Consider the following 144179-nt stretch of genomic DNA (forward strand, 5'->3'; position numbering starts at 1 on the left):
GCACAGCATCCCCTTTGTTCCCCACCATGTGGCACTGGAATCCGGCACTTGACTTTGCGTGCCAGCATCCCAATTGAAACCTCTTAAAATTAAGTAAAATCTAACAAATGTTTCAAAAAAATCAGAAGGAGCAGGGAGCCTAACAGGTACCAAGAGGGGACAGTAGTTGTAGAGTATCAGCAAAAGTTCTGTAAAAATCGTAATCCACTTCCATCCCTGATAAATGATGCAATCTAAGACAGTACTAAAATTTAATACATTGTGATGTGGCGTAAAAGCCTAATAGTGTGCAGTTCTTCATGCAGAATCCTTCTTGGAGAAAAACAAGGCAAGTCATGCCAAGGATTGGCAGTCTCAGGAGGTGTTTACTTACTTCTATATTTGATAAAGATTTGCCAGCTGATGTTGCCTGCTTGTTATAAAATTTAAATGCACACTCGGTTTTTTGATATCTTGCCAATACAGCCTTTTTGCAGGCAAAACATTGCAATTCCTTTTCCGTCATGAAGTTTGACATTTGCAAATTCAACTTCAGAAGACAGACATTCCTACATTCTCTGTAACTAATCTAACTAATCCAATGGGTGGGTCCACCAATATCTATTCCAACTAGTGCCTATTTCTAAAGTCTGGCTCCTATGCCTTGGATCGCATTCATAATTATTTATTTCTTGCATAAATAATGATAATACACACCCTGAGATACATAATCTTTGCAGGATCTTCTGATTAAGGGAAATGCAAAGCACTGCCAACTGCCTAAAATGTTTTAGTGAAGTTGATTTCTTGATTTCCAAAAAGAAAGTTTATAACAAGAGGTTGAACTGATTTAGCATTGCCTTCTAACTAATTTAAATAAGTTTGCTTATTTTGAAAGTATAGGTGCCTTTTTGATATATTTAAGGAAAAGTAAGGTAGTTTGGGCAGTTCTATCCACTTATCTGGAAGTAAGCCCCAGTAAAATCAATGGGACTTACTTTTGGTTAGGATATGTATAGGATTGTGATGTTACTCCGCTTCTGAAATCTCTTCATTGGCTTCCAATTCACTTCAGAATCCAATATAAACTTCTCCTGTTAACCTTCAAAGCTTTTCACGGTCTAGCTCCTTCCTATCTCTCCTCTCTCATCTCACACTATTGCCCCGCTCGTGCTCTTCGCTCCTCTGATGCCATGTTTCTCGCCTGCCCAAGGGCCTCTACTTCCCTTGCTCGGCTTCGTCCATTTTCGTCTGCTGCCCCTTACGCCTGGAACGCTCTTCCAGAACATTTGAGAACTACAAGTTCAACCGCAGCTTTTAAAGCTCAGCTAAAAACTTTTCTTTTTCCTAAAGCTTTTATAACTTGATGTTGTGCAGACTTCTACTGTTACTTTCTACTGTTAGTTTTACCCTACCCTGTGCCTGCTTACCCTACCCTGTACCTGTTTGCATTCTCTTCCCCTCCTTATTGTTTTACTATGATTTTATTAGATTGTAAGCCTATGCGGCAGGGTCTTGCTATTTACTGTTTTACTCTGTACAGCACCATGTACACTGATGGTGCTATATAAATAAATAAAATAATAATAATAATAATAATAATAATAATAATAATAATAATAATAATCCCAGGATCATCCAGGGGTCATCCCTGTTCATCTAAATGACACACAGGGGATCCTGGGAGCAGGCAGGGATGACCCTGGGATGATCCCGGGATACACCTTAGGTCTAGCTAAGGCGTATCTTTAACTAAACTGACAGGTCTGGTATCTTTCCAGAAGTACTACCCTCCAGTGAAGGTATGCAAGTTGCCCTGCAGAATAAACTTGGCTTAATGTAACCTAAAGACTCTCCATAGATCAAGGAAAGCCTGCCTAAAGACCATTTTTATTGGGCAAATAATAACTAATAATTCCCTTTTGAAAATGAAAATATGGATGGATGCAGTGAGTTGAGTTGTCAGAAATTACATCAAAACCGATACCCAAATTCAAGACAAATAACAATACTTGTGGAAATTTTGACATTCATTATACATTGTAATCAAAACAGCAAGGATATACTATCTGTGGGAAGGGTGGCACAGTGGTTGGACTAGAACGGAGGAACCCCAAGTTCAAATACCCTGCTTAGGGAGCAATCCTATGTACCCCCAGACAGTGTTTGGGGGGGACATTGTGTTGTTCAGTTTCTGGGCTCTGAGGTCAGAAGTAGGGCTCCTACCTCGGAGCTCAGAAATTGTGCTCCCTTCCCCCTCCCAGCCAGCACAGTTCTGGCAAAATCACTATGCTCAGAAACAGAGCATGACAACAAGAATGCGGGTGTTTCTGGGAATGGGGAGGAAACTGGAACTGTGGCCATATGACTTTTCCTATGGCTGCCCCACCCTCCTTTTCTCCCTCTCCAAAGTGCCACAGCTAGAGAGGAGAAATCACCCATCTAGCAAAAATTCAGGGCTGCTGGAGAGTGGAGGGGAAGGTTGCTCTGCCTTCCAATTACCCTGCATTGGATATGCAGCAGCCTCCAAGTTCAGACTATCCTTATGGGATTACGCCCTCGATCATTAAGATCACTGATTGACTTTGAACCAGTCACCAAATGTCAGCATAGCCTACCACACAGGGCTGTTGTGAGGAGGGGGGGAATCACATACACTGCCTTGAACTCCAAAGAGAAAAGGTGGGCCATAAATGTAATAAACTGGTAAGTAATAAAATAAGTAATGCTGTTTTTCTCGGTATTGATAATATGTGATAGCCCCAGAACAAACAAACAAAAAATAATAGCTGTGCTTGTCCATGAGTTAAAAAAAAAATCCAAAATCCAACGGGAGGGTGGAAATCCAAAATCCACAGTTAGGCAATACCATTATTAGGACCAACTAAAACTCCACAAAAGATTGTGCAAGCTTTTGAGTCTTCCAGAAGTCTTCATCAGGCTAGGCAGCTTAAGAGGCAGGGGTCAGGATGAGAAACAGAAAAGTTCAAAATACCAGATATGGTATTTTCCAAGGCACATTAAAATAAAATATGAAAGCCACACTGGTCCATGAATTAAAACCAAACAAACACTACATCCAGGAAATGCTAGGTATTACTTGATACCTGCAACACCGATCAGTGAATAATTCAGTCTAAATTATTCATCATTTTGAAACTAAGCCTATACTGCAGACCTCATGGCCACATGATCACAGATGTTTTCTGTTAAGAAAAAAAGATGAAAGATCCCGTGGGAAAACACGGTAGGGCTACAAAGTGAAGGCAACAACATCTGGAAAAAAAAAACCCCTCCTATAAAATTGCATGTATGAGGCAGTGCGATTGCACAATAAAAGCCTTGTGTGGAAGCACCTATAGAATATAGGCCAATGTCATGCACCAAAAGACCTGGGATTAAATTTCCCCTCTGCCAAGAATGCTTACTGGAAGGCCTGAGTCAGTTCTCCTCTGTCAGCATCAACAGCCCTTGACGGGCTAAATGAGATAGAGCTGTAAAGTATTTTGAACACCAACATTTAAACAGCCATTTAAACCTATCACCATTACTTATGTCTCAAGCAGTTGCTTCTGCATGGCAGACTTCCTTTGCTATCCTTTTCCATTTGCTTGATCTAGAACAATTTTTCTGACATTTATTTTCTCATGCACTTGATCTAGGAAACATCTGTACAGCAAATGTGTCTTAGACATACAGCTCGGCTGAAAGACATTTCCTTTCTGGGCTGGACAGCCTGAAACAACAACTGATGACCTATGCAAATTGTACGAATGATTGATAATTGTGGAATTGCTCACTATCTGTTTCTCCCCACTGTTTTTTTTTTTTTAAACAGGTTATTTTTAGCCATTTAAATCAACCATTTCAGGCTTTTTCATTAACTCAACTAACAGGATAAACTGTGGGGCCCCATGTGACAGGTGCGGAGAGTGAACAATAAAGGCACTGTTCAAACAGAAGGGGTGAGAAAGAGGCAGGGAGTGGAAAGGGAGGATAAAAAAAGAAGGAATCATTTATGAGGTCAAGAGTGGCATTTTAAATCAGCAGACATAATGAGAGGTGCCAGCTATGGAAAACCACTTTTAAAAAAGCACAGCCCCAAGAGTGTGGAATATAAGCATCCTAGCTTTAGATGAACTCTTTTTTGCCACATACACTCAGACTGCAGCAGCTGAAAAAAAAAACCCCTCTCCTTGTAATTTGTTCTGCAGGAGGCAAGAAGAACTGGTGACATTTCCAAACAAAAAGGGATTGTTGACATAATCATAAGATCACTCTTTCTCCTCACTGAGAAGAGTTAGTTTCCCACTGAAATTATACTTAAACATTTTCTCATGTGCTGTAACTATTCTGGGTTGACTCTTTAAACACACAGACACACAGATGGAAATAGTCTGACAAGGTGTGGCAGGCATGGTAATGTTTTAGCATGGAAAAGGGATTTTACTGTATGGTTTTGTAGTGCAGAGTTTTGAACGTCAACTGACTGTTAGATCTTCCTGTTAGAGCAGTTTAACAATGCCTAGGGAGGTCATGGGCTTTCCCACACTAGAGGAATTCAAGAGGCAGCTGGTCAACCATCTGTCAGGTATGCTTTAAGGTGGATTCCTGCATTGAATAGGGGGTTGGACTCAATGGCCTTCTAGGCCCCTTCCATCTCTACTAGTCTATGATTCAGTTAGTGGCAATCCTCAGAAGCACAAAGGTAGGTAGAACATTTTTTCTATGGGAGATCAGTCTTTCTGTACTTCTTATAACAGTATATACCGTATTTCTTTGATTGTAAGACGCCAACTATTGTTTTTGTGAACCGCCCAGAGAGCTCCGGCTATTGGGCGATATAGAAATGTAATAAATAAATAAATAAATAATAAGACGGACACTAATTTCAGTACCAACAGAAAAAAAAAAAAAACCTAAGACACACCCGATTCTAAGACACACCCCATTTCTAGAGATGTTTATATGGGGGAAAAAGTGCGTCTTAGAATCAAAGAAATAGGGTAAGCAACTTTCATCCATCCTACCAATCTTCAGTGTGGGTAGAAACAATCACAGTCTTCTGACAACACTTGTGGCTGCTTTCATGAAGGCCATGGGGGAGTCAATGTAGTGTGTTAAGGATAGGGACATTTGATGCAATCCACAGCCCAACTCTGGCCATGGCTAGACCAGGTCTATATCCCAGGATTGTCCTGGGATCATCCCTGTGCATCCAAATGACACACAGGGGATCCTGGGAGCAGGCAGGGACAACTCCTCCATTTGCCAGGGATAATCCTTAGGTCAAACTAAGGCCTATGTCAGAATACTCACGATTAACTATCCCATTACATTCCCTGAATAAGTAGTGTAAGGTTGATATCCTATGATGAAATGCATTTGTACATAATGCTCATAATTGGAAGCTCTAATACAGCCAGGTAATACACTCCCAAATAAGCACAAGTATGTAAGGCATGTTTAGGCTCAATCTGCTGAAAGATAAAGCACAATAGCCTGCCAATAGCCTATTTTTAAATGACTTCAGTTGCAAAGAGATCAGTTGCAGAATAATCCAAATAGAAATATTTTCATGATTTTTATCTGCTGGTTTGAGGATTCACTGTAATGTCAAGGACAGCTTTCCCAACCTGGTGCCCTCCAAGTCCCATCAGGCATAGCCACTATGGCCAATAGTTAGGAGTGCTGGGAGTTGTCATCCAAAACATCTGGAGAGCACAAGGTTGGATAGGCTGGTCTAGGGTTCGTTTTATAATTTTGTGTCATCATTTGCAACCCTCTATGATAATAAAAGAGGATGTGGTTCAGCACCATAACTCCAAGACCATGAAACCTGAAATGTGGAATACATACTAAAGTGACCCTAGGGGTGTGCACCTTGGAATTATTTGGTTTTGAAAACACATCTATTAATTTTGAATAATTTACATGTGTTGATATTTGAAGCCTGAAGTGCAGTACCACCATCAGTCACTAGGTGGCAGACTTCCCTAACTGGCACATAGCTTTGCAATCATTAGATTGAAGCTGAGAGACTAGTTACCCCTCCTATTGTGGGGCACACACACACCCCGACCCATTCAGGGCAATGGAGTTGACAGACCACTTTCTCAAGGGGCAATAGGAGTTCACTATGTGAGGGAACGTTCCTAGAGGTGCCAGTGGCTCTGGGTTCACTTAGGCAGGGCAGTCGGCATCCAACTCTGACAGCTGTGTAATTTTGCTTGACGACATCACTGTTTCAAAGTAAAGGTTATTCCAATCTGTGCAAAGTCCGGTCACTAGTATAATCTAAATGTAATAGAATATAACCATTTGTGAACATTCAAATCCGCTTAAATATCTTGAACTCCAATAAAATGTTTGGCTGAAATACTATCATGTGGTGGTGAGTTTCATGGTGTGATTTGTACATTATGTAGAATAACGTTTTGTAAGCTCCAAGGGTATTTCCAGATGAATGGCTCCTAGCACTAACCTTCAAAAGGCACTGTACAGCTATTCTGCCTTTTATTCCTTAAAGGATTTTTGCACAGGAGTGTAAGAAATTCTGTGGATGAAATAATGCCATTGTACAATAAAAAAACCTCATCTGGAAAGCACCCCAATTGCCATAGACTTCTAGATTAAATTGACTGCAGCTTCTTATGCAAAGCTTGTAAACAAAAAACAATACAAGGAAATAGGCTATCCTTAATGACAAATACAGCTATTGCAGGTGATAGGCATCTTTATGAGATGCAATGTACACAAAAATCAAACAGTACAAATTGCTTGGATAAATATGTCCAAGGCATTTGTCTCCACTTCATATGTTTTTTACTTTTAGTTCCATTATTCTTCCATTCTCTTTTTTCATCTACACAATTTCCTCTTTTCCATCTCTCCTTTTTAAACAAGGGGAATAAAAATGGATAATTTTTTGAAAATCAGGTTTAAAAAAAGGTTTTTATTTAAAATGTTTTTTTCTCTTAAAATGAGTGTCTCTTTACAAAATAACCTATTTTTAAAATGAATTCTTAATTTAATACAAGTATGATAAAGTCTATACTTATAAGCCCTGGAAACTGAATTATGACCATCTATGAAACAGATCGAGTTACAGCACAATCCTATACATGTCTACCCAGAAGGAAATCCCACTGAGTTCAATGAGGAAAGTGGGTATAGCTTTTCTATGTTAAAAATGGTGAAAATATCTGACTTTGGAGGTTAAGCATTATGAATTACATATTAAATCATGCATTGTATGGATTATTGTACACTTCCTTTCTACTGGACCTAAGGACTAGCAGTAACTACAGGTGGTAGGATCTTCAAGATCCCTTTCTGTATTGCAGGGTTCATCCACAGAGCACATATGGTGACCTTGAACTCCTATTTTACGCCATTCCGCTACCTAAGTGCAATGTACTGGTGGACTGTTTCCTGGCAGTTCAAGATGCCTGACTAATAATCATAAAATATAAAAACACAACCATAAAAAAGTAAATAAACCCAATGACTTTTAATTACTATTAAGCAAACAACATGGACATTTACTTTCTGTATCACTGAGAAACATTCATTTTGCCTAGTAACTGCCAGCACTTGCTTAAGACACTTGCTTTAGACACTTGATCTTGCTTTAGTATGAGACCATCTTGCATGTGAACAGTTAGCCAAACTGAAATCTCTCTGTCTGCCTGTCTCTCTGTCTGTAAGCAAATATTATTCTGCAGTGTATGCAGGCTCAGTGAGCCTGTTTTGTTTATGCTGTTAGGTTGTTTAGATGGAAACCACTATGCATAACTATTATAGCAACCAGGTAGCAGTGGAGGCTGGTGGCTCTGATGTCAGTGGAGCACTGAAGCCACTCTGGGTTTTAGTCAGAATCAATCAGAACTCTAAAGGAGCTATCCAGCACCTTGGATAGCTCCTTTAGGGTTCTGATTGATTCTGGCTGAAACCCAGAGCGGATCCACTGACATCAGAGCCACAGCCTCCTTTGCCAGGTAGTAGGCATGTCTTTCAGGAAATATATGAATTTTACAATGGGAAGATTTAAATCAGTGATTAGACTTCTTTGACTTAAAATCAATCTACTCTATTACATAATGCCCTAGCCTTGCGCTCATTCTCAGTTCCTTTTCTTCAAACAGGTACAGTATTTTTGCTATACTTATGGGTAAAGATGTGTGATTATTATCCATGTAAGAAAAAATGAAATTGAAGTCTTTTCAAATGTTTCACATTGCCATGAAGGTCAATATGGTAGTCAAATTCTAAGCTCCAAGCCATTATCTAAGTTGTTGGGGGTTAGAATCATGCTATTTAGAAATTAAGATATTAGTTGAAGTTAAGAAATTCCACAGACGTCTGTAATACTCCTGATGCAGAAAATACCCTAGCAATAGATTAAACTAAAGAGGTTGGACCAGATTAACTTTGAAGTCACTTCCAACTCTAAGAATATAGCGAAACATAACACTGATCACAGAAACAGCTTCCCTTCAAAGTGTCTTTTTTTAATCGTAATTCCACCAAGTATGCATGAAATCAGCTTTAAGTTAGGGGCATTTTCACCACTTAACATTTACGTTCTTATTTATTTTTACTAGGCAATAGCCTACTTCATTGGCTGCTGCTAGTAGATTGAGGGAAACGTTAATCATGTGTTTTGTTTTACTACCGCTCAACAAAAGGAAGAGAAAAAGGGTTGCTGTTTGTGGCAGCAACCAGTTTTTTCCTTTAATGTGCAGTGTACAATCTTTGTCCTTCATGTCACTTTTAAAACAGGGGTGGGAAACTTGTGGACCTCCAGATGTTGCTGGGACTGCAGCCTCCATCATCCCTCACCATTGGCTATGCTGGGTGTGGCTGATAGGAAGTCAAAACATCTCAAAGGGTTACAAATTGCTCATCCCTGATTTCCAGTATCACAGGCATTAAGCCTTTATACACCAGTTGCTGGGGAACATGGGTGGGAGGGTGCTGTCGCACCCATGTCCCGCTTGTGGGTCCCTGGTCGACAGCTGGTTGGCCACTGTATGAACAGAGTGCTGGACTAGATGGACCCTTGGTCAGATCTAGCATGGCTCTTCTTATGTTCTTAAAGAGACACAATTATTTAAGGATAAATGGAAGAATAAAAACCTCATGCCTTGCAGTGCAGCATTATGATGGCTGCATGCATAACTAATTTTACGGCTGTGGAAGATGCACCTCATTACCTAAAGATAATTGTTAGATAATTGTTAGAGATGAGCAGAAGAGTGGTAAATCATAAGGCATGTATAATAATTCTTCAATGTTTTCTATACTCAGCAGTGATTCGCAAAGATTCACCCTTATTAAATTATGTAATTATCTAGATCTTATTTCTAGATTTGTCAGATTGTATATTGACCTAGTATTACGGCACTTATCAAGATTACAGAGATTTAATTCAGGACTGAAATGAAAATGCACATTCAGCAGATCTACATAGAATTCTTAGTTTCTTCTTCTAAAAAGCAAAACAAGAACTGGATGTTCCTCCTATGCACATACAAATTCTGAGCATGCTTAACAGAAACAAGCATGTACAATTCCAAATTTGAGATCAGAAGAATTTCATGAAAAGAAATGAAATTTGAGATCAGAAGAATTTTATGAAAAGAAATCTAGAGCCAGATGAGACAAAGAATATTTCTACATGAGGCTTTTATTGTGTGCCTGTGATTGGTCACTCACAGTTTTTTGCAGGTCCTTTACACAGTATTGGCAATCTCCAGGGGCCCCTCCGTCCTTTCTGGCCATTATAGCGGCTTTATTTGCAATGCAGAAAATGTGATTTTATCGTGCTTTGAAGCACGATAGATTTCCAGTGAATTTGTACAGTGGAACTATATGGTACAGTGGAACTATATCATACCACCATCTAGTGGCTGTATAATGAAACATATAGAACTTGCCCAGAAAGACCCCCCACCCACCCCCCAGAATGAAACTGGGGCAGATCTTAATCATGCAAGGAATCCAGAACCAGAAGCCCTGGTAAGGATGTGGGATTTTAACTTCAGGTAGAAATGCCCTAAGTCATCATCAGAGTGAAATCTCTTTGAACTCTTACTAAATGCTCAATCCCATAAATCAGCCTTTCCCAACCTGATGCCCTCCAGCTGTTTTGGACTATAGCTCCCTCCCATAAAACATATCTAACTGAAAGGAACAGGAAGAGGGGATGGTAGTGGATGGCCTTCAGTTATACTGAACTCTAAATTAGTCAAAATCTATGAAGTCAAACACATTTATGGTGCAATTCTGCGCATTGTTAGACAGAAAAATCATAAGAAGCAGTGATGGTGTCAGGACATCAGAAGAATGAACAGGCCCTAAATGCAGCAGGGCTGGCTTAGCAGATTTTGATGAAATACACATTGGCTGGGGCATGCTGAGAGTTGTAGGATTTTTTTCCGTCTAAACATGCATAGGATTGCACTCTTATTCTGCTTCCTCAGAAATATGTGCATCCTTTTGAGGAAGTATGGACATATTTATTTAGAAAAGACTTAACAGCAACCAAGCAAAAACAAAACATTAAATTGTTGCCCAGAGGGCATGTGCTTACCTCTGTTGTTCCCCTAGTTCTATATGACTTCCTCCTTCTACAGGACTCAATGCGTTTACGAACTTGTAATTCTTTATCTTATCAGCTACAGCTTCTAAGGAAGAAGCATCACCATGCAACTTTCCCAAACCTCCTAAATATAAAATTGTGATTTAGCAGCCAGCCTGCCCTTTAACAGGCGCTTCTTCCTGTTAAATACTAGGGATAGTTTGACTATTCTCCAGGGATGATTCTTGTAGAGACAAAATGCAAGGAGTTGCAGTGACAGATGCTGGTCTAATTGGGAGGAAGGATTATAGAGGAATAAAAGAGGCTTGGACACACAAGGATCCAAACACTCAAAGAAGGTCAACACATCTTGCCACTGATCTGATTACTGGACCCTGTCATCCTATTTAATTTAAATGATCAGAATTGATCAGAAATCAGAAATGATCAGAATGATTTAAATGATCAGAATTCTCTTGGCAAAGGTATATCAAAGTGGCTCCCTTTGGTAGTTTGAACTCACTGTCCTGATGTTTGCCAGGAAATGTTAAATATTATTGTGATAGTCTACACACACAAGCTGTCAGAAGCAACTGGACAGGTTACAAGAACTTTACAAAGGCTAAAGCAGTCTGTTGATAAGCTAAGGGTCCCCAAACTTTTTTTTTGTCAGTGGGCATATATAGAATTATGACAGTGCCATAGGTGCTCTCACAAAATGGCTGCCATGGGGACTTCATAAAATGGCTAACTTGGCCATTCACAAAACACCCCCAGAGGGCGAACCAGTGGAGCCTGGCAGCTCCAATTTTGGTGGGTCTGTGAATCTCTATAATCTCCGATTTTGGTAGGGCTGTGCCTGTTACTCTATGCACATTGATGGCAGTCAAACAAACAAACAAACAGTTAAGGATCCATGCATGGAAGTCTGCTTTAATGCATATATGTCCCTTTGGCTGCATCACACTATTTGTCTTATGGGCAGTGGATCAGCCATCTAACTTGAATCCACTTATTTCTTTTTAACAGTTAACAGCAAACGTAAGCCCAACGCACTACAAATCTAGAAAAAACTATTTTCTTGTGGTTGTTGCGTTATTTTAGTTATAAATACTGAATTCGTCATCCAACTTATTTCCTTGTCACTTCATTTTTGTGAGATCCTTCTGTAAGTATTTACTGTCTGCTTTGTACTTTAGCTTTTATACAAACTGTGGATAAGGGCTGGTTTTTAAATGTGTCACAGAAAACCACTGGCAAGACTTTCTCACACTTGCACACTATCAAGTGTACACGATGTTCTAAATGCAATGCCAATATTTATGTGACAGTCCCTTACAATGCGTACAGACAACATACAGACAAAAAGAGTAGATGAAAGGGAAGAAATCCATCATTTCCCCATGCCAGTTATTATTTTCTAACTAAGGCTGCATTCCTATGCACACTTACATGGAAATCCACCCTGTGAAGGGAGAATGAGCGTTAGCCCAGACTCCCTGCAAGGTAGGTAGGCATCACCAAAAGTCAGTACACTGCTGCCACCCCCACCCCCACCCTGATTCCTCCAGTCTGGCTCAAGTCAGGGGATTTTTGTATCTTCAGATGCACTTGGGGGCAACTAAAATAAGGGCTCAAACTGACACCTACTATTTTATCCCCAAGTCCAAACATTACATGGTAGCCAGCCAGTCCCCTGTCCAAGAAACACTGAAATTAGCACTCAGATTTACCTGGAAGGAAGCACACACAGCTCTAGAGCTAGATAAGTAATTTATTAATTCGGGGAAAGGGAAGGAAGTAAAAGTTACAAGAAAGTTACAGAGAACTTTTGATGCAATACCTCAAACAAAACAATAAAAAAACTATCCTATCTTATACACTACAGGACAAGGTTTCAGCCAGGGTTCAAAAACACAACAGCCCACAGCAAGTTACATACAAACACAGCCCACATACAAAATGGAGATGACTCAGCCATTCTTGGCCTTTTACCTCCCTGGCAACTCAAGGCAGATCTCAGGCAGCCAATTCAATGCCAGTGCTGACTTGGCCCCTCAATCCTGAAAGACGCAGAGGTGGGATGTTTACTTTCTCAAAGGAGTCCAGCTGTAATCCTTCATCCCACTTAATAGAACCTAGCCATGGCCTTTAATGCTGGAGCTGCCTCGAAATAGCACATTCACAGGTGGTTGCATTATTATAGGCTGGTCAGGCTTGAGACAACAAGAGAGGGGAATGGGTAGCTGCTGTTCCTGGCATGCCTTGTTAGGAAGAACTTGGGGAGCTGCCTTATACAAAGCCAGACAATTGTCCTTTTAGCTCAAGACTGGCAGTGGCTCTCCGGGGTTTAAGGCAGAAGACTTCCCCAGCCCTACCTGGACATTTTTCATACAAAATATGTGCTCTGCCACTGAGCTACAGCTTACTTTTGAGTAAGCATGTATAGGGTTGTTCTGTAACACAGTAATAGAAAGCAAAACCACCTTGTTAAAACTCATATAGTAAAGTATCTCCACATTGTTTTTCTTTCATGAAATTTTATTTTATTTCGAAATAAAGTTGACAAAATAAAGGCAACAAAAAGAACAACATACATAATAATAAATCAAAATCACCAAAGAAATGAAGGAATTCACTAAATCTTAGTCTATAACTGATTTGCTTATGGAACATCTACAGTAAAACAGCCTAAGTAGGAACTTAATACTGAATGAAAGTAAAAATACAAGTTATACAACATATAAAAGTACTGTGTGCAAGTGCATATCATTTTGTGTCTATGTGTGTATTAAATCTCCATGGTTGTATTACATAATTTTCTGTAATGAAAACAAAAAAAACTAGACAAACTTTTCCCAGCCTTGGGGTTGTCTTCTAATCTATGAACTCCAGAGTTACCTCAGAAACACGAACTGGTGAATGGGGAACAGACAGCTAAGGTAAACCAAACAGGGGAACTGATCAAGAATCAGCGGGGATTAAAATGATCAATCTTAGCTTCTCTATATCTTTCCTCTAGTAAATTATGCTTAAATATGTGAGACTTCACATAGCGGGGTATGAGGGAAAATATTATTTTATTCTCTCTATAAGGGTCACTTAATAATATATTTACAAAGTTGGTGGAAGGTTGGGAGGAATACCAACAGGACTGAGCCCATAGTGGAAAATTATGAGATATAAAGAAAACTTTAAGGAAGCAACCCTATGTTCAACCGGAGACTACCAACTATCCTCATAAGATTGCACCCTAATTGTAATTAGTGAGGTTTTTAAGGTAAGCGTGTTCTGTGCTTCAAGAGAATATACTTACTGTCGGCAGCATTACTGACAAATCTCATTGAAGAAATATTACTCCAGATAAGGAATAAGTTATTATTTCTGGTGGAGGCTGAATGCAGTTTGTGTGAGAGATTTTACGTCAAGAAACAAAATGTGTGGGATTACACATACTGTAATCCTTATAGAGATTTATCAGGTACACATTTACAAATAAGGTTTGTGAATTCCTAAAGGAGAGCAGGATGTTTCTAGCAGGTCTGGCCCCACGGCTGGAAAATGTAAGGGCTCGTCTAGACAACATGTATCCAAACTTTCCATGTGACTGTTTTAATGTTGTTGTAGCATTAAGCCAGAAATAGCAGAAAACGTACTGTAGGAAAGAGGCATCAAGTAATGAGCAGGGGAGTTGTTCTTTTTGTTTTGTTTGCAATAGTCACTCTCTCTTGCTGTGGTGCTCACACTGATCCTTGCCCCTAATCTCCATTTCAGGGATAAGTATTGCAATTTGCTGCCCCAAGTGGCTGCACTGCATCTAAAACTTGTTCACTCTCAGCTCTCTCTTGCAATTCCCTTGATGTTCCTGAAAATATTGGGAACCCGTGCTTGCTTGTGCAGTTAAGGCAGTGCTGAGGGAGCATACGGCTGCAGTTCTTGGCACACTTACCTGGGAATAAGTCCGATGAATTTAGTGGGGGTTTTGTGTTCTGCTCTTCTGGATTTGCTCGTTTTATTCCTGCAACTTGTCCAGAGCCACCCACTGCACTTCATGGATATGCAGGGATCTGAACCCAGTTCTTCCCATTATAAGTCTAATACTTCTGTGTAAATATAAATGAGAATAGCTGTAAGTGAACTTTCAGCACACTGCAGTAAGACTTGCTTCTATGTTACTTCTAATATTAATAGGCCCTTAAACTACTTTTACAAAGTAAAAGGCAGCAAGTTTGTTATGCATCACTACCAGGGTCAGGGTCAGCAGTCCACCCCATCAAACAGCTGCTGAAGCCCACCAGAAAAAATTGGGGTCCCCATTGATAGAGCAATACCTCCTCCCCATATTCTCCTCCCTCCCCCCAGACTCAGAAGGCAGCTGCTGTTTAATCACCCATGAAAGTGGCCAAGTGGTGGTTGCAAGGTGTGGTCTAGAATTGTTCCCCTGCCCTGCAGCAGTGAAGACTGTGCCAGCTGTACTGCCCTGAAAGAGAGTCCTGGTGAATGAGTGATGGGGAGAGGTTGCTTCTGCCTCTGCCCATTTGCTCTCTCTCTTTTAGAGAGAGAGCAAATGGGCATCTCTTTTAGAGAGATGGGACAGGAAAAATTCAGCTCAGGGTGGCTGTTCAAAGAGCGTGCAAGCAAGAAAAAACAGCGGTTGCCAAGGGGCATCCACTACCTCTTCTTTCTGGTCAGCATGGAGGATTGGACTCATGGACTACCCCTGCCCATTTCTCAGCCTCTCTCTCAATCTAGGCAGGGCAGCAAAAAGGGATCGGTCTCCCTGGGCCCAATCCCACCACTGCACTGGCGAAGGAGAATGCAAGTGTCTAAGTAGGCAGAGTGGCTGCTCATGTAAGGGTAGCTACATCCCACCTACTCTCTCGTGTTCTCCTCCCTTTCGATTATGCAGCAGCAGGGATGGGGCCCAGTAAGTCCAATCTTCCCCTCCAAGCCATCCAAAGAGAAAGCTCAAAGCAAACAGACCAAACTGGCTGAGTTCGGATGACACACTAATCAACTGGGGCGGGGGTGGGTGGGTAGTAGGAACAGAATAGGAAACAACTGTTGATTAATGTGTCATCCGAACTCAGCTACTTTCCCATGGGGCAGGGCAGGCAAGCAATCCAGAAGCAGCAGGTGCACTTACTTCTTGCTATCACTCACCCCATCCTCTCTGCTGTGGTATTGAGAAAAAAGTGTGTGTGAATAATTGCGCGGAGGGAGCACTGCCTCCTCTTGGTCTTACGTTGTCTCACCATGTGGGGCAATAATAAAAGACTGGGCTTGCTAGGCCCAATTTCCACTGCTGCAATGCCCAGAGGGACAGCAAGGAAGGTGGCTGCTCCTCACACAAGCAGCGGTGGTGTGGTTGTGAGACTGAACAGTGGTGGTGGTGCTCTGGGGGGGAGGGGCAGGGCTCAGTGCGTCCCCTCCAGGCTGCTTAGAGCACCCTAGCCTAACTTGGTGCCCTCCAGATGTTTTGGACTTTGATTCCCATCAGCCCCAGCCTGCCAGGAATGCCCTCTGAACCATCTGGAGGGCTCAAGATGGGGGAAGGATGGCTTTGAGAGAGCACATCTCGCTTGGTAGTGTGGCTAGGATTGGGCCCACCGGAGTAAAGGAGGAGGCCAGCCCCCACAAAGGCTTGTTACCAAGGGCCACCCATAACCTGGAGCCAGGCCTGCCCACTCTCCCTATCAGCGTGGCTGGTCGTGGGCTTCAGCTCCAGAGAGATCACTTTACCTGAGAGAGCCAAAATGGCTACTCGGCGTGAGTTTTTAAACAGTTTCAGCGGCGTTAAGCCTTCCCTCAACCCCAGGTGGGCGGGAGAATGTGAGCGAGCGTTGTCACACACACAGGACGCATTACGCAGGTTTCCACCCAGGTCAAGGTAAGAGCAAGTGCCTCAGAACTGGGCTGCTCACAGCTCACCCCGCCCTGGCAGTGGCAGCAGCGAGTCCTGACCGTCCCACGGCTGGCATAGCGGGGCGGGCGTTCCGCTCCTTCATAGGCTTGCGCGTTCCAGGGCCACCGCAGAGTAGAAAGAAGCCCTGAGAGCGGGGCTGTAGGCGGGAGAGCGCGGCCTGAGCAAGGGCGAAAGAGAAAGCGCGGGCTCCTGAATGCGCTGCCGGCTTCTGCCGAGCAGGGACCAGAGCGCGCTAAGCGGGACGCAAGGCAGCCGGCACCTCGCCACATGGAGCGGTGGGGCTACAACAGGCTCCCCAGTTTCCTCAGTCTCTGAGGCGGGAGAAGGGAGCTATTGCTGCTGCTGTTGTTGCTGCCGCCACCGGCCAACCGGAAAACGCTCCGCATGCGCCGCTCAGCGAGGAGAGCGGGGGTGCAGAAGGGCACCAAATTCAAACCGTGGAAGACGAGAGGAAAGAAGGCAGCCGCCCGAAGGGGAGAGTTCGAGAAACAGAGGGGAAAGCAAGGAGGCGGCGGCGGTGGGAGGAGAGCAAAAGTGAGAGGAAAATAAAAAATAGGGGTTGGGGGGGAGGAGGAAGGGGTGGGAAGCAGAGGCAGGGTAAGGAAAGAGAGCCGAGTGAGCGTCCCTGGCATTCTCTCCAGAGGGAGCTCAGGGCTTCGCTTCCTTCGCCGACGCGCAGCCCAACAGCTGCCTCTCCCTTTCGCTGTTGCTGAGCGTCCCCCACTGGGCAGCGCCATGGTAGACAGGGGGCCCCTGCTGACGTCCGCAATCATCTTCTACCTGTCCATCGGAGCGGCGATCTTCGAAGTTCTGGAGGAGCCTTATTGGCGAGCCGCCTCGGAAGGTTACAAGGAGAAGAAAACGGAACTCCTGAAAGAGTTTCCCTGCCTGGGCCAGAAAGGGCTGGATAGAATCCTGGAGGTGAGTTGGAAAGAAGCAGCTGGCCGCGGCTGCGCTTGTCCCGTAAGGAAGGCCACGGAGGAGCTGCGGCGCTGGGGAGACTTGGCGGACGGGTCCACCTGGAATGATGCGTTGCTTTCGCTTGCAGAACCCGCGGTCGTGTTTGATTCTTCCAAGCGGAGGATTTTAAAGGGCATTAGTTACAGTATAAGCCTAAACAAATGCCACCTGAGGTTATTATGAAGCACGCACACACATCTACCTCTCTCTCTCTCTCTCTCTCATCTTGCAATATTAAATAGAGAGGGAAAGAGCTCGCCCGCCCACCCCCTTTCCACCTAAACGGGCGCGATTGTGTTTCTCCTGGGGGTGGGAGCCAACCCTTTGAATGAAAACAGGGTTATTGTTCAGATCTGACCGCGCGTTTCAAGTCCTGTGCCTCCTCCCTCCCTAAATTGCACAAACCTAACAATGCATGAACAAAATTCAAAGTTAGATGAACACCCGGAGAGTTCTTAAGCCCGGGGTATGCGTTTGCAGAACAAATCGTTCTCTGAAGGGGGGGGGGGGAACATGCTATAAACGAAACATTTAGCGCAATGCTGACTTGTAATAACGATCCTAATTCATTTTTCCTATTTTCCCTCTCAGTGAATTTGAAATTGTATCGTGTTTAAGAATTGGACTTTCCCCCCCAGGAGTGTTCAGGCTCAATTGGTTTGTCACTCTTTCCACACTGAAAACTCCCAAGTTGGTCGTAATTTGCTAGTGGTTTTTCTAGGGGGCAGGCCCAGCGCATTGTTGGACTGTTTTGTATCAGCAGCAGGTGTTTCATTTCCTATTTTGTCTTTTCAAATGCTGTGCAGATGTACCAGTGAAACTTTAAAAATGTGAGCAGGTGAACAGAGTAGCTGGGATTATAAAAAGAAATCAAGTGCAGCTAGAGAGAGAAACCAACTTGCAATGTGTCCATGTAACAAAATGTAGTTTGCTTCTTTTCAATATTTGAATGGCATCAAAGACTCTTCATCATGAGAGAAAGGCTTATAAGTAGCCTGTTTTTATGCTGGGTAGTCTCTTGTGCTCATTGTGTGTGTTTCTCTCAAAAGTTCACAGTTGAAGGTCTGTTTTAAAGTAACTCACTGTTCATGCTGCTCAAGAGTAATGCAATTTCTAGTTTCCTTAGCTAGACTTCCTTTTGTTTTTGAAATTCTCAATATGGATGCCATGGTGCATCTAAATGTGAATAGAAAGATTCCAGTCCTCAAAGAGCTCAGCTTGCAAGGAGCCCCATTGATTGAGCTGCATGGGAATCCGGAAACAAAGGATGATGCTGAGTAGTTGCTGCTCTTGATCCTTTTCTTTGTTTGCCTGTCTCTTCTTATGTGCTTGGTAAGCCCTATTATGTGGAAACTTTGCATGACACTTTTGTTAAGCGTCAGAAAATAAAATAAAGAACTGCAGAATTCTTGCTATGACTCAGTGAGATACAATTTCGGTTGAGTCCTCACTGCACTTTTAGAGTGTTGCATTTAGCACTGGAGATGTTACTAGTTCTGGAGTAGAGCCTTGTGGCATCTTTAAAAACTAAAATTTATTGTGACGTAAGCTTTTGTAGACTAAAGCCCACTTTGCCAGGTACATGAGCTAATCTCAGTCTTTAGACTGTAAACTCCCCGAGGCAAGGGCCTGTCCTTTTGTACTCTGTAAAGCATCATTTACATTGAGTTGCTATATAAATGTATGTGTATGTGCGCCATGTATTTCTATACATGGGAATGGGGGTGGGTGGGAGAATTGTAAACAGTGACCTGGTTCATACTCTCAAAATAGCCCACCATGGTTTGTTGAGCCATGGTGGGCTGTGGTGCATGCCAGGCGGGATTTGCATAGGCCATGAAAAATACAAGTTATGTGACATTTTAATGAAAATCTCATCATTCTGGAATGCTTACACCATGGTTAAAAAATGCATGTCTATAAAATGTTGTTATATGTCTTATTCTATCTGAGGTTCAGCATTTTGAAGCTATTATGACTGTAGTGTATCCCCCCCAATAAGGACCCAATTACCTCATATAACCAAGGTTTGCATGGCTGAAGTGTTCCATTTTTTAATTATTATTTCTCTTCCTCCTCTGGTGTTTAGAATAGATTCCCAGATTGAACAGTTACTTTTGGTGGGAAGGAGGGCAGGGCTAGAGATGAGAATTTTGTTCCTCTTTCCAACCCTGATGTGAGCAGGAACGCAATTCTGAGATTTGTTTTGCAATTTCCCAAGCTTGCATTCACATTTGAAAGTGTGTACTTGTACACATGTGCAAATGCACATTCCTCCGTCTGATAAAAAATGCACATTTTTCCTGGTCAGAAAAATAAGACGCTCAATGTTCTGAAACAGAAATGAGATGAACTGAGATTTGAGATGGACTTTGGAGAATTTCAGGGGGTTTGATCATCATGTGTTTGCCCATTTCTAGGCAGGACCTACAAATAGTTATGTCATAGTGCAATTATCCTGTCAGGTTTTACATTATTGTTTTGCGTGGCATCTTCTAGTTTGCACCATTCTTTATAATCTAAGATGGGGAAATTGACACTTGAGAGAGAAGTTCATCCCAAGCCCACCCAATAAACCTCTGGCAGAGGTTGGATTTGAATCAAGTGATTCAGGTCAAAGTGCAAATACTTTGACCACTGGCATAACATTCCATAACCTTGGTGAACCAAGATAATCATAACTGAGTTTGGATGTGGAAAATTTCTCTTTTAGTGCAGGTGGTGAGTAAGAGCCAGTGCAGTGTAGTGCCTAAAATGTTGGACTGGGAGTCGGGAGATCTAGGTTCTAGTCCCCACTCGGCCATGGAAACCCACTGGGTGACTTTGGGCCAGTCACATACTCTCAGTTCAACCTGTCTCACAGGGTTGTTGTTGTGAGGATAAAATGGAGAGGAGGAGGAGAATTATTATGTATGCTGCTTTGGGTTTCTTGGAGGAAAAAAGGCAAGATTTAAATGCAATAATTAAATAAATAAATAAGATGATATTATAGTATCTGGTTCCGTCACTATTGTGTGTTCTGAAGTTCTGTGACTTCTTTTTATCCCCCTTTTTTATTTTTGTGAATGATAAGGATGGTCACCTTGGCCAGTGGTTCTTAAATTTTGGAGCACTATGCTGTTTGTTTCTTCTTCCTAGACTTGTATCTTCTTGTCCTACACCCACTACATGGGAGGATGCTTGACAGGCTTCCAAATTAAAACTTGACTACTGCAGTGAAGTTGTTTTTACATACAGAGAAAAACCAAGCATGCACATAGGTGGTGGTTTCTTTGAAGTTGTTTTTAAAAAGGAAAAAGGAGGGGAAAAGCTGTTTGCTCTGCTGAAGAGAGAAATTGACCATGTTTAAAGATTTATCTGAAATGTGAGCTAACTTTAGAATGGGATTGAAAATTCAAAAAACTTTTGCTTGTTAGTAATTTTTTGAATTTTCATATTCGCTTCAGAGACAACCTGAAGTGCACCAAGGACCACTGATAGAGTGCAGTTTCAGAATCCCTGATCTTAGGTTTGGTTACTCTGTTGCTGTTCCTTGCACAACATTACAAAAGGTATTTGAGTTAAATAATCTCTTGTCTTTTTTCATGAAGAGTCACCATCTTCCTTGTCACCAAGTCTTGCAACACCATTATGTTGTGCTCATTAAACTGACGTGCACATGGTGTTGCAAGTATACATTGCACATTCATACAAAGCATGGTTTGTATGCTTATCTTGCTGCGCTTCTCTATATAAGACTTCCTAAATTCACCCATTACTGAAAGTTTTGAGCATTTCCTGTTCCACTGGCTAGGACCTTATCCCTTTTAAAAGTTATTTTTCAGAATTGCTGCTGGTATAACTATCACTTTTTCCTTCTGCTTAACTTGTGACACACCCATACTTGAATCTTTTCATTAATTTTCATGGGCAGCTTGAACACAACTTGCATTTTGTTTTCTCCACAACTCTCCTCTGTCCTCCATGTGCTCTTATCTATTTTTCTTCCCTCCGTCTATTTCAGTGAACCCTTGTGTCAGGCTTTTACTTTTTTCTTCTTGTTGATCTTCATTTTTAGACCTGCTTCTCATTCTCCTGTTTATATTTTGAAATTGCTGAAAGTTACTAAATATACTTTGGTTGCAATCTTATGCACACTTAACATGGGAATAAGTCTCATTGGATATAGTAAGCATGCATAGAGACCGGATGTGCACAACACTAATTGTTAAAATCCATTGGGTCCTGTCTGCAGAACAATGCAACCAAAAAGAATATGATCCTTTCCTCCACTTTGCTGAGGAAATCATACAAGGGGACTAGTGTAAAAGACTTGTTCAAGGGGAACTTGTCACTTCGTTATCATCTTGAGACCTGACTCTACCTCTTCTGCTGGTATGCTGCTGTGCTATGCAAGGAGCTTTGAGGGACTAGGATGGGAGTTGAAAAATGTGTGGCTTACTGCTGACTCCTTGCATAGCATTCAAAATCCTGTCTCTCCTCTACCCCAATTGATATTATGGCTACACTGCCATTTCATACAGCTGAGGGACATTTAGAAAGCTTGGGATAGAACTAAATGGTTCTCTGCTTTAGCATGCAATTCTTTTTAACTCCAGTAGCAAAACTTCCAGTAGTATTCAAGTTGCAATCCTATGAATCCTCTTCTAGAATCGAGATGGTGTCTCTGTTGCCATGGTGATGGCTATGTGGATTTCACAGAGATGGCCTCAACGTTAGTTAGATTAAGGCAGCCACCTCAGGTGGTAAATGGAAGTCTTAGGGTGCCTATGTGTGCCTTGTGGCCCTGTTATGCACTCTTCTGCACTTGGGTGCAGTGGAGGACACAGTCCCATCTCCTTTGATGAACTGCTAATCCAGTTAGCTTGGGATGTGGGAGGGTACCATCTTTTCCTTTGCCTTGGCCTAGTCCTGGGGTGATGATTATGATTGGGCCAATGGGGACATAAGGGGAAACCATGGTTTCTGTCATGTGAATAAACCACAGCAAGCCTTGGCTCAGATGCGCAGACTCCCTCTTTTATACCCAGAAAGAGAAGATTTTAAACTAACCATAGTTCCCTGTGATGACTGGATTTGGGTAACAATGGTTTCATAAATTTGGAACTTAGTTGGAGAAAACAAATCAGGCTCTGAAACCAGTTTGATCTTGGATTGTTCTCTTTAGTTAAACAAACTACAGTTCCCCAAGTTCAGATATCATGAGGAAGTGAGGTTTCTTTAAAATTTTAAACAAAACGTTTTGTTCTCTTTGCAGACCCAAAAGAAAAGAGGGGAGGGTGAATGTGCAGACTGTGAGCAACAATAAGTTTTGCATTACATTTGAACCTTATCAGGCTGCTGGCATTCATGATGAGTGTGGGAAAGAGCCATGCAGCTTTGTCCCAGGTCCTTTAACAGAATGAATAGCTGTTTAGCACCTATAGTGCAAGAGAAATTATTTCGTAGAATCAAATTTGCTGATTAAAATTCTAATTCTTGTTCATTTACTGGGTATTATAGTTGTAAGAATGACAGGTGTAAATCTGTTATAAGGCAATGTTTATAAATCAGTTGCATGGTTCATTTTGGCTCAGTTTAGACAGGACGTTTCTCAATGGTATTTTTAAAACTCCAGTGGCAGGAAAACTCCATGCAATGGTGGAGGGTTTTGTTTTGTTTTGTTGGAAAATGCTCCACACAGAATATCAATGCTGTGCAAAGGAGAGTTCCTGCCCAACTGGTGTGCTGTGTGTTCTGTGGTGGGCTCTGTGAAGTTTTCTGTTGAGTTGACTTTTCCCACTGGCTACAGAGTTCCCTGGCAAGAGAAGTGAAAAGAGGGAATGCTGCTCTAGGAGAGCCACTGGGATTGTTTTTTTCACAGCAGTGGTGGATGGGATACCATCGGGAGGACTAGAGGAGGAGAGAGGGCGAAGGAACTGTCAATCAAACATCGTGTTGACTTTTACTCAACTCCACAGTAGCCCACAGTCACACAATGGTGGAGTTAGAACATGTTGCGTGGGGAGTACCCCCTAAAACCTAAACCGTAGAGTGGAGTTTTGACACTGCATTGACTAACGTGTTACCTGAACTGAGCCATTGAGTTTAATGAGGTAAATTAAACTTACTCTATAATAAGTTGGCATAGAATTGCGGCTTATGCCTGAGAAAGTTTGAAAAGGTGACTTGTGGCAACAGTGGAAGACAAATTGGTACCAACTAGTAATGCTTTCTACTTGCTTAAGGCATATTTGTTCAAAGAATTTTCAAGATTGTACAGCAAAGGGCAAAGACTTACGTAGACAAATGGAATAGTTTGGATAATTGTTTGATAACTGATTTATTCATACTAATGGTGTGTATAATTTCCCCTTTTTCTCTTTTAACACTTTGGAAATGCTTTTATAGACAAAATAAAATGGAAATATGTAAACGCCAAGAGTTACTGGAAGATGCTAGATTGAATACTGGAAGGGATTTCCTTTAATTCTAAGCTTCTGCAAAAGTCTATTCTAGTTATGTCTTGGTTCACATCTCATGAATCTTTACACATCATTTAAATGAAGCAAAATACTTTGGCCCTAAATGCTGTATTTCCATGGGTTTCTACTTCGGATCAAACATCATAAGAGTTTAGTTTGTGTACATCATTTGTTGTTGAACTTGACAGGTTCTATGAACTGCTTTTTAAAAGGTCAGTATTAATGCTAAATATTCCCTTCACTTGCTCAAGACCAAAGGAGCAAGAGTTTTACAAGTGATTTGTTACATTTCACATTAGTACTGCAATCAAAAATCAGACATAGCTTTCTACTAATAAAATGTTGCATACATAAGAATCATTGGATTGTGCATAAAATGTTCCAGTTGGTAGCTAGTCACATTTCTTGCAACATCAGTCTTAACTACTCTTTCTCACTTTACTTTTCTAGAGGCACAGGTGCACTTTTTAGACAGTTTGCGCATTACAGTAGCAAATCCTGGGTTGTTTAGCCCAAGAATTGCCAGGACAAGTGGTGTGTGTGTGTGAGAGAGCTGCACACTTTTTCTGCTTTTAATTAGTAATCAAGGAATGCCCCATTTCTTGATGTGTGAACCTGGGATGTCTGAGTTGTTTATGAGTTAAAGAACCCAAAGTTAACCCGATTATTGTTCCTGGGTTGTTAATTAAAAGCAGAAATGTCAATCGTGCAGGTCAAACACCTTGCTCATCCCTGCAATTCATGGTTTAACAACCTAGGAATTGCCACTCTGATGTGTGAATTGGGTCTTAGTCTTTGTCACACAGCACATTTAGCTTTTACTGTATCAGAGTAACACAGCTGCTCTCTGCAATAGCGATTTCTCAGACATTTTTTTAAATGTGTCTTCAGGTGTGAGTTTGGATTAAAAGCACAACTCTAATGCGTAATTGTTTTGAAGCATGTCCTACTGATTTCAGTAGGAGTTAGGACAGTAAGCTTATTGTGACAAAAGCTTTTGAAGACTAGCCCATGCTTTCTCAAATGCATGAAGCATTATCAGTTTAAAGTTACATGCCCATAAAATGCAAGGGGTAGTAGTAAGTCTGTGACATTTTTTTTTCAAATATAAGAAAGATAAGAACAAAGCAACTGCAAACAGTGTGATAGTGCTATCTTGCTAGCTAGGTTAATTTTAATACCTTTAGTGTTTTAAGATAGCATTATCACAGTGATAGCTATTGTGTTTTACCTTGTATACATTTGGGCTTTGCATAAAAATGTGAAGTCAGCATAATGTGATGTCTACTCCTACCCCTTGCACTTAATGGCCTTTTGCTTACACTTTTCCTCTCTCTTTGTACCCATGCATCTTCCAGCTGAGGATAATACTTCATGCATCTTGAGGAATTGGACTTTGTCTACAAAGGTTTTGGCCACAATAAATGTGTTAATATTTAAAGTACTCTAAGGCCACAGCTAGACCTAAGGTTTATCCTGGGATCATCCAGGGTTCACCCCTGCCTGAGCACTGGATCCCCTGTGTGTCACCTAGATGAACAGGTTTGACCACTGGACGATCCAGGGATAAACCTTAGGTCTAGCTATGGCCTAAGACTTTGGGCTCATCTACACCAAGCAGGTTATTCCACTATGAAAGCGGTATATAAAAGGCAGGAGCCACACTACTGCTTTATAGTGATATTGAAGTGCTCTGCAGGATCTACACTACTGCTTTATAGTGGTAATGAAGTGCACTGACAACTGTTGGGGCCCATGACACATCTACATCAAGCAGGATATAACACTATGAAAGTGGTATGAAAGCAGTATATGGTATGTGTCAATGGGTTCCAACAGTTGTCAATGCACTTCAATACCACTATAAAGCAGTAGTGTGGCTCCTGCCTTTTATACCACTTTCATAGTGGAATATCTGCTTGGTGTAGATAAGCCCTTTGTCCATTTTGAAGAAGACTGTGTATTAACACAGTACTAGAAGCTGAAGCAGCTCTGAAGCTTTGTAGGTGTTCCTTCTAAGGTAGCTGCATTCTCACCCTCTGACCTCCTCATGTATTGAGAGACAAGGCTGTGACTTGTGAAATTAAAGTGAGGGACAGTCCTAGAAGTCTGATTATAAAAACTATGTTTTAAATGCAAAATAGGTTAACCATATATCTAATCAAGGGAATTTTAAAATTCTGGTACTAGATCTTGCATTTAATTTTGGTTGCACTCCATATTTTCACTTGGATGTTCTCCAGGGTTTTAGGCAGAAGTTTTCCCAGCCCTACCTGGAGATGCTAAGGACTGAACCTGGGAACTTCTGCATCCAAAATATGTGCTCTACCACAGTACAATTGCCCAAACACTTTCGTGTATCGCCTTCCCTCGTTGTCGGAAACTCTGGGTTCAAGATTTTCAGACACATAGTTGCTATGTGACACTAAAGCACTTTTGCCTTTTTATGTTAGGAACAAGCTTTGTGTCACAGCAGCATTGGTTTGTTGCATTATTTCCGTTTAACTGTGTCTTGCACAAATTAGGTATTGCATACCTCTTGTCTTTCTCCCTCTTCCTCCTTCTCTATATTTTTTTTAAACGACAGGATGTGTTAGTCATGTAACAGTTGATTTTTCAGTTAGAATTTGATCATTTTTATGATGCTTTGTCAGTTAAACAGATGTTTAAAAAATATACTTAGGTGATACCTTGTAGTCAAAAACATTGCATTGTTGCTTGTGATGGAAGAAGAAAACCGGTTTGTTGTTGTTTATTCGTTCAGTCGTTTCTGACTCTTCGTGACTTCATGGACCAGCCCACGCCAGAGCTTTCTGTTGGCTGTCGCCACCCCTAGCTCCCCCAAGGTCAAGTCTGTCACCTCCAGAATATCATCCATCCATCTTGCCCTTGGTCGGCCCCTCTTCCTTTTGCCTTCCACTTTCGCTAGCATCAGCCTCTTCTCCAGGGTATCCTGTCTTCTCATTATGTGGCCAAAGTACTTCAGTTTTGCCTTTAATACCATTCCCTCAAGTGAGCAGTCTGGCTTTATTTCCTGGAGTAATCCGTTGCCTGAAGGCTTGCTGTGAGGAGTTTCTCCACCTTCAGTTCTAGGAAGAAGCTATCGACTGGCTTTCTATTCTCCTCAATAGTTTATCTACAGAGCTGGGAAAGATAATTTGAAATTTAGCAGGGCTGAATAAGGATGATCTGGGGGAGGATTAGCAGAGATGGTGGAAGATAGCTCTGAGCTTGTGTGTAAATCTGCTGAAGAAGGCTGAGGACCATTCCATGAAATGAAGGGAGAGGACATGGCCCAGTTTGCATGTCGTGATAATTCCTAGGTTTTTAAGCCCAGGAATTGTTGGGCCTGAATAACAGTGAGGTGAACATGCTGCCTTCAACACGCTCATCGCTTCTGTTTCAATTAATCAAGAACTCTGGGTTGTTTAGAGGTTAAACAGCCTAGAATTAACCCAACAACAAACTATGGGTGATTGTTGGATTAACTCTGGGGCCATGGCTAGACCAGGCCTATATCCTGGGATTGTCCCGGGATCATCCTTGTGCATCCAAATGACACACGGGATCCCCGGAGCAGGCAAGGATGACCCTTCCATTTGCCTGGGATAATCCTTAGGTCTAGCTAAGGCCTGGGTTGTTTCTACCCTAAACAAACCAGAATTTCGGGTTTTAACATCCCAATAACAACCCAGGAATGGGGCATTTCTCGGTTGCTGATTGAAAGTGGAAGTGACGAGCGTGAGCTATGCACATGCTTGCTACCGCTTGGCCCCAACAATTCTTGGGTTAAATAACCCAGGAAAGTCTACACATAACTTTTTTCCCCAATCACATCCCAAAAGCTGCATTTACTGTTCCTTTGTAACTGCTTTGGAAGACATACTGGTTTTAAATCCACTGAAGATCAGATGGGTGGCAGAATGAGAATCTCATGTTTGCTAAAGGGGATACATAAAAGTGTCAGGATTGATTTGGTGTTGCTCTTGCATTAAGAGAATTGAAGAGCAACTTTATGGCTATTGGGCGGTATAAAAATGTAATAAATAAATAAATGGGTGTCCAGTCCAAACAATGGAGGGTTCTGATCTCAGCCCTGCCAGGCTGTTGACAACAGGGTGAGAGGAGCGACAGAGGCTATTTTTGCCTCCATCTAACCATGCTCACCTCTGGGTAGGGGGACTGAGAGAACATTGGATCCAGTGAATCCATGGCCTTTCCCCTCCATGAACATAGGCATGGCCCCATCGTTCCCTCTATTTCCCCTTCCTAAGGCCAGACTTCTGCCCTCAGGAGGAGCCACCTCAGCTTTGCCCAGCAACTGGGCAGGGCTTGGGGAGGTGGGGGAATCCATGGGGTGATCTTTCCCCCTGAGGTTGTAGTTCTGCCTAAAGCTGAGGTCCCAAATATGGGGAGCCCTGCTGGTACCTGAAAATATTTATTTTTTATTTTGTTTTCATTTTTTTTAATATATATATATATATATATATATACATGGATTTGTATGAAATGCCTACAACTTTCTAGCAATTAAACATGGCTTGTAACAAAAGTGGACCAAGTATCCATTCGAAGGTGATGTCTTTCAAATATTGAAAGTGTTGTAAGGTTCTTAATCTATTACATTATAAGAGGTGAGTGTTTATCCTTCCAGTGTTGTAATGTTAGACTTTTAGCTGTCAAAACGGTGCAGAGAATCCATTTATACTGACCATGTGTTAATTTCCATGAATCAGGTAAATAATTTAAAAGAGTTTGTGCCTCAGTGAATATTAAAGACTGTTCCAATACATTTTTCCCTGTGTAATAACCTCCCTGCAAAAAGCACCAACTATTGGACATTGCCAAAACATATGTTTAAAAGCATTATCTGTATTGCACTGCCAGCAATTAGCAGAATTAGAAAATCCCTTATTGAAGAGACGTTGCATGGCCCAATAGACATGAAGCAAAAGTTTTTGTTTAATAAGATGCAGCCAAAGATCTATAGATGTGCAAGGTATATGGCAAGGCAGCAATCCACTGATTAGGCATTTTGCGGTAGTGCATACAGCAGTATCTCAAATTCCCAAATGTACCTACAGGTCCAAAAGGGTTAGGGCTCCCTGATTTACAACTTCCTCAACTGGGTTCATACAATCATGTTGGGGGAAGAAGCCATCGTAGTTTTCCTCCCCACCCTTGAACCTGCCTCGCACATAACTGCCATTTCCATAATCACCTGCAATTATGCAACCTGGGGCAGGGCACAGAGGAGATGGCTTTGTACCCACTGTACCCCGTACCAGGTTCACACAGCCCACCAACCTGCACTGCATCATATATGATTATGCAAATGGCGGTCACATGCACAGCACACACAGGGCAGAGGAAGAAGCCACAATAGCCTCTTTCCCCAGAGAGATCATCCAAACTCAGTGCAAAAGTGAGATCCGCAGCATCATATGGCCACTTCAGATGCTGTCTAGGAGCCGTGGGATTGCTCTCTTATGTGACATATATGCATCTTACAATATTATGAGAACATTATTATTAAAAATATTCCTGTTTTCAGAAATATATGATTTCCAGCTTATATCAATAAGAGTACATCCTTGATATGATGCTAGGCTAATTAATTCAAGGCTGTAGCTAGACCTAAGGTTTATCCCAGGATCATCCCAGGTTCGTCCCTGCCTGAGCACTGGATGCCCTGTGTGGCACTTAGATGAACAGGTTTGACCCCAGGACAATCCTGGGATAAACCGTAGATCTAGCTACGGCCTAGGTGACACACAGGGGATCCAGTGCTCAGGCAGGGGCAAACCCTGGATGTTCCCAGGATAAACCTTAGGTCTAGCTGTGGCCCAAGTGTCTCTTTACACATTCTTTGAAGTAATAAAACATACTGGTCTTCAGTGCTATTGTGAGCAATACTAATCCCAGTTAGAGCCCATTTGTTTCTCCAGATGACCAGTTTATAGTACAAGTAATGCACGTTTTTGCTTGCTTGGGATACGGTTGTCCTCCATTAAGGAGGTGCTTCTGTCCTAAAGGACGCAAGAGCATTTCCCTGGCTCTCGAGCAACATTATATTGTTGCCGAAGAAATTAGATTATTTTCTCAGCAATAGGGGCATTGTGATGTTGAGTATTGTCGAAATATAGTTGAATAAGTGCCATGGACATCCCGTTCTCCATCCCAACATCCCTTTCCTCACATATCATTCATGACCTGAACATCAAGATCTTGCCTCTAAGGAATGTCTCAAGGGCTGAAACAGCTTGAGACAAAACTGAAAAATGGCTTATACAAAATTTGCTACGAGGGTAGTTGGTTTCAGCTTTTGTGCCCTTATTGTTGTAGGTTGACTGCTTGCTCTCTCATGTAATGGCACACACATTAACCAGAATTTTAACATGGCAGGATAACACCAGCATGGCTCCTGCTCGCTTTTCTGTGTATGAATTGGATAACTAACATTTGTCCTTGAATTAAAAGTTACAGGACTACCCCACAAATGATGAGATATAGTGGCATGACTTGATGTTTAAGATACATACTGACTTAGCCCTGTGGCTAATGTAAGCCACCTCCATGCATTTCATGTAGAAAAGGGACTTTAGGGTCATACAGTTCTGTAGGCCTGCTCCCAATGTCCATGTGTTAACAATAGACCTGTGTGCATTGGAGAGCTGTTTACAATCCCTAATGAACTCTGTTGAAGCAATGTAGATTTACTTATGAATTCCCAGTTGATAGTTGTGAGTGTTGTGAATGGGGTGTTTTTTTTATGATTTTTTAAAAAATTAAAATTATAGGGTTGGTTTTTTTAAAAGAGTGTGGATAGGCTTTCTACATGTTCTGGAACCCTAAATCTTTGGGGTTCCGCGAATGCATAGAACATCAGTGTGTATAGAGGTCTACATTTCCCTGCAGCTAACTATGTCTGGAGCAGAGCCAAGAAGCTGCAGCACATTTCTATGAATTATGCCCCTTCGCACAATTCATATGTGAAGGGGGGTATAGTTACATGGGAGCATTCCTTCAACTCCTGACTCAGTGACCTGGTTTGAACGTTACAGCCTACTTTGGGTAGTTTCTCCCTCAATAACCCAAAGTTCTGGATTTACACGTCATGATCATCAAAAGTGGAAACGAATTAGAAGCAGTAAGTGGGCAGGAGGCAGCGTGCTCACTCATTCTCAACAACCCATGGGTTGTCATTATGTGAGAACGGGATCATTCTGTTAGTACATCACAAGAATTCTTGTGTGCCAAATCAGTCAAGCCACTGAAGACTTGCAGTGTGATGCCCTTTGGAGTGGTCTTGTAAATTTGCATTGGTGAAGCTTTTTTGAATTGCTTTCTAAAACAACAACAAACAATTCAGCAATTTGTCAGGGTGTATTTTCCACCTCCATGAATGGGAGAAAGTACACACTCCAATTTTGTAGACTTTCTGACCAGGAGCTTGTCTTGCATCTAGGGATAACAGTGCTGTCAAAGTGTTACTTGTATTGTTGTAGTACCCTGGCCCCTGCTCTCTTCTGATCATGTGCTATGGTAGTTTGATCAAGAGCTGAGCAGGTTCTGTTTCAGACAGTAAGTTAAGGACAATGGCTATCATGACCTTTCAAGATAGACATACCATTGATTGTCCCAGTTGGATAAGGAGGGGTGGGGGTGGGGGGAAACAGCTGCAGCAGATCTGCACTTACATCTAAATGTGAACAGGATGCGATCTTCGCCAGAGCAATCTCTTGCCCCACCCTTGATTTGCTTCTGGGTATTTTTAAAAAAGAAGTTAGAGGCCAAGTATGTTTCCAAGTAAATGTGTGTTAATTGTGATGTAAAAATCTGGTAGTCTCTTGTTGTAATTGAAATAATATAACTCTCCCGAGTTTAAGAAAGAGTAATGCAGATTTAATTTAGAAAGACTTGTAAAGATCTTCTGGCTGAGGACAACACCCTGAGTGACCTCCTATTTCACTATATTTCTATATAGTGTACTTACGGTGACTTGGTTGTACAGCATCAGTTTAAAATTTGAGGGATATTATATCACAAGGGCTGTTTTGCCACAACTTCCAGAGAGATTTCTAGGCTAAATTCCAATTGTAATTATATTACACTGGGAAAGCAGTGCTGAGCAGCTATGTGTTGTTTCTTGAATTGATATGTAAAGTTGGGGTCAAAAGCATGTAACAGTAGTAATACATGAAATGTTTAGGGAGTATCCAAGCTTTCATTTTACAGACATCTTGAGAATGCATATCTAGACCTCCTTCAGTATGGACAGCTGCTCCCTTGGACAGAAGTCCCAACAGCTGCTTTCCCTTTTCTGATCAGTGAACACTGAGATGATCAAATTTCATACTTTATGATGCAATAGCACTTGCAGCTGCACTTGTTTCAAAAGGAGGGTGTTTCATTTTCAGTGGTTTCTGAAAATGCAAAGTTGGCTAAAAGAGGGAACTTTGTGATAACCGTTTCTGTGGTATTGGGGATAGAGTAATAACTTCTCCACCCACCCACCCTTTTTTTTTTTGATAAGTAGATACAAAACACCTTCTAGAAAATGGTATGCTGTTTATCATTTCCCTCCCAAGGGTAGGATTGCCTTCTCTACCATCTTTGGGTTTTTTTTACTGGCTTCTAAATATGAGTGCTCTCTGTTTTATCAGCAAACCTGCTTACAAGGGCTGATTGTAGTAGTTCTTCACATGGTCTATCAGCCCACCATGCAACTATGTTGATCCTATGAAGCCCTAACACAAAATAGCAACAATTTGTTTGAAGCCTTAAGTTCTGGGTGCAGAAGTCTATCTTGTGCAGTCACAACCCAATGCTCAAAGCAGGGCTGTTCATTATCGTACACAACCATGGACCAGTAGTATGCTACTAAGGGATGTAATTGAATTAATATCTAGTATAACAATAATGTGGTCCTTTTGCCTATATACGTGTTGAGAACGGGCTATGCTCACGGTGGGAACTGGTTTTAACAGTATGATGGAACCCTCTCTACAACATTCTGCAACTCCACAAGCAAATTAGACAAATTCATAGAGGATATGGCTATCAATGGCTTCTAGTCATTGGGGATCGGAAGCACCATGCCTCTGAATGCCAGTTGCTGGGAAAGAACAGTGGATGCAAATCCTCCTTGTAGGCTTCCCATTGGCATCTGGCTGGCCACTACGGGAACCAGGATGTTGGACTTGAACATCCTTTGGCCTGATCCAGGAAGACTTTTCTCATATTCACTCTTGAAGACTAGATTTGCCCTTGAAACTGAGAGTCCTGGACAAATCTTTGGTCTGCAATAACTGAGACTCATTCAAGCAATTCCAATAGATAGAAGCAAACGATGGCTATAGAGACTACATTCAAAGAGGTGTCCCAAGTTCTGTTAGGTGCAATAAATGTCTTGCATTAGTAGTTTTCACTTTTAGTGGGTGGGGGTGGGAGTCAGGTTTAATAAATCCTAAAACTACTTGGATTACACTACAAAATGTAGGTAGGTTCCAGCCAGTAATACTATATTATTTCAGTAAAATTACAGACCAAATGCAAAAGTATCTTTCCTTAACCATTTCTGTTGAACAACATGTTGTTTTCTTCATTAAAGGATACTGCCACAGTTAAATGTAATAATTTCTTTCCTGTTCAAGGACTAAACATGATACAAAACTGAGGAGATGATTAAAAACTTGTTCTTCTCTGTACATATAATTTCTGTGCCCACTTAATTTTATTTTTCCAATAGAGGTGGAATAATACTTCCTTTCCTTTCTTTCATATGCCCTAACAGTGGCTGCAAGTAGGTTATGATTATGGTTTTTTTAACCTAACAGATTGGAAAGTTAGGGTCACAGTGGCCTTAGCTAGACCAGGCTATATCCCGGGGTGATACCGGGATCATCCCCATGCGTCCACATGACACACAGGGGATCCCGGGATCAGGGCTCTCCCTTGCCCCGAGATACAGCCCTACCCTTTGGCCCCACTTTTTCTGCATTCTCGGGCTGAGACCGCGGAGCTTGTAGCCTGTTTCCGTGGGCTTACCCTGCTTCGCATGGTTACTCTCATGGAGCCGGGAGCCGCGCACAGGCTGCGCCCATCAGGGTTAGGGTGGGGGGAGCGGGGAAAGTTTTTTTTTTAAAAAAAAAAAAAAACCTACCTGGCGGCGCTCGAGCACTCTTGTGCTCCTGTCTCTTTAAAAAAAAAAAGGCGGGCGTGATGCCTCTCCTTCTGAGGTCGCCGTGCCTTACGTGTAAACAGGGGTGAGATCTCGAGTTATTCACAATGCGAGGTCTCCCCTCCTCTCCCCCAGACTTTCAGGTAGGTCCAGCTAAGGCCTGTGTTGAACTTGAGGTATGTGGATACCCAGAAAGCAAAGAAAACAAATATAATACTCTTCCTGTGCCTTAATTAGCATTCTTTTGCTGGTTTTGGAAGATGTATCCCCCTTTTTCATGCTTGATTAAGAATCTGCCAATAACTGGTGGGGCATGTATACCAAACTTTCTTTGCTTCCTACAAAAGCTTCCCTTTATTATAATTTTACAGGTAATAGCTATTGTATCAAGTGGAATACTTGACTAGTGTGTTGGCACACGTCTCTTGACCAGCATTTGCTTAATTACCCACGCCGTTTCGCAGGTTGCCATGCATAGATCCCAAGTTGCTCCTCTGTTCACAAAAGGCGGATGATTTCTATCAACTCTCCTTCCATCTTCAGGTCCCCAACCCCCAGGAGTTGATTTTTGGGGAGCAAAGGGGAGGAAGAGGGAGAATGCTCCATTCCATGGAAGATAACTTGGTTCTGCTTCCATAAAGAAAAACAAGATCAAAGCCAATGGAAGCCAATCTGAGTTTATTTTTCTTGCTATTGTTCAAACTAGTACACTGATACCCTAAAACTGAGTTCTCTACAGGGAAATTTTGCAGACATGTGCATATACACATGTGAGTGAGTGCACACATGCACATGCACAGTATGTCCAATAATGTCTCCTCCCAGGTAAGAATCTATAAGATTGCAGGAATAATGTGGCATTTGACTTGGCTCTAGGTGTCTAGAAGAATGAACAAAATTTCAAAACTGAAATGGCACTGCCTTTCTGTTCAGCTGAAATTGTGAAGGTCAGCAGGTCACATGTTAACTTTTCTGAAAACCACAGAAGGAAGTTCCCTTCCATTTTTCTCCCCTTCAGCGGTTCTTGGTTTCTAGAACTGAAGACAGAACAGGAAATAGTCTTATGCTTAGTTTAGGCAAAAGCATACCTTAAAAACTGTATAATACTTCAAAACATTAAAACTTGAGCAAAATAAGAACAGTTAGAATTCAAGCTTCATCTTTTTTTCTTTTTGTATTTCTTGGTAAAAGATTTTATTCTCTATATTCACTCTGACAAATAACATGTTTTGTAATAGTCAAGATGGATTAGTAGGCCAATCTGGGGGCAGTATATAAAGTTAATCTGCATGTCTTAAGATAAATTAAATAAATTCAGTTTTCAGGTATAAGATTACTGCATTTGAGGACACTGTATCTTAAGTACGCAAAATGCAGCGGTCTCAAACTTTTCACTTTTAGTGCAAAGTTTAGTATTCAATCTGTGAAATAGACACTACTGACATCCCTCTCCCCCTGCAGCCCCAATGTCCCCTAGATCTGCTCTGAACGTTTGGGGGAAACGTTTGGAGCAGACTTGGGGGGCAGGAGTAAGCATGAGCAGATGTAGCCCTAAATGCATATTATATAGCCCTAAATGCGTATTATTTGTTAAGCTTTAACATTATATGTATTTAACACGGTGTAATTTTAAAGGTAGAGTTTATTTAACCATGTTAAATAGAGAGCAACGCATGACTAATTTGTAAAGCACCGTAAGAATGTACAATCTGCTTTTCATTTCTTCTCATTAAGTTTCATTTATCTGAACTCCCAATGGGGAATGATGATGAGGACATCCAGGGCCGTGTTCTTCACTGCAAGGCCTGAGGATGACTGGTGGCTCCTGATCTCCTCAATTACATCTCTCTGTGCCTGTCTGTTTGCAGGAGCTGCTCATTTTCAGCAGGGGCCCTCTAGCTTTGCCTTGTTGTTTGTTTAGTCATGGGCTGTCTGCTGTGATCTGGGCTACCAAAGGAAGCTTTGGGGTTGGGGAGTCAGGAGACCTGCCACTTGTCAGTTATATGGTGTCTAGCTGGGGAATGGAGAAGAGAATGCAGGAACAATTCTCCAATTAGCTGCGCCCAAGAGGCAAAGAGAAATGTGATTGGCTAACTGAAGTGGTAAACTGTGCAGGCCCCGTGTGGCCCCAGTGGCAGCGTCTGGAACCCAAATGGCTCCTGCTTGAAAAGCAGTGAAGATCACTAATGTAATGCTTTAAGTGGCCAAAATTTTGATAAATGAGAGTGCTGTTTAGTGGGTCTGACACAGATTTGGGCTGTTTGGAGGACACGTAAGGATAACACCCAATGTAAGCCCTACTTAGAGTAGACCCATTGAAATGAATGGGACTTGAGTTACTCAATAACTTCAGGCTCATTAATTTCAATGGGTCTACTCTAAGTAGGATTTATGTTGGATGTTAACCTAAAGCCTTATGGGACAGTTCAGTCCCTTGCCATGTGCACTACTACCACCAACCCCACCCCCCGCCACCCTGTTAGCTGCTGTCTTGTACATCTAGGTGAGGAGCTGGAGTGGAGCTTTTAGTGGATTCAGAAAACCAAGATTTACGTTAAAAAGGTTCTGCCCTGTGTATCAGATAAGCTTATGAAAAAATGTCAGTGTCTGTATAGGGATAGAACATATGCTGACATGTTAATTTTTCAGAGTCATTAATGTGGAGGGATAGAATCACTTTTCTTTAGCTTTCCCAAACTTGGTGTTCCCCAGAATTTTTGGACTTCATTTCCCATTGTGGAAAGTTCCTCTACCTTGTTCAATGGAAATATTTGTGCTGATTCTCACTTGCTTTTTTGTATTTGGGAACACAGATCCATATATTATTTATTTATTTATTTTATATACCACCCCATAGCCGAAGCTCTTTGGGCAGTTTACAAAAGTTAAAAACAATGGACATTAAAAAAAAGCATACAAAAGTTAAAACCATCAAAAAAATAAATAAAATCAGCAGTATAAAACCGTATCCATTTTAAACAACAACAGTTCTGGGGTCCATTAAAAAACAAACAAACTTCGCATATGTTGTTGAATGCTGTTAAATGCCTGGGAGAAGAGAAAGGTCTTGACCTGGTGCCGAAAAGATAACAATAAAAAAAATAATAATATTGCGTTTATATCCTGCCTTTCTTCCTCCAAGGAACCCAAGGTGGTATACATAATCCTCCTCCTCCTCCTCCGTTTCTATCCTTACAACAACAACAACCCTGTGAGGTAAGCTGGGCAGGGCTAAGAGTCTGTGACTGGGCCAAAGTCACCCAGTGGGTTTCCATGGCGAGTGGGAACTAGACCTCCCGACTCCCAGGCCAACACTTTAACCTCTACAGCATGCTGGCTATTGGATCAAATGGAATACTAACTTGACTATCCTGTGTGTAGGCACATTGAATCATGATAGTATTGGGGAAATTTCAACAAGAACTCTGTGTCTGGGTTCGCACTATTACAAAGGAAACCATGTAGTATGAGTAGTTTCCCCTACGTGTGCTGCTAGTGCAACTGACATTTGCTTAATTGCCTGTGCCATGTCACAGGTTGCTATGTTGTCTGAACCCAGCATGAAGTTGCTCCTCTGTTCACAAAAGGTGGGGTGGTGATTTCTGTCAACTCTCGCTCCATCCTCAGGTCCCAAACCTCCAGGAGTTGATTTTGGGGGGGAACCGGAACTGCAGGGGCGGGGGGGGAATGCCCTATTCCTTGAAAGGTATCCTCTTTGAAGGCTCACAGTTAAGGAATAATAATAAGTAACTCATCAGATTGTGATACAATGCAATTTGAAAGCAATGGGAGACTGAAAATGTGCACTGGTTTATGTGCGTGGGTACATGTGAACTAAAACTGTAGTACCAGTGGAACACAACAAGTGTTGAAATCCCAAGTTTCTCTGCACTGCTTGTAAAATCACGTACTTCACATAATCCAATTGTCCATGCTGTTGTTTATTCTGACTGGAAAGATCTCTAAATTCAACTATTTAATGACACGTCTAAAATAGAGATATCTAAATTGCTGTTGTACAAAACAGTAAGCAATTACTGGTTTGGCAATACTCGGCTTTTGATAGTTTGTTTGAACACTTCTTTTTCAATTATATGGGATGTTTGTTCCGTTGAATTCTGTTTGATTTACATATAGGATAACCAGATGGAGGTTCACTATGAAAAGATGAATTTTCTGCCATTGGAAATAAAGATTTTGTATATCAAGTGTCTACAGTGGAGCATAGGAGCAATTGCTTAGATCAGTATGTCATTCCCTTCTTTTTTTTTTTTCTTTTTTGGTAAAGTTTGGTATGCGGTCTCGTTTTAGGGTTTTGTAGACCAATTCTATTCCACGTTTACTTGGAAGCAAATTACACTGTTGTTAATGAGGTTTACTCCCACATGGGATTATGGCCTCAGATAAATTCTGAGCTATGATAGAAATTATGTGGTCTATTGTTATTTTTTAAAAAATATTTATTTATTTATTTATTTATTTATTACATTTTTATACTGCCCAATAGCCGAAGCTCTCTGGGCGGTTCACAAAAATTAAAACCATCATAAAACAACCAACAAGTTAAAAACACAAATACAAAATACAATATAAAAAGCACAATATAAAAAGCACAAAAATAACAAAGTGGGCCTGTTCAGATGACACTTCAGGCTCTGTGGTTAGCGAAACTGTGGTTCTCTGAAAAGCTGTGCTGTCGCACACAACACTTTAAGCCATGGTTAGAGCCGCTAATGCTGCTGCAGACTGTCTGACTGTGGTTAGTGAGTGAGCAGGGTTTAGCAAAACGCATTGCACAAGACACCTTAAACCCTGCAGCTTAACCAAAAGCCTTAACCAGCAGGATTTAAGGTGTCTTCTGAACAGGCCGATTGAATCTCTCAAGGACTTCACTAATACAAGGGCAGATCCGAAGGCTTCTGCAAGAGCCCCATTGCTTCCTTTTGTTAGGGCATCTGTCTTTTATGTAAGAATTTCTAGCTCTCCATTAAGCTTTGAAAAGTGCTTGTGTGGAAGCCATGTTTGCATGAATGTTGGGCATATGCTTTTATTTATCTTATGCATTTATTATCCCTGCCCTTCTACAAATATTTATGTATTTGTTTATTTACTGCATTATATCCCACTTTCCAGGCAATTATTGTTTCCCAAAGTGGTTCACATCAATAGAATCATAGAATAGTAGAGTTGAGTCCAACCCCCTGCTCAATGCAGGAATCCACCTTAAAGCATACCTGACAGATGGTTGTCCAGCTGCCTCTTGAATGCCTCCAGTGTGGGAGAGCCCACCACCTCACTAGGTAACTGATTCCATTGTCGTACTGCTCTAACAGTCAGGAAATTTTTCCTGATGTCCAGCCGGAATCTGCCTTCCTGTAACTTGAGCCCATTATTCCGTGTCCTGCACTCTGGGAGGATCGAGAAGAGATTCTGGCCCTCCTCTGGGTGACAACCTTTCAAGTATTTGAAGAGTGCTATCATGTCTCCCCTCAACCTTCTCTTCTCCAGGCTAAACATGCCCAGTTGTTTCAGTCTCTCCTCATAGGGCTTTGTTCCCAAAGACAGGCCCTGCCATCTGGCTTACAAACAAGACAGACAAGGGAAAGAGAGTGGAGGGGAAAGAAAGAACGTGGTGAGCTGTAAGCAGGCTTTTAAGTGCATTTCGGTCTAGGCCGGTGTTTTTGCTTGAATGCTGGTGTTTGCTTGAACACGAGCCTTTCCCAACCCAGTGCCCTCCAGATGCTTCCTATTCCCGTCATCCCCAGCTTGCATGGCCAATGGTTAGGAATGTAGTCCAAAACATCTGGAGAGCACCAGATTGGGCAAGGCTGCTCACAGGTGTAGATTGAATCGCCTTTTGAAGACCTTGAGTCATGTGAATTTTATTAAATGGAACATTTCGCTTATCCACTTTTCTGTCTAAAGAATACCGACGATTGTGGCAGAGTACAATATATGTCTTTTCATGACATTTCCAGAGTAGAGAGGGTTGAATAAATTCTTTTTATCCATCATGACTTGGACTCCACAATTAGTATATGTTAATCCTTGGTTGTGTCCAGTGCTCTGTCTGGTCCTTTATTGTTGGATGACTTCAGTTTGGGGGGGGGGGGGCTAAGGATATGGACAAGATGCTTGATAGGATTTGGCTGATTGTGTGTTCACTTGATCCTTTGCCTTTTAAGACAGATTTTATCTGGCAAGGAAGGAACAGCTAGCTGGGTCTAGGAGGTAATCACCTTTTAAGAGAGGGAGTGGTTCCAGTTTACATAAAGGAGGCAATAGTGTGACTATGAGTGACATAGTTCAAAGGCTTGGAGTGCATTGACATTGCAACTGATGATACACAATTTTTACTTCTCTTTGGAGCCAGGTGAGGCTGTGGTCATAGCCCATTGTCTGGTGATGCTAATGGAGTAGAGGAGGGCTAACAGACTGAGGCTCAATCCAGTCAAGACAGAGGCACTCTTGGTAGGTGATTCCTGGGTCTAGATGAGTGAGTTTCAGTAAATTTTGCAGGGGGCTGCACTCCCCTTGAAAGAACCAGGTTTGTAGCTCGGTGTTGTTGTTGAGCCCTCCACGGTCATCTGATACATAGTGTTTTTTATCAGCTGAACCAGATAGATAGGGATTTTGGAAATGCTTCTCTGATATTCAAATTTCATGCTAAGCATTTAACTTTTAATAGTAAAAGCTAAGCCAATTGCTTATTGGAACTAATACCATATATCTAGGAAGGAAAGTGTTGGGCTGTCAAATGCCAACAAAATCTCTCCAACTGTATGTGCAAACAGATAATGTACATATCCCGTGGGTAAATTATTTGTGCAAGTGTTTAAATTGCTGTTAATAAATAACAATTTATATTCTCCCTATATTCTGGATAATTTAAATAGTTGCAAATACTAATTTATCCACTGGATATGCACATACAGTTGGAGAGGTCTTGCTGGCATTTGACAGTCCAACACTTTCCTTCTTATGCGTTTATTAGAATAAGTTTTTGCAACTTAGGCTTCTTAAGTTTGAGTTCATTGCAGTGTTTTGAAGTTTAATGGAAAAAGGCAGATATAATATTGTCCCACAAGAGAGAAGGTTGTCTTGTCACATCAGTGGTTCTTATTTCCCAGAATATTTTTCCATTTCCTCTCAAAAGTTGAGTCCTTGTTCTCCATGCCAAGGGAAAAGAACATTGAAACAAGAAAAGTGTACACATGTCTCAGGAAGAATCCTGTCCTCGGGCAGACTTGCTATGTTTAGCCAATTACTCTTCTGTATTTTTCCATGTGTTGGTTATAAACATCACAGAATTCTGCAAAAGTTTGCAACAGCATAACATCCAAATTATTATCTCTCAGAACAGCAGAGATATTGATGATTCAGTTAGAAAAAGTTTGAATGCTTTGCACTGGAAGCAAGATACTTTGTTATTTTGTACTCAGATATAATGAGTACATGATTTATTTCAACAAATAATGTGAAGACTGACCAATATTGGTGTCCATTCTAAAAATTTAGTTATATCTCCACAAAAATTTTTAAGGCTGCACGTAGAACATGAATACTTCTTTAGACTACTGAATTCAAAGCCTCTTGTCCTGAAGCTGTGTCTATTTTATTCTCTTCTTTTATTTGAGATTTTTGGGTCGCAACTTTAAACCAAAATTCTGTATGTCCATACAATGAGGATTTCAAGTAGACTTTGACAATAATGAAGCTTGGATAACCACCCTTGTCATTTTAATAGGAAGTCATTTTTAATGCAAACTTTCTAGAACAATCTGTTTTAACATGTTAATTTGAATCTTCTTCTGCAGAAAACTGCCCATCCCAAATTTTTGGGCTCTCTGACAGTTCACACACACACACACACGCACACACACACACACACACACACTGTCTGTCTCTTTAACTACTATTGACCCTGGCTTCTGTTTTTCTGGAATCTTTTCTGAATTTCTATCCAGGCTCCTCATATCAGGGAGATTATTTTTGGCTGTTACAAATATATAAAACATTGAAATCTGGGAAACCCATTACCTCCCAGGTTACATCAGCAGTAAAACCATGTCCATTGGGTAGCTCTGTTTCGTAACTTGGGTGGGTTGGAATGCTGTGCATTGCGAGCTGCAGTTGAGGTGTTGCTGTTGCTGTAGTTCTACCCATATAATAATATAATATGCTGCAATACTGACAGAAGTACAACCAAACCTTCCCTGGTGTAGACTCCCCACCCTCTGCGGGTGGAGACAGATTCTTTTCTTTTCTCAAAGCCGAGCACCTCAGTTGTTTGACTTCCTGATGATTCTGAGGAAAAGAATTCATTGAAGGTCAACAGGCCAGTTGTGCCAAGCAATGTGTGGGCTGCAGTTAGTAGGTACATGGTTAGCATTTCCCTCCCTGGCTGCAAAAGCACTGGGATTATTGTGTAGTTCTGCCAGCGTTTTCTATGTCCTCAGAATTAGATCCTGAGGTTTCTCAGTGGTGACTGGCTTTGTAGTTCAGAAAAGTCAAGGCATCATTTTGGTGTTAATGCCATCTCAGCTGGGGTTCTGCAGGTTCCCTCTTGCCTCCCAAATAATACATTTATTAGGACTAAATAGTAAAGGCACTACTCTTCAAGGTAACTTATTAACCAGAAGTGGCTTCTGTATTTAGAGAATGGGAGAGAGAGAGAGTGAGAGAGAGAGCAAGTTAAGTCTTATACGGAGGTGCAAGTGTGTTTTCCTCCAGCTTCTGCTTATTTGCTCTGACATCAGAAAAGAAGGTCAAATGTTCAGGGATGACAGTGATTTGCTCTAAGTGTTATTCGTTTGTCTGTGACTTCTTGTAACTTTTTGCTGGCATTAATGTACTCTAAGCTGCAGGATTGACTAGAAAAAGTACCCAGTTTACAACTGCCATGGTGGAGACTTCCATGCAAATACGAAGTTTAAGCTGAGCTTTTTCATTACTGATGTGAGGATGGCTTCATGAATTTGTATGTGTTAACAAGTATCAATAACTTGTCACCAGAAAACAACCTAATTTATTTTAAATGGTAAAATTTTAATAACAGGCAACAACCCATGCATATGTATAGATTGGGGCATCATATTGAATTTTATATTGTATTTTATGCTGTAGTCTGTAGTTTTAATTTGTGTGAATTACCCAGAGAGCTTCGGCTATTGGGTGATATAGAAATGTAATACATAAAATAAATTCTTACTCATATGAGAGATTGCAGGAGGCCATTTTTCTAAAGTCAAATTTTATATTGGCACTAAAGCACCATGGAGTTAGTTTGTTTCTAAATAACTATTTATGTTGAGTGCCAGCTTTAATTGCTCTGATTTTTTTCCCTTAATAGTGAAAATTATCCTGTAAAGGTTGGGACTTGCCCAAGGTAAACTGCTTGTTGAGGTTAAATAATGGCTTGGGCAGAGCCAGGTGCAACATGGTGGCTCATGGGCAAACCAATTACCAACTTCACCCCCATGAGCCATACACTGGGATAACCTGAATGTATAAGTACCAATCTACAGCTGCGTTCTGACAGATCAGAGTGTCTAAGAGCATACTTTTTCATGGATGGAGAAGAGGCTGTGTTGTTCTTGCTGATCTACAATGAACTTACTCATAGATTGAATCTGATCTACTTGTGTATCGAATCTACCTTTTGCCCACCCCTGGTCTAAATATTATGTAAGCTTATGTCTTGAGTTGCATATGCATAGTCTATGGCCATTTGCCATGTTCTTCTTAGTTTCATCTGCAACATTGACCTTTAATTACGCTTGAGATCCCAGCATGTTTGATTTCCACCCACTCCCAACACCCAGTTCCTTTTAAAATACCAGAGGATTCCTAAGCCACTAGCAAATAGCTTGCAGATGATAAAACATCAAAATCTAGGAGGCCATTTTTGCTAAAGTTGTATCAGAAGTCAACCATGTCACTGCGTTGTTATGTTACATAACAAATAAGCAAGAAACTAGGCGGTATTTTCTTGCATGCTTTAGATTTCAGACTTTGCCAGAAGCTCTGGGCACTATGTTAGGTAAGAAACAGACTTTTGTTCACATGCAAGTCCAGGTTGTTGGCACAATAAAGTTACAAATAACAGAGGAATAGCAATAAATGAGGCATCATGCCTTAAAGCCTCAAAATACCTGAACATTCAGCAGTACTGTTACATAAACGTTAAAGGAACAGTCAAGAAAAGGCTAAACCTGTTCTGACAAAGTATGTCTTGATTCTCCTGGGCATTTTTGTATTAAAAATAAAAGCTCTATGGAACCTTCAGATTCAGAGGTAGAAGAGAGGAGGAAGAGCAGGGGAGGTATTTTTGTCTTTCTGGAAGAATTGGACAGGTCACTGTTGAAAATCGGACGCTGGACTACGTATTAGCCCTATTCAGACATGCTAAATAGGCTAAATGCGTGAGGAGAGAGAGTGCTCCAGCCCTGCTCTTCCTCATCACGTTTTGCTTTCCTCTGCTCATGGAAGATGACAGTCTGAAACTCTATTGGTGGGGGTTTTCCACGCAGTCCAGAACAGTGGATAATCAGTGTTCTGGATTGCACGAAGAACCCCCATGGATAGAGGAGGTTCTACACTTCAGACTGTCCCCTCCGTGATTAGAGGGTGACAAAATGTGACAAGGGGGCAGGGCTGGAGCACTCCTTCCCTTTGTATATTTAGTCTATTTCAGTTTGTTTTATTATTTTATTTATTTATTACATGTATATCCAGCCTTTTTTCCTCCAAGGAACCCAAGGTGGCGTACATAATCCTCACCATGTTATCCTCACAACAACCCTGTGGGGTAGGTTGGGCTGAGAGTATGTGACTGGCCCAAAGTCACCCAGTGGGTTTCCATGGCCGAGTGGGGACTAGAACCCGGATCTCCCGACTCCCAGTCCAACACCGTAGCCACTGCACCACACTGGTTTAGCATGTCCAAATAGGGCTAGACACTTGATCTGATCTCTTCTGTATGTTCCTATTGCTGAGTTGTAAATTGTATGCATCCACTTCTTAATCTTTGGGGTACCACCCAATGCTAACTGCACTTACTCAGAAGTACTTACTCTTGATTTCAACCAGACGTACTCCCAAATAAGTGTGATTAAGATTTCAGCCTTCATTTTTGTGTTGAACAATTAAGATCCACTTACTCCAGAGATGTCACGCACATTGACATTTTAAAAACATACAGATGTGCTGTTAGAAGGATCTACACCAAAAAATTAATTAGATTATAGCCTAACTCACCAAATAATCCACTGTGGTGCATAAAGCTATCTCACTGCACCCGTACAACTGGGAAGAGTTCATGCTTCAGTGAAGAGATTGCAAAACCACTGTGAACTTTGCTGCAGTTCTTTGGAAAGATAACTGCAACTCAAAACAATTGCTGAAATGATTAAGCAGTATCTGCTAGCAACAATCAGTTCTTTACAATAGACAATGTAGGAGAGAATTTGAGTAAGGCCTTAGAAAATTTAAACAGTAATCAAAGAGTGCAAATAGTATCAACATCTGTTCTTCGAGCAACCCCTTTTTGCTTTGAAAATGGGTGGAGTAGCAAACAATTGCAGCATTTCACATACACATAGATAGCTTGGTCTTTGCAAACTGCTCCAATCTGTAAGATGGGAGGTGTTGTTTTATTTTATTATTATTTGAATACATTGTATTCAAAAAATAAAATAAAATTACACACATCAATACTTATTCTATATCCCTCCCTGTTCCCTCCCCACACTAGGTCGATTACAGAGTTTCCCTTCTTACATCTTTCATTTGCATTTTCTAATACAGAGTGGTATTTTAAATTTCTATTTCATTTATTGATTATCTGCTTTTTATGAATCCCACAGATTTCTATAAGCTTCTGCCAAAGTCATTCTGTTTGATTCCTTTTTCATGTAGTCTGTAAATTTTTGCTAGTCCTTCCTGAAAGTATCTCTCTTCTTTATCCCTCTATGTATCCTTAACTTTGGCCTTAGCTAGACCTAAGGTTTATCCCGGGATCATCCCAGGGTCATCCCTGTTCATGTAAATGACACACAGGGGATCCTGGGAGCAGGCAGGGTCGACCCCGGGATGATCCCGGGATAAACCTTAGGTCTAGCTAAGGCCTTTGTGTCAACTTTTCAGGCATTTTGACAGCATATGCAATGAACATGTGTGTGTGGGAAGAGTGGGAACTTTTCCAATGCCCTCCACATGTCGAGGCTAAACGTTTCAAGGCTTTTGTATCCCATATAAGCTCCCAGCATCATGTGGGACACTGATTTTTTAGGGTTCTACATGGCACAGAGAGCCTACCCAGATACAAAAAACTGCAGAGATTTGCCTTCAACCTGAGAGGGCTGAAGCTGGTATGATCATCCTTGTTCTTATTTTCATATGTTCATTGTACGCTTACTCATAATTCCTCAATAGGACTATTGTGTCATGCATCTCAGGAGCTAAATACCAAAGGAGGAAGAGAGGAGACTGCACAGTTACTACTTGAGGCAGCCAAGCTGCATTTGCAGTCATATCTAGTTACATCCTGAGTGGTAAATCTAGAGTAAACAGATATCCCCATCTAATCCAGGTTACTAATCGTCCCTGGTGTGTGGTAAGTAGAGAGGTTTAAACTGTACGTAAGTCCACAGGGATATGATGGAGATTTTCATGATTTGTGGGACTAAATTAAGTAAACTGTCATTTCGAGTGAAATCGTGTGAGTGTTTAAACAGAAGGAAGTTCTAATACTCCCACCATGCTGGCAGGGGCACATTGGGAGCTGTAGGACTTTTTTTCTGTCTAAACGCGCATAGGATTGCACCCTTAGAAGATTTTGTCTGAAATAAGCAAAGAATGTGATTGCTTCTCAAAGCATCAATCTTAAGAGTACATTGAAATATTCCCTGCTAATATGGGATTAGGTGTGTGCTACTAGTTCTCATCTCAGAATGTGTGTGGGGTTTTACATGCTTTGATTAATGATCCACTCTTTCCTTAATGCAAGTGCAGATGAATACTGATGCTGACTCATATCCTGGACCTTTTGCCCCTAACCCTTTCCAATTTTGCTTTTCTATAAAGGTCAGTTAAATGAAAGTAGAAGATCCCTGCAGGTTGCGAAAACCTCTTGGGTGTTGCCTGCAAGCTTGAGACAATGTAGTTCACCTGTTTGTTTTTCTCTCCATCCCAAAGGTCACTGATCATTCCCAGAGAAGCCAAGTGTAAACTTCAAATAATGTTATGAAGTGGGGTTTAAGAGGGAAGAAGGGAATAATTTATTGGCCATCGTAAGTAAAATTGTCTAGATATCCAGAGAGACTGGCGTGTCAAGTGCCTGAGGCTGCTTATAAGGGATGCTTGCTTGGCAGCTTGCTCTTGACCCTGGTCAAGTGCCAGTATGTTTGAAACAGCTGGGGAAGGAGAGGCCAAATGAACATTCATAACACCGCCATTTATGTCTGAGATGGGAAACTGGGATGGGCAGAAGCCAAAGGTCTTGGATATACTCTGAGGCAAACCTAATTCCTGGGAATGTATTTGTTACCACACATCTGGCCTCCTATGAATGTCTGAAAGGGAGTTGACACAAGCAGCACTTTAGAGTGGTGCAGCTATCTTCACAGTTGCATGTGTTCTGTTTTCACAGATTCCTATTGTTCTGCCCCTAAATATTTTGCTCCAGTCTCTTTCCCCCACTTTGTATCTTGACAAAATTTAGTGTTTCTAAAAAGTTCTGGTTAGTTACTTATCTGGGGGGCACGGGTAGAAAAGCAGACGCCCCTCTCTTGTGGGTGAAGAAGTATCTCAGTAGTGGGCTATTATTCCTCATGTTTTTATGTAGTACCATTTGTACATGTTTTTTCCAACCCCCCAGGTCTCCTTTCTTGTTTGTTGACTTGATCTATTATCCCCTCTCCAAAGGGCTTGTGATGAAATCAAAGGCAAGACTGCAGTGAGGATGGCTAGAAGGCTTATTGTCTCCTGCTATCTTGTTCTGTTGCTGCTGGCTTCTGTGAAAATAAAATAAAAACCTCCTGAAAGAGGAACTGTGATATAAAGTTTAATCCGATTGTAAATTCAGACCCCATGTATCTGGGCTATTTTGTTGTGATTGGCTAAATCATTGGTATTTGTGCGTTCCCGTGATTAGATAACAGATCCACAGACTTTCCCCTATCTTAAACAAATTACATAAGAGGTATGGAAGCAGGCAAAGTCCTGTTCCTAAGATCGGAGAAGTTTGAGCAAATATACACTAGGAACATCTAGATCTTTTAGGTAAAACGGACAAAAATGTATAACATGAGGGGCTTGGAAAGAGGTTAGATTTCATTTTAAACCTGAGAAAAGGTGAATATTGAATACGGACATACTACATTCTTCCCATGTTACATTTTTCAGACATGGCATGATTCCTTCAGATCTCTGTAAGGTCTGCATGGCTAAAAATGTGGTTGGCCTATCCTGTACCTATATAAGACTACTTTAAGAGGGTCAGCACATGTGTACCTATGTGCTATCTGCAGAATATTAACTTGAGAAGCATCCCCATTTGTGTCAATGAAGAGTCCTGGGACTAACTATCGTCTATGTCATGACTGCCTTGTAAACTTTCTGCCTTGAAGACGCACAAATACATGTTTTTTAGGGTGTTTTTAACGATGTAAATTATGTTTTAATTGAGTATTATGTATTTAGTGTTTATTATTGTTCCCCGCCTTGATCAAAATGGAGAGGCGGGTAAGAAATAAATTTATTATTATTATTTATTATGACTCCAATCCCACACAATGCCCTTGTTTGCATGTAATGATAACCTATTGGTTTAAAAATTGAAGGGTTGTTTTCTACTTTTGCTGCACAACACATGACCAGCTCCTTCTTAAGTTGTGGAGAGTGATGTGCAAACCCAGACCTCTGGGTTGTTTAGGGGCTAAACAAACCAGCAGTTAATCCCTGGTTTGTTGTTGGTTTAATCATTGAGACATTTAGCCCCTAAACAATCCAGTGGTCTGGGTTTGCACATCACACTGCACAGTCTATGAAGAAGCTGATTGTGGGTTGTGGAGTAAAAAGAGAAAGAGTGCCTGCTCTTGCACAACAACCCACCATTCTTTAAACCAGTGGCTTGTTGTTTATCTTTTAAGATGTTCTGAGGGCCATGGCTGAAGACTGGCTAATAGTTTTTAAAAAGATAATAAATACAAATCACCAAATCAAATGGGACCCTGAATATGTGCTTGATATATATTTATCCACAGATACAGCACAGTTCCATAAAGACTTTCTCTTTAACCAAACACTGGTAGCTAAGTTGTAATGTTGCCCAACAATTGCAATCCCCACTTTGCAAAATATGAGAAATACATAATTATGCAAAAAACAATTCCCTAAGATAAGTAAACTTTTCCACACATGGTACTCCTTTGTGTGTGTCAAATAAAAAATTAACACTTCACAATGTAAACACCTACAGATATACTGTACCTAAAATATTATATAAATACAACAATTTTAAAAATATACAATTTACACAGGGAGGAAAACTCCTTATGTATATGTAACGACACAGTGATCTACTATATGAAAACTCCATGGTTTTGTAATATACCAGCAGAATGAAGGTGAAAAAGAAGAAGCAAGAAAATGAGATGTGTGACTGAGTCACATTTAAGAGAACCAGCTATGACCTGAGTTGGGTGGTGAGATCACACTAAGGAAAATCTGTGGCCCCCAGGGTCAGTCCAGCTTCTGTGTGACTGTTGCTGGGTTTACTTGCACTTTGCACTGTAACAGGATCTTGAGCTAATGAGTGATGCCATGACAGTATAGAATCTATACTATACCATACCTGGTGCCCTTAAAAATGTTTTACTTAAATTTCCATTAACCCCAGCCAGTATAGCCAAAGGTCAAGAATGCTGAGAGTTGTAGTCCAAAACATCTGGTTTGGGGAATGTTGCTATAGCTCATAAATGTGTGCTCTAACCCTGTACTCAACTGGCAGTGAGCCCGATTGAATTCACTAAAACTTACTTCTGAATAGACATGCACTTCTTAACAAAGTACAGTAATTTCATTGTTAGTCTAAGTACAGGAATTGCTTAAAACCGAATTAATAGGATTACATTCTTTTCCAGAGACTATAGGTGTGTTTTGCCATGCAACCTGACCTAATTTAAGGCCAAGTTTTATAATGGTCTATGCCACCACAGTTATAAAACTTATTATGAACCCTAAAGAAAGATGGAGACTTAAAAGTTATCTCTTTCTCAAAATTGTTGAAAACAACTTAGTTTTCTTTACCAGCAGAAAGTATGTGCACCATGTATTAAAAATGGGAAAAGTCAGTAAAGACCAGATAACATTACTTTGTAGTTCAGATATGGACTATCAATTAGCTTGTTTCTACAGAGATTTTCCTGTATCATCACTTAACTTAGATATTTTGGGGGGGCATCCGCATTGGGAGAATATTTGTGATAGGTGGCAATGGCCACTATGTTGTAATGATGCATCTTTTATTAATTCGGTTTCTAGGGATTAAAAAAAGAACCGCCCAGAGAGCTTCAGCTATTGGGCGGTATAGAAATGAAATAAATAAAACCAGAAATCCAGACCAGGGCAGCATCATTTGCAAATCTAGCCTCCGTCATTTTAGCAATTTGGTAAGGAGGTATGGAAAGGGGTAAAAATATTTAAACTCTCTTCCCCATTTCCCCCACCACGCTTGGCAATTTGTACAGTGAGAAGAGAGGAAGAATGGTTCATGTTGTGACTCCCCTTCTCTGAAGTGCCAGAGTGCTTGCAAACTGCCAGTTCAAAGGAGGTGATGCATAGCAAAACGTGCAGAGTGATTCCTCCCCATTTCTGCTCAGTTTGTCTCTCTCAGCAGCCAAAGTGCATACAGTTTAAGTCCACCCAAGGGACCATTCTGTCAAGCATTGCTCTCTTCCTACTACATTTGCTCTCCATTACATCATCATACTTGCTACATAATCCAAAATGGTGCTGGGACCATTTCTACACCTAAAGATTATCCCAGGAAAATGGAGGGATTGTCTCTGCCTGCTACCGGGATCCCATTTGTGTCATTTAGACGTACAGTGATGATCCCAGGACAATCCCTGGAAAAAAGACAGGTGTGGAAATGGCCCAGGAAAATGATGCAGAATAACTACAGGCTGAGAAAACAATGGCTGTGACCAATGGCAGGGGAAACAGTCAAAACAGGTGGCTTTGGGCAGTATTTTGAACCCCTCAAAGGCATGTTTGCTCTGAAAACATTCACAGCCAAGCATTCAACAAAGCCCTATCTGAAAACTGTAGCTTTTACCTCTGTGATTTGAAGCACTTCCATTTAGTTCTTTCCTAGCACTTAAATTTGTGTTATCACTACTTGTGCTGTTCGTTCTACTTGTGTTGGCATGTAAACAGCCTTGTGCCGAGTGATACAACAAGTATTAGCATCATGTGATGAAACCTGTTGCAGCTGTAACATAACAGGTTTTATATGCCCATCATAATCTTCTGCCTTATCTGAGCAGATTAGAATTGTGACTGCACCAGCATACATACCTTCAGATAACATTGTGCTTGTTAAAGACCAAAAAAAAAGTGTTCCCATGGACAATTGTTGCTTGTGTGCGAATGTTAAATTGTTTGATGACCCCAAGTTTATTTACTTTAACATGTTGCAGATCAAAACTGCTACATACCTTTCATCATGCAATAGTATTAACTTTTCTGGCTCTGTGATTTAAAAAAAATATCTCATGCTTGATGAGATTTAACATGCAGTGTCTATTTCAAGGTTATACATGTATCCTAAGGCATTCTGGGCAACTATTAGCATAGCTGAGGTGAGCTTTTATCTTTGGAAAAGATTCCTGATGAACTGTAGTTCAAACTTGAATTGATTTGTTTAAACCTAACCCCTATTTTCTTAAAAGGCTTGGGGTGGATAATGGCAATTATGAAGTGTGGAACTCAAATTATAAGAGTCTTGTGATTGAGCTACGTGAATAAGTTACCATGTGCCTTTAAATGTGTATTGGGTATATATGCCGGCACACATAGGAGCTGTTCACACAAAATGCTAACCCATACTCAATGGTTGAGTGTGGGTTGTTTTGAACCATGGGTTAATGAGTTGTCTGAATGCAGCCAGGGTGGCTTGTTAACTATGCAGTGTGGCTTATTTTTCTCAAGAAGCCAACTTGAGAACCCATGGTTTGTTGTTAGGTTGTTCATGGTGGTTAACAAGCCATACTTCATGGTTAACAAATGTCCTTGGGTACATTCAAACAACCTAAGGTTCAAAACAACCAACGAGTGTGGGTTAGTATGTTGTGTGACCAGGCCCATAATGATGTTGCTTCTTGCTTCCATAATACCCAGGTGCTTCACAAATCTTTAGACTGGAGCCTTCAGTTGTCTTCTGATCTTGCTACAATTGGAAAAATATGGCATACGAACAGAATTATGGGTTCCAAAGAAGCTGAAGTATTTAAGATGTCCTATAAATAAAAGCCAATTTCTAGCCAGTGGAGAAACAATCCGTACATATATGTTGGGTCTAGCTGCAAGAAAATACTCTAATAAAAACCACACTTGCAACCAGAGGAAAAATTTAAATAGCAAGTAAATATATACAAGAAGCTCAGATCTGTCTGTTGCAATCACAGGATTTTTTGGGGTGGGGGGCGGTTTCCAGGTCATAAAAAATTAAAAGAACTTCAGGGTGGGAAAACCACAAAATATCTCATGATAGTAAGGCTTCTCTTCAAATAACAACGACGGGACAATGTCTGTTCTGTTTCATGTTACTTCGATGTCCAGAAGTGTCCTGAACTTCTTATGGCTAGATTGTGTGTTTTGAAATGAACCCTGCTGCTTCAGTTCCATGTTGAGATTTATTACAGCCAAAAGACATGAGGAAAAGAATGAAAGCAGTGTCAGGCAAGGCCACGGCTCATCCTAGGTAAAAGCATGCCAATAGGGACAAGAGGGAGGTGCAGCTTTGGCAGAGAAACAACTATGAGTGTAAACTTGTGAAATGTTGACACAGCAGTGAGAAGAGTTGGCCCTGTAGCTTTCTCAGGATATGAACTGCAATGATAGGCTCTTCCTCTCCATCTGCTGATTTATGCTTCCCACCTCTACCCTGAAACACAAGCACTTGAAGATTGCAAGAGTTTTTTTTTCAGATACAAGAAATTGGAGCATATCCATTTGGCCGATGGTTGTATCCCATATTCGTCCTACTTAGAGTAGACCCAATAAAATGAATAGGACCTAAGTTAGACTAATTTGGATACAACCCACTATGACTCCATTAATGATAATGCTGTAAATCTAATTAATTTCAGTGCCATGTGCTTTTCCTAAACAGCAGCTATCAAAAATACTGTTTACCCAGGAGGTTTCTGGTGACCTGTTGTAGAATGGAAACTTCAGTATGGGTATGACCCATGTGCACATCTAGCTTCACTGAGGCCACAGCTAGACCTAAGGTTTATCCTGGGATCATCCAGGGTTCGCCCCTGCCTGAGCACTGGATCCCCTGTGTGTCACCTAGATGAACAGGTTTGACCCCTGGACGATTCAGGGATAACCCTTAGGTCTAGCTGTGGCCTGACTCTCTGAATTGTAGCCATTGTGTTGTAAGATTGAAATGTGTAATTTACCAACAGTTTACCAGCAGTGGTGTCCAAATCACTTACTTGCATAAGATTTGACAAAGTAAGCTGGTTGAGATGACATAACTAGCCATCGTTTATTGTGACAGGAATGAGCTGAAGTGAGCGTAAGGCTTACACATGTTCCCTTTCTTGTCCTTCTCTAGTATGGCCACGAGGAGGAGATTTGGAGCTTTCTTTTCCATTCTTCACTACTAATGCTTAACAGCAGTTAACCAAAATGGAAATGAATGCTTCCAATTTCCTTTCAACTTCACCAGAGGAGGATAGGATAGGGAGGAGTGTGTGAACTGAAGGCACAATGTCTGAACAGGTCTGTTTACATGCCACATGTGATGGAATGGCTAAGTTGGCTTCTTGCAGTGATCTGACTAAAATTGTCCAGCTATACAGAGTCCCTCCAGTAGGTGTAGGTGAGAGAGTGGAAGCGGGGAATTAAGGTGTTTGGGATTACTTGCTTTTGTTGTAGGGGTTTGAGATCATTAACCTCATTTGAACTCAAAAACAGACTGACAGATTGAAAATGGAATTGCTACAGATTTTCCTAGAAATGCTCTGGCCAGTTCACTCATGAAAACAACTGTGTGAGAGACCAATAAATGCAGTTGCATGGATGCTATTCTGTACAGCAAGCTGTTCATGTGAAGTAGGTTTGCGTGTGGTTCTGGTAAGTTAGACTAGGGTTTGGCAGAAAGTAAATCTCCAGATGTTTGGGACTTCAACTCCCAATGATCAGGAATGCTGGGAGTTGAACTCCAAAACATCTGAAGATCTACTTTCTGCCCAGTCCATGTTAGTGCAAAGAATTGCCCAGTGAAAAAATATCATGTCTGAATTGGACCTTAGATCAGTGGTGGGGATGTAGCCTTTCAGATGATGTTGGACTACAGATCTCATCTCTGACCATTGGTCATGTTGGCTAGCATGGATGGGAGTTAGAGTTCAACAACATCTGGATAACCATAGGTTCCCTAACCCTCCTTTAGGCAATAGTAGAAATATTCGCTTGGCTAGGTTGGACGTTTTGTCCTGATCTTAACTTTATTTTTTATCTCATCCTCATCTTCTGTGTTCTGTCATAAAGATAACCTTCGTGCTCAGTGTGCTATCTGATCCTTACCTGCAAGGCAAATGTCACATTTTAGTTGGCAGGTGCTTCTGGGTGAAAATCTTGCCATATTTTTCATTTATATAAAGTTTGGTAAAATTTATAAAACTGAAAGCTGTGACAATTTTTGAAGCATAGTTAGATAAATATAATTAGTTTTGCCTTTTCATCACGATGTTGAGAGTGATGTTTCTTGTCTGTTTATCTGGAATTCCAAGATGAGGAAATATACATAGGGAAATGTGAGAGTTGCTGTGTTGTCATAGGCAATGCCTGAAGTTTCTGTACTTGTTGTGGTGTGAGGCAGCAGATTTCAAATGTATGTGTAAGTGATGTGTCTGGTTTTACATTCCACACCTTAATATTTCATATGAATCAGCCTTTTAAACTCCAGCCTCCTGTTGTCTCTGTACCTAAAGCATTTAACCATTTTGCTTTTATGTTTAGGACAGCAAAATTGCACAATAGTACCTTGGCTGTAATTAATTGTATATCTGCTTTGATCCTAATAATAATAATAATAATAATAATGATGATGATGATGATGATGTTTCTTACCCACCTCTCCATTTTGATTGAGGCAGGGAACAACAATAAACGATAAAATACATAAAACTGAATTAAAACAACATAGGCCACAGCTAGACCTAAGGTTTATCCTGGGATTATCCAGGGTTCACCTCTGCCTGAGCACTGGATCCCCTGTCTGTCACCTAGATGAACAGGTTTGATCCCTGGACGATCCAGGTATAAACCTTAGGTCTAGCTATGGCCATAGCCATGCTAACAAACCATATATTATTAGCCACAAGCAATCCAGAAACAGAACCCATGGTTTGTTGTTGGGTTGCAAACTGTGAATTGTGTAAACCATGGGTTGTCATTATGTGTGAACCCAGAGCCATGAATTGTTCATAGGTAGTTTTACCAGACTACCAAGAACAGTAAAAAAAAAAAAAAGCCCAGCCACTCTACGTGCCAGTACTACAATGCCACAAAAGCATTTGAGATATAGTTAGGGAGCAGGTGTAGAAGGGAAACAAACAACCTTAAATTTGATAAAACAAACCAATTTGTTCAATTGTCTGCCAGATAAACTCTAGGTAGAGCAATAAACCATGGGTTAAATAAACCATGGGTTACTATTATGTGTAAACCAGGCCACTGTCTACAGAAAGTAGAGATTTTATTTCTTAAATACTTATATACTTGAAGAAACATTTAAAGCACTGAAATGTCTTAGCAAAGTCACAGAAATGGACTACATTGCTACAAAATGCTATAAAAATAGTTATTCAAATTTGTGCAGAAAAGTCTGTCGCTACACTCAGTCCTCTCTCTCAAAATCAAGGGCCATTTAAAGCCATGCAGTTAAATCTGCAGTTAACCTGACATTCATTTAGGTAATGAAGCAAAGAAAAATAAACTAAAAAGCCCAGTTTCATGCAGGCTTGCCCAAGCACAGCAAGTGTACAAGCACTCCACTGTGTCTGTAATGTTTTCATTTGGACAACTTTGCCAAAAGACTCCATTTGCCATGATTACGCTCTGGCCTTCCTAGGACCCAGGGCAGTGTTGTGAGTTATGTTTAAGCAACAACAACAAACCATTCTCAAATTCAGCTTGTCACTTATCACTTTTGAGAACTGTGCTGTAGGTTGTTCAAGTGTTTTCATGATTGAGCAATCTAATATGGAAGACTGCTCTTGAGTTCTGAATAGTCTCTCTTCTATCCAATTGCTTCCAAAATCCACAGCTATTAAACACTGGAGTTTTTTGGGGGGGAAACACTATATGCTGAGATCCTACTACATTTTCTTGCCAATTTAAACTTACGTTACCGCTGCCATGTTCGTCATGAAAAGTTGAACATGTGAGGATTGGGTAAAATACATTTTCTTGACTCTTTTTTAATGACTCTTTAAGTGTGACCGTCATACTTTTTTGCTTGCATTTTGAGTGACTTCTATCATTTTGCTGTAGGTGGTATCTGAGGCTGCTGGGCAAGGGGTCTCTATCAATGCCAATGACACCTTCAACTACTGGAACTGGCCTAATGCTGTCATCTTTGCTGCCACTGTGATTACAACCATTGGTGAGTATTCAGTTTGCTAAAATTCTTGTATGTTCTTCTCTACGGCCCTTTCTACACCTAAGGGTTATGCCAGGCAAATGGAGGGATCGTCCCTGCCTGCTCCTGGGATCCCCTGTGTGGCATTGGGATGCACAGGAACGATCCTGGGACAATCCTGGGATATAGGGCTTGTGTAGACATGCCCTAAGTGTCTGGTGAACAAGAAGCTTTGGGACATTTGTTCAGTTTTTCACTGAAGCGAGCAGTAGCCACACTGTTTAGAGGACGGCCTTGTAAATGTATTGTGATCCCAGATGCCAAAGTTAATCTATAGCTATTCTGTTCTAATACTAAGTATGTGCAATAAAAAAAAGCACCTTGAAAAAATTGTCTTCAGTTATCCACATAAACTTCAGTTATTGCAATATAGATTAACAGAAGAATACACCATACAGAAGTGGTCAATGCAATCTCAAAAAATTATACCTAAAAGAGGCCTATTGTATATGTATTAAAGAAAGCACATGGAAAATCATTTATCCGTCTTTCTAAAATGATTGCTGTAGAGGCAGGTGCTTATCTATTTTGATTCACAAAAGTACTAAAAAGATTCCAAGTAGGATTTTAAAAAAACAAGCCTGCTACATAGAAGGAAATTACATGCATTATCAAAGGATGTAATGGCTGTTGGACATGATGCACCAGCTCAGGGTTGCCAGATGAGCCATGGATCTGTGAGATGGTTCCTTTATGTGGAACTTAATTTTAATGGAGGAATTCCTGGAATGCTATGTTATGTTAAACAAGCATACTATCACCAGCCTGGGATAATGAACGTAGCTATAGCTAATGTTTAGAATCCTAAGGCAGCTCATTAAAGTCATGAGATACATTTGAAACTTGACAGTGGAATCAAATGGGTTATTATTTTGTTGCTTTTCAGGGCTGGGGGTTTGTGTTTTTTCAAATAAGATGAATTAGAAATCTTAATAAATACTCCTAAACTTACTTTAAAATACTTGTCTTTCACTAAAACGGCAGTGAGGGGCTAATATTTTGTGAAATAGAAGATGCTCTTAGAATTCCACACAAGGGTATTTGGGCTACACAAGGAGATCACGCAGAACATTAGCTTCTCTCTGCACTCAAATGTATAGAAGGCTAAAATGGCCCTGTTCAGACAACACGCTAAACCATGCTACTTAACCATAAAATGGTTAATGGGGTTAAGCAGCATGGTTTAGCATGGTTTCTGAACGGGGCCTATATCTGTAAAACCCTCCATCTAGATCGTTATTGTTGACACTGACTGGCAGTAGCTGTCCAAGTTTTCAGGCAGGTTTTTTTGCAGCCTTTCCTGGAGGTGCTGGGGCATGGCCAGAAAAGGGTGTTTACTAAACCAGGATTATCTTCCAGTGAGGCACCTAATAAATGGTTTGGTTTGACCAATGTATGGGAAAAGTCCATTCCATGAGCTTCTGCTCCTAAAAATCTAGCAATTCATAGTTGTGAGCAAAGTTTTTCAGAAGCAGTGTCTTTCAAGATGGTGCTTTTAAAAGTATCATAGCAAGCAAACATTCTCTCCCTGCAGGGTGACACACAGAACCCTAAAATTGCTGGCTGTTCTGATTTTAGCTTAGAGGGGAAAACAGCAGAATGAATGTGATGACGGCACTGGGATGGGGCAGGGGTCCTTTTGCTCCTCTGCTTTCAAAACCCACGCTCCACTCCTACCTTTTCGTAAGTTTTTCTGTTAATAATATATGCTTGTTCTCTTCTACCTTTTCCCCTCCCCCTTTTCCCTAGACACACATGCTAGCAGAATAGTGCTAAAAGGTTTTCTAGAAGCTTTCTTGGTGTTGCAGTTTGTTTTGCAGAAGTTTTCATGTTGTCCAAAAAATCCATGTGAGATGCATGAAAACATCAGTCACAGTTTGTTTGTTCTGAAATAGAGCACCATAGTGTTAGAAAACCGATTGACCAGAGGAAGAGGCAAAGGAGAGGTGGACGCCTTGCTGCTAAACCAAATAAAGCACCGTGTTCCACTTGTTACTATTATTAAAAACACTTTAGAGGAAATCTGACCACCCCACCCCACAGTTCTTGTAAACAGCCCAAGAAAGCAAAAGCTGGTTTAAACTTGAATGTTCTGGCTTACTTATAACACATGGGCTGAATTTTTGTAGTATCTTGCTTAGGATATCTCCAGCAACATCCCTGCCTAAGGACTGAGAGTTAGGCCCTTTCTACACCTAAGGATTATCCCAGGCAAATGGAGGGATCGTCCCTGCCTGCTCCAGGGATCGTCCTGGGACGATCTACGGCAAAAAGGCAGATGTAGAAACAGCCTTAGAGAGCCAATTTCACTTGTTTTCTTCAATGGCAAGTGGCTGAGATTCAGAGTATGTCTGAAGAGACAATGGGTGAGATCCAACAGGACCCTTGCGCTGGAACCCCTGCTGGTGGTGGCCACAATGTAGCCCTTCCATGGCCAAGCGCTGAAACAAGCAGAAACTCTCATTTCTGGAAGGGGCCATTTGCATCCCTTCAAGAAAGGGTGTTTCTGCTTGTTTTGGCACTTGGCCATGGAAGCGCTACATTGTGGTTGCCAGTAGCAGTAGCTGTATGCACTGCAACTGGCAGGAGCAGTTGTGAGCGTGCCACCATGACCGGGTCTGGGGTGCCAGCACAAGGGTCCTATTGGATCCAAGCCAGTGTGCAAACATTTGAGTGCAGTGGTGGTGAAGCAGCTATCATGTCTGAATCTAAACATGTGATGTCCTCTGATTCCAGCTTGATACAATGCAGAGTAGTAAGAAGTTTGTATGGAGCAGCAGTTAGTGAGATGGTTCTCGTGCCAGGGTGGCAGCTCAATCAAGGAGGAGAGGAAAGAATGGCAGGGAATGTCTCAGACGGCACTGTGCAAGTGCAGGGTGACTGGATGGCTTATGAAATTTCACTAAGCATTTGCCCACTCATTGCCAAATGAATCTTCACACCTTTAAGCTCTAGATACTAAATTTCTTTTAAATTCAGAAGCAGAAATGATTATGATGCTAATCAGCTTCTGTGATTACACATTGTAATTGTTGAATCCTTAACCCTGGTCATCCCCTGGTTATATATGTCTATATGTTCCTGGTTCTATATTTATTCATTTATTTATTTATTTATTTGTTACATTTTTATACCGCCCAATAGCCGGAGCTCTCTGGGCGGTTCACAAATATAGATTTAGGCCGTAGCTAGATGGGGCTTTATCCCGGGGTGATCCCCGGGATCGACCCTGTGCACCCACATGATGCACAGGGGTTCCTGGGATCAGGGAGGATGATCCTTCCCTTGCCCTGGGATCTCACCCTCCCATTTGGCCCCTGTTTTTCCATGGTCTCCGGCTGAGCCCGAGACCGTGGAACGTGTGGCCGGGCGCCACAGGTTGACCCTGCTCCGTGTGATTCCTCGTGAGGAGCTGGGAGCCATGTACGGGGTGCAGCGCTCCTCAGGAGCACTGCGCCCATCGGAGGTAGGGTGGGGGGAGTGGAGAAAGTACTTTAAATTTTATAAAACCTTACCTTTAGCACACGAGTGTTCGTGCGCTGCTGCCCCTTTAATTTTAAAAAAATGGCAGGCGTGACACCTCTCCCTCTGAGGTCATCACGCGTTGCAAGTAAACAGGAGGCATCTCGTGATAAACACATCGCAGGATCTTCCCTCCCCTGTTGCAGGCTAAACGGTAGGTCTAGCTAAGGCCATAGATTGTAGTAAGAGTCATAAATACTAAATGGTCATATGTTACGCAATGGAGACAAGTCCAAACCACAGGGCATCTGATCCAAAATTATCATGCATGAACAAGATCTGAAGATTCTAACTGGATCTGATAACAGCAGAGATGTTTTATGACTTTTCCTAAATGGTACTCTCTTGAAATAGTGACCTTTAACACAATGTTCTCTTTCAGGTTATGGAAATGTTGCTCCGAAGACTTCAGCTGGGCGGCTTTTCTGTATATTTTATGGACTCTTTGGTGTTCCTCTCTGCTTAACATGGATCAGTGCTTTGGGGAAATTTTTTGGTGGACGTGCCAAGAGGCTGGGCCAGTTCCTAACAAAGAGAGGAGTGAGCCTGGTATGGACTGAATTTTTGCTTAACTTGCTGTGAGCACAGAATATATGCAACTCTTAAGATCTTTTAAAATCCAACCTAAGATAATCTAGAAAATGTTTCCTTATTTGATTTAGAAGTTTTGAAGTTTATCATATTCTATAATATCTACATATTAACCCACACCTGAACCACATACAGCATAAATTAGTATTGAACAGAATTAAAAACAATAGTTTGAAGTTCCGGTGCAAGTTCCTAAGGATGAGCTGCATAATAACAAGCTCTAAAGAATAGGTATATGAAAATTACCCATAATTCGCATACCAGAAAATAAGAGATTATTGTAGATTGGGGATATTCCCTTTTGGGCATCAGTGACTACTTCCAACCAATTAGCCCCTACTGTCCTGCCCTTTCTACCCCCTCTTCTCTACCAACTAGATCCTACAGCACCATTGCAATCCATGTATTGCAGGTAGAACCAATTGCTCAAATATGCATAATTTATGTTGAACATGGGATTCTTCATATATAATTTTGGATTACTTTGGCCAATAAAACAGATTGCAGGACCAAAACTGTCACTAATTTTCTGCAGTGTTAATTGTTGTTTATTGAGAGATTTGAATGAGTGGTGATTCTCTGGAATGTAAGAACTTGGAATAGTGTCTAAATCTGTTTACATTATGTGGTTTCCTTGCCCTTGTATCACTACTGTGTTTTACAACATTTCCATTTCTTCTGCTTTTCTTTGAATTGCCTGCTTTAAGGGACTCATGCTTAGCCAGCCAGAGAAGTACATTATGCTCTGGTAGTCTTGTGCAATCCTCTGCCTTTCTGATAAATTAGTTTTTTCCATTTCCTGTTACTTGGTGCCGGCTGAATCTTTTTTGGCTAAAGACAGATGGTGGTACACTAACAGTGTTATACAAAACTCACTAGTCATTCAAACTTTTTTGCATTGTTCACTAAACATGTATGTTGCACTAACTTAAATATGCCAACTCATGTTATATTTTATGCGGTAAAGGTCTTTACCACAGAAAATATAACATGAGTTGGCATGATAAACTTGGCATGTCATTTTTGTGTGGAGAAGTGTTTGTGGGAAAGACCCTGAAAGTTAGAAAAACATCAGAGACAGAGAGAGAATGGTAGTTCCCAAGGGATTTCTCTGACTTACTGATAGATTTGGTAGAGGGGTAGTGCTTCCAAAATAACACTTCACCAAGTCAATATGACGTGGAAGAATCCACCACATGGGGACTTCATGACCAAGAAAACAGGACCTTGTCAGCCTTTTTCCTCTGTGCACAAAATATTCAGAAATAACCAGAAAACAAGCAACTCTTCAAACCTACATTTTACCCATTTCCTTACTTATGCTGTAGTTGTTACATTCTTGCCACAAGGCAGAGAACTGTATTTTTTAATATGGAAAATGCATTAAAAGATAAACTGTATGATAACCCTCTCTCTCTCTCTCTCTCTCTCTACCCCACCCCCAATTTGTTGCAGAGAAAGGCACAGATTACATGCACAGCTATTTTCATCATCTGGGGAGTCTTGATCCACCTAGTCCTTCCTCCCTTTGTTTTTATGGTGACTGAAGGCTGGGATTATATTGAAGGTCTCTACTTCTCCTTCATCACCATTACCACCATAGGATTTGGAGACTTTGTTGCTGGTCAGTAATAACTCTGCCATTTTAGCAGCTGGTAACATCAACATATTGCAAGTTTTCAGAAATTTCCAACATATAACTACAATCAAAGTCACTTCAATAGAAGTGGGCAGTACTGCAAGAGTCTATAATTTTGACTTCCTAATAGACTGGTCTCTGTGCTATGCAGGGGTTGTGAAAGTTAAAGAAGGGAAAGCCAGATGAGAAATTACCTCAGGGAATGGCCATGGAGCTAATAAATTGCTCTAAGATGGAGCAGAAGAACATCAGATCTTATTAGCTCCATGGCCATTCCCTGAGGTAATTTCTGCACCATAAGAGTTACTAAGAGATATGTCTGAGCACTACTTAGCTTTGAAATGTTCTTAATGTAATAATCTGTTCTTAATGTGTTACCTTATTTATTATCTGTGCATTTATTCAGAATATGGGCAGTTTCCAATGGGGCACAAACACTAATGCAAACTACTCCAGAGTCAATAGTGTTAGTAGGCATGCTGATTTCCCTGGGAACTGAGTATGCCATCTAACAATATTGTGCTAGAGTAGTTTACATGAATGCAATATTTTATGTTAGGAGTTACGGCCCTTTGGATACTGCTCTATGAAAAAATAAAACTGCATATATGTGCAGCTAATTAACTTTTGACACTGCTTGACCACACTTATTAATTTTGGAGGCCTAAAGTTACCAAAACACACTTTGAATGTTGGTACCTGATCTCAGAAATACAGGTTGACCCTGACCTAATGGGCCAGTTGGTACATCACATTGAAATTCCTGATTTTGTTTTTAACCCAGAATTGCCAGGGATGAGCAAAGCAAGAATCATGCTACCTCCCATTCACTCATCATTTCTGCTTTCAATTAAAAGCCCAGGAATTCCCCATTCTTGGGTTGTTTCATGACATGCAAACTCAAAAACTGAGTTGTTTATGGGTTAAGCAACCCAGAATTAACCCAACAATTGCCCATGCTAACACATCATGAAACAGCCCATGGATGAGTATTCCTGGGTTGTTAATTGAAAGCTGAAACAACAAACACACAGGAGGCAGCTCATCATTTTGTTCACTGGCAATTCTTGGCTTAAACAACCCAGGAATTGCAGTGTGACATGCAAACTGAGGCCTTAGCTAGACCTAAGGTTTATCCCGGGATCGTCCCAGGGTCGTCCCTGCCTGCTCCCGGTATATCCTGTGTGTCATTTACATGAACAGGGATGACCCCGGGACGATCCCGGGATAAACCTTAGGTCTAGCTAAGGCCTGAGTCAGTGCTGCAAATTAGACCCTACATAAATCTCCTTATAATATGTTGCAATGCTCATGCCCATGTTTCTGCCTTTATGTGAAATACATTAAAATGTTGCTTTGATAAGCTCTCAGGGCATATCAGTACTGTTACTAAGTATCTGTATCTATTACATGCATACCTATAATGACTGCGGTTCTGTAATCTTGTTCTGTGTTTTCTCCTTTTAGGTGTGAATCCAAATACGAATTACCATTCCCTATACAGATACTTTGTAGAGCTGTGGATCTACCTGGGCCTAGCTTGGCTTTCCCTCTTTGTCAATTGGAAAGTCAGCATGTTTGTAGAGGTTCACAAAGCAATCAAGAAACGAAGGAAAAAAAGAAAGGAATCCTTTGAAAATCCTCCTCCTACCAAAAAAACCCTTCAAATGTCTAACACAAAAGATGTTAACATTTTCAGTTTCCTTTCCAAGAAGGAAGAGACCTACAATGATCTCATCAAGCAGATTGGGAAGAAGGCTCTGAAAACAAGCAAAGACAAAATCCTAAACCCAGAGCAAGCCAAGCCAGCTGTACAACATTCCAGCAAAGACCTCAAAGTGATGTACACAAGGAACAAATTGTTTGACTACGACGAGGTTTCTCTGGGACTCCAAAACTATCATGTTATGAGGCATCTAACTGACAAGCGTGGTGGGGATAGCCCACTTGAGGGCAATGTGTTTGTTAATCAGCTGGACCGGATCAGCGAGGAAGAAGGGGAAGCATGGGACTCCAGGGATTATCGACCCCTGATCTTTGAAAATGCCAACATAACATTTGTAAATGAGGATGAGGACGAAGAGGAGGATATCTCAGACGATGAAGAAACTTCAAAGTCCTCTATGGATGACAATCTTGCAGAGGAACCTGAAAGTCCACAAAAACTAGTGAAATTTCCATCCTCTAATGAATCTACTTTTACCAGTAAAGAGTTGGAGATATCTGTGCCTTATGAGCAGCTAATGAATGACTACAATACAGTGAATACTGCAAATGCTGCAACGTGAAGCTGTCAGGGGGGTGCCACTGGTTTCCTGAAGATAATTTAATGCAGAATTTGAACAAATTAGTATTTGGACAGATAAGCATAAGTGAGGAGGAAGGTGCATCACACCTGGCATTTCCCACTGCCGCTGCTGCCTTCCATTAGCAAGCTGAAAGCATTCAATGTCTGGATGTTATCTATAGATGTGCTTTACTCAGTTTTGCTTACTCACTGTGAAGTGATGGTTCTAAAAACTTGAGGGATCCATTGGGGAGTGGATAGGTTTTGAAAGGCAGGAGGAAATGCCTAGAGTTATCAGGTTTTTCAGCATTTGTGTCCCCCCCTTTTCCCCCCTTGAAAAGAGAAGTTCTAAGACTGCAGTCATGCTAGTTTTTGTTGATTGCATGACATGTCTGGTTACTGCACTAACTCTTCGCCTCTGAAAAATGTAAGGTGCAGAGTGGAAAATGTTGGTTTTTATCAGTCACACAATGAAGCGCGCTCTCTCTCTCCACCATTCTCCTTTTAAGGGATGCTTTGGACTGGAAGAGTTGAGTAGCCTGAAGGTTAGAGTTGAGACACATTAGGAGACTGAGTAGGGAACTTTAATAGGGTCTCCTCAAGTTGTGCCACACTAACTTTTAAAACATGGAACCCATTTTATGAAGGCAGTTTACCTTCTGTTATACAAAGAGCTACCTGTGATTAAACTCTGTTTAAACTCATGCAAAGGACATATGACTAGCATTTAAAGTTCAGTAACACAGAATGGTGCCAGAAGATGTGTGGAAGATGGATTTATACATGAAGAAAATATAGTGAAAGACTTGTGTTTTGCACTGGAAGTGCCCTTCCAGATTCTAGAGGAAATACTTGAATAAGCTTCATGTGCTAATGTCTCTAAAACATGTTTAGTGATGATGCCGTTTTGAACGACAATGTATTTTGAAACAGCAAAACACAGCCTGAATGACTTAAGGTAGTATCAAATGTTAGTCCTACATAGAGTAGACCTATTGCAATCAATGGGACCAAAGTTAGCCATAACCTAAGTCCTATTCATTTCAGTAGGTCTAACAATGTAGGACTAACACTGGAAACTAGCCTATATGTCCATCTAAAGGAGTTAAGAGCTACTTGTTCCTGGTTATATTCAGTGGTTCTACTTCTAAAAACTCTTATTATTCTCCACTCCACTCGTTTATAATATACAGTATTTATTATGGGCACAAATACTTTCATACATTTCTGCCATAGGTATTTCAACTGGTTTTTCTATGTAAAATTAAAATGTTAACTTGTTTTTACTGGACTCCCATGTATAAAAGAGGGAAGGAGTATGAAAACACTTATAGAAGCAGCAGAATTCTGCTATCATGGCGAGAGGCTTCAGCCAATACATGGTTTTGCATTGGCAAATAAATAATTCACTCATTGCTCAGTGTTCCTTATGAAAGGCTTAGAATTGCCTATGCCTTGTAAGTTATTGGAACAAGTATAGTAATGCTGAACCGAATCTGAAAGAGTTCTAGTAAAACTGTTTGAGAATCCGGTTGTAAGTTACTTCAGTGTAACTCTACAAATTTCTGTTGTACTTCACGTGGTTTAAGTTTGAAATAGAAGAATTCATGTGTGGTGAAAGCATAGGGGTGGGGTAGGGTATGGATTCTAAATCTTGACATCGTAAGAAAGGCCAAGTGGAATTTTGCAATACTAATCTTGAATGATTAGGTATACTCACAGCTGGTCATATTGACTACTGCTTGGCTTCTGAATTGAGGGGGTGGAGGCGTACTTTTCCCTGTATAAAGATGCTTCTAATCGACCATACACTCCAGTTTGAAACTCTTCTTGGAAGGACAGCTTGATGGTATTTGCTGCAAAAGATGGTCTCTGTTTATTTGTGTTTGGAAATTTGTACTGTGTATGTGCATAAAGTTTGTAACAACAAAAAAAACCAATTAAGAGGGAATTGAAAACAGTTCTATTTTTATTTTTATTACATTTTTGTAGATTGGAAGTTATTTCATTGGATTTGCTAGTGTTAGCCTGAGTTTGTTATAATGATTTTAGCCATGGCTTGAAATCTAGCCCAGAAGGCTGCTGTTGCTGCTCTTGAAGGCTTGGTGGCTTCTTCTTCTTCTTCTTCTTCTTCTTCTTCTTCTTATTATTATTATTATTATTATTATTATTAAGACTGGTCCTTGGCAGGCATGACTGGTTTGTTTATACCTCTATATAAAAACAATTTTTGATATCAAAAATGACATCATGACTCAAAGCCTCAAGGCGTTGTCTTGCTGCTATATCAGTGACAGCTACCACGTAAGTGTTGCTCTTATTCCATGGCAGATAATACAGTGTGAATACTAGCTTTGTCCTGTTTTTGTTACAAAAGCACACATTGTTTTCGTGAAGGATAACTCCATAAAGCAGGCATTGTGTTCTGGTGTGTCTTCCATGAATTAATGGCAAAAAGGTTTCTTTCTCCACTAAAAGGGAGGTACAAAATGCTGTACAAAATCAGCATTTAATTCTTTGATGTTTTAAGTACAGTGTAGGAACAGCCAAGATGATGACGCCAGTGTGAAGCTGAAGGTTCCTCCATATTAAGCCTCACTTCTGCACCTACAGATGAGGATAGATAATGTTACCTGTCAAAAATACAGGCTTAGTGCTACCCTTTAGACTTCATAGACAGGGTATTAATACCTTCTTAAGAAATGCCCTGCAACTCTAGGAACATAATTAACTCTCCAGGAAATAAGGTTAGATTTTTCCTTCTTTTAAATTGAAAGACATTTAATAGTTGTAAGCAGAGCCTACAAAGTTGTTAGGTTCCAATGCTCTACCCAGGCCACAGCTAGACCCAAGGTTTATCCTGGGATCATCCAGGGTTCGCCCCTGCCTGAGCACTGGATCCCCTGTGTGTCACCTAGATGAACAGGTTTGACCCCTGAACGATCATAAACCTTAGGTCTAGCTATGGCCCCAGTGTTTCTTCCAAAACCCCATTAAAATCAGTTAATACTCTTACTCCAGGCAGTCTGAACAATTCCACCACTTGCCTTGTAGTGGGTGAAATTTAGCTGTCTTTTTGGTCATAAAGTAACCAGCACAAGGGGGATATATGGTTGGCTGTATTAGCTGCACAAGCTGGTCACTTACCCACCTTGGAACTGGTCTGCCTTAGCAGTCTAATGAAAAGAAACACTGTCTTCCATATGTTAAAGAGAGCTTCAGTCTTTTCTGTCCGTGTCACCGTTTCCCCCTAGGACTTTAGCCTGATGGATTAAATATTAAAAGAAATCTTGATTGCTGGGGAGACTCAGCAGCTTTTGAAGTGCCTTTGCCTACCTTAACTTCCCAGCTGTGTTTTGGGAAGGGTTTGCATAATGTGAAACAAACTAAAGTGTAAGGCTTGGAGACCACTACTTTTTCTTTCTTTCTTGAAAAAAGAATGGAATTTAATAGAGAGTTACCATCTCTGCTTTATATTCCTATTTAAATAATTTAGGTATCTGTAGAAGGGATTTTTAAAAAAAATAAAGATGGCTGCTAACCTTCAAAAGTACAAGAGCACCAATATTTCTCATGTGTTTCAGGGGAAAAAAGGAAGGATTCTCTTTCCCTCCTAGCTCTAGCAAGCTATTTGACCATAAAACCTTGGCATTGCTGCTTTTTCCTTGTTTCCTCCCCACAACCACTATGGTCAGTTGAATCAGAACAGCCTAGCCTAGTTGCAGTGGCTGCTAAGCGTTGTATTGTTTTGTATAGTTCCAGAAATTCCCCCCCCCCCCGGCAAATGAATGGCTCTCCTTTCTACTCAGTAGTGTATAAGATTGACACATGACCAAACACAGGAGTGGGAGGGGGGCATTCCCTCAGTTGAGAATTGTGTATTTAATAACCCCATGATAGGGCGGTGCCTAGGTGGAAACTTGCTCTTAAAAATGCAGGTGAATCCTCCCCACTTACTTACCATCTTGTGGCATGATTTTTGTGTATATTCAGTACAAAACTGACCTACAGACAATCCTGTTTTGAAAAAAGGTTTATATATCGCAGTACATCATTCCAGCTTTCCTTTTAAAGTGGTCCACGAAATTAACCTAGCAGAGCAACATTTTGAAAAGCACACTCTTACTTTGAAAACATGACTGATTCCGTTGCTGGCAATGGGAATATCGATTGGAAAATACGCTAGTGTCTTGTCTGAAATTGGAAGCAAAAAAGCAATACATAAAAAAGCCTGTTGTTCTTAAAAGTTCCCTAGTAGCTTGGCTCATCACCAATTTTCATGCCTTCTGTGCTGCACTGAACTTTTAAAATGAGGGCCTCCTTCAACTGTTTCTTGAAGTGTGTACAGTCCTGACAATCTCATCTCTGTCTCTCCACCACATGAACAGATACAGCTCCTATTTAGGTCTGTTCTTTTGTTTGCTGATTTGTGTCACTGGAATCACGGTCTGTAAATACTAGACTTTGTAAAATGTAATTTATTTTAATGTTCTTTTTCAATAAAAAAGTGAAGTTTTTTTTATAAAAAAAACACAAAGCGTTGTTCCTTATTCTTAACAAGAACTGAAAGAAGTAGATGAAAGATGCATTTAATTAACACTTGTTCAAATCCTGGGTAAGGAAATGATCTTAAAGAAATGTTCAGGTATATGCATTTTGAATGCATATGCAAGTATATACTTGTACACCGCCACACATTTTGTGAAAATTTATATTGTCCATTATACATGGCAGCCATTTTTGTGTATGTGGAGTGGGAGCTCCGTATCAAGATACTTTCAACTTACCTTTAAAAGAAGGCTGCTAAAAGCTCCAGAAAACAGACTTGATGCACACAAGGAACTTTGGGTATAAACTAAAAATGTTGTCACTGCCATATATGGAAAAAAGAATAGGAATAAATGGATAGTTCTTGCAATGGAAGGAAGTAAACAGTGGAGTTCTCTAAGGATCTGTATTGGGACCAGTGATTTTTAACTTGTTCATATATGTGATGTAGAGTTAGGAGTGAACAGTAAGGTGCCAACTTTGCTGATACCACCATTATTTAGAGTGGTAAAGTGGAATGCTCCAGAACAATCTCTTGAAATAAATGTAAAGTGCTGCACATTAGGGGGGGGGAAACCCCACCCATCTTCAAATATATGCTGATGAGCTGAGCTGACAGTAATCGACCTGGAAAGGGACCTTGTGGTTGTGGTGAAAATCTTGATGAAAATGTCAGTTCAATGTGCAATGTGAAAAAAGGCAGTCGTTAGAGATAATAACTAAGCTAAAACTGCCAGTATCATAATGCCTTTCTACAAATTTATGGTGTGGCCACACTTCTAGTACAGTCTACTGTCCCTTGTAAAAAAAAAAAAGTGTGGGGGAGAGGTGAAGGATTAGTCCACTCATGCTGAGGGCTTGGAATTACAAGGAAGTGTTCACCCCACGAATGGGAGGCCTTATTCAGGTTAATAGGTTGAATTGAGGCTTAGCCATGATTAGAGCAGAACCATGGAAATCATTAGACATAATTTACTGAAGTCCAGTTGATTTCAATGAGTCTACTCTAGGCATAAGTAAATCTGGATCCAACCCAATATTTCTAGACCAGTTCAGACTCTTAAATGACATGAGCTGATGGTTAGGAGTTATCACACTACTGTGCTGTAATAGTACTTTTCTACCCACTTTGGACACCCTTCTGTTAGAGCCTGTTTCTACAATGTGCTTCTTTTCTAGCTGGGCAACATTAGCATGCCAACAAGTTATGCTACCTATGCTAAATGTTACATAACCAGTCAAATTATGGCAAGCCTCCGAGATTGATCAACTTGTTAAAATGAAGACAAATGACTGAAGAGCTAATTACATTCAGGAAAAGCATAAATTCTTGTTTCGTTTTGAACTTGAACTTACTTGCAAGTATGTACTTGTTTGCAACCTATGTCTAGGAAGTATTTTGGTACTTGGCTCCTTTATCATAATCTACTGGTTATATCGCTTTTCTCTCAACGAGCAAAAGCAACCTACACCAGCAGTAGAAGAGCCTTCATTATATTCCTTTGTCCTGATGGTGTCACACATGTTTCTGGCATCAAGCCTGAACTGATTACATCTCTTTGTACTGCTCTGCTAGTTTCTGGGTGTATAAGGAAATCTTGCTTCCTAATGATGGTTAAAAGGAGGTCATTACATTGATGTGGGCTGGGCCTTATTTTGCATTGATCATAGATGGTTACCTGCATGGTTGTAGTATCAAATCTCATGATAAAGACAGGGCTTTTGGACAACCAGTATAGGTGTAGTGGTTGGAATGTTAGACCAAAGAGAAGTGGGTTCAAATGCTCATTCAGCCATGAAGCCAACTGGTTAATCTTGCATCAGTCATTATGTCTCAGCGTAGCCTACCTCAGAAGGTCATTTTGATAAAATGGGAGGGGGGATTGAAGTATGTCACCCTTAACTCCTTGAATGATGTATGGGGGTAAGAAGTAAGGTTGGTTGTTCCTTAATCCTTGAGGAGTATTAAACTATTGGGAGAACATTAAATGGCCTACTGAAAATCAAGTTAACATTGGTCTTCGCTAGACCTAAGGTTTATCCTGGGATTGTCCTGGGGTCATTCCTGTTCATGTAAATGACACACAGGATATCCCAGGAGCAGACAGGGACGACCCCAGGACGATCCCAGGATAAACCTTAGGTCTAGCTAAGGCCATCATGAGTGTTATTCATGATGAAGGTAAGGACAACTGTGACAGTCCTGTCCTTGAGCGTCTCCTGCGTAGATGGCCATACGATCTCACTCAGTTTCTGAATGCATGTTTGTCTCCCTATAATTAGACTTATATTTGGCCCAAAATTAAATATTACCACACAGATGAAAAGGATCTTCTCTTGAGCAGGAGCACATATTATGATAGCCATGGGAGTGCTGTCAAATAGCAGCCCCATGATAAGATTTCTGTTTTCCCTCACCAGCAACATGTGGAGTGGCTTGCTGATTAGATTGCCACCATTATGAAGGGCATCTCTGGGCCTCACCAGCAGCCAACAGGAAAGCCTAACACTGTAATGAATGTCTACATCATAGGTAGGCAATCTGGTGTTCCCCAGAAGTTTTGGATTATATCTCCCATCAGCCACAGCAGACATCAGTGTAAGGGTTTATAGGAGTTATAGCCCCAAACAGTGGAAGTTGGTGGCTCTGATGTCAGTGGGGCAATGCATCTTTCATAATTCCTTTAGAGTTCAGACTGAAACTTGGAATGGATTCACTGCCGTTCTGATCTTGGATCCACCAGCCTCCAAACAAGTGGAGGACACCATGGTTGTCCACCCTTGGTCTACATAATGCTTGCACCTGTCCTGAGAATAGGGGAGACTTGTGGGGGCACAAGTCATCAGGAAATCCTGCACAAGTCCCACCAAAATGAAGTGCAACTGCACAAGATCACAGATTTTTACAGTGGATTGTAACCCAAAGGTATGGGACTCAGCCATTTAAAAGCACATCAGGCGGCTATGTTCTTACCGGGTGTCAATACCACTGCAATCAATGGGGAGAGAGGAGAATCCTTTGAAAGGACAAGTTTGTTTTTCCTTTTTGGTTTCCTAGACTCCATCCTACGAGTCCTTGCTATGGGCCCAGAGCCCACATGGCTCTTCTTAATTCTGCTCCTTTCTTTCAAGTTACTGAATGAATTATCTACATCACTATTCTATAGTCACCATTGTAGCGATTCTAAGGCTTGACTATTTGAAATATTGAGGTGTGTGATGGCCAAAGGCTGAGTCCTCCTAAATGATTAAGCTCGTTCTAATATTCTATTCCACTTAGAAAACTAATGAATTAATAAATTAAGCAACTGTAAACATATCAGACTTCTGTTTGGGATTTTACAGTTTCACTTTGGGTTATGATCACCCCACACTCACCGCACTCAACACACACCTTTAGCTTTAGGTTAGTAGTTGTGTTAAAGTGTTAAATTGTGAAGTCTCTAGGTCAGATGGAACTTAGAGGCTGAGCTGTATCAACACGAATTGCAGGATATGAGTCTGCAAAACGTTCCATCTTAAGCAACGGGGGGGGGGGAATACCTACACAGTCTAAATTAAAAGGAAACATTTGCGGAGTACAAAAGTTGCTGCAACTATTGTGTGACATTTAAGGGATTTTGATTGGGTCCCTGGAAGGAGCGGCTATTATTGGCTTCTTCCTGAAAGGTGTTTTCCAAATTGAGTAAGTGATAGCTCTTCTGCCCTAAAAGAGCTAACACCCTTAAGATAAATGAGTAAACAAAAATCAGGCAGTAAAATGCCACTTGGAAGTATATCAATTGTGCCTGTACATATATACCCTGATAAAATGCCACTTGGAAGTATATCAATTGCCCTAGCACATGTGTACCCTGATTAAAATTATATATAAATTAACTGATAGGCAAACAGCATGAAGTGGGAAAAGTAAACAACATGTTTTTGAGTTTGGAGGGCTCGAGTTTTAAGATAAGTTAAAAAGTACCATTCAGTATTTTGGTGGAAAATACATTAGCTACAATTCAGCGGAGTTAAGTGTGCTAAACAACCTTGTTGCAATCCATAGCAGATCCAAAAAAACCAAACCAGAGAAGTAACAAAAAGGAATTTTAAAAAATACTTAAGAAAACTGCAAGAGCACCAGCTGTGAAGACAAAAAATAGTATCTTTAATTCCTGATGTGTTTCAAACAGAGGATTTTTAAAAGGGAAATTCTTCACAAGTAAAGTAAGGAAGTTAGATCTGTTCACCCATTCAAGGGTAATCGTATGTCTCATACGCTCATCTACACCAAGCCGGATATTCCACTATGAAAGCGGTATGAAAGCAGTATATAAAAGGCAGGATCCACACTACTGCTTTATGGTGGTATTGAAATGCACTGACAACTGTTGGGGCCCATTGACACTTACCATATGCTCTCATACCTCTTTCACAGGCCTTAGCTAGACCTAAGGATTATCCCAGCCAAATGGAGGGGTCATCCCTGCCTGCTCCTGGTATCCCCTGTGTGTCATTTGGATGTACAGGGATGATCCCGGGACGATCCTGGGATATGGGCCTGGTCTAGCCATGGCCATAGTGTTATATCCTGCTTGGTGTAGATGCCAGTGCACTTCAATACCACTATAAAGCAGTAGTGTGGCTCCTGCCTTTTATATACCACTTTCATGCGGCTTTCATAGTGGAATATCCTGCTTGGTGTAGATGAGCCCTCTTACCAACTCAAGGCATTATAACTGCTCAGAAATACCACACAGCCATTCATTGACTCAGGAGAGACACCACCTCAAGACAATCTGTGGTTGTGTTTGAAATGATTCAAGAATTTGTTTATTTATTTATTTATCCAGACAGCTGGCAGACTTGATAGTTTTCAGATATTCTCAACCCTTTATTTCAATGAGCTGAAGTGTGCCTAAGAATGCAATCCTATATACCTCATTTATTTAAATCTTTATGAATTAACTTTCTGCCCAAGAGGGCCCCCAAGGCAAAATACAGTCTGTCTGCTCAGAGGTAAGTCTCACTGTTTTCAATAGAGCCTACTCCCAGGTAAATGTGTAGGGTTGACGTCTAAGGCCTTAGCTAGACGGAGCGAAATCCCGGGACAATCCGCGGGATCGTCCCTGTGCGTCCACATGACGCACAAGGGATCGTCCCTGTGCTTCCACATGACGCACAAGGGATCCCAAGATCAGGGAGGGATGATCCCTCCCTTGCCTGGGGATCTTGCCCTACACTTTAGGCCCACTTTTTCTGCGGTCTCAGGCTGAGCCCGAGACCGCGGAACGTGTGTGCAGGTGTCGCAGTTTGTCCTGGTTCCTCGCGAGGCGCCGGGACCCACGCACAGGGAGCAGAGCTCCTCAGGAGCACTGCGCCCATCGGGGATGGGGTGGGGGGAGTGGGGAAAAAATCTTCTTCTTTAAGGAAAAAAACCAAAATGGCGGGCGCAATGCCTCTCCCTCTGAGGTCGTCGCACGCCACTTGTGAACAGTGGGGGAGATCTCGTGATAAAAATATCATGGGATCTTCACCCCTCCGTCGTGCTGGACTGCTAGGTCTAACTGAGGCCTAAGTCTATGTTGAATTGTGAGCCAATATATATGGATATTTTAAAATTTAATAACCATTTTTTAAATCATCTACCATTATTACTTTGTGCCACCATCACCACCACCACTGAATCATCCATGGAATAAACTTGAACATCTATGATTTCAAGCTTGACAATATCAGTCACTTCACAACATGGTCCTTCGCAATGAAAGAGTGGAACAATAGGAGGGATAAAATGCCCTATTGAGTCATGAACTCCGACTTACACAACCAAACATGGGCAAGGCCATAGTGCAAGTGGTCATGCATATGCCTGCAGAAAGGTAAGTCAAGGGAGTTATTACTCCTCCTGACATACAGTAGTAAGTGTACCACTGGTAGTATGCCAGGAATCATCAGGAGATGCTTTGAATCTTATTACAGGAGTGAATGTTAGATATGAGGCCATCCTTATGACGTTTGCTACACATTATATATGATAGTGTATTCCTGGCATTCTGTCACTCCTGTGCATATTTATTGTTTTATACTGTATGCTTTTATCTGTACACTGCCCTGAGATCATAATGATATAGGGTGAGATACAAATGTTTTAAATAAATAAATAAATAAATAAGAACATAAGAAATGACATGCTGGATCAGACCAAGGGTCCGTCTAGTCCAGCACTCTGTTCACACGGTGGCCAACCAGCTGTCGACCAGGGACCAACAAACCAGGATGTGGTGCAGCAGCACCCTCCCACCCATGTTCCCCAGCAACTGGTGCACACAGGCTTACTGCCTCGAATACTGTAGATAGCACACAACCATCAGGGCTAGTAGCCATTGATAGCCTTCTCCTCCAGGAATTTATCCAACCCCCATTTAAAGCCATCCAAATTGGAGGCCATCACTACATCATGTGGTAGTGAGTTCCATAATTTCACTATATGGTGTGTGAAGAAGTACTTCCTTTTATTTGTCATGAATCCCCCACCAATCAGCTTCATGGGATGACCCCAGGTTCTAGTATTTTGAGAGAGGGAGAAAAGTGTCTCCCTAGCCACATTCTCTATACCATGCATAATTTTGTACCCAAATCAAAGCCTCTCATGGTGATTCATGGCATACAGCAGTAGCAATCTTGCTATTGCGTGTCAGGAGGTGCTGTAACTTCCTTGACTTGTGCTTCCGGAAGCATACACATGACCACTTGTAGTAATTGCTTTGCTCATATTTGTCTTTGTTCATAGGATCCCATAAGTCTGTCCCTCCCATTGTTCTACTCTTTCAAGACAAAAGAACATCTTGAGAAGATAATTGCTACTACTAGCTACTCCCAACAGGAGTGACCACCAATGGTATATAACCAATGTTATAACTACTGTCAGAAAAAGGGTTCTGGATATGAAACAAACAGTAATATGGAAGGAAGTACAAAAAATGTGTTTTGGGGAAATATTGAGAAATATGTGGCTGTAGACAAAATCACTGCCTGAACAAAATGCCTGAAATTAGATCAGCTGTTGCATGCAAGTCCTGCTTGTGGGTTCATGGTGGAAAGCTGGTTGGCCACTGTATGAACTGAGTGCTGGACTAGATGGACCCTTGTGATCCAGCATGGCTCTTCTTATGTTGTTATGACTGATAAAATGAGGGATAGGAGGCCTTTTTGTAACTGATTTGGTTAATGTTTCAAAGTGAAATGCATGTATTCTGGAAACATGAACTAGATCGAACAGATACAGCTTGTTTGTCACATAAGGCTACGCATGGAACATTTTAAATTTTTTGGAACATTCAAACTTGAAACAAGATTTTTGTCCATACATATATGTTTTATGTTGGAATTGGGGTTGTTTTTTTTTTTGGTTTGTTTTTTGTCTATGCGTCATAAAGAAAGCAAAAAGAGAATTACTTCCCCAAAGTGCCAACAATGAAAGTTTATTGCAGCCCAAAATGTTTCAGAACAGTGGACTCATTTTTGAGGGGCAATAGTATACATCCAAATGTTGAAAACAGGCTATAACAGCATGCAGAAATAGTGGCTGACTACCTTACCCTGATGGTACAAAAAAGACAGCTACTAAACAGTTTGGGGCCAGGTTATTTGAAGGAACGCCTCCTCCCATATGTACCTACCCGGACCTTAAGATCATCTACAGGGGCCCTTCTCCGTGAGCCCCTGCCAAAGGAAGTGAGGCAGGTGGATACTAGGAGGAGGGCTTTCTCCGCTGTGGCACCCCGGTTGTGGAATGAGCTCCCCAGAGAGGTCCGCCTGGCACCTACACTGTACTCCTTTCGTCGCCAGCTGAAGACCTTTTTATTCACTCAGTATTTTAACACTTAATTTTAACTTAAATTTAAATTATACTGTTTTAACTCTGTATTTTAATCTTATCTCAATTTTGCTGCGTGGTTTTATCCTGGTTGTGCTTTTTATATTGTATTTTGTATTTGTATTTTTAACTTGTTGGTTGTTTTATGATGGTTTTAATTTTTGTGAACCACCCAGAGAGCTTCGGCTATTGGGCGGTATAAAAATGTAATAAATAAATAAATAAATAAATAATAAATGTAAGCCTATTTATTTATTTCATTTCATTTCATTTCATTTCATTTTTATACCACCTATTAGCTGAAGCTCTCTGGGTGGTTCACAAAAATTAAAACCATGAAGAACATAAAACAACCAACAATCTAAAAACACAAATACAAAATACAATATAAAAAGCACAACCAGGATAAGCCTGTTTTCAGTATTTGGATGTATAAGATTGGCCTTGAAGAAGGAACCAACTGCTTTGAAATGTGTTGGGCTGCAATAAATTTTCATTGTTGCCACTTTTGAGAACAAGTCTCTCTTTTTGCATTCTTCCTGGTTTTACTGCTTCCCTTTTCTTTTGAGTTCTGTTTACATATCACGCACAGCACCCCAGAGAAGTCAATTATGAGTTCAACATGAAATCACCCAGTCCTTGATGTGGGCATTTATGTTTTTACTGCTAAAAAGATTTCATCAGCTTTCTCATTTTGTAAACTAGGAAAAAGCAATTATTACATAACACTTTTCGAGGAACCAAACTCACAAAACTAGCAGCATAACATCATACCTTATTTCCCTAGCAAGTAACTACTACACTAACTCAGAAAAGATGTTGCAAATGCCTTTCGTTTTTACAGCTTGAATGATAAAACAGCCAAATGATAGTCTAAGAACCGAATGATATGGGCAGAACTGTTTCTTTTTACATGTCTGCCTTCTTCATAGATAAATCGGGATGGTTGTATAAATTTACTAGTATTAAAGGGAGTATATAGGAGAGACTCACTGCACACTGCCTTCCCTTTCTTCAGATGGTTCTCCAGAGACATCCATCCCTTCACAGCTCACCTCCAATATCAGAGCTGCAAAGAATGAAAAGTGTCCAGAACAACCACAAGAGGGGAGGTAAGACAGGGGAGGAGGGAGGGAGGCAGGGTAATTATACTGCTAAAATAAGACAATCCCCACCATCAGCAACACCCTGCTTTCCTGGCTGGCCCAAGACATTTTGCTGCCCAAGGCCCCATCAATGGTGCCCCATCAACCCACCATTCCACCAACAGAAGTTGACTGGGCTGGCAGTTGACCCTGATTTCAACAGGATAGCATCCTTCACTGCACCTGAGGACAGGAGGCTGGCTGGCTCAGGGGATGCAGGACTGGACCACAGACACAACTCTGTCATCCAACACCTCACTGTCACCCACTCCCCGCCCCCAGCATCTGCCCCCAGAGGAAGCTGCCTCACTGTGTCTAAGGGTAGAGCCCGCTCTACCTGTTTTTTATGTGAATCAGATGGACAACAATTCTGCCCTCAGGGATTCCTTCTTTTCCTGCCCATTGGCCATTGTAAAAGCAAGGCTATACTTCTAGCCCAAGCTACGCTAAAATGATGTCATATGGTTTTCAGAGGGTAGGGTACTGTAATTGCTAACGTGCACTTTCTGAGTGGAAGCACAACCATTAGGTAACAAAATCAACAGAGTTAGTGGTGGCGTTAAGATAAGGAAGGAGCTCAGTGAACCATGCCTTCGATGACCCCAGCGTTTCTAAAAAGCCATGTACGTACCTCTTTGTAAAGAGTCCCTGTGGGATTTACACATATGCACCAACGATCACGTCTTACACTGCAGATGGGGTAGATATGAACGGGACCCAATATTGTTCTCACAAGCATTTTGATGGGAATGCTACATATATATGTAGTATCTCATCCATATTTAGAGGGAAGCTTTGTATTAGGATGTCCTAACCCAGCTTTTGTTTTTAAAATAACAAACATTTAAAATAAACAAAATCTGACCATCTCAGAGGCTTTTCCTCTTCTTCTCCAGCCAAGACCAGAGATTGAGCCGGAAGGCAGAGATTTGCAAGAGAAAAGTGAGGTTTTAATCCATTTGCCTTGCTCTGTTCCCAACTTATTTAGTTTGAGAAAAGATCAAAAATAGTACTTTGTTATTCTTTAAGAGTTATAATGGGGATTCCTTGGGAAGGGGGTGTGGTTCTGTAGGAGATCAGCCACCACAGCATTGCCCTACTGGTACACTGCGGGGGGGGGGGGGGAAGGGAAATAACTACATTAGCTCCAGGACTGGCAGAGATTCAGGTCAATTTTGTCAGAGAAATGTGAGAGCGGGTGCACCGACACCCCTGACAAGGCCTTGACATACTCCTGACATGCACCAGTAGTATAGTGGACCCAGGGTTCACAGGGACTCAGCACTGGTACTTTTTGATTAGCAGAAACATTGACATCATCTGCTGCCCCCCTCAGAAGCCCTTGTTCCCTCTGAACTTTGCTGTAATCCTCACAGTAGCTGGGTATGGGGGTTGGGGGGATGGATTTACCCAGCAACAATATTGTTCCTATTGTTATGCAAAGTATTTTTGGGTGGCTTAGTCTTGAATGGTCAGTTGACCAATTACGAAAGATGTTCTCCTGGTGGAGATAAAAACTACTAGTGCTGGTTTGTAGATATGGACCAGTGCAGCTTCCTGATATTTTGGACTTTCCTTGGGGGTGTGGATGTGGGGATTGTCATGATGAGTGCCTACACATCAAAATGTACCACTACACCACTGACCAAAACTGGTGAGACACTGTCAGTGAGATATGTATGCTGGTGGATGTACCTGGTGGCCTGCATCATTGTACAGATTGTCCTGTCCACAGTCCTCTTTACTGGCAAAGCAGCTCCTTCATTGTTTCCTGTTTTTAAGACTCATCAGCCAGCCTTCAACCGCCTGTGGGATTTTAGCTTAAATTTCATTTCTAGTTAAAAATTCACATAGTCATTATGTGTCATGATGAGTCAGCATCATACCTGGCTGATAAAAGTACAGGCAACAGGTAGCTGGTTATAGTTCTCTTCCACCTCATAGTCATCTTCCCATGGTCTATATAGTTTCATATATGTTTGAAGTTTCCTTCATTTAAAACAAAACAATATATTCCTTCAACATAGAAAAATGTTACAACCGGAACAAGACTTGAATAAACCCTTTCCTCAGACATTCTAGTATTCTGTGTGACAGGACATGGGTTTGTTTGTTTTTGTTCGTTTGTTTTTTGCTGGTGGTGGTGGTGATGAATCTCCAGATGCAACCAGAAATGGTACAGTCTAGGCCAGCCTTCCCCAACCTGGTGCCCTCCAGATGTTTTAGACTTCAATTCTCATCAGCTGCAGCCAACGTGGCAATGGTCAGGAACATTGAGAGTTGTAGGACAAAACATTTGCATGGCTCCCGGTTGGCAAAGGGTGGTCTAGTCAAATGCTTTACCATGTGATTCTGTTGCAGCACCCCAGCAGAGCCCACGCCCAATGCTTGCTCTCGGCCTCCATTTTTTGGTGCTCCAATGAGCTCTCTGTAGGATAGTGCTTGCGATATCACAAGAGGCAAGTGACCCAACAGCCTGCTGCTATGATGCCACTGTGTGACATTTTGTTTATTTCTTTTGATGTCCTTGGTGGCAGTGTCATCCTTGCTATGATGCTGCAGTGGCAGACCACTTCAGAGGCACTGATTCAGAGGCAGCCTAGTATCGTTGGATTGCCAGAGACTGGAGACAAGAACATAAAGGGCTGCTGGTTAGCTTCCAGAGCAGTGCTGAAAACAGACTGTTGGACCATCAGTTGAGTGCTGTGCAGGCATTCCGAGCCTCACACAATTAGAATTACACGAAAGGAGAGTGCAGAGGTGCTAGCTGGCTGGCTCTGCCCCATCTCATCCTCATCTTCCAGCCGTGCAGCCTCCCATGTGTTGGTGGTAGGGTGGCCATGTGTTCTCTTTTACAGAGGACAGCTCTCTATTTGAAGGGCTGCCAGATAACTGTCCTCCATTTTGAAAGCATCCTCTATTAGAAGGGTCGTTGGGTTCCAGACCTTCTCCCCCAACATGCAGAAGCGACCAGGTGACGAGGATGTGGCAAAGTGGGCAGAGCCAGCAAGTGCAGCCCCACCCACCCACATCCACAATTGCGTGTGAGGGCAAGAAGAACTGAATAGGGCCATGTGGTCCAACCAGACTCTTCTTCTGTTCGTCAGCAGCTAGGTTTAAAAAGAATATATCCACACTGAAAAGCAGGAAAGGTGTCTCTTAACTGGTCTTTCCTGCTGTTTCAGGATAAGGTGCTGGAATTGTTGTTAATTATTTGATAGCTGTTCATGCCCACCTGCTTTTCCTGCCCCATTCTCTTTCCCTAGTTTTCAGGGTCAGTGTTGGGGTGTATATCCACCTACACTTACTCATCCACACACACCTGCATACTGCCACCAATTGAGAATAGCAGTGTGGCTATCTAGTTATAGCAACGGGGATTCCCCTCCACAGTAAGACTTCCCATGATTCATTAGCTTGACTTTTCCTGGATCACTGCCACACTAGATGTCCCTGTAACACAAAACAGGCAGCAATGCTGTCACCTGAGCAAATAAGCCCTTGGCTCCCAATCATCAGTTTTGCAAAAGAACAGATTCTGAAATACCAGAAAATGTGGACATCCGTGTAACTGTTTACTGAAGATACAACAGCCTTAAGAAGGAAAACAAAGGGCTGAGGAAAGGGAGTCTGAAGAATGTAGGCCTGCTAACATTCATGGGAGGAGTCTTTGGCTTGCCATAAATAGCCCATCTGAGCTTTACTCCTGATGAAGGCCAAGGTGATATGTACTTTAAAAATTCCATCAGTCTGAGGAAACATTTGTTATCTGTGCTAGAATTTGCAATACTCACAAAGAAAAATAATAATATATTGTGTTGTATTCGTCCACTAAACTGCTTCCATTATCCATTATTTTGTATAATATCTCCAAAGATTCCCTCTTGGTATTTTCCAGTTCATCAACAGTAACCCAAAATACAGCATTTTGCCATACAGGCAATAGGTCAAGGTTTCTCAAATTTGTTTCGCAAAACACGTAACCCATGAGATTATCTTACCAGCACCCACCCAACTCAGCCATTTCTTCAGAGACAAAACACCTGCGGTTAGCCCAAGGACCAAGAAACAAAGAGGTAATTAAAATATTTCTAGTCTTCCATATGCAGATAACACAGTACTGATCTCTTTCACAATTGGTTTATGATGCCTTTTTTCCATTCCTTTCGCAATTATTTTTTAAAAAGACCAAAGTGGTGGTGGTTGTTTTTTTAAAAAAATTGGCCTGATAAACATCTTTGGAATTTGGAGGGGATGGAAAAACAGCTTTGGGCATTATATACAAATGGAGGGAGATATTTAGTAGCACCAGCGCTGGAATTCTAGAATAGAAAACTCATTCCCAACTTCTCTATGGGGCCTAGGTGTGGGATTAAACCCCTTGGAGATAATACAAAATGATTTTTTGCAGTCATTGCTAGTTCTTCCCCCATTCAGTCCCTTCCGATTTATGTACAGCTGAAGCAGCTACATTAAGAATATAATCAATTGCAGATAATAGGATGTTAAAATGAGTTATTTATTGTGCTAAAAATTATCATTAGTGCAGGATTGCATGTTTGCTTAATATAGCCTTTGAACAAAGGAACATCAATGAGGAAATAAACAAACTGTTTCTTGTATTAGGTTAAGAGAAAATATTAGAAATGTTTAGAAATTAACTTTCAAGTTATTTTTTTCAATCATATAATCAAAATGACAAATTTGGGGGGAAACTGTCATTGTGTCTGTGTTGCAAAACAGTATATTTTGGGTGGCTGAGAATGAACACACACACACACTTAAATACACATACCCATAGACACACATACATATGTACACATACACTGTGCTCATCATCTAAGGCCCTCCTCCAGGTGCTTCTTCTGAAGGACACTTTGAAGGTGGAAACAAGGGACAGGGCCATCTCAGTGGTGGCTCCCAAACTTTGGAATGATCTCTCAGACGAGGCTTGCTTGGCACCAACATTATTATCCTTTCAGTGCTAGGTTAAGACCTCCCTCTTCTCTCAGGCTTTTGACAGCATTTGATGGGGATTTAATCAGGTCCTGGATTTTTCTTATTGTTAATTGTTTAAAATTTGCTTTGATGATGATGATGGTGGTGGCGGTGGTGTGTGTGTGTGTGAATGCTTTTATACCACGTATAATATTGTATTGTTAAGGTTTTTAATCTTTGTAAGCGCATTGTACTAGTCTGAATTATGGTAGATCAACAATTTCCTCATATCAACTGTGAGGCTTTACATTCTTTTTAATTAGAGGACCAGACATTGCAATCATATTACATCGATGCTTCATCAACTGTGCGGGTTTCTGGTTTGTTCCTAGGCTCAGTTCAGAACATTGATTTTGATCTTTAAAGCCATTCATGGGTTGGGACCAGAGTACTTGACAGACCACATGACTCCAAACTATGATGAGGGATGGCTCCAAGTTTGAGGACAACCCTTGGCCAAGATCTGGCTGTCCCACCAACAACAACCTGCAATATCATAGTGACAGGCAGTAGCAGTGAGGTTACTGTGGAAAATGTAGAACAGCAGGCAGGGCATAGCTGCTCACAGCTGCTTCTAGGTAGGCCCAAACCCTGGAGGTATGGAGGTATGGATTTTGTAAAGCCTGTTCTATCTGCGCATTGCAGATTGTCAGGTGCCTTTCGTTCCATTGTCTACTCATTGGCTGAATTTGATTTTTTCCAATTTCCTGAATTTGCACAAATTTGCATGTGCGAAAATGCACAAATCCCCCCACAAGTGTAAATACCACCACCACCCCCTGTACATTTTCATGCTTTAGCCTATTGGGGAAAATGCATTTTCAACCAGTGTTTTTTTAAATTTTATTTTATGTATTTTTCTGCGGTTCAATTTACATAAAAGTAAAACAAAAATGGTCAGCAAGACTGCGGAATCCATGAGGCTCAGGGAAAGCCGGTCTGCTGCAGAATCTGCATGTTGGATTCATTGACATTCAAACTCATTTGATTCTGCCGCAGAGTACTTTGATATCCCTACCTAAGGGCAGGTAAAGTCCCCAAGAGGCATCAGTGCTAGTAATCTCTGTTACAGCACTGGTCCTTGGAAGCTGCCCAATGATGGTGGGCCTATGATTAAGAAAAGGACAGCATCTTAAGAGATGGTCAGGAGGCATTTGATTTGTGTTCTTTTCACTACATTAAAAAAAAATGCTACAGCCAACACTTGCTCTTATTTCACATTTCTTCTTCAACTTGTCTGTCTCCCAGAAAAGAAAAGGGGGGAAAAAGACTCACCACACTTTACAAGCTTGTCTAGCAATCTCTCCTCACTCCCTTTCCAATGGATCATAATATCATCATCAACATTTGTGAAGTCTGGGAATCAAGTCAGAAAGAAGATTTCTCTCTAGAGAATTCAGGCCTTTTAGAAAGGAAGCTTAGAAGCATTTTTATTGCTTTCATAGCACCTGTGAGTGAGAACATCTGGTGCTATCCAGGGTTTATTTCAGAGTTTTTTTAATACCACCCTTAAAGACAATCACAGATTTTTCCTGGCTGGGATTGTTGTGGCTGTGACTCTCCATGTTTTTTCCAAGAATTTTCTTGACACAAGTAGGGCTACGACATTAAATTTGTTTTATTTGGTATGTATATCCTGCCTTTCCTCTGAGGAACTCAAGAAAGCAGACATGGCTCCCTCCTATTTTATCCTCACAACAACTCTGTGATGTAGATTAAGCTCAAAGTTAGTGATTGTCCCAAGGTCACCTTATGAGTTTCATGGTTAAGTAGGGTTTTGAATCTGGGTCTCCCTAGTGCCATTCTGACACTCTAACAACGAGCCTTCCCCAACCTCGTATCCTCCAGATGTGTTGGAATACAGCTCCCATAGTCCCCAAGCATTATTATTATTATTTATTATTATTTATTTATATAGCACCATCAATGTACATGGTGCTGTACAGAGTAAAACAGTAAATAGCAAGACTCTGCCGCATAGGCTTACAATCTAATAAAATCATAGTAAAACAATAAGGAGGGGAAGAGAATGCAAACAGGCACAGGGTAGGGTAAGCAGGCACAGGGTAGGGTAAAACTAACAGTATAAAGTCTGCACAACATCAAGTTTTAAAAGCTTTAGGAAAAAGAAAAGTTTTTAGTTGAGCTTTAAAAGCTGCGATTGAACTTGTAGTTCTCAAATGTTCTGGAACATTTCTCAAATGTTCTGAAGCAGCATGGCAAGGCCTAGTTAAGGTTGCACTTCTTTGTTTGGAGGGGTATTTTGTCTGTAGTGTACTACTGTAGGAAGCAATTAAATAGAAAATATGAAAGAAAGCCAGCCCTAGCAATAAGCATTTGGGTTTGCTTATTAAATTGTAAGTTAGCTCACACTCTCTTCAATACATCAAGAAGACACACATATTGAGGTTCAGGTGATATCTTTCTTGACTTTGTTATTTTTTTCACAATGACAAATTCAGTGTTAATATTCTCCAGTAATTTTTCTGTAAGGGAACACCATGAATTTTCTAGAATTCTTGACAGTATTAAAGACAGAACATTTGTTTCCTTTCACTTGAGGCAGCAAGGAAAGCAAGGCTGTGACAGAAACGATTTATGCTTCCATATTTCTAAAACTGGCATTTATTTATGATAATATCATGACTTTTAATGTGTATAGATAATTGACTCCATTTAAGAAACCTAAATGAAAAAAGAATTGCTACAGAGGAACTGCGGTCAGAAATTTAAGGCGTTCTCCTTGATTAACAGCTCTGGGCTTCAGTTTATAAAGAAGGAACTAATTACTCCTATTTCCACTGATCTCAAAGAAAATAATGTTATGGTATTACACATGGGCACCTGCCATGAAACGTCTCTAGGATTATTGAGGGTCACTGACTCTTCAAGGCCTGGCCATGGCTTTGCTCTGTCCGTTTCTCTTCTGGTGCTCTAAGAGAGCCCTGAAGGTGAGTAAGTGGCCTTTGACTCATAGAATCAAAGAGTTGGAAGGGGCCTATAAGGCCATCGAGTCCACCCCCCCCCCCGCAGGTATCCACCCTAAAGCATACCTGACAGGTGCTGCACTCCCTCATTTTGTCCCTCTCTGTGGCTTGGGAGCAGCGCAGGCTGCAGGTTTCTGATGGCCCTTTGGCAAGATGCCTCAGTGGGCTTCTTCCCCGATATGTGTCCATCTTTGCACCACCCTTGCTTCCAGCTGCTCCTCCCGAGCTCAGTATTAGAAGATACAGATCATATCTTACATTCTCCCCTGGCAATTTTAGGTAATAGTTGTAAAACAAACAGGCAAGGATTGTTGATCAGCTTTCCCCAATCTGGCACCCTGCAGACATGCTGTACTACAACTCTCAGCATCCCCAGCTAGTCAGGATGGTTGGGGATGCTGGGAGTTGTAGTCTGACATATCTGGAGCACAATAGGTTGGGGAAGGCTGGTTTAGGTGATGTGAGGATGTTTGATCATTAAGCAACTGCAAAGGGAAGTAAAAGGATTAGAAAAAAACCTCAGTGTTTGGGTGAAGCCATAAACAGCTAAATGAACAAAGAGCCTGCTTAGTGGGCATAAAAGGCTGACTCACTGTTGGGGAAGAAAACAGGAAACTGGAGCAGGAAGAGGGTGCAATGGAGTGGCAGGAATCCTGAGCAGAGAGCCCTCCATACTACAGTATTCTGTGGCAAGCAACTCTCTGCTCAGGATTCCAGCCACTCCATTGCACCCTCTTCCTGCTCCAGTTTCCTGTTTTCTTCCCCAACAGTGAGTCAGCCTTTTATGCCCACTAAGCAGGCTCTTTGTTCATTTAGCTGTTTATGGCTTCACCCAAACACTGTTTTTTTCTAACCTTTTTTGGGGGGGATACTCCTTCAAACCTTGGAGTTCCCCCAAGTCTGCTGATAGTATAACCCTACAACAAGCCATGGTTTGTATAACCCTCAAATAACCCCTGCTGCCTGCGTTTACATGATACGATAAGCCATAGCAAGTTAAGTGCCCAGCACAACACAACAGCCCCCATGAGTAAATTAAATCACAGTGGGCTGTTGTGTCATATGAACCATGTCATTGTGTGACCACTATGGGATAAGCAGAGGTAGACCCAGTTCACATAATCACAGGGGTGAGCTGTGGTACATGCCAGCATGTGCCAGCTGGTTTTTGAATATTCAAGCCACCATCTTAGTTGGTCATATCATCTGAACCTGGTCAGAGGGTTAAACAATCTTCACATAACCCTAGAACAAGGTATGGATTAGGTAAGAGTTTTTAACCTTTGCACAACCCTTGCTGCCTGCGTTCAGACAACACGATAAGCTGAGGCCATGGCTTGAATATTCAAAATGGCCATCTGTATGTAGTGGCACGTGCTGCAGCCTACTGTGGCTTATTTGATCCTGTGAGTTGATGCGTATTGTGATATAACTCTCATACTGCTTCCTGAAACATATTTCGGAAACTGACATAGAACAATACAGGAACAGTATCACAGAATGTTGCCTGCTTGATCACTTTTAACCAATGCCAATAGAGAAACCACAGCCACTATTTCTGATTGTCCTGTCCAAAACAATACAAACCATGAGACAGAACTAAAACAGCATACTGTATTTGGAGTATTTTAGGCAGCCAGTTACTAAAGCTGATGAATAGGAGGATGGGGGTCATATGAACAGATTTAATTCCACTGGAAACAGGGACCAAGCAGTTTTGGTACGGCTCTGATAATTGTCCCATTAGTCTAAGTTCCAGTGACAGTGTTTCTAGTTCCTGCCTTGCTAAACAGTTCCAAGAGAGCTGTGCATAACTGTTTCTTAATAGGCAATCTATTTTTTTTCTAGTTGAAATTTAATTTCATTATCATTTCCTGTCCTCATTAAAAAGTGGGAATAACTGGCTGCTGTCCTCATTTTAGTCATTACAACTTTCAGTTTCTGGACACCTGGGACTTAGAGTCATCTATGAACTATACAACAGGAAAAGACTAGAACAAAATGCATTTAAGCATGCAGGTGGCTCAATGTCCATCTTAGGTCAAGACAACAACTTGAAGACTCCCGGTCTTCCACAAAGACAACTGATTTAATGAGATACAAAATGTTTCTGAACCCAGTTGTGACATACACCTTTAGGCACCACAGTTTTCAGTTTTATGAGTGCACATGTTTTGCACAATAGGGTAAAAGAATAGGGAAGAACGTGCCATTAATGGACAACTCACATTGTAGTATTTAAAATGGGGGATTTAAATGGGGGGCAGTAAATGGTGTGAGTACACCAGATGTTATGTCATGATTGATTCTAAGCAGGTATGGATTTGATCACCAATCCAGATGGAAAACAAAGAACCCCATGTTATATACTGTTTGACTCCCATGGCCATTGGAATATGATGCCCCTAAGTTATTTAACATTACATGAAACAGTTGGGAGGGGTCATTCAGAGCTTTGGAGTAAGATGCCACCATTATGCTGATGATATCCAAGTCTATTGCTCTTTGTTACCTAATACTGAGGAAGCAATTGTAACTCTTGAATGTTGCCTGAGTTCAATGGATGAGGATGAACAAGCTGAAGCTAAACCCAGACGAGATGGAGGGGTTGTTGGTCAACAGAAAGCCTAACTCAAGGATCAGGATTCAACCTGTTCTGGAAGAGGTTCCACTCCCCCTGAATGATCAGGTTTCTTGCTTGGTAGAGCTCTGTAATCTTATGCCATCCCTGGATCTTCAGGGATGGCATAAGATCCCTGGATCTTCAGGTGGCAAGAAGTGTGCTTACACAATTATTTTTAGTGCAATTATTTAAGACTTGAGTCAGCCTGACTTGGCAATAGTTATCCATGCCTTAGGGGTAATCTACATGGCAGCAGAATCAGACATGTTTCCTGTTTATATCTGGATTTTCTTGAAATCGCTTTGGTCTCTCATGGGAACATGAAGCAAGAAAAGCAGTGTACACAGGACTTGAAAATACAGGGTTGGATCAGTGGAATCAGGGAGGAGAGCTGAACACCATCACGCCCAGAGATGCTGCTCAGCAAATGGGAGAGAGAGGCTTGTTTCCCACCCCTGTCCAGCCTTCTCCCTGCTGCTGAGTTCTTCTGAATAGGAACTGCAGGCTATGTATTCACTGGGAAAGCAACTACTTCACAATTCTGGAGGCTTTATGAATGAGAAACAGGGCTAGGTAATCTCCTTGGGGAAAGCTACAACTGCGCAACTGTGGAGGCTAGGATCAGCGCTGTAACAATTTTATGAATGAGAAATGGCGGCTAGTTTTCTGAAGGAGAGCAAACAGAACTAACAGGCTGGGGTCTGAGCTGGTGGTAACTAGCAGACATGGAAAGTGTTAATTCCCCACTCCCTAGAAACCCCATAGCTCTCCAGTGGCCTCCCATCTCAGAATATTTGAATAATTGGGGCTGTTAGCAGGTAAGACTATAAGAAGAGACATGCTGGATCAGACCAACACTCCATCTAGTCCAGCATTCTGTTCAAACAGTGGCCAACCAGATGCTTGTGAGAAACCCACAAGTAGGATGTCCATGCATTAGCACCCTCTTGCTCATATTCTCCAGCAAGTGGTACGAACATAGGAATCTGTCTTATACTGAGTCGGACCATTGGTCCATCTAGTCCAATATTGTCAACATTGACTGGCAGCATCTCTCCAAGATTTCGGACAAGATTCCTTGCTAGTCCTATCTGGAGATGCAGGGGATTGAACTTGGGACTTTCTGCATACAAAATAGGTGCTCTACCACTGAGCTATGGGCGCTCTTAATTACTAAGCTCAATAATATCAGTATGTAGGACATCATTTCAGAGTAATACTCTGCAGCTGTTTACAGTACATCAGCCAAACAGCATCACGCACAACCCCTACAAAAGAGAATGAATGGACACAGATGGAATGCTATAAACTGGAACACCACAAAAGCAGTGTGGGAGCATTTCAGTCTACTTGGACATTCTGTCTTTAACCTAAGGGTTCAACACAAGTGATAGCTGCAGTAAAAAGTTGCAGAAGTAGAACATTTTTTTAAAAAAGGTACTTAAGAAGATACTGGCTGGATTAGGCCAAAGGCCTATTTAGCTCAGCATCCTGTTTCCCACAGTGGCCAACCAGAAGCTGATGGGTGGCCCGCAAGCAGGCCATGTGTACAATAGCAGCCTCCCGCTCACTGGCATTCAGAGGCATACTGGAGGTAATATATACAGCCATCATGACTTGCAGCCACTGCTAGGCTTATCACCCATGGATTTGTCTAATCCTCTTTTAAAGATATCTAAATTGGTGGCCCTTGCTACATCTTATGGTAGCAAATCAAATATTTTAACTGTGTGCTGCGTTATGAAATACTCAATTTTATTTGCCCTGTAACTCCGATGGTTTAGCTTCATGGGATGCCTCTTGGTTCTAGCATGAGAAAGGGGGGAAAAACTTCCCCCAAACCAAGCAACATTTAATATAACGTATTCCTCCTTCTTACTCACCTTTCTTCTTACCTAAACAGCTTCAAATATTGTATCCTTTCTTCATCGGGCATGATCATTTTGGCTTCCCCAATTGTGCACCTTTCTCCCGCTCTACAATACCCCTTTTGAGATGCAGCAATTAGAACTGTACACAATAATCCAAGTGTCGTCACACCATAGATTTATATGCCAGTATTATATTAGGCATTTTATTTTCAGTCCCTTTCGTAATGGTATTTAACACCGAATTTGCTTTTTCACAGCAGCTGCACACTGAGCTGACAATTTCAATGAGGTTTCCACCAGCACCCTGATATCCTTTTCCACTAGTGTATATGTTCATATCATATTTGAAGTTAGAGTTTTTATAATGTATTTTTTTTTGCCCTGATGTGCATAATTTTACATTTGCTTATAATGAACTGTGTTTGCCATTTTAATGCCCATTTAACAGTTTTGGAGAGAGTCTTTTGAAGCTCTTTGCAATCACGTTGGTGTGCTTACACCGTGAATAATTTGGTTTCATCCACAAATGTGGGCACCTCACTGCTTTAGGTTTTAAAAAAGCTGTATGAATGTCTGTCTAAGCTGTCTCCCATGTGGAACTTTAAGTCCTTTAACAGAAGAAAACTGAATTTATTCATAGCACTATACTAGCCCTAACCCTGATTCATCACTAGAGATGCAATAATGCTGCCTCTTGCAGCTGCCTGTCCTGTCCTGTTTTTTTTTTGTTGTTGTTGTTTTTGTTCTTGTAAGGAAGGATATGTATATTCTCTCCCCACAGCAGGAAACCCACAGCCTCCGAAGAGTCAGAAAATAATGGTCCATTGCTGTGGGATTAGGGGAGCCACTGATTGTGTTAGGGACTTTGCTCTTTAAATTGGTTCATGAGCACTCCCATGCTTCTATGGTGAAGTGGGTGAGCACTCAACCTCTAGCGATGCAAAGAAACACAAAAAAGACTACATGATCACCTATCTGTGTTGAATATGAATTTGTTTAGAACGCAATCCCATGCAACCCCAGCCAGCATGGCTAGCTGGGAAATACTGCGAGTTATAGGATATTTTTATGTCTGAAATGCAAAGGATCGCACCCTTATAGGTGCAATTACAAGACAATAACATCTGGGGGGGGGGAGAAAGAAATACACACACACCCCAAATGGCATGTCTGTGAGCCTTCATACAGCTGGGACGTCCATCCCTCTTCCAGTCATGTTTCTCACTTCAGGATGTGTTCTTTGCATTTCTACTATCTGTAGTCTTCATTTTGCAAACCTCAAGCCATCTGTATAGATTAATTACATCCACTCATTGCTTTGTCCATGTGCTTCTAATGAGACAGGCTCTTGACTAGAAAAGCTGAAGTAAACTTTTGATCTGTACAGTAAGGTGTCACAGCAGTCTTAAACTCTAATCCAGAGATCACCATGCACAACAGACATTTCTGGCAACTATTCTCATGCACAGGATAGTGCCTCACCATGCCACTAATAAGAACATAAGAAGAGCCATGCTGGATCAGACCAACGGTCCATCTAGTCCAGCACTCTGTTCACACAGTGGCCAACCAGCCATCGGCCAGGGATGAACAAAGAGAACATGGTGCAACAGCACCCTCCCACCCATGTTCCCCAGCAACTGGTGCACAGAGGCTTACTGCCTCAAGTACTGGAGATAGCACAGGACCATCAGGGCTAGTAGCCATTGATAGCCTTCACCTCCACGAATTTATCCAACCCCCTTTTAAAGCCATCCAAATTGGTGCGCTGTGTGAAGAAGTACTTCCTTTTATTCGTCCTGATCTCCCACCAATCAGGTTCTAGTATTTTGAGAGAGGGACTAATCAGATAGACGGATGCTCATTCTTATCTGCATTGAGAAATGAATTGGAAGACGCAGGCTCAGAGAATGAAATGTCTCGGCCCAGTTCTGCTCATTTGTGCTGTTTGTGCAGGGTGGGGGGTATTGACGAAGACTTCTTTGTCCTGATCATGTATCTATACATGTGCCATCTGTGCTCACATGTGGCTTACTGGATTTGTAGCAGCATCCACATATGTAAGCTGGTTGTCCTGAGCATAGCAGCATCCAGTGATGGCATACACATACGGAAGACAGAATGCATATCATCCAATGTAGGTTTATAAAGACATACATCTGAATCAGAAAAGCTGTCTTTGTTGTTGTTGTTTTGCTTCTACAGAATTAGATGGTTTAAAAATACTGAGTTAGCCTCATTGTGCAATTAAAGCCAAGCAATACATTGCACATTATCACAGGTAACTGGTCTTTTTTTGTTTGTTTGTTTTAAAAACTTCTTTGGCAAGGTATGATTGATAAGGGAGCAATGGCAGGGGAGGGACTGTCAAGTTTTCTTTGCCCAACCATTTCTCTTCTCCAAATTCTTTCAAAGCGTGTAAACGTGAGTTTGCAAATATGTATTTTAAACTATGGTGGGGGAGAGAAATTTTGGAGCCAATTTGGAATGGGGAAAGGACAGGTAGGGAAATAGTTACACCACCACCACCCCCTGCTGGTTTTAACTCTACAAATTAAAAGAAACCAGCAATGTGTAATATGTAGTTTGGCCCTTAGTCTCATGTTGTTTGTAAATTCTCCACTTAGAAATGAGTGACCTCTACTGGACTATAGAGGAACTGCAAGCCTTTTCCAGATTGCAAATTTGAATCCATTTCGGATTTTCAAAATGCCATGTGAGGGGTGGGGTGAGGGGCAGGATTAGCGCAGGGCTGTTGCACACGTCATGTGGTTTTCAAAAGTTGTGTTCAACAATGGCTGCACTGTTATCAGAATGTATCTATTTTAGGGATGAATCATGCCTAGAACTATTCTCATTTGTATCGGTTGGCAACATTCCTATCCACGTTTTAGTAGAATGTAAAGGGGAAATCTGATATTTGTTGGAGATGTGGTCAGGATCAAGGCTGGCGTCATGGGTAGGCATGGTCGGGGCCCTGCCAGCAGGGGCCACTGGCAAGAGCATCTAGACTTCTTCTCCTGTTCGCGGTTGCAACCTACTTATTCACTGGCCTCTCACTCTGGCTAAGACAACAGTGATGCCCCTGCTTGCTTGCTCACTGGCTCTCTGCCTGTCAAACAAGCAAGTAACAGCCATGGTGAGAAAGAGCAGGAGGAGCAATGGCAGCTGGTGAGAAGGGTGGGTCCCCCACTGGGGATGACTTGTCAAAGGGCCCTCAAAAACCTAGAGCCAACAGTGGTCAGGATGAAAGTACATAGTTGGTGAAATGGTAAAAAAAAATGGTTTAGTATTGGGGAAAAATATTTCAGAGCATTATTTAGAATACCACTGGGTGTGAATTATCCTATAACATCATGACAGTAGTACTAGCATTATTTGGGAATGATCAAGATCATTGACTTGCAAGTAACCTGTTAACTACAACTAAATTGATTTTGATGAAAATTAAAGGAGGGTTGAGGGAAGGTTTTGGGAAATTTGGAATGCCTCAAAAGGAGCATTAAGAGCTTGAAAAACAAAGCCTACTATATTTGTTTAAGGTTTAAGGTTAATCCCTTAACTTGCCTTAAACCTTAAGCAAATATAGTAGGCTTTATTTTAACTTTAAGGCAAAGTAAACACTATTTTCACATGAATTGGAAAACTCTCACAGGTTACAGATACATGTACAATAATGCCAGCACTGTTCAATGTAATGTGAACTCAGATCAGCATGAAATTCTCCAACAGTTCAATTCTAAATATGCTTAGTCAGTCAGTCAGTCAGACAGACATAAGCTCTATTGCTTGCAATGCAACTGATTTTGAGATAATTTGCACCCTAAAGCTGTGATCTAGTGCTCACTTACCTGGGACTAAGGGCGCAATCTTATGCAAACAGTGGAGGCTGGTGGCCTGTGGGGCTGTTAATCCACTCTGGGTTTCAGTCAGAATTAGCCAGAACTCTAAAGAACTATCCAAGAGGCTGAACCTTTTGGGGGGAGATAGATTTTAGCACCTTGGACATCTGCTTTAGAGTTCTGTTTGATTCTGACTCAAATCCAGAATAGATTCACAGCCCCATCATGATCGGAGCCACCACCCTCCACTGTATGCATATTTGGACAGGAAAAAGGGCCTACAGCTCCCAGCATTCTGTAGCTAGCCATGCATGGGTTTATGTTCAAGGTCCCAAAGAACTCAGTGGGGCTTATTTCTGAATAAACATGCATCTGTTTGGGATTTGTGACTGTGTGCCTTCACTTGAGAAGTCAGTGGGCCTTAGCTGTAAGCACACAGGCAGAAGATTGGGTGCAATCTTTCTATTTTTGAGAAAAGCAAAATAAAATGATACATATGCCAATTAAGGATGTATGAGAAATTTGTTTCAGTTCTTTTTGGATCTGGATCTTTCCTGTTCGTACTTTCTGGGCTGAAAACAAACTCAGGTACAATGTGCAGTTGAAATCCATACATTTCCAAGTGTACAATGTGATTCACAGACACCGCCTCAATGCATTTGACAGCATGTGTTTGTTTTTTTAAAGCAAAGTTATTTCCTATCAAAGGGGAGGAAGGGTCAAGTGTTCTGGCATCTTTGTCCTGTTCCTAAACATGCATAGGTGCTTAACTTGCCTGGCTGCTTAACTTCTTATTACCTTGATGCTCTCTCACTGTGACTGAGATGCTTCATCACCAAATTCCAGATGTGGAAAAACAGAATTAAACATGCTCTCCCTCCCTCCCCCCCCTCTCTCAAACACACACCCCTGAGCATGACATCATATTTGTTCTACACATTTGAGTACAGTACAAGGCTAATCCTAAATAATGCATCCTTGCTCATTACGGTTTCATTCATTTTGAGAGAATTTATCTTCCTTGGGTATAAATGTGCATCTTCATACATGCATCTCTAAAATATTTGCTGTGTGATGCTTCTTCCCCCAAGAGAGAAAAGATAAACTCATGTCCTTTACTGGATCCACTGTTGCTAACTGCAATTCCCACTCACAGACCTGGGTTCAAAAAGTGCTATTGCTTTCCCTTCTGGCCTTCCTTTATGATTAAAAAGGACATTTAAAAAATGATCACCTTTTAGAAAAGATCCATAGTAGTCCTTGCCCTCATTGTCATGGTGACTTGTAGCCCTTGCTCCAATCCATTCTCCATTACGTACATGGAGTGGCATGTAACAATACACAAAATAATAACACATAGTGCTCAGAGCAATTCTCATACATGATTTCAATAGTCCTTGGGACCACTCTGTAAGGCCGGCCACTCACGTTATAGGCTGAGATAGACACTGTTCAGATGACATGCTAAGCCACTGCAGTTAAACATTTTGAGCTAAAAATTATGGCTTAACATATCATGTGAACCATGACTTAGCATGTCATGTGAACCATTCCTAACCATGGTGGCTACATAACTACAGTTTAAACACACTCACTAACCACTTGCGGCAAAAGGGTTAGCAGCCTTACTATGATTTAGCATGTTGTCTGAATCGGCCCATATTGTGGCCACCTAAGACCACGCTGTGGCTGAAACATGATAAATGAAACTTAAGTTAAAGAGAGCAGGGGCCCTACAAGCAAACAGCTCCTGGCCTCAGTCCATTTTCCTTCTTTGTAAACTTGTTGCAGGCCTGTTACTGCATCTTTCTATTTACAACTTAAACCATGGTGTTCAGATATGGACATGAAACATCAAGTGACCAAAAACATTCCTAGCTGTAAGACTATCCTATGGATATTTGGGAAAGGCATTTCCCTCAAAGCCTCAAAGTACTGAAAGTAACCAATAGTGGGTTTCTATAACTGCCAGATGAAGAAATCTATGCTATTTTCAGTCCAATGCATTTTTCACGCCACTCAATGTGCTAACAATAAGGTTTTACAGTGACTTGTCATGAAAGTCTTGTTTAAAAATAAATAGCAGTCCTCCAGTTAACCAATGCAATTATAGGCCCATTATCCTGTTGCAATTACTGATTTGTTAGACCATGAAATTGCTCCATACCTCCAGAATTATTATTTTTTTTAAAAAAAGAAAAAAGCCAATTTGCAACCATTGCAAGGAAACATGACTCAACAGCAGGGTGATTCAAATCTTCCAAGCACTCCTTCCATCCTGGCTTGGCAATTCAAAGACGTATGTTCTACTTTCAGAAAAGCTGATTCAGTGAGGTAGCTATGGAGGAAGAAGTCTAACTGTTTGCATTTGATGAAATTTGCAATGTATTTTTGCCTCTCTCCAGGAAGGAGTTTTCAATTTGGCTCCCACTCTTGACGGAAGCTCTAAAACTGTAAAAACTAAAATAGGAACCTTGAAATGTGGACTCGACTCAGAGAAGTATTCTTAGCTTTGGCTTTAAATGGGAACACTTCATTCCCTGGATTCTTAAACAGGTCTTGTGGAATATTGGCAAGAGGGAGAGAAAAGTAAGGTGTGTTTGCTCTGGTGCAGCAATTGGTGATTCACATTCTCAGCAATAAACGCCACAGTCGGTCATATTATTCAGCACCGAGGAAAGCATAAATATTTGCCCTAAGCTTTCTGAAATCACCCGAGTACGACGACTTGGTAGAAAAGCATTTGCTAGGAAATGGCTTAGCAGAAAGCTCACTATTCCCTCAGATCCAAATAGTAGTTACCTCCACTGAGGATCAAGCTAAACAAGAAGCAGGACATTCAGACCCAGTGTAGTCCAGTGGCTAGAGTATTGGATTCGGACTTGTGGGAGGTGCAGGTTTTACTCCCTATTCAGCCATGAAGCTCACTGGGTGACTTTGGGCCCCTCACTGACTCTCAGCCTCACCTCCTTCACAAGTTTCTTGTGAGGATAAAATGGAGAGCAGGAAGACCACGTAAGCCAACCTGGTTGGACTTGATGGCCTTATAGGCCCCTTCCAACTCTACTATTCTATGATTCAGTGTGTAACTGGTGGAAGGCAAATGCTATAGAAAGAAACCAGGATGATCAGGGGTCTGGAAACAAAGTCCTATGAAGAGAGACTGAAAGAACTGGGCATGTTTAGCCTGGAGAAGAGAAGATTGAGGGGAGACATGATAGCACTCTTCAAATACTTGAAAGGTTGTCACACAGAGGAGGGCCAGGATCTCTTCTCGATCCTCCCAGAGTGCAGGACACGGAATAATGGGCTCAAGATAAAGGAAGCCAGATTCCAGCTGGACATCAGGAAAAACTTCCTGACTGTTACAGCAGTACGACAATGGAATCAGTTACCTAGTGAGGTGGTGGGCTCTCCCACACTAGAGGCATTCAAGAGGCAGCTGGACAACCACCTGTCAGGGATGCTTTAAGATGGATTCCTGCATTGAGTAGGGGGTTGGGCTCGATGGCCTTGTAGGCCCCTTCCAACTCTGCTATTCTATGATTCTATGATTCTATGAAACACACACATACTGCTACTTCAAAAACAAACAGCATTGTACATTACGAGTTCATATCTCCCAAAGGGGTGGGGGGGTCTCTGAAGTAAAGGTTGAGTGCAGCCATTAGGGCTGCACTGTCCAAACAAAGGAACGCTTACTGCTAATGAAGAAGAGAGGAAGGAAAGCCTGAGGGTTGCAATATACATCAAAGAGTAGTTACAAGAATAAACTGGTGGAGGAAGAAACAACTTTCGTTTTGTCTCACACTCCCCACTGGTGAGCTTATCATAAGCATTGTTGCTGTATTTCAATAATGGGAAAGGGGGGCAAGTTGATTCTAGCTGCCTATTAGCTCTACCGAGCCATGTTCAAGGGTCTGTTGTTGTCATACAAGGCCCTAAATAATTTAGGACCAGTGGGCTGTCTAAATACACAGAAAGCCACAGGATGGGTGCATGGTGCTGCTGCATCGATTATACGACACAGCAGCCACTGTGCAGCCACCTCCCGGGCTTTCCGGCAAAGCTGCGGAGAAAAAACATCGGGGACTTACCCTGACTTTTTCCCCCGAAGTGAGGCAAGTACGGCACATCCACCATCCATCTTTGCTCTGGAGTCATGGTGGAGGCGAGGCCAGGTGGATGGCTACCCCTGATTGGTCACCGTCTGCCTGGGCAGAGGGCAGGGGGCGGACCTGGCAAGCCTAATGGCTGCCAGAAAGCCTATGCTGCCTCTCCCAGTGGGGATGATTCACTGCCACCCTGCACAAACGATACCGCAGGGTTTGGTGGCAGAACGGCACCAACATGGTACTGTTGGCCCCAGGATACCTAGCAGACCACCTTCTCCTACAGTCAAACTTGAAGATCTTCAGTGGATGCCTTACTGCTGATCCACATATCTCAAAAGCGAGCATTCTCAGTAGTGGCACCCACCCTCTGGAACACCCACCCTCATGCGGTTTGGGAAGCAGAAAATGTAGTGTGCTAAAGATGTACTTATTTGTACAAGCTTTCCCTTGGAACCATCATTACGCCACTCCATTTTATTGCTTCTTTTTATTTATTTATCATTTTTGTTAATAGTTGTAATTGCTTATTAATAGTGTATTTTAACAGAGAATTTTTAAAAAAGTATTTCCATATGTAAACCACTTAGATTTTATTAGTTCAAGCGGTATACAAGTGTTGTTAATGAATACATACATACCTCAAGGCCATTTCCCTGAATTAACCTCCCCACCACCTTCAGAAACTGCTTGGGTACCTGTCTAGAAAGCTATGTGTATCACACCTCTAATCGATTTGAGAAACAAAGAAGCAACTCCAAAATAAAGAACAGATTGATACTGAATTTCCCTTAACTCCTGACTTCTAAATGCTTAGTTTTCACCCAAGATCTGAACTCTACTAGGCAGCAAGCTGGAGGCAAAAAAAAAATTCCTGAATGCAATACACTCCATATTATTTTTAAAGGGAAAAGATGTCTCACAAAGGAAGATGGTTTTATTCTCTTTACATTACTTTGCTGTATTAGTTAAGCTTTCTTCTCTGCAATTGTCTGGAATGTTAACACGTCGTACAGATTTAAATCTATAGAAATATGGCCACCAAATGCTTTTCTGTGCATTTTAAACAGCTTAAATGTTGTGTCATTTGCTATAGAATCATAGAATAGTAGAGTTGGAAGGGGCCTATAAGGCCATCGAGTCCAATCCTTCGCTCAGTGCAGGAAACCACCCTAAAGCATACCTGACAGATCATTGTCCAGCCGCTTCTTGAATGCCTCTAGTGGGGGAGAGCCCACAACCTCCCTAGGTAACTGGTTCCATTGTTGTACTGCTCTAACAGTGAGGAAGTTTTTCCTGCTGGCCAGCCAGAATCTGGCTTCCTGTAACTTGAGCCCATTAGTCTGTGTCCTGCACTCTGGGAGGATCGAGAAGAGATCCTGGCCCTCCTCTGTGTGACAACCTTTCAGGTATTTGAAGAGTGCTATCATGTCTCCCCTCAATCTTCTCTTCTCCAGGCTAAACATGCCCAGTTCTTTCAGTCTCTCTTCATAGGGCTTTGTTTCCAGACCCATAATCATCCTGGTTGCCCTCCTCTGAACACGCTCCAGCTTGTCTGCATCCTTCTTGAAGTGTGGTGCCCAGAACTGGATGCAATACTCAAGATGAGGCCTAACCAGGGCCAAATAGAGAGGAACCAGTACTTCACGCGATTTGGAAACTATACTTCTATTAATGCAGCCCAAAATAGCATTTGCTTTTTTTTGCAGCCACATCACACTGTTGGCTCATGTTCAGCTTGTGATCTACAACAATTCCAAGATCCTTCTCGTTTTGTAGTATTGCTGAGCCAAGTATTCCCCATCTTGTAACTGTGCATTTGGTTTCTATTTCCTAGATGTAGAACTTGGCATTTATCCCTATTAAATTTCCTTCCGTCGTTTTCAGCCTAAAATGATCTTTGCAAGTGGTTGCATAAAAGAAAAAAACAAGCAAGATATAACTTAAGCAGCAATGCATTTTTCTAAGTTGTGAAGTCATTACAGTGAGAATAATCCATTATAGTATGCAGGCAATTTCTTAAGCAGTGTGTTCAGTAAACCAATGTCCCTTCCCTAAACTGGCACCTTCCAGATATGTTGGACTTCAACTCCCATCAGCACCAGTCAGTGGACAAGGATAATGGGAGTCACAGTCCAACGCATTTGGAAGCCGCCAGGATGAGGAAGGCTGCTGTAAAGCATCTCGCCTTGTATATGCAGCCTAACTCTTAAATTGTTGTCTTTAAAGGTTACCAACTGCTTTACAGGCACATTCTCATACATTTGAGACTAAATATAATTACTCTATTACTCACACATTATTCAGAATCAAAGGGACAATGGAGTTGCCTCATCAGGGAAAACACGTTGAAATTATTCCCCACCCTATGATTCAATAATAAAATTTACTTTATTTTATTTTTGTTCCACCCAGTAATGAAAGTTCTCTGGGCGATTAAATACAGCTAAAAGAATAAAATGCAATACAAAAAATAACCAACAGCATTGGAAAATACATAAAACCATCAATAAAATACAAAAAGCCTGGGAGAAAAGAAATATGTTGAACTGGTGCCAACAAGATAACAAGTGCAGCCCCAAGGTGATCCTCCGTGGGAAGGGCATTCTACAATCATGGTACCACCACTGAGAAGGCCATCTCTATTGTAGTTACTTGCCTGTTTATATTTTATGGCTGGTTTTATATATTTCTTGTCAGATTCCTTTAGCGGCACTGTCATTGTCAACATTTAATGCATTTTAAAAATAAATGTAGAAGAAAGAGCCAGCACATGGCCAGAGGGACAAGCAGGAACTATGCATTGTAATGCCAGCTTGGAGATATGCAACGGGGAAAGTTCTGCTACTCAGGAGTGATCAAACCCATGGTATAAAGATTTGCATCTGAGTGAGTCAATGTGAAGTGCGATTAGAGACCGGGTTCAGATCCCCACTCAGCCATGAAGCTCACTTGGTGACCTTGGGCCCCTGCTGCACAGGGGTTATTATGTGTGTGAAATGGGGTCATGCATCCTGAACTCCTTAGAGGAAGGGTGGAATGCAAATGCCATTCATAATGTTTTGGCTATTTCCCTACTCCATCATTTTCAGAACATGAACAAGGAAATAGAGCATAAATGACCGTTGGCGAATGGACAAATTTATTTAACTTGGCAGCGTTGCCCAAACCATCGTCATTTCAAAACCGAATTGCATTGGCACTGAATGAGGTTTACAGACTAATCTCAAGTGTATTTACTTAGAAGGCAGTCCTACTGAACTTTTTCAAACTAATTTCTTAGTAAGGGTGTTAAGTTTATGCTGTCTAGATGGGACAAGTGGGACTTCCAGCAAAATGGAACAGTGTGGAGTGCTGCTGTTCAGGGTTCCAGCCAGCTGTGCCCTTTTCCAGGATACGCCATCCCATTCCCTCCTCTCCAGCCACCAGTTTCCACTCCTACCCCAGTGAGCAGTGTCCAATGAGCAGTGGAGGCTGTGTTTCAGTCAGAACCAGCCAGAGTTCTAAAGGAACTATCCAAGGTGCTGAACCCATTTGGGGGATAAGGTTCAGACTTTGGAAATCTCCTTTCGAGTTCTGGCTGCTTCTGACTGAAACCCAGAATGGATTCATAGCCCCACTGAAATTGGAGCCACCAGCCTACATGGAATAGAACTCCACATAATGGTATGGAAGCCAAATAGGTCCTAACGATGGAACTTAAGGGGAGAAATTAGGAATGAAAAATATATGAAACTGAACTCAAGCATGAGGTGCAGAAAGCAGGAAAGTGGTGGAAATAAGGGTTGGAGGGATAATTTCATCAGGTATTTATTTATTTATTTATTTATTTATTACATTGTTATACCACCCAACAGCTGAAGCTCCCTGGGCAGTTCACACAAATTAAAACCACAAGTACAGCATAAAACAATATAAAATATAAAAGCTTAAAACTACAGTATAAAAGTATAAACAGAATAAAACCTGGCAGCAATGCAGTGATTTAAAGACTCGAAAGCTAAAATATTATGGAAATAAAAAGGTCTTCACCTGGCACTGAAAGGAGTACAATGTTGGCACCAGGCGAACCTCTCTAGGGAGCTCATTTCACAATTGTAGTGCCACCACAGAAAAGGCCCTTTTTCTGGTAGCCACCTACCTCACTTCCTTTGGCAGGGACTCCTGGAGAAGAATATCTGAAGATGATCTTAGGGTCTGGACAGGTACATATGGGAGGAGACGATCCTTCAGATAATCTGGTCCCAAGCCATTTAGGGCTCTAAATGGTATAACTACAACTGAGCTAATCAAAATAATAAGGAAAACTGGATAAAACCAGCGTGCCAACATGTTCCTCTTTATTATTATTATTATTGTCACATATTTTTGATCAAGCTTCAGGGAAATAGGCAACTTTGTGAAACTACAGGAGTTCCCAGGAGAAGATAAGAATTTTTTGCATTTATAAAAAGCTCAGAGTAAGTGCACATTCTGCCTACGACTGACTTTTAAAAGCAAAAAAGAAGCAGCTTGTGGTGCTTTTTCTTTGTTGTCGACAAGATAATTGTATAACTGTATGAAAAGATTAAGGAACCTGAAGGCGGAATACGCCAACCCAACTGTGAATCATCTCCCCATGAAACTACCCCTCCCAACCTTTAAGAATTTGAAGAAAGATCTCCACCAATATAAAGTATACTCTAAAAGAAAATTTTTGTTCAGGAAATATTCCAGCTCTTCACCTTCTACAAAGGATGCTCAGTATTTTCAATGAAGCCATACAACATTGAATGCTTTCACTAGGATGGCCATGTGCCCTACTTTACAGTCCACTCTTTGAATATATGCTCTACATGAAAGGCTGCCTGTTTTAAGTCTGCTTTAAAGGTAAAGAACTATAAGAAAGGAGAGCTGGGCCTTGAAGTTGACCATCAACAGTAAGTATCTGGGCTGCACTCTGAGCAGGCTCACAGGTCACCTTGTTCCAAGCTTACACGCTAAGGTGAGATGTATTGAATGTCTATTTAACAACAACAAGAGTCCTGCGTCATCTTAAAGACTTAACATGTTTATTACGCATAAGCTTTTGTGGACTTCAGTCCATTTCATCAGATGCAGTTACAGTTCACTTTCCATGAAAGCTTATGCTATAATAAATGTAATAGATCTTCTCTTTGTTGTTGTTTATTCGTTCAGTCGTTTCCGACTCTTCGTGACTTCATGGCCCAGCCCACGCCAGAGCTTTCTGTCGGCCGTCGCCACCCCTAGCTCCCCCAAGGTCAAGTCTGTCACCTCCAGAATATCATCCATCCATCTTGCCCTTGGTCGGCCCCTCTTCCTTTTGCCTTCCACTTTCCCTAGCATCAGCATCTTCTCCAGGGTGTCCTGTCTTCTCATTATGTGGCCAAAGTACTTCAGTTTTGCCTTTAATACCATTCCCCCAAGTGAGCAGTCTGGCTTTATTTCCTGGAGTATGGACTGGTTTGATCTTCTTGCAGTCCAAGGCACTCTCAGAATTTTCCTCCAACACCACAGTTCAAAAGCATCTATCTTCCTTTGCTCAGCCTTCCTTATGGTCCAGCTCTCACAGCCATAGGTTACTACGGGGAATACCATTGCTTTAACTATGCGGACCTTTGTTGTCAGTGTGGTGTCTCTGCTCTTAACTATTTTATCAAGATTTGTCATTGCTCTCCTCCCAAGAAGTAAACGTCTTCTGATTTCCTGGCTGCAGTCAGCGTTTCGTACTTCGCAGTCTTTGCATCTTCACAACATGCACCTTTACATGCTACCACGTGATTTTGAATGGAAAACTTCCCTACTCTGAAGGGCTGCATTATGTTTAATGAGGCAACATATTCCAGCAATAAATTAAATACCACATTATCTCTGATCTTTTTTAAAACGAGATTATGGGTGGATAGCATGGGAGACTTCCCAGACATTGATGGCGTGTAATGTATTCACAAACATCCATGAGTGGTCAATCACGAGCATGCAATAAATCGCTCGTTTAGAGAAGTTGTTAAACATTAAGGTGCCTCAAGATTCTTTCTTATTTAGACTATAGTTATTTTTCTAATTTTTCACTTATACATATAAATTAGCACACACAAAATTCATGTAAATTGATATCCTCTTTTGTCACTTTTTCTCATTATGCATTTCCAATTTTTGACGCTGTGCAATTTTCCACCCTGCCTTTCAGACTTTGCACTGAAAGCTGGAAGGTATATTGGGAACTGTTCAGATATCCATTCACATGCATGCATGCACATGTACACACACTCTCTCTCACACACAAATTGCCCCCTGTGTGTGCATATAAAATGGTGATGTCCAGAGCAGTGGTTACAGTGCTGTGAAGATTGTTTCCAGATTAACATGTGATGCTGGTGGCCAGATTTTACTATGTCTAAAGAGCTATAAAGATGAGACAAAAATGGATTAGAAGGCTCACTTCTTGTAAAACCTATCTTAAGTTGCAGAGTCCAACCTTGCACATGTTTACACAGAAGTAAAACCAGTACTGTTCCCGTTCCCAGGCATTCCCAGAAGGCCAGACTTGCTCTACTCTCCATGGAAATACACACACTGATGACAGGAGGAAGAGAATGTAGACAGGGGGTGGGGAAAGGGTCCCATTCCTTATCTCATTGGCATTTCCCTCCTGCTACTGTGAGAATTGCCACTTAGCTCAGCAGAAACAGAGAAAGCTGATGGGCAGGTGATGTCAGCATCCCTGCTAGTACATCCCTGCAAGGCCTCACTCCACTACACCACTGCCTAGGGTGACCATGTTTTGGAAACATAAAAGGAGGACAACATAGCTGCCCTCCCCCAAGGGAGCATGCCCTCCAACATGTCCGTCCCCCAGGGGGCGTGTCCAGCCTTGGCCACATGTCTGATTTTACAGCACACAATTAAGACAACCCCCCGATCCGCTTTGGGCCGATCCACTTGTCCCCCGCTCCGTGGAGCGAGATCTGGCTCTGCCGCCACGGGCTTCATTTGAGGCCCTGGCTTGAAGCCGGAAGAGGCCTCGGCCTTCACTTCCAGGTTCAACCGGGGCCTCAATTGAAGCCCGCGACAGACGCAGGTAAGTCCTCCCTGCCCCCTTACCTGGCTCTGCTGCCGCTATATGGATGGTGGCGCCGGCGGCACCAGCGGTGCCAAGTAGGCCAACCTCCTGCCCCCTTACCTGCGTCTATTGCGGTCCATCACGGGCTTCAATTGAGGCCCTGGCTTGAAGCCAGAAGAGGCCTCAGCCTTCACTTCCAGCTTCAACCAGGGCCTCAATTGAAGCCCGCGATGGACCACGATGGACACAGGTAAGCCTCCCTCCTCCCTGCCCCCTTACCTGGCTGTGCCATCACTGTCGCCACATGGACGGTGGCACCAGCAGCATCAGATAGGCCAACCCCCCCGCCCCCTTATCTGCATCCATCGTGGTCCGTCTGGGCTTCAATTGATGCCCCAGCTTGAAGCTGGAAGAGGCCTCGGCCTTCACTTCCGGCTTCAACTGGGGCCTCAATTGAAGCCCGTGACAGACCACAATGGACACAGGTAAGCCTCCCTCCTCCCTGCCCCCATACCTGGCTCCTTCGCCGTTGCTGCAGGGATTGCGGTGGCGGCGGCAGCGCCAGATGAGTCCCCCTCCCCTCCCGCTTACCTGTGTCCGGAGCTCGAGATTGAGGCGATCCTCTTCGCCTCGATCTGCAGCCCCCCCCACCCCGACTCTCTTCACCTCCGCCTTTTCCAAAGGCGAATCAGGCCGCCTCGCTATTGCTTCTCCAACCTGAAGAGAAGCGGAGCACAGCCCTACTAAAATTAACTTCACTCACTCCTACTTTTGTAGCTTTTGCTGTACTTTGAAGCTTTTGCTATACTTTGTGTGATACAGCCTCCCCTTCCCTCAAATATCTTTTCCAACTGCAAATCAGCAGGGATGCAATTAGCCACAAAAGATCTACAGAAACCACATTCCGCTACCTGTTCTGGGCAATGATCCATATTCAAGAAAAATGGCCTGGAACAGCAACTTTTCATGTGAGCTAAATCAACCAAACTCAGTGATGCAATAAGCCACAAAACTTCCACAGAAACCACATTTCAGTAACCGTTCCTGGCAATAGTCCAAATTCCATGGAACAGGAACTTCCAAATCAGCTAAATTCACCAGTCACACATGACTAGATGGGGTTAGTTTAATAATTTATAAAACATCCCCAGAAACCACATTTCAGTAGCGGTCTCAGGTGACAGTCCATTTCCCACAAAGTCAAAAGGCATAATTGGACACATGGAACGTTTTAAAGAGCAGACAGACGACCAAAGTGTTGGGCAGTTTGGAGGGAGGGGGTAGATCACTAGACAGGTGATGGATTTGGCATTGGTGCCAGTCACCCCCATTTTGAGGGCGGGAGGAAAATTACGGCCAGATCTACACCAAGCAGGATATAACACTTTGAAAACGGTTTGAAAACTGTATATGTAATGTGTCCTGGGCCCAAACAGTTGTCAAAACCGTTATAAAGCAGTTGTGTAGATCCTGCCTAGGATAACCCACTGGAGGAAAAGCAGTGGTGGGGAGTCCTCTTTGTGATGTACCTTTCTATGTCAGTAAAGGGGAGCTGTGTAATGGCACCTGTCATTGTAAGCCATGCTGTGGAGGTCACAATGGAATTTTCTGGGGCTGAGCTGGGCACTTGAGAAATCAGCGGCGCACTGGGGCTGCTGGGGAGTGCTGCTTTCTTGTTCTCTCTCTCTCTCTCTCTCTCTCTCAAACACCCCTTTTGATTCTACAGAAGTGATCCAGAGAGTTATTTAGGCAACACAGAATAGTCCTGAAATCCTGCCTCTCCAGGCATCTCCTTTCAAGAAAGTTGGGGGACAGCAACTTGCAAACCCAACCCACATTCTCAAGGCGTTTCCCTTAGGACTCTTTGCTCTACCCACCTATCAAGAGTTCTCCTGCAATTTGCTCCCCAGCATCTCTCTAGCAGTGGTAGTGATACTTCCAAGTATCTAAAGGGTTGTCCTACAGAAGAGTGCCGCAACCTGTTCTTTTCTCATCCAAGACAAGAAATAGCAGGCTTATCTTAGAGGAAGGCAAATTTCAGTTGAACCTCAGAAAAACTTGCTTAACAGTCACAGCAATCAGACAATGGAACCAACTGCCTATGGAGGTTCTGGGCTCTTCATCACTAAAAGTATTCAAGCGGAGACTAGGCAGCCATCTGTCATGGATGCTTGAGACTGCATTTCTGCATTAAGCAGGGGGTTGGCCTCAATGGCCCCTTTCAAGTCTAGGATGCTACAATTCCCCTGATTCTATCATCAAGGCATGGCCATGGATAGGTCAGGCATTCTCTGAACATCAGAAGCAGTGGTCATTATGTGGGGGTTCTGTAGACTTGCCCCATTTCCCAAGATCCAGTGACATGTGGCACCAGTGGTATGCAGACTCCCATTGTGCCATGAGAGGACAAGAAACAGAATGACCTCCTCCAAGACAAAGAGTTGTTTATCCATCTTGTTTGCTTTTTATTGCATATTTTATTGATTTTTCTTGTTTAATAATTTCATGTGAACTGCTTTGTGAAGTCAGTTTATAATACCTTTCATAAATCACTATCCAGTTGCTCATTGCTTGAATGATGTCATGGCTAGTTTTGCCCTTAGATTGAATTTTGCTGGAAAGCTGCAATAAATCCAATGACTGGGTTTTCTCGCCAATGTAATCCCACCTTCTCTACCTGCAATCCTGTGGGGGGGGTGGAAATCATGGGACTTCGGTTCATATAATGGTGAAACGGGTGAGAAACTTCTGACCCCAAACCAGATTGAACAACCCCTCTAGTGGAAGGGGCATTAAATAGAGGACAGTCCTCTGATAGACCTTCAAACAGAGGACTATCTTCAGTAACATAGCACTTCTGGCCACCCTAGTCCTGGGCTCTAAAACGTGGTTTCCGTTGCTGCCAAAATGTCCTCATATGCCTCCCTTAGTGTCTACCAGGTTCCCTCATTTTTATCTTATTTTGTAAGCTTTTTTAAAAATTAAAATGCATGCGTGTGGGTTTTTTAAAAAACTGAGACGCTTAAAGTGCCGTCTTCCAGCACAATTTTGGGGGGGGTTCAAAAGAGCAGTTTTGTGTTTTACAACTTGAACCCCACCTCTTCCTTGGACTTAAGTTCTTGGGCAAGTTCCTTTTCTTTTAGCCTCCACAGTTGGCCTTCTGGGAACTGAGTGTCCTATGAGCGACCATGGCAACCATTTTATGAATGGGCAACTTACCCTGCTGGCAGCCATTTTTTGAGAGAGATCATGACACTCTCTCAAAATCCTAAATGTGCCCACTGACCAAAAAGATTGGGAACCATGGCAATTGCTGTTTTTTCCTGGTCTTTTCTCAGCCTCCTCAGGATCTGCCTTTTCTGTTTCCTTTATCGATTTCCTCAGGGGTTTCCTTCACCATCTGAGTCTCCCTTTTTCTCCTCAGAACCTCACTTCTTCCACTGTCTTGACAATCTTGCAGATAGAGGAGTAGAACACATGGCCATCCTTGTGGGTGCTTTCCACAGTAGGGGTTGTGTGTGTGTGCAGGCCTCTTCTCCGGGGTTGGCTCAGGCCGCCATTGAAGACAGGTGGAGGAAGTGGTGGTGACTGTAATGACAGTTGCTCCTGGGGCTCCTCCTTGTGGTCCGTGCCTCCAACTTACAGCTGCCCTTTCAGAGCAGCCCCTGTCTACTGCAGATAATTGTCCAAGGGGCCAGTAGAGCTATCTGCTGCAACCATGTGTGAAAACAAAACGAATCGATCGCTGCCTGCTTCGGTTGCTAAGAAAAGGCCTGCTTGTGGCAAGAAACTCTAGGTGCAGCTCTGGGGCTTCAGAAATCATCTGCTGCAAGGTGTACACACAGCATAATTTTCACATTACTTTTGCAAGACGCAGCTACTGCATCTCAGTCGTCAACAAAATAACTGATGGCTGGAAATCCGTTTATTTTCAGTAGCAATTGAAAGAGACAATGTCTTATGTAATGGAGCCAGTCTGAGGAGTTTTACAGCTAAATGATCAATGTTGTGTGTGTGGAGACATTTTTTTCTCCCTCTCTCAAAATACTAGAACCCAGGGTCATCCCATGAAGCTGATTGGTGGGAGATTCAGGACAAATAAAAGGAAGGACTTCTTCACACAGCACATAGTTAAATTATGGCATTCACTACCATAAGATGTAATGATGGCCACCAATTTGGATGGCTTTAAAAGGGGGGTGAGATAAATTCCTGGAGGAGAAGGCTATCAATGGCTACTAGCCCTGATGGCTATGTGCTACCTTCAGTATCCAAGGCAGTAAGCCTGTATGCACCAGTTGCTGGGGAGCATGGGTGGGAGGGTGCTGTTGTACCATGTCCTGCTTGTGGTTCCCTGGCCGATGGCTGGTTGGCCACGGAGTGAGCAGAGTGCTGGACTAGATGGGCCCTCAGTCTGATCCAGCAGGGCTCTTCTTATGTTCTTATGGACTTTGGCCTCAGTTGCGGTCAGTCCTTCTTTAATTGCCCTTCTTGCCAGCAGTTCAGTGGTTTGCACCATTCTGAAGAACAGGGTGTGGAAAAACTAAGCACCCCACATATTCTTTCTGTTCCTCCTGAGCCTTTAGCAGGTGTATGCTGACAGTCAGATATGCCACTGGTGAAGCCTTCTTTATAACTACACTTCCATGACAGTATAGCCTTCAGTTTTCGAATTCTTGACCGTTATGTAGCTGTGAAGGGCACAAAACTGCTGACCATCCTCTTCAAAGCAAATACGCATTCTTGGGTCAGCAAGTTTCAAGCACTGTTCATACCCTTTCCACCGCAACTGATATACTTTTGAAAAAAGCAGCTTTTCCTGTTTACTGGGTTGGAGATTGGCCAAACTCCTGCTTTAGGGGAAATCAGTGTGATTCCATTAGCTTTTACAGCACATTCTCATACACAAGCAAGTGACTTCTTAACATTCATGCTCCGTATGCGCAGGCAGAATGCTTTAGAACAAAATGGCACACCGTCTGTCAACAGCTCCAGCATCCCTGAGGATTCAATTGCTTAAATATTATTTCCTGATATTGTGTACGTCTCTGTGGTTCTGTGGCTGATTCCCTCCCTGCCCCCCTCACTTTCTTCCTTTGTTGAAATCAAGGCAGGCTCATTTCGGAAGCAGATTGTTGATTTTCTCTCATCTGCAGGAGGACAAACTCTGGCCCTTTCCACACCTAAGGATTCTCCCAGGAAAATGGAGGGATCGTCCCTGCCTGCTCCCAGGATCCCCTGTGTGTCATTTGGATGCACAGGGAAGATCCCAAGATAAATGGTTGGTGTAGACATGCCCTAAGAAGTACCACTTTGCATTTGGAAAGTTGAGTCCTCCTCACCCACAGGCATGCTAAGGAGTTGAATTTAAGAGGCCAGTTTGATTGGAACCTCCTCAAAACTCTTCTATGCAGAATTTGAACAGCCCCCTTCCTGCACGCTGTTTACTTCCTCTGAGAAAGAGGAAGTATTGAGCAACAAAAGCAAGGGCGGAGAAGTGACGGTAAGGAAGCATGATTTCCCCGTTTGATGAAGCTCGAAAAGAACAAATCTGGACAAAGACACACACACACACACACACACACACACACACACACACACTGCTCCAACTTCTTTTCTTATTTGAATACATCTGTAATTTATATTATACTCACCACTTTTGCAAAGCTTTTAAAAAATCCTTAATTTTTGGATTCTTGCCCAATTGCAGGGGTATAACATCAATGAATGAAGCATTTCTACCCCATTGCTAAAGAGATGCATAAAAAGATGAAGTAATTTGCAATCACTGCTAGGAAATAGACTCTAGTTTGACTGCTGTACTCATTCTCAGTAGTGCTGAGGTGGAGAAAACGGAGGACTGGCATGAATTGCTTTATGTGTATGGATCATTAATGATGAGGTATGAAACCTGCACCCATTGTATAAGTAACATTAGGAAGATACGGCATTTTCTTATCTCAGTGCTGTACAAGCTCCTAAACAATCTGAAAGTATGAACACACATTGTGTTGGATCCAGAACCCAACTCCTACAGATAGAGGGCTCATGTCATCCGAGGGAAGTTTCTGATCCAGCAGAAGAATCCTACTGGTAGAAATGTCTTGACTTTCTCTCTAGTAACTCTGCTCTGGATCCCTTTCAATCTGGATTCCGTCCTTTGCATTCCACTGAAACAGCCCTTACCAAGATCACCAATGATCTTCTCACTGCCAAGTCTAAGGGCCATTATTCCGTCCTTATTCTCCTTGATCTAACTGCAGCCTTTGACACGGTTGATCACGATCTTCTCTTAGATTCCCTCCATGACCTTGGACTCTGTGGCTCTGTCTATAACTGGTTCGCCTCCTATCTAGAGGGTCGCTCTTTCAGCATGTCGGCTAACGGCAGCTCGTCCTCCTCCTTTCTCCTTTCAGTAGGGGTTCCGCAAGGCTCGGTGCTTGGCCCGCTGCTGTTTTCTCTATACATGCTGCCCTTGGGTAAACTTATTCAATCTCATAGCCTCCAATATCACCTGTATGCCGATGACACACAACTATACCTCTCATCTCCGGAACTTTCTCCTGATGTCCACGATCGTATCTCAGCATGTCTTTCAGATATCTCAGCCTGGCTGCTTCATCGCCGTTTGAAACTCAATATGGCAAAAACTGAACTGCTTGTTTTTCCTCCTAAACCTTCTCCTCATCTCTCATTCTCTCTTACTGTCAACGATGTCACGCTTACTCCGGTCAAGGAAACTCGTAGCCTTGGCTTTATATTTGATTCCTCGCTCTCCTTTATTCCTCATATCGAGGCAGTAGCTAAATCTTGTCGTTTCTTCCTGTATAATATTGCCAGGATTCGACCATTTTTGTCTGTCTCTTCTGCCAAGACTCTCATTCACGCACTGGTTATCTCTCGGTTGGACTACTGCAACCTCCTCCTCTCTGGCCTCCCCTCATCTCACATCAGTCCGCTGGTCTCTGTCCACCACTCTGCTGCTAAGATCATCTTCCTGGCCCGCCGCTCTGACCATGTCACTCCGCTTCTGAAATCTCTTCATTGGCTCCCAATTCATTCCAGAATCCAATATAAACTTCTCCTGTTGACCTTCAAAGCTTTTCACGGTCTAGCTCCTGCCTATCTCTCCTCTCTCATCTCACACTATTGCCCCGCTCGTGCTCTTCGCTCCTCTGATGCCATGCTTCTTGCCTGCCCAAGGGTCTCTACTTCCCTTGCTCGGCTTCGTCCATTTTCCTCTGCTGCCCCTCATGCCTGGAATGCTCTTCCAGAACACCTGAGAACTACCAACTCAATCACAGCTTTTAAAACACAGCTAAAAACTTTTCTTTTCCCTATAGCTTTTAAACTTTGAGTTTGTTCTGACTCTATACTGTTAGCTTCACCCTTCCCGGTGCCTGTTTACACTTCCCTGTGCCTGTTTGCATTCTCCTTCCCTTCTTATTGTTTACTACAACTTTATTAGATTGTAAGCCTATGCGGCAGGGTCTTGCTATTTACTGTGTTATCTGTACAGCACCATGTACATCGATGGTGCTATATAAATAAATAATAATAATAATAATAATAATAATAATAATAATAATAATAAATGGAGGGAAGGGATCTTTATTGATTTCCCTCTCCCTGCAGTCCCCTACATTTTCCACAAATTTGGCCCAGAAAGTTGGAAGACTCTTCAGAATAGTGATGAAAGTCGTACTGGAGGCTTCAGTGAGAAGGGGGAATCGGTGATGATCCCCTCCTTGCTCCTTTCCACCAGTGGAAGTGTTCTGAGTGGAACTCCACACAGGAAATTCTCTCTCTGGTGGGGGAAAAGCTGGAACCCATTCTTTTCTGGCATCTGAACAGTCTCTCTGCTGTCAGGCAATATTTCATTTATGTGAGTTAGCATCATTAGATGCACTGTGCTCCATTCACACCAGCTTGGCGAGCTTCTGTAAATTTCTTGGCACATTTATAAGGCCATTTTAGACAAATCATTAGCAAATCTGGAATAGGGAGAAATCTGGGACTAGTCCCAGATCTAGAAGATACACTTGATAATTCAACAGATTTCTCAGATAAAAGGTACCCTGTTTCTCCAAAGAAAGAGGGGGGAAATATGCATAAGAACAAATGAAGGCATCTGATTGGGAGGGGGTTGTATAATTGGGGATTAAGGCACACTTTTAAAAACACAAGTTTTTAAAACTCAGCCTCCAACTCTGTCCTGACATAGGCTGTTAAGATGACTTCTCTCCCTGTTTACTCTTACAATAACGTATTTCCTTTTATTTTTACCACGGCTCCAGAAGATGGCTCCCAGGGGCTTCATATAGATACTAAACAGCATTGCTGATAATACTGAATCCCAAGGAATAGTACAGGTACATTCCCTGTAGGAATGTTAGTTCTGAGCTAACATTTCCAATGACATTCTGAATGTGACCAGACTGAAATTATTTCATCTATCCCAACCATCCTGACCTGATGCTCAAACCAGTCTAAAAGCAGGGGTAAGCAACCTGGTGCTCTCCAGATGTTTTTGACTACAGCTCCCATGATCCCTGACCATTGGCAAGCTGACTGGGGCTAATGGGAGTTGTAATCCAAAATATCTGGAAGGAATCCGGTTGCCTACCTCTGATCTACAGTGTTAACAGCCACTGAGAGGTCCAAGAGAATCTATATCTGGATATGGATTATCAACCAGGGCCACCAGTGCTGTGTCATTCCCATAACTAGATTGAAAATTGACAAAATTTCTTTTGGAAATTATTGGTGTTGTGTTCCTATGACATGCTCAATCACTCCCCCACCCCACCCCCACCCCCGGCCAAATGAAAGATTAGCTTCCCATCAAAAATTGGCTGGGCCATCTCTGCATAATACTGTGTTTTTAAGTGATGGTTGGGCAACCCACTTTCTTCAAAAATTCTGCCCTCCTTCGAAGACACATTGACAGTCTTAGCCAACAGCCCACAAAGCCCAATTCTGTTGGCCTTATTCAGCCACGATAGGGATGTCATATACATGTGGTAGCCTTCGCAACCTCAAGTACTCTGTCAAGTACTTATTATGATTTTATTAGAATGTAAGCCTATGCGGCAGGGTCTTGCTATTTATTGTTTTACTCTGTACAGCACCATGTATATTAATGGTGCTATATAAATAAATAAATAAATAAATAAATAAATAAATAAATAAATAATAATAATAATAATAAGATCCTACAGGGAAACAATTCCATTCCATTAAATGGAGACAAGGTGACTGCAGCATTTGACTAACACAAATACAGAACTAAGAGAATAGTATCTTACTTTTTACCTGTCACTTATCCCTGGGAGAAAATGACTATCTGGAACATTCCCTAGAAACAAGGCCATTACAGAATTCACAGGACTACATTGCCTTTCTGAGGGCTCCGTTTCTTTCGTTCTTCAACGTCTGGCTCAGAAAGTCTCCTACGATGCTACGTACGCACAACCTTTCAACTCATAGTTAACCCAACAGTATTTAATTTCCAAAATGATGATGGCAGGTTACTGCCTGGAAACCATGCTCCTCTAATCCTAGATATGGTAATAGGTGAGGCACAGTGCATGCACACCATCATTGGTTACTTCTTCAAATGTTTCAGCTGGGAACCCTGGCAATGAAGTGAAAACAGATTCCAGGGCTTTGCCTGAATGAGCTGTAGTTTGGAGTAAGCTCTGAAATCAAGTCATTTCTATCCCTCTTTACTTGAATCTCTCTAAACATATCTGCCTTCTGTCAAGTATGCAGAGATAGCTCTATTAGTTGCTGTAATTAAATGTGCCACTGAGAGTTGTTAAGCTACATGCATGAACAAAAGCCTTGGCTGCATTCTGCACACTGCCAACAATGGAGCAAGACAATTGGTTTTCCATGGGTCTAATCTGGAGCCAAGTGGTGTGTGGATTTCAGCCGTCGTCTTTTTTATTATCCAGGATGCTCCTCTCTTGGGAAGGGGTTTCAAAAGCACATTCAGAGTTTATAAAGCAGCCCTCCATGACCGGAGGGAAGCAAAATATCACCGGAATCCCAGCAACAGTAAACATTCCGCTGGCCTGTTTTCCACGGGGGTTAGAGGCGCCACAATTGGGTGGGATGCCTCCGATTTGTTCCAGCGCGCCTGCTTCTTTGAAGAAATCTTCAGTCTCCGATAGTGTTTATGATGAGGCTAAAATATGGATATTTCAGAGAGGGGGTGATGACAACACTCCAAAAGAATGCATGGAAAGATTCTGAAATGCCACATGTACGTTTCAGCTGCTTGGGCTTAGAGGCTCTGTTACTCCCTTCCTCTGCATGTCCGAGCCAGGCTCAATGGAGGCCTGGGAGACTGGGACCTTTCCACTGTCTTTATTCTGGGACTATGCACAAGTCTGTCATCCAGATGCTGCTAGAAGAGAAGCCCTGAAATTGCGTCAGTTCATGTCCTGTTTCTCATGGCCTCTGTCATGCCTCAAAAAATGTAGAACTTGATTGCAAAGACATAGTAGAATATGGAAATAAGATTTAATGGAAACAGTGTAGTTAGACTGTATGTACTGGAGCAATCATAGAGGCTTCTTCCAACTTCACCCGTGGCTGCTGGCTCGTGAGTTTTTATGAGATCTTGCTTTAAGCCAGTGGTTTGCAAACTTTTCACCTTCAGGGAACTGTTTACACACAGACCTGGCTGCTAAGTAACACTTGCACATCTGCCAGAGAAAACCTGCACATTTGGGAGGATTTTAGGGCATGTTCTAGGGCTGCCTTTCCCAAGCTGGTTCCCTCCAGATGTGTTGCACTACAAGAGTAATCATCTCCAGCCAGCATGAGGATTGGCTCCACTAGCTTAGGGTGATGGTAGTTGGAGTTTAACACTTCAGGAGCTCATAAGGTTGGAGGAGGCTGGGATAGAGCACTTAACTGGATATATTGGCACTCTTATTTCTAGGTAGCTGTTGCGGATAATGCAGTCCTGCGAGTGACATATTCCTCCTGATCACCAAGAAGATAAATATTTTCAGGATCAAATATAACAGGATACCTGTAATAAAGACCTTGACTGAATCTTTCTCTAGTTGTAATGTATAAAGGACAATGCAGAACAAATACAGAGGTGTGAATTTATGCTCTTTTATTGTATCCGCCATCCATATCGCCTAAAGGCCTACTTTGAAAGTGAAGGGCCATACTGGATAAAATGTCAGTTCTAGGAGATAATGTTTGGAAAATATGATCATCCTTTGCTGGCTTCCATCTCAATTGTATACTTATCAAGTTTCTGAGAAAGGAGAGAAAAGCACCACTCCACGAAAACGAAAACTCTCCACGAAAACAAAGCCCAAATTTTACGTATTAAGTAGGGTGACCATATGAAAAGGAGGACAGGGCTCCTGTATCTTTAACAGTTGCATAGAAAAGGGAATTTCAGCAGGTGTCATTTGTATATATGGAGAACCTGGTGAAATTCCCTCTTCATCACAACAGTTAAAGGTGCAGGAGCTATACTAGAGTGACCAGATTTTAAAAGAGGGCAGGGCAAGTTGTAGTGATGGTCACCAAGTTGGATGGCTTTAAAACAGGATTGGACAAATTCATGGAGAATAAAGGTTTAAATGACTGATGCTGGTATCAGAAACAGTATGTCTACGTACATCAGTTGCTGGAGAACATGGGTGGGAGGGTGTTGTAGCACTCATGCCCTACTTATGAGTTTCCCTTCAGCAGCTGATAGGACACTTTCAAACAGATGTCTGTCCTCTGCCAGCTCTCCAAAATACAGGACCATTCTCTGTAAAGTAGAACACCTCGCTATAGCACATGAATGAGCCACTTGTGGTCCTTCAGTTGGCCTAGTCAGGATAGTCAATGATGAAGGATAATGGGAGTTGTAGTCCAACAACATTTGGAGGGCCAAAACTTGCCCACCCCTAGTGTAAACAATACTGGCTAGATGGCATATTAGGTCTGACTCGGTTCAAGGCAGCTTCCTATCTTAGCAGTGGGATTTTGAAGGGGTTGTTTTTATTCTCCAGCTGAGGCTGTGTTCCTTCAATATGGCTGTCATCTGATTCATTGCAAGGAATTCTGCAAGGGTGTGGATGCCTGGTGATGATTTACTCTCCTCTGATGAGCCGTGTTACAATCCAGGAGGGTTCTGAATGTTGGAAAATCAGAAAATGTGGCAGTTTCAGTGGTGAAATAATGTTTGCTGCCAAGATAATGTGAGAAGGGTCCTCTATTAACAAGATCCTTTCCTCTCTACACACAGGGACAGAGAGAATCCAAATAGCCCTCCCTCTCATTCTAAGTGTACACCAAAGTGCTGCTCCAGGCATACTGTAGTACTCACAGAGCATTGAAGCTCCATCTTGCAGCATCCTGTAGCTCAATCAGGGAGGGGGGCGATGTGCCTGGCCAGGGATGGGCTGCTGGATACTATAAGGTGAGATGCAGGAAGGCCTCAGCTCTCTGTGGGAGGAAATATGCAAGGATGGTGCTGTTAGTGATGCAGGGGTGGTGATGCTTAGAGGATGGTGCTGTTGAGCTGGAAAAGGACCAGAGGGGAAAGAGTTAAGCACCCTCTCCTATGTGCCCTCTTCCTTTACTTGGAATTGCAGCCTGCTGGTGCTGCTTTGCTTATTTTAAAAAAATCAGTACTGGAGAAATTTCAGTCTCCAGACAAAAAGAGCAATCTGTTTACAAACTAGAGCCCTTGGCCAGCTAACTGAATATCAACATGTTGCCCTCAAAAGTTTTGCTCTGCATTGCTTTCCAGTTTGTTTTGCTTCTTATACAAGTTTGTTTGGTGCAGTGATAAACTCTTTGCTTTCTGTCCTTGTTATGTGGTACATGAAAACTTTCCATGACTGAACTGTTAGAGAACAGAAATAGGCAGGTATGTTCAAAATACTTTTTGAAACCTGCTTTAGATTCTGGGGATAAAGGGGGCCTGCGTGGATGCCCATTGATGTTCCACATGTCTTGGGTTGTTTCGTACAGCCTCAAATGGTTAAAGGGGGATAGGCGGATACAAAAACAACTATGATGCCAGACATCAAAGGTCCTGCCATATGAGGAAGAGACTATAAGCTCCATCACACCTACACATTTGTCCTGGTTTTCCCTCAAATTATCCCACTTCGTTTCCATAGCGTATGAAAGCTTGCAAACTTACACCTGTGCACTTGTTCGTCTGTAGTGCGTTGCTGTTCTCCTGGTGAGATTCACTCTCACCTTGTTGTTTTTGCCATTGCCTCTGCCCATTGATCTCCTTTGCACCTCCTCCTGCAGTTTATTGGTTGATGGTAGTTGGACACCGTGCCCTCCCTACGTAGGTTGTTGTTCCCTGTTGCGTAGGCTATGGCCATTCCCCTCACCCTGCCTGGAGGTTTTGGAGCATGAACACAGTAAAATCAGATGAAGGTTTCTTACCTTTGAGTAAACCCCATTAAACAGAGAGACTTACTTCTGAGTAAACAGAAATAAAACCTCAGGAGTAAGCATGGGGTTGCAGAGCACTTCTTTCCAGTTTGCTGTTTTAAGACTTAAAAAAGAAAGCTTCTGAGTGACCACACTATTAAAAATCAGTTCTATATGTGTTTACTCAGAAGTAAGACCCTCTGTTCAATGGGGTTTCCTCAAAGGTAAGCTAGCATGTGATGTTAGCAGTTGAAATCAATGGGATCTACTTTTGAGTAAGGGAACCAGCAAATCTGTAGTTTATGAACGTGAAGATGAACAGCTTTACATGATCAAAGGAATGGAAGATCGATCCTACGATCCTTTGCACTGGTGGACTACAAGCTCCAAAGGGTTTGAGTGAGGAAATTTAAAAAACCAAAGGATGGCCCAATCTGATTCAAATTTGCTATGCTGAAAGCCCTCCTTATGAGCTATCACTGTGCTGATTTTGATCTCTTTATCTTTAAAATTTACACAGATGTAAGCACTTGTTTAATTTATATTTTAAAAAGCACTCAAAATCAAGGGATGATCCAATCAGATTCAAATTGGGAAGGCTGAAAGCCCTCCTTAAGAGCAATCACTGCAAATTTTAAAATGAGGGCACTGCTTTAAAAATGAGGGCACTGCTGGCAAGGAGGGTGCATTCTCCACATTTCTTTTAAGGTGAAAATGCCTACTCAGGAGTAAGCATAGAGTTCAATGGGACCTCTTCTTACTCCAGAGGGACTGCTTATAACCCACATGCAAATTTAATCCATAGATTAACATTTATCCATAGATTAACAATCCATAGATCAACAAAAACTCCTGCCACTGGATGTTACATAGTGTGCCCCTTGTCTCACATTTCCACTGGAGAGGGAAGGGAGGAGAGAGAAACTACACAGCCAGCACAGTCCAGCTTAACACCTTGGTGGGGAAAACCAGCCCAGAGAGCATGACAGGTAGCCTCTCCCAACCTCCTAGGGAATGAAGGTGAGGAACACCTTCCCTCACTCCCCCCTCTACTATGTTACCAATGCATCCCCCTCTCACTTCCCCCCCCCAAGCAAGTCATGAAGCAAAGGTGGAGGATTGAAAGTACAATAGACCATTCTTTCATTTAACCCAGCAGCCAGGAAGTAGGAGGAGTAAAGGATTGGAATTGGAATTTAAAAACACGCACTGGAGAAAACGCATGTCCCTCTCTTTCGTCAGCAATACTGGCCCTTGAAAACATGCCCACGGAACATTGGATTGAAAACAATGGATACAAATACACGTTGAAGTTTGAGCTGTGTGCTTTCACATTACTGAAAGAACCTGACTTTCTGCACACCAAAATATATCGCTAAGAGGGGGGAACAATCGCAATCACAGCAGGACCTGGTAGACGTCATCTGAGTCCTTTGCATGCAATTCACTGCGACATCATATAATGCTGGTGTGATGGAGCTTTAAATGCCATGGCCTTTCTCTAGGGTAACCTTCCCCAACTGCCCTTCAAATATGCTGGATTACAATTCCCACAATCATAGCTATCAAGGACAGCTCCATTATATTTTAGAATACTTTTCAGGGCACACCCACACCCACTTCCTCTCAACAGTATGTAGTCTTGATGGCTTAAAAAGCATCCTTTTTACATGGCAGACTTTGGGTAAAATTTAACTGAAGTCCAATTTAGAATAGACCCATTGAAATGAATGGGATTTAAGTTAATCATGACTAGCTTAAGTCCCATTCTTTTCAATAGGTCTACTCGAAGTGGAACTTCTACTGGATTTTATCCTTTATGCCCTAACAGCACACAAAATGTGTTACAAATAAAGCCCAGTGAATAATATCGAATGGGACCTGAGTCATGACTAATTTGACCCACCAATTTCAGGAAGACAGAACTGCCTCTTGTTGGATTGTGGCTATAATAAGGTACAATCTCCTGGGAAGTTCTCCTTCACGTGTCCCTTTTAAATAAATAGGCAAGCGTGTTATAGTTGTGTAGCTCTCATTCAGTTCATTGGGAGCACAGAAAAATTTCCTGGGAAATCATTTCCCATGTGCATGTTTTGCTCCCTTTGGTCCAAACAAATCTACTTTTGTCTAATGATGTAACATTGTTGAACTGGATCAGGCTGGATACTAAAGCTGAGCCAAATATCTCCACTTTTGCGGAGACATTCATCCTTTGCAAATGTGTGTGTGTGGGAGGGGTAGTCAGTGACTTTTGTGGTTCGATGAATTGGAGGGGGTATTACCTTTAAATACAAGGTGGCCGATGGATTTTCTTTCCTTCCTTCTTTTACCTGAACCCCACCCCCCACTCTCCACCCCCAAATAAAGCCTTGCCACTGTTTCAAACAGGCCCTTGGCTGCAGCTGCTTCACCCAGCACTTGCTTTCTCAGCACTAACATTTTTTTAAAATAAAATGGATTAAAGAATGCTGCTATCAGCCACAGTGGTCTTGGCATTTGTTTAACCGTGCCATGTGCTAATGCCAGGCATGCTTCTGAGTAAGCATGCATAGAAACAGGCCGCATGTAAGATAAACTGCTGATCCAGCCACAGCCTTTGAAGAAGGTCATGTCAAGCCTTCAAAAAAACATGGGAGATTTGAAAAGGCAGCGGCCTAAAGATCTGTACTTTGTTTCTGGTACTAACACCTAGGGAAGTACAGATTTCGTTAAATCCATTCTGTCTATGTTTCATTGGTTGTCATGCATCTTCTGTTCCATTGCCCTCTCATTATCAAAATCAGGGGGTTTTTTTATGGATGTACAAGAATTTTATTCCTCTTGTGTTAATATGCATTAGTGTTAATGTGCATTAGCACTAATGCAAATTAGCACAAATGCATATTTACACAAATCCCCACAAAAAGTAAAAAACAAGTCCACAGAAACTCCACAACTTGAAAAAAGCCAGTCCGCTGTGGAGTCCATAGCTCAGATTCATAGACACCCAAACACATTTGAATCTATTGCAGGTGTCTCCAATATCCCTACCTTCACAGTGCCTTTTAAAGAAATTGTTATTCTCTTTTCAATGCTCTGAGAGCATTGGATTGCATTGGACCTGCCAATTCTGTGGGAACCAGCAAAAAACTAATCTTGTCAAAGCCTTTGCTGATGACTTTGCTACTTGCTGATCAAAATGGGTGCAAATCTACCAGGAATGTTTCTCAAAGCCTTACAATAAATGGGCAAGGTGAGACTGAAGATGTTGGAAGGCCTTTTCTTAAAATTTGTGTGGAAGTCTATTCATGAGCCTCTCCACCCTCTCTCACTCACTCACTCACACATACACCACTCACCATACCCTGCTTCCAGCCCTGGTCCACTTTTGTTAATGCTACTTAGATACACTGGATTTTGTTAAATGAGGGGAGATTTTATTTAATGAGGCGAGATAATGATTGCAATGCAGTTCTTCCACTGATTTATCTCAAACTTCACAGCTAATATTTCAGTAATTCTTCATGGTTGTGCTAATTGGTTACTAGCTGACACATTTTAAAGCCTACAGAGAACAAGTTTCTTTTCTTTTCTTCTTTATCTCCAAAGGCATTCCATAGTAGTCAAAATAATAACAGTGCACAAAATCTGTTTAGTTTAGGAAATATCAGTTTCTTAAGCCTGTAGCGCCTGCATTCTTCTAGTACTTAGCTGCTGCATAACCTGTCCACGGTCAACGTGGAATAATAATAGCTGAGCAAATCATTTAGGTGTTGTTTTTTTAAGACATTCATGACGTGAGCAGCTTTGATGCACCAGCAAACACTCCATTCAAATTGTCAGGACTTGTTAGGACCATGGAATTGTAACAATATGCATTCATTCCTACCTAGTCATTGCTCAGTGACAGAGTAAGAGCTGTGAAAGATGCGATGCAACCATAGGCAAAGCACTTGCCTATATGTCATCTCATGTTTAAATGCACTTTCAATGTGGACTGGCTCATTTGCCTGTAGCTTTAGTGTCCCGTTAATGGTACCAGTCTGGGCAACTGATTGCAGGTGTTCTAAGGACCTAGCTAGATGTGATGCAGGTGGTGGGCTACAGTGATTGTATGAGGCCCCTGATCTGGATCCAGGCTGCAATGGCAAGCAAAGGGTTGGAGTTCCCTACTTCCATGTCAGGGTTCCAATCCAGATCCCTGCTCCCCCACCCTACCCCACCAGACTGATTTGCACACAAGGGTTAACTGTGTGACAAACATCACGTTCATTTTGCCCTAAGTGCATTTAAATTGAGTGGGGTGCACATTTAACACTTACACCAAGGGTGGGCTACTTGTGGCCTTCCAGATGTCTTGGCATACAACTCCCATGATCCCTCGCCAGTGGCGATGCTTACTGTATGTATATCCTGCCATATGGCCTGAAAGTTCCCAGACGACACTACATTTCTATATGTGTACAATATTAGGCATAATTAGGAAGGGAATTGAGAATAAAATATCATATTGCCTTTATACAAATCTATGATGCAACCACATTTAGAATACTGTGTACAGTTCTGGTCAACACACACACTACAGCTGGAAAAATACAGAAAAGTATTAAAAATTTTACTAGAAAAATACTAAAATGATCAAGGGGCTGGAGCAACTGCCCTATTGAGTCAGGTTCCAACAGTTTGGATTGTTTAGCTTGGAAAAAAGAAGGTAAGGGGAGACATGATAGAGGTGTACAAAATGATGTATGTCCTGGAGAATGTGGGTAGGGAGACATTTTTCTCCCTATCTCAAAATACCGAAACTGGAGTCATCCCATGAAACTAGTGGGAGATTCAGGCCAGATAAAAGGAAGTACCTCTTCACACAGCTCAAAGTTAAACTCTGGAGTTTGCTACCACAAGATGTAGTGATGGAAACCAATTTGGATAGCTTTAGACAAATTCCTGGAGAAGGCTATCAATGGGTACTAGTCCTGATGGCTATGTACCACCTCCAGTATCAGAGGCAGAAAGTCTATATCCACCAGTTGCTGGGGAACATGGGTAGTAGGGTGTTGTTGCGCTCATGTCCTGCCTGTGAATTCTGGTCAACAGCTCATTGGCCAGTGTGTGAACAGAATGTTGGACTAGATGGACCCTTTGTCTGATCCAGCCTGGACCTTCTTATGTTCATTTGAGTTTTCAAGAAATGGCTGAAGAAAAAATCCCCAAGTGCTTCCACTTAAGTAGAACCAAAAGGGAAGGTGCTTCCAGACACAACATTTTACAGGTAATTCTGAGGGCTTCATCTTCCATTTGTATCCTACCCACCCATCCCTTGTTTCCTCCCCTCTGCATCCTCTCACGTATCCTGTAAATGTGCTCTAGGTGGTTGGAGCACCATACGCTTTGTATGTCGTGTTCCATACGCTTTGTCCTTCTGCTGGCAGCACAAAGGATCTGAGTGCAGTTCTCCATCTTTTTCCTTATCAGATACAATCAGTTAAGGAGGAAAAGCAAGATTAGGGAAAATGCATTAAGGAGGAAAAGATGAAATGCTTTTTGATTGGCAGCACTAGCAGCCCTGAGTCTGGATACACACCAAGACCTACAGTGATTGCCCAGAACAGCAACTGAGAGCAATCTTTCCTGGAACAATCCTCAAGGCAGCTCGAGATTTCTAGCCCTGGCTTGTGGTTTTGAACGGGGAATATTGTATTTATATTGTATTTTATATTATGGTTTTATACTGTTGTTTTATACTTTGAATGTTTTTAATTTTTGTGAACCGCCCAGAGAGCTCCGGCTATTGGGCGGTATAGAAATGTAATAAATAAATAAATAAATGGCAGCAATTGAGCTCATGCGAGCAGCACCCTTGCCAAGGTCAAGTCCACCAGTACCAGCCCTGATCACTATGGTGATATCTTCATATTAAAAGCAGATCAGAGCATCCCATTAAAAAAACACCATGCAGTGTGTTGCTGCCATTTTTCTCCCATGAGAGAAGCATCTTAAAACAAGCAGAAGATGAGATCTGTGGTAACAATTTAGTAGCAATGTCACTGTTTTTGAACACTTCAGCTTGTCTGTTTGCAATGGAACAAGTGAACAAATCAGCTTTGTGTTCTGTGTTTCCTTTTGCTTATCTCCAGAAGACAATTGGCAAATTGACAGGGCTTCCCATGGCCCCTGTTTATATAGACAATTTGTCTCTTGAAGGACTATTTGTTTTATTGCTTGGAACATTTCTTAAGACACATCACAGTTTATTCAAACAGGTCTGGGGCACGAGTTACCCATTTAAATATTATACTAAATGCATGTAAATAGTTGTTTTATTTCATTCTTCCCCCTCTCATGGTCTATGAAAAAGCCTTATTACCAGATGATATCATGGGAGAAGGACATTGTCTGGATTCCTTACATATCAAGCGTTTCCTAGCACACACAACTGGAAAGGCAGCTAGCATAGGAAACAAGTGCAGTGGTTAAGATGATGCTGTTGATTTTTGACCAAAAAACCCCCCACAGTGAATGGCAGCTATTCTAAAGGGTTTTCTCTCCTGTTTTATTTTATATACTACTTCTCCATATCACCCTACGAAACACTATTATTAATTATATAGTACCATCAGTATGCATTATGAACATGTACTGCTTTCCACAAGATGTATTGTACAATCTACAACTACCATAGTTTGATAATCACGAACAACCTATGAAGAGTACCCATGCACCTGGTTCACATGACACAACAGCCCACCACAGCTTAATTTAACTGCAGGGGCTGTTGTGTTGTGCTGGATACCCACAGATGTGCTTTTTGCATGGCATCTGCAGACAGTCCTGCTTGCCATTGTTGCCATGCCATGCAAAACCAGCATTGTGGGTTGTTTGAAGTAATAGACAACCCTCAAATAACCCTAAACAAGTTATGGGTTATTTGAGCGTTGTTTAAGCCCTCAAACAACACATGATGCTGGCTTCGCACAATGGCCACAGCTAGACCTAAGGTTTATCCTGGGATCATCCAGGGTTCGCCCCTGCCTGAGCACTGGATCCCCTGTGTGTCACCTAGATTAACAGGTTTGACCCCTGGACGATCCAGGGATAAACTTTAGGTCTAGCTATGGCCAATGTGACAAGCTATAAGCATGTCACTGCTTGTATTTTCAAAATGGCAGGTTGCCCACTGCACTAAACCCCACAGGGAAACCACAGTAGCTTAACGTTAAATGCAAACTGGGCACGGTTTGTTGTTGGGTTGCCAACTGTTATGTTCATGGATTGTTAGCATGGCTGGATTCATACATCACACCCACCTAGAGTTCAATGACAATCCATGGTTCAACAACAACCCACACTCAATTCATATTCAACCTTGAGTGTGGGTTGACATGTTGTGTGAACCCAGCCAGTGTATATGGCACCTAACAGAAAAAAGCTAAAATGCAGATCTCAGCATCAAGGAATTGGCAATATAAATGTTGCCACATAGGAGACAATAGAAGGAAGGAATGACAAAAAGCCCAGGAAAAAAGCTTGCATTAAAATATTGCAACAGAAATAACCAGTTTCTTTCTACTTCTGCTGTTCAGAGTATCGTCTGGAAGTGTCTCAACAGAACCCCTCTCTTATATAACTATTTCATTTTAGCAAGTTCCAGTTTTCTTAGTACAAAAACAGAACAGCTTATGCTGTAACTGGGGCAGAAAATGCACAAGGAGGATGTCGGTACAAACGGTAGGAAATTTTTATGACTCCAAATGACTTGTGGCTTCATTGGCATGAAAGAATTGGATTTACTATAAACAACACAAGACCAAACTTAATCCAACATTTTTATGCCTGATAAGCTTGAACTAGTTGTTTTTTTATAGGTGAACATTGCTGGTTAGAAAGAAAAGTGATCCAATTAGCCTCTGGAGAATACATCAGTATAAACTCAAGATTAACAGAGATCCACAGCGGAAATACACACACACACATACACTTAAGCCCAGATGAAAAAATTACTAAACCTGTTCTTCAGAAATCAGGAGGTTTGAAAGATGGATTTTGTTTTAACATTTCTTACCTACTGTTTTCTGTTTAATATTTCTTGCCTACTGCTTCTGATTTGTGCATATAACTTGGAAGCAATTACAACACCAGCAATGCACCATCATAACCAAGCACTAGGTATAACTGCTATGATGCATGGGAGAATGTTATACCATAAACTACGTCGTACCGAGACTGCTTCTAAGCGACCCCAGTGCAACGTGAAAGCGATCGTGTAACTTGCCTTTGGAAGAGCCGAGGAAGAGACGTCCATGCCGCAGCCGCCGCCGCCGCCACCCACAGACCTCCTCGCCGACCGGCGAGGAGAGCTCGGCTGAAGAAGGCGGGGTGGAGAGCGGAAGAAGCTCTCCACCCCGCCTTCTTCCCCCGAGCTCTCCGTCCCAGCCGGCGAGGAGGTCTGTGGGCGGCGGCGGCGGCGGCATGGACGTCTCTTCCTCGGCTCGTCCAAAGGCAAGTTACACGATCGCTTTCACGTCGCACTGGGGTCGCTTAGAAGCGGTCTCAGTACGACGTGCGGATTCCCCCCAGCATGATGAAAATATTAAACCATTCCATACATTATGTAACCTGAGGTGGGTCAACCTACAAAAGTCTGGACTTGCCTATCTGTGGGCAGGACAGGGCTAGGAAAATAGCTGCTCCCTGAATTCCCCTGGGTGCCAAAATTGGTGAGGAGATTCAATTTTCCAGAGAGAGGGTTACATTCTGAGCTTCAGGACTTAGATGAATCAGTGTCTCTGGTGAAAGATAAAGAGGACAATCCTCCCAGTGTCATAGTTCAAAACAGCAACTCAGAGAACCTTGCCTCTCCAGCTTCATCTCAAGGCTGAAAAATGTGAACATTTCAAGGCTGTTAACTGGTATATATACTTTTGGTTTCGTCACAAAATTGAGATCTGAGCTCTATACAAAGAGTTTTTCTGCTACATAACCTCTAGGTGGAGATGTGCTATAGTGGAATAGCACAGATACCGAAATAGGTCTTTCACTTTCAGAAACAATATCCCATTTTCCCCACTCAAAAAAAACACAACCTGGGAAAGTGCTCTTAGAAAACAGAAGCGAAACTGGAGGATCATGACATCCTCTAGAGAACCCATAAACAACTGTAAGGAAGCTCAAGTGCACAATAAATGCCTTGTGTAGAAAAGCTCTTCATACCACCAATAGATGACTAATAGGGAGCTGAGTCACAGGGTTTCCCCACCCCCCACCTTTGTGGAATCCCTGAAGTTATGATACTGCCTATTAATAGGAAGTAGAATCATAGAATAATTGAGTTTGAAAGGGCCTTATAAGGCCACCGAGTCAAACTTCCTCCCCAATGCAGGAATCCACCTTGAAGCATACCAGACAGATGGCAGGCCAGCTGCCTCTTGAATGCCTCTAGTGTGGGAGAGCTCACTACCTCCCTAGGTAATTGGTTCCATTTTGGAGGAGTAAGCCAGACCTGGTATTCAGTTGAGTGTGCAAGCTCTGTCACAAAATGCTATGACATAACACATACGGAATTGGATCCACCATGCCTGCCATTAGCTCTTGTGCAAAGTTTTCCACTGAAGTGAGGGTAATATCTTGGAATTGTTGTAGATCACAAGCTGAATATGAGCCAACAGTGTGATATGGCTGCAAGAAAGGCAAATGCTATTTTGGGCTGCATTAATAGAAGTATAACTTCCAAATCACGTGAAGTACTGGTTCCTCTTTATTCGGCCCTGGTTAGGCCTCATCTAGAGTATTGCGTCCAGTTCTGGGCTCCACAATTCAAGAAGGACACAGACAAGCTGGAGCGTGTTCAGAGGAGGGCAACCAGGATGATCAGGGGTCTGGAAACAAAGCCCTATGAAGAGAGACTGAAAGAACTGGGCATGTTTAGCCTGGAGAAGAGAAGATTGAGGGGAGACATGATAGCACTCTTCAAATACTTGAAAGGTTGTCACCCAGAGGAGGGCCAGAATCTCTTCTCAATCCTCCCAGAGTGCAGGACATGGAATAACGGGCTCAAGTTAAAGGAAGCCAGATTCCAGCTGGACATCAGGAAAAACTTCCTGACTGTTAGAGCAGTACAACAATGGAATCAGTTACCTAGGGAGGTTGTGGGCTCTCCCACACTAGAGGCATTCAAGAGGCAGCTGGACAACCATCTGTCAGGGATGCTTTAGGGTGGATTCCTGCATTGAGCAGGGGGTTGGACTCGATGGCCTTGTAGGCCCCTTCCAATTCTGCTATTCTATGATTCTATGATTCTGTGATATTACTACCATATAGCAGGTGGAGTTATAACTGTTCTGATTTACAACTGTGGAAGCACTATGGAAAATATAACATGATATATGTTTATATATTTTCATTGTTTATATCATGGATGGGAAATGGGTGGCCCTCCAGATGTTGGATTGCAACTCACAGCATCCCTCACCTTTGGCTAGGGCTGATGGAAGCTGCAGTCCAACATCATCTGGAAGGCAATAGATCTCCAAGGTCACTGGCAAAGGTGTTTTCCAGCTCCACTGCTTGAGATGATAAAGACTGAAGCTGGAACATATGCATGGAAAGCCTGTGGTCTACTGGTGACCCTCCTGTCTGCAAACTGGTCCAAAGTCCAAAACTGAGCATTATTTGGAAGTGTTTTAAGACCAAATTTGTAAATGGTGTGAAGGGGCATTTAATGGTATTTTTAATGTGATATTTTATTTTCTATTGACGAGTTTCTTCTCTGAATTAAAATAAGTAAATTTACAAGTATTCTGCAAAATATTGTCCAACTAAGATGGTGTAGTAGTTACACACATACATACATACGGATAACACACACATACAGACCCACACACACACACCACACACTATTTGTTGCTTACCTTGAGACAAGACTTTCAGATTCCCAGGCAAATGAATTTCCAGGAAGCATCAGCTTTGAAACCCATCAACCAAAGGGTTTAAAATCTTAATTGTATGAGCCAAATGTTTCCAGCTGTTGTTGTCTTCCATTTTTTTCCCACAGCATCTTGGCTGAGTTCTGTTCATGATCTCTATTCTGTAACTGCCTGAGATTTTAGCATAATCATTGTTTATGCTGGATGGAGGGATATTCCTCAAGCCTTACTTCATTAACTTTTTTTTCCCTTTAAAGAAAAGCTTGCTAACCTGTTTATCTTCAAAGGATGGAAACTTTTTCCATGTGAACCAGTTTAAGAAGACTTTTGTTGTTGTTGTTTTGGAGATCCTAATACTAAAGCAAACCAAATTCCAGAAGTCATTCTGGGCTGTACACTGGCAAATGTCATTCAAGCTTCAGTTGTTTTACAGAGAGCTGAGAGAAATGGTTTCTATAGAAACTTTTCATCTTTAGGCTGTTTAACTTTCTTCTGCTCATAAATTAATGTGCATCATCTGCAGTTTATATGATTTGCGTAAATATTTCCTTTCCAGACCATTATGGTGGGCCACGGGGAGCACTGTGACATAATAGCTTCTCATTTGGGAAGACAAATTAACTTGAAATAACAATGGATGTGTTAGAATTAGGGGTGTCCACAGCTTGTGAACCATATTTTAACTTGGGGGGAGGAATTTGCACAAATTCATAATTACACTAATGCACATTTGTACAAGCATGCATTCTCGCTAATGCACACTTGCATTCATGTGTATTTGCACATGAAGAACAAAATTCTTGTACACCCCTAAAAAAAAAATCTGATTCTCTAAATGAGTGAAGGACAAAATAAAAGGTGCCTGATAATCTGCGAAACACAGACAAGGGCAGGTTTAACAAAATCTGTACATCTCTAATTAGAATTAGTTGCTGTCAGTATGGTGTAGTGCAGTGGTTCTCAACCTTCCTAATGCCGCGACCCTTTAATACAGTTCCTCATGTTGTGGTGACCCCCAATCATAAAATTATTTTCGTTCTTCTCTACACGATCCATTGCCATGGGATGGTTTGCTAATGAAAATAATACATAACAATAGCTTTAATAATACAAAAGATGATACATGACATAGTTCAGTCAATATAGTTTCCTAAGACCATCGGAAATATGTTTTCCGATGGTCTTAGGCGACCCCTGTGAAAGGGTCATTCGACCCCCAAAGGGGTCCCGACCCACAGGTTGAGAACCGCTGGTGTAGTGGCTACAGTGTTGGACTGCAAGTTGGGAGATCCGGGTTCTAGTCCCCACTGGCTCATGGAAGCTCACCGGGTGATTTTGGGCCAGTCACACTCTCAGCCCAACCTACCTCACAGGGTTGGTTGTTGTGAGGACAAAATGGAGAGGAGGAGGAGGAGGAGGAGGAGGAGGAGGATTATGTATGCCGCCTTGAGTTTCTTTGAGCAAAGAAGGCGGGATATAAATATGATGATGATAGTACTTTTAAAATTATTCTCCATGCAAAAGCAAGCAATCATTGTCAGGTAATATAGCTGGCCCTGATATTAGGCAGAGTGAGGCAACTGTCTTTTTTACTTCCAGGAGGGAAGAGAGCACTTATGAGATTTTCTGCCTCAGGTGTCAAAATAACTTGACTGCCCTAGTTACTGTGCACCTTGACTTCCATGGGGTAGATGCTATTTGCTGCTCTACCTCAGGCAACATAGTACCTTGGGCCGGCCACTGAAAGTTAAGGTCTTGTTTTACATAGCTAGTGTTAAATGGAGATATTTGCAATATGCATTTGCAGCACCTGTATTTGGGCTGAACAAAAGGAAGGCAATTTTTTGTGCACATTTTTGGCAGAACTAAGAACTGGTAACTTGGGGGTTTGCTTTGAAAGGTGTCGCTGTAACCATGCAGAGTGAAGGCAGAGTGTTTGCCATCAGCACATAAACAAATCTGATTTGCTACGTAGTGCCATGAAATAATTTCCATTCATTATGCAATCATCAGTTGGGTGGGATTGCCTGTATGATTAAATCAAAAAGAAGAGGATGTGGTATGGTACTGAAACTACAGCAGAGGTGAGAAACAATGGCAGAGAACAGGTTTGAATTGAGGCAAATGTTTTCATGATTATGCAATTGTCAATTAATATTTCACACCTTCATTCCAAAAGAACAACAACTCTATTTTCATCAAACAATTAAAATGGGCAAACATTTGATACAGCCCTAACCTGTAGAGAAAATAAATGACTGGTTATTTGGCGTTAACATGTCACCACACTGAAGACTCAACAATCCTTCTGCTTCTATTTGCATTGGAACAAAAACCTAAGTGGACAATTGACACATCAGAGATTGTAACTTTGTCTAGATCTATGGAAGATGAGTAAAACAATTGTATCCTCCCTCCCCCATTAAATTATACTTAAGATACAGGTTTGTAAAATGATGTTAAGCTTAGTAAAATAAACAAAACAGCTATTTAATCCTTACTCAGCAATGGAGCTCTCTGGATAACCTTGGGCAAGTCATCATTTATCATCCTAAATTACCTCACAGGGGTGTTGTGATAATAACATGAAATAATCATAGAATCATAGAGTTAGAAGGAACCTTAGAGGTCATCTAGTCCAACCCCCTGCTAAGTGCAGAATCTGCAATACAGGATGCAATTACAGCAACCCTGACAGATGGCCATCCAGCCTCTGCCTAAATAACTCTAGTGAAGGCAAACCCGCCACCTTCCAAGGTAGTCTGTTAGACAGCCATCTGCCTAACAGCACTTACCATTTCTCAAAATGTTTAGTCAAAAAATGTTTCTCTGCAAAACTGCGTCTGGTCCTGCCCTCTGCACCAACAGAGAATGAGTCTGCTCCATCAAATGTGTGACAATCTTTTAAATATCTGAAGACCACTATCATGCTTCCCCTTAATTTTCTCTTCTTCAGGCTAAACATAACCAGCTCTTTCAACTGGTTTATGGTTTCCTCATATGACATGGTTTCCAGATCCCTCAGTACCGTGGTCATCCTTCTCTGGCCTCAGTCCAGTGTGTCAACATCCTCCTTACAATGTGGTACCCAAAACTGGCCACAGTACTCCTGATGTGGCCTGACCAGTACAGAATAGAGTGGAATCTGAATCTAAACTGCCCCTTGCAAGATGGCCAGAATGCATATACCATTTCCATGTGGCTAATAATGTATTTAAACTGTTGCTACTGAGAGTTTACATAGCCATCCTGCGTGTTTCTGTCTCGATAGGCCTTGGTTAAAGCAATATTGACATAATGGTTGCTCTCCCAATATTTGCAGATATAATAATTACCAGTACTATCTTTGTTAACTAGGCTGAAAATTCTAGTTTGGATACCCATTTGCTTCTATAATGCTGAAATAAATGGAATAAATTTTACTGTGCTTTTGCACAGATTGCATACATTTGAATGGGGCTTGGGCAGGAGATGGAATAATGCTGGAATAACTGAATACATCAATATGGGGAAAAACAAAGTATGTTTAGTACAGACAGGAACATAGTAAGCAGCAGGCCCTGAAGGGCAAAGCAAACCCAAACACACAAGTCATAATAAAAGGGCATTCGGCTTCCACAGCCTTATCTTTACCTCTTCTTCGCACAATTCCTACCAAATGGATTTCAGAAAAGCGATAGCTTCCTGCTATCCCATCCACATCACTTTTGACCTGACTCTTATATTTGATTAGTTAATTGAAAGGATGGGAGAAGATTACACACCCACACACTTCTTCCCACTGCAGATGTCACGAAGGAAAATTCACAATAAGGTTTTTTGTAATGTTATTCCTTCTATCCTAATTTTAAAAAGTGACTGCCTGAGTAGGTTTGTGAAGTAGTAGCGACAACTAGTGGTCAAAGATTCTCATCTGAAAGGATCAACTTCTCTGGAATGAGAAGAGAAAAATATTGTCTTTACGTTCTGATAAAAGTACATTTATTTGGATTCACATTGAAATAAGTGAGATACACTTTCTAGCAAGTGTCCTTAATGTTAGCGGACATTGGTTTCTCTTTAAAGTACCAGTAATATGTATCTTTTCATTCTTCCTACAAATCATTAACGAAAACGCTAGGTAGCACTGGAATTAGGACAGAAACATTTGACACCTCATGTCTTACTAACAGGATGCACCACCATCCTTAACCATTTAGAACGAACTCTTTGCTTATGGTTTTGTAGCTAGTTGCACCCAATAAAGAGTGGCAAAAAGATACCTTATATTCCTTGATAGTGCAATCCTAGACATCTCTATTCAGAAGCCAGCGCCATTATGTTTAATGGAGTTTACTTCCATGTAAGTAGGAATAGGACTAAAACTTCAAGATGTTGTGGCTACTCATAATTGAAGTTGCACCTCAAGAGACAGCATCACAGTGGGAAGATTGGCAAGTGCTTTGTTGACAAGTGATTTGCAGAATGTACAGTCATGTATTTGTAGGGGACTGTAATCTATTGAAGCCCTTTAAATGCACAAATATGACAATGTTCATTTTCAATATGTAAATCATCTTTTTATATTTCTCTTGACATATTGATGCTAGAGCACCTAACCAAAGCAAAGAACTGATCTCATATATAGTATTGGCCATAAGAATTATTGTGCAACATAATGGAGACAAATGACCACCAACAGTTAAAGAATGGTTAGATTAAATGTTGGAATATGTTTTGATAGCCAAAAAATAACTGTTTATGTTCACACAAGACTAAAAACTTCCAGACATATAAAGGTGATGCCTTTCATTGAATTTTGTAAGATACAAAAAGTTGTTTTAAACTGTTATGACTGAATATGTATTGATTTCTTACAAAAAGATTAAACACATAAATACGTAATGAACATATTGGTTCATGAGCTTCATCCTAAATGTTTCCTAACTTTCTAGCATTGAAATATGGTCTTCCACTCCTTACACCTTCACTCACATTTCTACAGCAGACCAGAGTACGGAATAAACATACAATTTACCAAATGACAATACTGTCTTTATTAAGTGCTCTTGGATGATAATAATCACAGCTTGGTGGGGATGCTAGTAATAAAAGGTTTCAATGCATGAACCCCCAGACACTTACTGTATATCCCAATTTCAAAACAAAACAAAATGCAAGGTATGCTAGATAATTTTATCTATAAAGTAAGTGAGTCTTAACATAGGCTTTAGTACTGCTACTAATTGTGCATGGTCTAAAAGTATTCTCCTAAGGCACCAATGTCATTGCTGACATTTTGCAGTCATATGTACCAGACATTTCTGCATGCCTGAAATGGCCTGGTTCAGACAACACACTAAACCATGCTGCTTAACCACAAAATGTTTAAGGGAATGCATGTGGTTAAGCAGCATGGTTTAGCATGTTGTCTGAACCAGGCCTATATGTCTTCAGTGGAGAAGAGAGGAGACACTGGGCATGAGCGGCAGAGGAGGAACCAGGAAGATGGAGAGCATGTGCACAACCTGTGCACACGCAAAGTTGTAAGCCTTCAGCCCTTCATAGATTGTGCGCATTGACATACACATACACACACGTCCACACTTCACCTTCCTGCTCCTTCTCTGCCTTTCCACTCATGTGATAGTGGAATGTTTTGGGCTTACTACAAGATGGGGTTGCAGCAATTGCCTTCACAATACCCCACAGCCAGTTAACTGAGCACCAAAGTGGGTTGAGCTGTTAGAATGTCATGCTGAGATGTTCTAAGGAAGAAAAAGAGAAGCCAGGACACCTGATTTAATGTTTTTACATTGTTTAGTAAAATATGCCTCTTTTTAAAGAGCTTTAATTATGTGTTGTACACTAATCAGAGTATGGTCTAATTTTTAGAAGAGCCATAGCTCAGCAGTAGAGTACATTCTCCCCACCCCACCCCATCCTGAGATCTGCCTAGAGCCAACATTATCTTTTCAAAGCCAGATTAAGTCTTTCCTCTACTCCCAGGATTTGACAGCATATGATGGGGCTTTTAACATCAGTTGTTTTATTGGGTCTTGGCATTTTGTGGTTAATCATTTTTAGCTGGTTTAAATTGTTTTACTTTTTTAATGTTAAAGATTTTGTATTATGGCTTCATCATGTCGTATTTACAGCTATCACCATTGGGTGGAATAGAAACAAAATGAAATGCTTTGCATGCCGCAAGGCCCAGGTAGGTCAACCCCTAGTATTTCCAGGTAGGGCTGGGAAAGATCACTCTCTGAAATGCTGGAGAGTTGTTGCCAATAAAAGGAGATCATATTGAGCTCGATGGACCAAGGGCCTAACTCAGGAAAAAGCAGCTTTAAAAGCTGAGTTGCTCTTAGAACCCACACGTTAAGATGTTTAATTCCCCACTCCTTCAGTTCCCTGTAAAGCCCTATGGCAATGCTCTCAAGAGGAGCACATCTGGTGCTGAGAGAGAGAGATACTAAATAATATTGGAACCCCCCGTCCCGAACATAATAAGTGTACATAATCTAATTAGGTCTAAACCTGGGATCACAACAAATCCTCCAAAATAGAAATACAGTAAGCCTGCACAAAACACAACATGGAAAATGTGTATATCATTGCCAAATTCTGTCTTCGTTCAAATATCGAGACATAATTACCATTGATTTCTAGGGGCAGCCTCCAGTACTTTAAGCAAATGAGGAATACGATAAACTGAATTACAAATTATGAAAAACAAATTGTTTACCATCAGGAAAGAACAGTGTGATGAGCATAAGGCAGATTCAGGGGATGAGAAAAAATATCAGCCCAAAAGATCAACAGAACATCACCACAAGGTTAAGGTTAAAAAAAGGGAAGAAAATGGTCAAAATGTCCAACAGTTGAAATGTTAATGAAAACAAAGAAAAAAAAAGACTTTTGCAATTATATCAGGAACAAAAGTCCTATGGGACTTTCATGGAGCTCAGGGCAAAAGAGAAGGCATCTTAGTCATGGGAGAATAGAGCGTGCTTAGAAAGTCAGCTGCCGGACTTAAGCTGTGGTCACCCATTGCACGTCTTGTATAGTTACAAGTTCTGATACTATTTGTTTTGATCATGTGACATTGTTGCTGTTTATTTACCAACATATTAGATCAGTGGTCTTTGAAAAGAGAAGGGATTTTTTTAGGCAAAGGGTTATCCAAGGCTATGAGGTTAAAAAAGAACAGCGAAAGCCACAAATGTACTAGAGCTTTCATCCTATGCTCTTAAAATGAAGTAAATAGATTGGCTACCAGCAGCAGAGGTCTCTTACTTAAATAGTTTGGGAAGGATCCAATGGTGCCTGGCTCTAGTGCTACTGATGTTGCACTAGTGGAAACCAATGCATGCACAACATCAGTAGCACTAGCTAGAGGAATGGATTTCCCAGGAAATAGCACTAGCACCTGGACACTGGCCTTCATTTGACCTACCTTTTAATCCACGACGGAGGAGGGAAGATCCCGTGATTTGATTATCACGAGATTCCTCCTCCATTTACATGTGACGTGTGACGACCTCAGCATTGCCTGCCATTTTATTTATTTTTAAAGCGACAGGAGCGCACAAGTGCCGAAAGGTAAGGTTTTTTTAAAAAAAAAAAAACCTTTAATTTCCCCGTTCTCCCCACCCTACCCTCAATGGGCGCAGCACTCCTGAGGAGCACTGTGCCTCGTGCGCGGAGCCGGATCAACCCGCGGCAATGGGCCACATGTCCCGTGGTCTCGGACTCAGCCCAAGACCACAGAAAAACCGGGCCCAAAGTGGAGGGCTCTATCCCGGGGCAAGGGAGGGATGATCCTTCCTTGATCCCGGGATCCCCTGTGCATCATGTGGACACACAGGGACGATCCCAGGGTTCACCCTGGGATAAACCCCCATCTAGCTAAGGCCACTGTTAGATACTTCCCAATATGAATTGCTTTTGCATGTACATAGTTGCTCCACTATAATTTTCTTTCACTCCTGTGGGCTTTGCTCCTGAATTGTTCACACACAGATAATAGTGCCTACATTACTCCTCACTTCCTTCTTGTTTTGCTTCGGTTGTCTGATGGGGGTGGGAATGATGATGACCCTTTCTCATCAACACTGATGCATTACTCTTTAAATTAGATGTGCTTTACATTCTATAGCTTGTTTGTCCTCAGAACAATGCCAGATCACAGTGGCTAATGGTACATAACAGTTAAGCAATGAGCGGAGTTAGAGATGTGATTAGGAAAGAAAGATGATCATGACACTGTCACCATAAAAAGCACATAGAAACTTCAATTGATCCAAAATGACATTGCCGCTGAGGCTGGCCAGATGGAGTATATTACTTCAGTACTATTTTATCTCTACTGGTACCTGTTTGTTCAGCCAGAATGTTAAAACTTGGCATTTTGAGGAAGACTTTGAGGGAAGTTGGCAGCTGGCTGAGATCCCACTTCTGCTGTATTTTTACTAATTATTCTGCTCCTGTTATCTTTGCTGTACTGATTTGTTTTAAACTCCTACTGTTGCCTTCTTTGGCCTCCAATTGGGCTCCACAGCTAGAGGAAAAAAGAGGGGTATAATTTGCCAATTAAAATTATTACAAGAATAATTTTCTTGAAGTGCAGTGAGTATCAAGCTGTTCTGTCTGAAGGTATGTGATCACTACTGGTCTTTTATTTATTTATTTTTTTGCACCCAAATGACTTTGAAGGCTTATATTGCCACTATATGAACAATATAATGCTTTTTCCATCAAAGCTCTTTAAATATCCAGCTGCCAGCATTGCACATAAATTTGCCTTAACACTTGAGCTCAGTGATTGAATCAGACTGAGATGTGTAGTGACTGGAATGCAAAAAAGTGTGTGTTCTGAAAGGTATCAACTAAAAAATAAAGGTTATTGAACCCAACACATTTTGGAACAAAAAGCTTCTTTGTTAGATGTAATCTACAGCGAAAGTTTAAAATCAACTCAGTAAACAAAACAACTTTACATGAAGAATTAAATGAATAAAACATCTAAAATGTAAAGTCTTAAAGGAGTAAAACCACAATTTTCGATACTATAAAAAATACAAACAGTACTACCAAAGGAAAGGACAATATTGACAGAAACCAATCACATCTCTGACTGCAATGTATCCAATGTCTTTTGATCAGCCAAGCAAGAAAGCAGCTGGCAAACACAGTTCAGTGTGGGCAGATGTATGAGCTGTTTTGCTCTTTGACCTGCAGGTCCTCCTCATTCACTGATGTAATTGATTGTGCTTTGGGCCAAGCAAAACAACTCCCAGAGTTGCAGAGTTTTGCTTCTCTGGAATCCTGGCACCAGTCCATATAGCCCAGGTTGATTTGCCTAAAGGCAGCCTTCAGATAAGAATAAGCGATCCCAGACAAACAATCTGTCTTGGTTTAGTCTTAATTACAGTGAGAAGGTTCAAATGCTTTCTTTTTTCATGACTCCAGTGGGCTCCTGTGACAAAGTTTCAAGCCCTATGCAGGAAAAAATGTAATTAGGGTCAAAAAAGGGCAATATCCGTTAGCAGATTTGTAGCTCAAGAAAGGATACAGACTGAAGAAGCTTAAGTAGAATATTTTTGAATTTATTGCTGGTGGGAGAAGTCACTGGACTGTAAACCGTAGATAATAAACTCCTCAGTTTAACCAAGGAGCTGCAAGGGCATGGGCAATAGAAATACAAGCTTTGCATAAATGCTGCCTTATCTATACCTCAGGCTCGATTTTAGAGGTAGAAATATAGACTCGGGCAGTTTCCAAAGAAGCACTGCGCCCCTGCTGATTCCGTTGCGCTCCTGCCAATTCTGTCCCACAAGCAAGGCTGACTGCTTGCGCAATGGAGATTTAACACTTCTGGGGGCAACCAGAAACTCCTGTGGGTGGAGAAGAAGGTCCACCTTCAGAAGCCTTCCCATTGCAGGTGCAGAAATATTTGCTGCTCCACCATCAACCATGTTTCGACAGCAGTAACAGCCATAAAAGGAGATGTTGTGTTGGCAGATTGGGGGAAGCCTTGCAAGCTTAAAAATATTAACCTCCCACCTTCCACCTTGCCAACACAAGCCTAGCAGGGCTTTGGATTTGCTGAGTCCTGCACCTTGAATTATTCCTTTCCTGTCTCCATAGGATGGTCCCATAATTCTCTGGGGTCTAGTAGAGCTTCATGGTAGTAGAGCTTCATGCTTTATGATGGAGCATTCTTATACATATCTTCAGGAGGGACGTCCCATTCAGTTCTATGTAGCTTACTAGTATAGGATTGCTGCCATTAAGCACTCAATCCCTTAAGGTGGGTTGCTGAAATCCAGTAAATAAATAAATAACTCAGTTCCTCCTCGTTTGTCAAACAGTCATTGGGGAAGCTTGATTAATGTAGCACTCTACGCATTATTACAACCCTTGAGGGAAATAACATATGCCATTACTTTTCAGGAGGTGAATTCAAAAGGCATTTAATTATAAAATACGATTAGGCTTCAAGAAGGCTTTTGATATGGTTTTTGAAGATTAATGCAGCATGTCACAAGATCACAGCATCTTCAACAACAACAACAACAATGAAAAGAGTTGAATTCGTAAATGTGAAGGAAGCATTTCTCATTCAGTTTAAGCCAATGAAAGTTAACTGAATGTTTTCAATGAATTTTGGCAGGTACCCCAGGACTTGTAGAAGGCTAGTACAGCAGCAAACATTTCCTGTGAAACAAACTTGAGAAAATGTTGCTGTGAACATTTTTGAAGCTCTCTGTTATAACAAATGTAACATTGTTAACTGCTAAAGATCTTACTGCTTTAAACCAGTTTCATTTTGATTTGCAGAACAGACCAGGTACACAACAGAGCATGTCTATTCAGAAATAAGTCTCAAATAAGTGCATATAGGATTGCAGCCTAAAGGTCTAGAGACCTAGGAACATTCACTTGGGAGTAGATGAGACTTTTTTTTTCTGAATACATATGCATAAATTCCCACAGTATTAAGTCAGCACAGCTAAGTTGGGTGGGTGGGTGGATACACTTTCCTAGGACTAAGATGACATGAGAAAAAAAGAGAATAAATTGTATATCAAGGTTGAACATAGTTTTAAACCTTATGTCCCTCTATCTATGCACCATTGTCTAGATCTTATGAGATTTGCTCAAGTTAATCATAAGCAGTATTATGGCAAAACAAAACATATTCTGAACATGAGTTACTAGAACAGAAAGAGCATGCTTATGTAGTTAAAATAGTTGATTGAGAGATGGAGAGATTTGTTCTTCTCTGTGTGCTATTCTCTGTCAAGAACTACTGGTCCCAGAATTCCTTGTGCACTGGCAAGAGGGAGGGACAGTTGACAGGAGAGAGAAACCACCATAACATTCAGGGACATTCATCCCAGGTACAGTGAGCAGGGTGACCATATGAAAAGGAGGACAGGGCTCCTGTATCTTTAACAGTTGTATTGAAAAGGGAATTTCAGCAGGTGTCATTTGTATATATGGGGAACCTGGTGAAATTTCCTCTTCACCACAACAGTTAAAGCTGCAGGTGCCCTGCCCTCTTTTAAATCTGGTCACTCTAGTATAGCTCCTGCACCTTTAACTGTTGTGATGAAGAGGGAATTTCACCAGGTTCCCCATATATACAAATGACGCCTGCTGAAATTCCCTTTTCTATTCAACTGTTAAAGATACAGGAGCCCTGACCTCCTTTTCATATGGTCACCCTAACAGTGAGAGCCAATGATGCAAATTAGTCAACTATAGAGTAGCTCTGTTTGCACTAGCTGCAACATAGGCCTTAGCTAGACCTAAAGTTTATCCCGGGATATCCCTGCCTGCTCCCGGGATATCCTGTGTGTCATTTACATGAACAGGGATAACCCCAGGACAATCCCGGGATAAACCTTAGGTCTAGCTAAGGCCAGAGATAAAAGGGGCCTCTCTGAAGAATACCAGCGACAAAACCTAAGTGAAGTTCTGTTTTAACTTAAATAAAATACTTGAAATCTTTATTACTTATATTTTCAGGGCCTTACGAGTGCCCCATGTCGCGGAAATTATCATTGTTTTAGCAGTAATAATTGTAATCGCATTATGCTTTTGCTGTGTACTAAACATTATGACATCATGTTATAAGAAATCTTTAGAATAAGCTGCAAAATAAGAGAGTGAAGATTAAAGCTTTGATAAAGAATAGTTTTATAGTGATGGGCAAGGTAAACGACCATCAGGAGGGAAACTGTAGCGGAAATTAAACTGGTTCTTTTACCTAATGCCCACAGATATAAGAAAACTAGCTTTATAACACATACATCATAAAGTTTATATCTTCTTGCTTAATTAAAACCTATTTTTTAATGTTACACTTGCTGTACTAGCTGATGTTGAAATAACATGTCACAAGATAGTTAAACTGCTGTAGTACATTTCTGAAGGCAAGCTAACCACAACTAGGAAACAGATGGAGAAGTAGTTCCTGTAGCTATTGAGATGCCAATTATGGTATTTTAGTCAGAGAAGTACCTGAACTCTGTATATGCCTAGGTGCTTTGCTATTTCATTGGTTGTTGTGTTGCTGAGCTGTATATTCTATATGATGATTTGGTATATTATGATTGGTAGGAAGGTTCTGCCATTGTATCTGAGGGGACCTGACCCTATAAAAATGTTAACCTTTCCTGAAATTGTTGGGCAGTTCCTCAAACTGCCACCCTGCAGCGCTGCTTGTAATAAACCTTCTAAAGAGAGAGAAATTGTGTCTTGAGAGTCTGTGACCACCACTCAGCGAACCCAGGGACCCATGGTTTCGGGTTCCTCGACACCCACCATTTTGATTGTTCAATGCTTTACAAATATGTTTTCCTGTGTTTATATAGTAACGGCCACTGGCTATAAACCATAAAATTAAATGAATGATTTCAAAACCACATGGTCACTATTGGTAGCTGTCTAAAGCAGCCTGTACTGAACATGGAAAGACCCGAGAAAATGAAAGCCTGGTAAGGATTATTATTATTATTTATTTATTTATTTATTTATTTATATAGCACCATCAATGTACATTGTGCTGTACAGAGTAAAACAGTAAATAGCAAGACCCTGCCGCATAGGCTTACATTCTAATAAAATCATAATAAAACAATAAGGATTCGGGTTTTATCTCAATACAGACACCCAAAATCTGTTCAGAGGAGGGCAACCAGGATGATCAGGGGTCTGGAAACAAAGCCCTATGAAGAGAGACTGAAAGAACTGGACATGTTTAGCCTGGAGAAGAGAATATTGAGGGGAGACATGATAGCACTCTTCAAATACTTAAAAGGTTGTCACACAGAGGAGGGCCATGATCTCTTCTCGATCCTCCCAGAGTGCAGGACACGGAATAACGGGCTCAAGTTAAAGGAAGCCAGATTCCAGCTGGACATCAGGAAAAACTTCCTGACTGTTAGAGCAGTACGACAATGGAATCAGTTACCTAGGGAGGTTGTGGGCTCTCCCACACTAGAGGCATTCAAGAGGCAGCTGGAGGGTGGATTCCTGCATTGCGCAGGGGGTTGGACTTGATGGCCTTGTAAGCCCTTCTCAACTCTGCTATTCTATGAGTCTATGATTCTATTGGAGTAAATGAAACTATGCTGATGAAATGCTTTGAGGATGTAAATGTATCCATAAATATTGATAAAATATGGTCCCACTTATGAATGGCATACAGCCCCAGGGCAGCAGGGAGAG

At 41.7% G+C, this 144179-nt stretch overlaps 1 protein-coding gene across 3 annotated transcripts; it reads left to right on the forward strand.

Moving 5' to 3' along the window:
• The first annotated feature begins 16596 nt into the window (after nucleotides 1–16596).
• KCNK5 (potassium two pore domain channel subfamily K member 5) lies at nucleotides 16597–67180 on the forward strand. Of its 3 annotated transcripts, none has more exons than XM_063124185.1 (5): nucleotides 16597–17024; nucleotides 56895–57006; nucleotides 60947–61113; nucleotides 62611–62779; nucleotides 64262–67180. In XM_063124185.1, exons 1-5 carry the CDS (start codon nucleotides 16875–16877, stop codon nucleotides 65080–65082), a joined length of 1419 nt encoding a protein of 472 aa, XP_062980255.1. In that variant the 5' UTR covers nucleotides 16597–16874; the 3' UTR covers nucleotides 65083–67180. The 3 variants fall into 3 exon arrangements, with proteins under 3 accessions (XP_062980255.1, XP_062980254.1, XP_062980256.1); XM_063124184.1 differs by lacking the exon at nucleotides 16597–17024 and adding an exon at nucleotides 17101–17411; XM_063124186.1 differs by lacking the exons at nucleotides 16597–17024; nucleotides 56895–57006 and adding an exon at nucleotides 58662–58725.
• Nucleotides 67181–144179: the final 76999 nt, after the last annotated feature.

The sequence above is a fragment of the Elgaria multicarinata genome, chromosome 4 (genome assembly GCF_023053635.1).
Source record: "Elgaria multicarinata webbii isolate HBS135686 ecotype San Diego chromosome 4, rElgMul1.1.pri, whole genome shotgun sequence".
Taxonomy (NCBI): Eukaryota; Metazoa; Chordata; class Lepidosauria; order Squamata; family Anguidae; genus Elgaria; species Elgaria multicarinata.

What these genes read in the sequence shown, in the direction of transcription:
- KCNK5 (XM_063124184.1), top strand. Translation starts at nt 17,226, where the DNA reads ATGGTAGACAGGGGGCCCCTGCTGACGTCCGCAATCATCTTCTACCTG. An exon ending in CACTGTGATTACAACCATTG is followed by an intron (nt 57,007 to 60,946) that starts GTGAGTATTCAG and finishes GTTCTCTTTCAG; the next exon opens with GTTATGGAAATGTTGCTCCG. An exon ending in ATTTGGAGACTTTGTTGCTG is followed by an intron (nt 62,780 to 64,261) that starts GTCAGTAATAAC and finishes TTCTCCTTTTAG; the next exon opens with GTGTGAATCCAAATACGAAT.